This window comes from Lepidochelys kempii, chromosome 3 (assembly GCF_965140285.1).
Source record: "Lepidochelys kempii isolate rLepKem1 chromosome 3, rLepKem1.hap1, whole genome shotgun sequence".
Taxonomy (NCBI): Eukaryota; Metazoa; Chordata; order Testudines; family Cheloniidae; genus Lepidochelys; species Lepidochelys kempii.
In genome coordinates, this window is record NC_136382.1 from 193,332,891 (window position 1) to 193,475,922 (window position 143,032).

General features: G+C 48.1%; 3 protein-coding genes and 1 pseudogene across 11 annotated transcripts in view; all 4 read right to left on the reverse strand.

Annotated features, from left to right (window-relative positions):
- Positions 1–23,309: 23,309 nt before the first annotated feature.
- On the reverse strand, positions 23,310–48,622 carry LOC140909645 (uncharacterized). Of its 3 annotated transcripts, XM_078852335.1 has the most exons (20): positions 47,828–48,622; positions 47,335–47,437; positions 46,852–46,980; positions 43,145–43,306; positions 42,778–42,967; positions 41,965–42,067; positions 41,498–41,620; positions 38,742–38,906; positions 37,846–38,035; positions 36,170–37,133; positions 35,642–35,747; positions 35,336–35,431; positions 34,558–34,662; positions 33,633–33,830; positions 28,185–28,349; positions 26,971–27,139; positions 26,476–26,578; positions 25,993–26,115; positions 24,519–24,926; positions 23,310–23,966 (listed from the first exon to the last, which is right to left on the reverse strand). In XM_078852335.1, the coding sequence occupies exons 1-3, from the start codon at positions 48,327–48,329 to the stop codon at positions 46,863–46,865; spliced, it is 723 nt and encodes a 240-aa protein (XP_078708461.1). In that variant the 5' UTR covers positions 48,330–48,622; the 3' UTR covers positions 23,310–23,966; positions 24,519–24,926; positions 25,993–26,115; positions 26,476–26,578; positions 26,971–27,139; positions 28,185–28,349; positions 33,633–33,830; positions 34,558–34,662; positions 35,336–35,431; positions 35,642–35,747; positions 36,170–37,133; positions 37,846–38,035; positions 38,742–38,906; positions 41,498–41,620; positions 41,965–42,067; positions 42,778–42,967; positions 43,145–43,306; positions 46,852–46,862. The 3 variants fall into 3 exon arrangements, with proteins under 3 accessions (XP_078708461.1, XP_073195540.2, XP_078708462.1); XM_073339439.2 differs by lacking the exon at positions 35,336–35,431; XM_078852336.1 differs by lacking the exons at positions 23,310–23,966; positions 24,519–24,926; positions 25,993–26,115; ... (7 more) ...; positions 36,170–37,133; positions 37,846–38,035 and adding an exon at positions 38,322–38,361.
- Positions 48,623–55,378: 6,756 nt separating this feature from the next.
- LOC140909646 (butyrophilin subfamily 1 member A1) lies at positions 55,379–108,137 on the reverse strand. 7 transcript variants are annotated; one of them, XM_073339443.2, is made up of 14 exons: positions 107,083–108,137; positions 106,184–106,336; positions 97,672–100,172; positions 90,008–94,681; positions 89,353–89,452; positions 82,646–82,993; positions 67,203–67,484; positions 66,245–66,361; positions 64,683–64,703; positions 64,035–64,055; positions 58,843–58,863; positions 58,145–58,165; positions 58,013–58,039; positions 55,379–56,130 (listed from the first exon to the last, which is right to left on the reverse strand). In XM_073339443.2, exons 5-14 carry the CDS (start codon positions 89,450–89,452, stop codon positions 55,625–55,627), a joined length of 1,464 nt encoding a protein of 487 aa, XP_073195544.1. In that variant the 5' UTR covers positions 90,008–94,681; positions 97,672–100,172; positions 106,184–106,336; positions 107,083–108,137; the 3' UTR covers positions 55,379–55,624. The 7 variants fall into 7 exon arrangements, with proteins under 7 accessions (XP_073195544.1, XP_073195543.1, XP_073195542.1 ...); XM_073339442.2 differs by having other exon boundaries at positions 90,008–90,105; positions 97,672–100,176; XM_073339441.2 differs by having other exon boundaries at positions 97,672–100,176.
- A 5,434-nt stretch (positions 108,138–113,571) lies between these two features.
- On the reverse strand, positions 113,572–114,305 carry LOC140908343 (S-phase kinase-associated protein 1 pseudogene; annotated as a pseudogene).
- A 27,753-nt stretch (positions 114,306–142,058) lies between these two features.
- Positions 142,059–143,032, reverse strand: part of PLEK (pleckstrin) — a 23,498-nt gene continuing 22,524 nt past the window's right edge. Inside the window, exon 11 of the mRNA XM_073339449.2 lies at positions 142,059–142,568. Within this exon, the coding sequence (XP_073195550.1) occupies positions 142,429–142,568 (140 nt within the window). The 3' untranslated portion in view covers positions 142,059–142,428. The remainder of the gene's footprint in view (positions 142,569–143,032) is intronic.

The following is a 143,032-nucleotide window of genomic DNA, read 5'->3' on the forward strand; positions in this document are numbered from 1 at the left end:
CCCCATCTTCCCCACACCGTGAGTTAGGTAGGAGCGGATTGTTATCCCTATTTGACAGAGAGAGAAGCTAAGGCTGAGAAAGGAGAATTGACTTGTCTTTGCCTCAGACTTGCTGTGTGACCTCAGTTGGGAATAGAACCCAAGAGCCCCGACTTTCAAACTAACCTTCGGACCTGGAATTTCATACATTGAATGACCTAAATAAAGTGCTCTCAAATGACCAACCACAGTTCATAATAACTATTCAGAAAGTATTTTAGGAGAACTAGAATGTCAGAGAGAATCATGAACTGCTCAGAGACAATTAAAGCAGAGAAGCAGCAAAATTTGTCAACCATATGACTGGTTATGACTTATTTACTTGGTCTTAAAAGAGACCAACAAGGACCTGAGTCAACTCCCTGTCAGTAACCCCCTGCTCAGCCAATCAGGGTAGAGGGGTGGGAGGTTGCAGGTTCTTACCAGAGAGCACAAACGATGGCCCCGGTTACCGGTGGGAATCACTCTCTGAGCACTATTTCAGTCCCACATTTTTGGGTGGACATCCCACAATGGCAGCTGCAGAGCACCCCCCAGGACACACACAAACACACACACCCCTCTCCTGGTGGTGGGAAGGGAACAGGGGAAAGGACAAAAGAAGTAAGAGATGAAGAGAAAGGAGAGAGGGATGGAGGGAAAGGTAAAACCACCCAAAGGACAAACCCTAATGTCCCCAGTGATTCTAAGGGACAAAATCCTAGGTGTTTGGCTGAAAATTCTGCCATCTTAAACTAGTGTTTTCCATGCCTAGATTTCAGCTGGCACCAGATGGATCAAATGGAACAGGTTCCAAACCTCTCAGAGGCTCTTAACTTCTCAACAGGGACGTATGTTTTCTGGTAAAATCAGTAAAAGGAAAGGAGAAAACTTCAAAGAGGTTCCTCCTCGTGCTCACGTATGTGAACGCTAATACTCTCTCAGTCCTCAAAGAGAGACCTCGAGAAGGAGACTTGCTGAAGCAAAGCCACAGGGGATCTCTGACGTTTCCCTGGACCTGCACCCCTGTCCTGCCTGGCTGATGTTAGCATCTCTCTGTGAGGTCACCACCTCCCCATCACCTTTGACCAATAGGCTGAGATCCTGCAAAAGGCCTTTGTGATCTCTCTGCCACACCCACCCCTCCCCTGCAGAGCTAATGTCCTGCTTCTGGCCAGACACTTTGGAGGTTTCAGCTACTAGTACCCCGTGGATCATCCCACTCAATGAGGGTTCATTCCAGGAAGGAAGCCGGCTTGACAGTAAAACATCAGAGGCTGCTCCCAATGCTACACTCAGTTTTTCAGAAATTAGGACACTGTATGGTCAGAAGAGGCCATTAGAGCATCTCATCTGACACCCTGCATATCACAGCCCTCCTGTAGACCACAGTAGCTCCTGTCGGGGCAAACAGATTCCAGAAAGGCATCTAGTCTTCATTAAAGACATCAAGAGATGGAGAATCCACCACTTTCCTTGGTGGCTAGTTCCTGTGGTGAATCATCCTCTGTGTTGAATATTTGTTCCTTATTTGAAATATGAATTTCCCTCTTTTCACCTTCCAGCCATTGGGTATCATGATGCCGTGCTCTGCTAGATTAAGGAGCCCCTTCATAACCAATATTTTCTCTCCATTAAGGCACTTCAACACTTCAGCAGCTCACTAGAAGGCATTTTTCTTCAGCCCTCAGAACATTTGGTGGCTCTTTGATGCCCCAGCTTCAATGTCTCAACATCTTTTTCAAATGAGGACACCAAAACCGGATGCCGTATTCCAATCTCAGTCTCACTCATGGTCTGTCACCTCCCTATCCTACTCACCGCTCTGCTCCTACGTCTAATGATGCCTTTAGCCCTGTTCACCACAACATCACACTGGGAGCTCATGTTGACGGGCTTCTCCGCTATGGCCCCGAAAACCCTTTCAGAGTCACTGCTTTCCTGGACACACTTCCCCATTCTAGAGGTGTGACCGGCATGCCCTGTTGCTAGCTATAGGACCTTGCATTTGGCTCTGGTCAAATTTCCTTGCTTTGAATGGGTCCAGTTTGCCAAATGAGCCAGATCCCTCTGTATCACTGCCCTCTCCTCATCAGTAATTACCACGCTGCCAGTATTTTGTCACCCATCAATATTATCAGCAGGGATTGTACGTTTGCTGCTAAATCACTGATAAAAACTATTTTAAAAAATTTGTCCTTGAGAGCTTCTTCAGACGCTTAGTACCCAGGACCTGCGCCACACAGCACAGTGAGAAAAGGACCCCTGCCCCTCCCCTGTCTCTGTCCTACCTCCGGCGGCTGGGCGCTGTGTCTCGCTCACCATAATCCTCTCCACCACAGCCGCCTTCCAGCAGTGCGGCTCCAATGTGTCCTGTCCCCTCTGCTGTGCAGGGAGACACGCAGGGTGGATGGCATGCAGGAACATGAGTTGCTGGCCCTCAACCTGCACCCACCAGGAGTGGGGGTAGGGGAGAGAGAGCCAGTGAGCCAGGGACCTCCCTGTCCCACCCACACCAGCTGCGGGACTCAGGCCTGAATGGGGGACAGTGGGGACCCGGCCATTGTCCAAATCACCCACACCTCCTACACAAACAGGGTCAGGAACTGGGACAGTGCATGTTGGGGGAGGAGACTCTGACTGGTCTGTTACAAACACCCCTATTTTGGGGGTCCACGATCATAGTGGAGAAAAGTCCCTGTTAGAGCTGGTGGATCATCAGAGACAAGACCCTCTGCAGGGGGTCAGGGTGCTGGGAAGGGGAAGGAAAATCTCAGTTCCAGCACAGCTGGGGAAGGTTTCTACCTTTTCTCAGCCTTGGAACTGCTCTCGCATGTTCTTCAGAGCAGCCTCCTCATGGCCATGTCCACGGCTACCTACTCCTCGTCCTCTGGGTCCCTGGAGGTCCCTGCACCAGGGAGAGAACGGGACAGGGTGACTCCTGTTGCCACGCAGGGGAAGGACAGGGGTATGGTGGGGCAATGTGCCCCCTTCCCACCTGTGGGACCCAGGGAAGATCAGGAACCACACTTCCCCCTCTCAGTGATGCCTTCAGCCCCCAACTCCTTCAGAAGCCCATACCAAAGAGACCCTCCCTGCCCACAGTGTCCTGGACTCCCTGCGTGGTGTCTCACCCGCCCCCAACTGGAGCATCAAGGATCAAAGTGGCAGCATCTAGTATCAGTGTTGTTCATGTGACTCAAGCCAGACACCTGGGCTGGGGACCCATCCCCACAGCACTGGTCGAGTGCCTGGGCCCAGGGTGTTCACAGTCCCCTCCTCACCCCTCCCTGAGCCCAGCCTGGTTCCTCACCTGGAACAAAGCAGCGGCGCACCTCGGCCTCGCTGCTTCCTGATTCCCAGGTGGTGTTGCTGTCCCATTGGGAGCGGGCTGAGTTGCTGGTGCTGGGACAGAGATCCTCCACCTTCTGCCCTGGGGAGGCTGGAACGTCCTCAGTGACTGGGCAGGGCAATGCCTCCTGCTGGGAATCAGGGCTGGGCTCCTGGGGCCCGTGCTTCCCACACAACAAACCCCAGAGCCACCCAGCCCGGCTCCCCTCCTTGTCTGAGTCTTGCCTGCCCAACCGCATCCTGGGACAGCTCCATTTCGGCCTGGCCTCTGCCCCGCCCATCTCGGCGCTTATGCTGGGAGCGGGTTTCCTCCGCCAGAAAGCTGGGCGCTTCCACCTCCTGGCTCGGCTGGGAACTCCTTCCCCACCAGAGGGGACAAAGGGACTCCTCTGTTCCTGCGGAAGATGGCAGCTGCTTCCCTCAGGCTCTCAGGCCACCTGCAGAGCCTTCTTCCTCAACATCCTCAGGAGCCTGGCCAGAATGGAACCGAGCAGGGAGCAGGCGTGAGTCTGGGCTCAAGGCAGCCTCTCACTAACCAGCCTTTTTGTCCCTCCCCATCCCTGTCTCTGCCAGAGCAGCTCCTCATCACCCCACAGGGGTGCAGGGAGTGCAATCTACACACACTGCCAGGAGTTCATTGCATCATCTGCTCCCAACGTTCCCCTTCGTCATCCCTGGTGAAGCAATACCCTCAAGGGGAGTCTTCTCCTTTTCCAGCACTGGGGTCAGTCACAAAGACCACCTGTCACTTTGGACAAGCAGCTCCCTCCTGCTGTCTCAAGCCACACTCCCGCTCCAGGCTAGAGAAGGAACAGAATCCAGGAGTCCAGACTTCTCCTGGGAAATCATTCCCCATGTCAAAGTCCCTAGGCATAGCAAACCCAGGGTTTGACGAAGCGGGACTGTTCTTAATGTTTCCTCTGAATATTAAGGGGGTGCCTCAGCTTCCCCTATGCAGTTCTTAAGTATCTAGGTGGTGGGAGAAGGGTGTAAGATCGTTGCAGAGCCCTAGAGGGCAGGTGTGTGCAGGGGTCTGGAGACAGAGAATGGCCGACATCCTGTTTCCTGGCAACTGATGGCCTGGCCCTTCCCCCCTGCAAGGTGAGAGCTGAAGGGTTGGAGAACAAAGGAATCAGGTGGCCTCCTGACCTGGGAAAGGAACAAAGACCAGAGGAGGAGGGGCTGGAGAGAGTTTCAGTTTGGGGCTGGCTGGGGACATGGAGTGAAGTGCAGACGGGGTTGTCTGGCTCACTGACCCCCAAAATGGACCCAGCTGAGGGGTCCTGTTCTCTGCACCTACAAGCTCTGGTTTAGACCATGTTCCTCTCATCTAATAAACCTTCTGCTTTACTGGCTGGCTGAGAGTCATGTCTGATTGCGAAGTTGGGGTGCAGGACCCTCTGGCTTCCACAGGACCCCGCTTGGGTGGACTCGCGGTGGGAAGCACATGGAGGGGCAGAGGAGGCTGAATGCTCTGAGATAAACCCAGCAAGGTGGAAGCTGTGTGAGCTGTGTGTCCTGAAGACAGTCTGCTCACAGAAAGGAGACATCCCCACAGTCCTGACTGGCTTCATAGGGAGTAGTTCCAGAGCATCGCCCAGGGACTCTGTGACACAGGGTCCCCTTGTTTCCCATTGATTTCCATGCTCAGCAGTTCACAGGGTCTGGCCCAGTTCAGAGACTCTCAGGCTTGGGAACAGTCTCCCACAAGGGAAGGGCTGGGAGCCCCATTGCTGGGACCTTTCCAAACACACTGGAGATGGCTCTGGAGAGACTCCTGGGGTCGGTTTGCAAACCCAATCTCCTTTGGGAGAAGCCCCTCCCAGGACTGAGAGCAAGGGGCTCCTTGGGTCAGTTTGCAAATCCGGTCTCCTTTCGGAGACATTCTCTCCCCCTCTTTCTGCCTCTCCCCAGACAGACGGGGGACGCCACAGGGGAACGCTAATGCCACTCACTTCCTCTAGGTGATGGAGGGATGAAGGGCGGATGTTCAGGGTCACTAGCTATCGCTCGCCCTCCTCCTCATTCTCCAAGCTTAAGGCAGGCTGGAAAGGGTGCTGACCTGAGGAGTTCCCCTGCCCAGCCAGCAGGCAGGGTGATGACACTGGGTGATCGACTGGCTGTGAAAACAAGAGTCTGTCTTATTGCCAAAGACGGAGGAACTCAGCCAGCAGCAGGGGGTGTAAAACACTACCCTCGTGAGGGGGGGACAGCGCCTCCGAGCTCCTGACAACCCAGCACTTTACACACCTTCCTGGAGCCTGCTGCTCTTAACAATTTCAAAATAATAAAATACAAATAGAATATTTCAGCTCTTCTATTATCTCATAATCTGATTTGAGGAAACGTGATAGGACACCTCTTATTATGCCCTGCTCTGAGTGACACTCTCCAAAGGATCCCCATCCTCTCCCCACCGTGAGGTAGGTAGGAGCGGATTGTTATCCCTACTTGAAAGAGGGAGAAGCTAAGGCTGAGAAAGGAGAATTGACTTGTCTTAGGTCACACAGCCAGTCAGTGGCAGAGTGGGGAACAGGACCCAAGAGCCCCGACTTTCAAACTAACCTTCGGACCTGGAATTTCATACATTGAATGACCTGAATAAAGTGCTCTCAAATGACCAACCACAGTTCATAGTAATTATTCAGAAAGTATTTTAGAAGAGCTGGAATGTTCGGGAGAATCATGAACTGCTCAGAGACAATTAATGCAGAGAGGTAGAAAAATTTGTCAACCATATGACTGGTTATGACTTATTTCCTTGGTCTTAAAAGGGACCAACAAGGACCTGAGTCTCCTCCCCGTCAATAACGCCCTGCTCAGCCAATCAGGGTAGAGGGGTGGGAGGCTGCGGGTTCTCACCAGAGAGCCCAAAGGATGGCCCTGGTCACCAGTGGGGATCACTGTCCGAGCACTATTTCAGTCCCACATTTTTGGGTGGACATCCCACAATGGGAGCTGCAGAGCACCCCCCCCCCCCCCACACACACACACAGACACCTCTCTCCTTGTGGTGCGAGGGGAACAGGGAAAAGGACAAAAGAAGTAAGAGATGAAGACAAAGGAGGGAGGGATGGAGGAAAAGGTAAAACCCAAAGGACAAATCCTAATATCCCCAGTGATTCTAAGGGACAAAATCCTAGGTGTTTGGCTGAATATTCTGCCATCTTAAACTAGTGTTTTCCATGCCTAGATTTCAGCTGGCACCAGATGGATCAGACTGAACAGGTTCCAAACCTCTCAGATTTCAGAGTAACAGCCGTGTTAGTCTGTATTCGCAAAAAGAAAAGGAGTACTTGTGGCACCTTAGAGACTAACCAATTTTTTTGAGCATGAGCTTTCGTGAGCTACAGCTCACTTCAGCTGTAGCTCACGAAAGCTCATGCTCAAATAAATTGGTTAGTCTCTAAGGTGCCACAAGTACTCCTTTTCTTTTTGCGAAACCTCTCAGAGGCTCTTACCTTCTCAACAGGGATGTCTGTTTTCTCATAAAATCAGTAACAGGAAAGGTGAAAACTCCAAAGAGGTTCCTCCTCAGGGTGCTCACGTACGTCATCTCTAATACTCTCTCAGTCCTCAAAGAAAGACCTCGAGAAGGAGACTTGCTGAAGCGAAGCAACAGGGTTCTCTTGACCTTCCCTGGCCCTACGCAAGACCCTATGCAGATCCTGCAAAGCAAGGGAGAGCCATGGCTCAGAGCTAGGGAAACTGGGGCTACACCTGCCACAGGATGGGAAGAAGGGTCTCTGGGAAGCGCTGGTGAGACCCCCAAAACACATATCCTGGCCTCCCTCATTCACATCCCACTGCAGGCAATTAGCCAGGATTCATGGCAGGATGACAGCAGGCCCTTCGATCCATGACTTAAGCATGATCTACCCTGAGGTGGGTGGTGTCCTTCTCCGTGCCCAGGGTGAAGACGGCATGCGGGGCAGCTCGAAGGAGGTGGGTCTCTAGCTCTGGCTCCAGGGCAGCTGTCGTGGTGCTGGCAGGAGAGAGGAGCTGGTATTAGACCGTGCAGTGCGGAGGCGGCACTGGTACCAACCCGGACGTGAAGCTGCAGGGAAATAGGCCCAGACTGGCGAGAATGGAAACTGAGGCACCGAGCCAGGGAATGACAAGGCCAAGGTTTCCCAGACAGACAGTGGCAGGGTAGGAATAGAGCCTGTTCCCTGGACCCTGCTGCCCCCTCCTCTATCTGATCCTGGGAGTGAGCCTCTCCCCAAAGCCACTGCAAAGTAACTGGAGGGAAAAGAACGGCCCAGCCAGGAGAGTGTGAACCTTCCCAGCACCTCTGCCACAGGAGTCACCCTTGGGAGGTGAGCGGGGAGTGGGAGGGGCAGTGACTCCCAGCCGGGGGCCTCAACAGCACCGGGATTCAGGGAACCGGGGGGAGGGTCTCGGTACCTGAGGTTGCCCACAGCAATCAGGGAGTTAGCGAGGATGGCGCTGGGTGGAGAGATATCAGGCAGCTCCTCAATGAGCTCCTGTGAGACCCAAAGGAGACAAAGGAGCGTGAGATTTGGGCCTGACTGACTCTTCTCACTGAGGAGATAACACAGCCAGCACCCCACACAGCCCGCAGGTCCCCCCACCTGCCTCCTGCTCCTCCGATTCCTAGGCAGCAGTGACCAATCTCAGAATTTCTCCCATCTCTTCTCCCCAATCTTCAGCCCCAGCAATCCCTGCCCTCATCTGCCCCTCCAGTACCAGCCATCCCCCATCCATTAGCCCGGGGAGACCCCTGCCCCTCCCATATCTCTTTCCTCCCTCCAGCAGCTGGGCGCTGTGTCTCACTCACCACAATAATCTCTACAACAGCCACCTAGCGGCTCCAATCCAAGTGCGGCTCCAATGTGTCCTGCTCTCTCTGCTGTGCCGCGAGACACGCAGGGTGAATGGCATGCAGGAACATGAGCTGCTGGGCCTCGTCCTGCACCCACCAGGAGTGGGGTTAGGGGAGACAGAGCCAGTGAGCCAGGGACCTCCCTGCCCCACCCACACCAGCTGCAGGACTCAGGCCACCTGTCACTTTGGATGAGCAGCTCCCTCCTGCCGTCCCAGGCCACACTCCCTGTCCGGGCTACAGAAGGAACAGAATCCAGGAGTCCAGACTTCTCCTGGGAAACCGTTTCCCATGCTCAGAAGGTCACAGGGTCTGGCCCAGCTCAGAGACTCTCTGCCTGGGGAACAGTCTCCCACAAGGGAAGGGCTGGGAGCCCCATTGCTGGGATCTTTCCAAACACACTGGAAACAGCTCTGGAGAAGCCCCTCCGTGGACTGAGAGCGAAAGACTCCTGGGGTCGGTTCGCAAACACGACCTCCTTTGGGAGAGATTCTCTCCCCTCTTTCTGCCTCTCCCCAGACAGACAGGGGATGCCACAGAGGAACCCTAATGCCACTCACTTGCTCTGGGTGATGGAGAGATGGATGGCAGATGTTCAGGGTGTCCAGCTTTCGCTTGCCCTCCTCCTCATTCTCCAAGCTCAAGGCAGGCTGGAAAGGGTGGTGACCTGAGGAATTACCCTGCCGAGACACCAGGCAGGGTGATGACACTGGGCGATCGACTTGCTGTGAAAACAAGAATCTGTCTTATTGCCAAGGGACGGAGTAACTCAGCCAGCAGCAGGGGGTGCAGAACACTGCCCTAGTGCAGGGGGGTGGGGGAAACTGCGCCTCTCAGCTCCTGACATCCCAGCACTTTACACACCTTCCTGGAGCCTGCTGCTCTTATCAATTTCAAAATAATAAAATACAAATCAAATAGAATATTTCAGCTCTTCGATTAGGTCATAATCTGATCTGAGTAAACGTGATAGGACACCTCATACTATGCACTGCTCCGAGTGACTCGTTCCAATGGATCCCCATCTTCCCCCCACCATGAGTTAGGTAGGAGCGGATTGTTATCCCTACTTGAAAGAGAGAGAAAGGAGAATTGACTTGGCTTTGCCTCAGACTGACTGTGTGACCTCAGTTGGGAATAGGACCCGACTTTCAAACTAACCTTCGGACCTGGAATTTCATACATTGAATGACCTGAATAAAGTGCTCTCAAATGACCAACCACAGTTCATAATAATTATTCAGAAAGTATTTTAGGAGAACTAGAATGTTAGAGAGAATCATGAACTGCTCTGAAGGGTTAATGTCTAGCTATTCATAGATTCATAGATTCATAGATATTTAGGTCAGAAGGGACCATTATGATCATCTAGTCTGACCTCCTGCACAATGCAGGCCACAGAATTTCACCCACCACTCCTAAAAAAGACCTCACACCTATATCTGTGCTATTGAAGTCCTCAAATTGTAGTTTGAAGACCTCAAGGAGCAGAGAATCCTCCAGCAAGTGACCCGTGCCCCATGCTACAGAGGAAGGCGAAAAACCTCCAGGGCCTTCCAATCTGCCCTGGAGGAAAATTCCTTCCCGACCCCAAATATGGCGATCAGCTAAACCCTGAGCATATGGGCAAGATTCATCAGCCAGATACTACAGAAAATTCTTTCCCGGGTAACTTAGATCTTACCCCATCTAAAAACCCATCACAGGCCATTGGGCCTATTTACCATGAATATTTAATTACCAAAACCATGTTATCCCATCATACCATCTCCTCCATAAACTTATCGAGTTTAATCTTAAAGCAAGATAGATCTTTTGCCCCCACTACTTCCCTCGGAAGGCTATTCCAAAACTTCACTCCTCTGATGGTTAGAAACCTTCGTCTAATTTCTAATCTAAATTTCCTAGTGGCCAGTTTATATCCATTTGTTCTTGTGTCCACATTGGTATTGAGTTTAAATAATTCCTCTCCCTCTCTGGTATTTATCCCTCTGATATATTTATAGAGAGCAATCATATCTCCCCTCAACCTTCTTTTAGTTAGGCTAAACAAGCCAAGCTCCCTGAGTCTCCTTTCATAAGACAAGTTTTCCATTCCTCGGATCATCCTAGTAGCCCTTCTCTGTACCTGTTCCAGTTTGAATTCATCCTTCTTAAACATGGGAGACCAGAACTGCACACAGTATTCCAGGTGAGGTCTCACCAGTGCCTTATATAACGGTACTAAAACCTCCTTATCCCTACTGGAAATACCTCTCCTGATGCATCCCAAGACGACATTAGCTTTTTTCACAGCCATATCACATTGGCAGCTCATAGTCAACCTATGATCAACCAATACTCCAAGGTCCTTTTCCTCCTCCGTTACTTCTAGTTGATGCGTCCCTAGCTTATAACTAAAATTCTTGTTATTAATCCCTAAATGCATGACCTTACACTTCTCACTATTAAATTTCATCCTATTCCTATTACTCCAGTTTACAAGGTCATCCAGATCCTCCTGTAGGGTATCCCTGTCCTTCTCTAAATTAGCAATACCTCCCAGCTTTGTATCATCTGCAAACTTTATTAGCACACTCCCACTTTTTGTGCCCAGGTCAGTAATAAAAAGATTAAATAAAATTGGTCCCAAAACTGATCCTTGAGGAACTCCACTGGTAACCTCCCTCCAACTTGACAGTTCACCTTTCAGTAGGACCCGTTGTAGTCTCCCCTTTAACCAATTCCCTATCCACCTTTCAATTTTCCTATTGATGCCCATCTTATCCAATTTAACTAATAATTCCCCATGTGGCACAGTATCAAACGCCTTACTAAAATCTAAATAAATTAGATCCACTGCGTTTCCTTTATCTAAAAAATCTGTTACTCTCTCAAAGAAGGAAATCAGGTTGGTTTGGCACGATCTACCTTTTGTAAAACCATGTTGTATTTTGTCCCATTTACCATTGACTTCAATGTCCTTAACTACCTTCTCCTTCAAAATTTTTTCCAAGACCTTGCATACTACAGATGTCAAACTAACAGGCCTATAATTACTTGGATCACTTTTTTTCCCTTTCTTAAAAATAGGAACTATGTTAGCAATTCTCCAATCATATGGTACAACCCCTGAATTTACAGATTCATTAAAAATTCTTGCTAATGGGCTTGCAATTTCTTGTGCCAATTCTTTTAATATTCTTGGATGAAGATTATCTGGGCCCCCCGATTTAGCCCCATTAAGCTGTTTGAGTTTCGCTTCTACCTCAGATATGGTGATGTCTACCTCCATATCCTCATTCCCATTTATCATGCTACCATTATCCCTAAGATCCTCTTTAGTCTTATTAAAGACTGAGGCAAAGTATTTGTTTAGATATTGGGCCATGCCTAGATTATCCTTGACCTCCACTCCATCCTCAGTTTTTAGCGGTCCCACTTCTTCTTTCTTTGTTTTTTTCCTATTTATATGACTATAGAACCTTTTACTATTGGTTTTAATTCCCTTTGCAAGGTCCAACTCTACTTGACTTTTAGCCTGTCTCACTTTATCCCTACATATTCTGACCTCAATAAGGTAGCTTTCCTTACTGATCCCTCCCTTCTTCCACTCCCTATATGCTTTCTGCTTTTTCTTAATTACCTCTCTAAGATGCTTGCTCATCCAGCTTGGTCTACAACTCCTGCCTATGAATTTTTTCCCCTTTCTTGGGATGCAGGCTTCCGATAGCTTCTGCAGCTTTAATTTAAAATAATCCCAGGCCTCCTCTACCTTTAAACCCATAAATTCTTCAGTCCAATCCACTTCCCTAACTAATTTCCTTAATTTTTGAAAGTCAGCCCTTTTGAAATCAAAAACCCTAGTTGCAGATTTATTTTTGTTAATCCTTCCATTCAGTTTGAACTGAATTAGCTCATGATCACTTGAGCCAAGATTATCCCCTACAACCATTTCCTCTATGAGATCCTCATTACTCGCCAAGACCAGATCTAAAATGGCATCCCCTCTAGTCGGTTCAGCAACTACTTGTTGAAGGAATCCATCAGCTATCGCATCTAGGAAAATCTGAGCCCTATTATTATTACTAGCACTCATCCTCCAGTCTATATCTGGGAAGTTAAAGTCTCCCATGATCACACAGTTTCCATTAGTATTTACTTTATTAAAAACATTAAAAAGGGCTCTATCCATATCCAAATTAGATCCCGGCGGTCTATAGCACACCCCAAGCACTATCCCAGGGGAGGCTCTAATAGTTTTCTTCCCCAATTTAATTATTGCCCAGACAGACTCAGTCATATCCATTTCATCGCTTCTTATTTCTTTACATTCTATCTCATCATTGATATACAGTGCTACTCCACCACCTTTACCTTTATTTCGGTCTTTCCTAAACAGCACATACCCTTCAATACCTGTAGCCCAGTCATGACTACTATTCCACCAGGTCTCTGTTATACCTAGAATATCTGGTTTCACTTCCTGCACCAGTAACTCTAGTTCCTCCATTTTGTTACCTAGGCTCCTTGCATTAGTGTACAAACATCTTAATTTTTGCTGTTTGGCCTCACTCACATTCTGTACCCTATTAGGCACGGTTATTTTACTACCAGTATAACCTATTAGACTTGTATCTACACTGCCCTTCCTCCTACCTACAGCTGTATCCACTCTTACTTCATTTTCTTTCCACTCTATGCTAAATTCTGGCGTGGAGATTACCTGGACATCTCCCAACCATCTCCCCCAAATTCCTAGTTTAAAGCTCTCTTAATCAGTTGTGCCAGCCTCCATCCTAGAAGTCTATTTCCTTCCCTACTCAGATGAAGTCCATCCCGAGAGAACTGTCCTCTATCCATGAATGCCTCCCAATGGCCATACATCCCAAAGCCCTCCTTATAGCACCACTGCCTAAGCCATCTATTGATAGTCATAATCTTGTCACACCTTTGTTGCCCTTCTCTAGGAACAGGCAAAATCCCACTAAAGATCACCTGAGCCTCAATTTCCTTAAGCGTCCTCCCCAGCCTAACATAGTCTCCCTTAATACTTTCCAGTGAGAATCTAGCCGTATCATTTGTTCCCACATGAAGGATAATTAGGGGATTCTTTCCCGCTCCCTTTAGAATCCTTTTTAACCTCAGGTCTACATCCCGTATCTTAGCACCTGGAAGACAGCACACCCTCCTATTTTCTGGATCAGCTCTGGTTACAGGCCTATCTATTCTTCTCAATAAAGAGTCCCCAATCACATAGACCTGCCTTTTCCTAGTGACGGTGCTATTCTCCAGTCTATCCCCTGTTCCCTCTGGCTGCAAGTTTTTTCCATTCCCATTCTCCCTTGTAATCCTTTTTAACCCATCCTGTATCCTCCTGGGGCTCATATTTGGTGTAATCTCCATTAACTCTTCCCCTTTTCCTATAGGACTAACCGCTCTTCTCTTCTTCCTTGCCCTGTCACCTTCAGTGACTACCTGCTGAGCCCCTTCTTCATTTTCCAACTCTGCAAACCTATTCTGAAGCTCTATTTCTCCTTCACTAGCCCGTCTTTTCCTCTGCCTAGTTCTTTTAGTCACATGCTTCCACTGACCACTTTCCTCACCCAGTCTCCCCTCAAAATTCCCTAGTCCTGCTTCCATCTGCAAGTCTGAGCTTTTCCCTTCAGATACCTCATGTCTTTGCTCCATAATCTGCTCAAACCCCTTCCTAAACTCTACCAGACTTTCCACCTGCATCTCCAAACCTCTGATCTTTTCCTCCATCAGCTCTATCAGACGGCATTTCATGCAGACAAAACTCTTACCAGGTGCCCCCTCCAGGATCATGTACATACCACAGCTTCCACATCCAGTCATCTTCATTGTGTCATCTGCTACATGGGTCACTCCCACTGCCACCTCTGAATCTGTCATAGCCTTCCCACCTAAATCCTGTTAATCTGGGAAACACAAACCACACCAAAACACCACCACCCACAGCAAAACCAAACCCCACACAAGCACCACAAGACAAAACTCCGCTGGAAGCAGGCGGGGCACACCCTGACTGTTTCCTAGAAGCAATGCACACATTGCTCTATCCAAGGACAAGGGCTAGATATGAACCCTGAGAACTTGATTGTTTGGACAGCAACTGTGGGAGGCTTTTTTAGCGTGGGCTCAAGGCCTGAGAACCAGGATTGTAGTAGATAGAGGATGGTAACTAAGCATATGAATCAACGTCATACATTCCTTTGTGTAGCAGTGTGTAATGCTTAGGGGGAGAAATATAATAAAAGGAGAAGGTGGAAGGCGGGGGGGCAGAACAGCCCATCTCCGCTGACCAGCCTGTTTGCTTGCATAAAGCTGTGTTCTGTCTCATCACTGAACCGCCACGCTGCTCAGAGACAATTAAAGCAGAGAAGCAGCAAAATTTGTCAACCATACGACTGGTTATGACTTATTTACTTGGTCTTAAAAGAGACCAACAAGGACCTGAGTCAACTCCCTGTCAGTAAGCCCCTGCTCAGCCAATCAGAGTAGAGGGGTGGGAGGTTGCAGGTTCTTACCAGAGAGCCCAAAGGATGGCCCCGGTCACCGGTGGGGATCACTGTCCAAGCACTATTTCAGTCCCACATTTTTGGGTGGATGTCCCACAATGGGAGCTGCAGAGCACCCCCCCCCAGGACACACACAGGGACACCCCTCTCCTGGTGGTGGGAAAGGAACAGGGGAAAGGACAAAAGAAGTAAGAGATGAAGAGAAAGGAGAGAGGGATGGAGGGAAAGGTAAAACCACAAAAGGGCAAACCCTAATGTACCCAGTGATTCTAAGGGACAAAATCCTAGGTGTTTGGCTGAATATTCTGCCATCTTAAACTAGTGTTTTCCATGCCTAGATTTCAGCTGGCACCAGATGGATCAGATGGAACAGGTTCCAAACCTCTCAGAGGCTCTTACCTTCTCAACAGGGACGTATGTTTTCTAGTAAAATCAGTAAAAGGAAAGGAGAAAACTTCAAAGAGGTTCCTGCTCGTGCTCACGTACGTGAATCCTAATACTCTCTCAGTCCTCAAAAGAGACCTCGAGAAGGAGACTTGCTGAAGCAAAGCCACAGGGATCTCTGACGTTCCCTGGACCTGCACCCCGTCCTGCCTGGCTGATGTTAGCATCTCTCTGTGAGGTCACCACCTCTCCATCACCTTTGACCAATAGGCTGAGCTCCTGCAAAAGGCCTTTGTGATCTCTCTGCCACACCCACCCCTCCCCTGCAGAGCTGATGTCCTGCCGCTGTCCAGACACTTTGGAGGTTTCAGCTACTAGTACCCTGTGGATCACCCCACTCAATGAGGGTTCATTCTGGGAAGGAAGCCGGCTAGACAGTAAAACATCAGAGGCTGCTCCCAATGCTACACTCAGTTTTTCAGAAATTAGGAGACTGTATGGCCAGAAGAGGCCATTAGAGCATCTCATCTGACCCCCTGCATATCACAGGCCTCCTGTAGACCACAATAGCTCCTGTCGGGGCAAACAGATTCCAGAAAGGCATCTAGTCTTCATTAAAGACATCAAGAGATGGAGAATCCACCACTTTCCTTGCGGGACCCAGGGCACTTCAGGACCCACACTTCCCCCTCTCAGTGATGCCTTCAGCCCCCAACTCCTTCAGGAGCCCATAGCAAAGAGACCCTCCCTCCCCCACAGTGTCCTGGACTCACCTGTCCCCACCTGGAGCATCAAGGACCAAAGTGGCAGCATCTAGTATCACTGGGGTTCATGTGGCTCAAGCCAGACACCTGGGCTGGGGACCCATCCCCACAGCACTGGTCGAGTGCCTGGGCCCAGGGTGTTCACAGCCCCCTCCTCACCCTCCCTGAGCCCAGCCTGGTTCCTCACCTGGAACAAAGCAGCGGCGCACCTCGGCCTGGCTGCTGCCTCAGGCCCCGGCGCTGCTGCTGTCCCATGGGGAGCGGGCCGAGCTGCTGGTGCTGGGACAGGGTTCCTCCACCTCCTGCCTTCGGGAGGCTGGAAGGTCCTCAGTGACTGGGCAGGGCGATGCCTCCTCCTGGGAATCAGGGCTGGGATGCTGGGGCCCGTGATTCCCACACAACAAGCCCCAGGGCAACCCTCCCCGGCTCCCCTCCTGGTTTGGGTCTTGCCTGCCCAGCCGCATCCTGGGACAGCTCCATTTCGGCCTGGCTGGTGCCTCTCCCACCTCAGTGCCTGCGCTGGGAGCAGGTTTCCTCCACCAGAAGGCTGGGCGCTTCCACCTCCTGGCTCGGCCGGGAACTCCTTCCCCGCCAGAGGGGACAAAGGGACTCCTCTGCTCTTGGGGAAGATGGCAGCTGTTTCCCTCAGGCTCTGAGGCCACCTGCAGAGCCTTCTTTCTCAACATCCTCAGGAGCCTGGCCAAAATGGAACCGAGCGAGGAGCAGCCGTGAGTCTGGGCCCAAGGCAGCCTCTCACTAACCACCCTGTTTGGTCCCTCCCCATCCCTGTCCCTGACAGAGCAGCTCCTCCTCCCCACACAGGGGTGCAGGGAGTGCAATCTACACACACTGCCAGGAGTTCATTGCATCATCTGTTCCCAGCGTTCCCGCTCGTCATCCCTGGTGCAGCAATCCCCGGGGAGTCTCCTCCTTTTCCAGCACTGGGGTTAGTCACAAAGACCACCTGTCAATTTGGACGAGCAGCTCCCTCCTCCATCCCAGGCCATACTCCCCCTCCAGGCTACAGAAGGAACAGAATCCAGGAGTCCAGATTTCTCCTGGGAAACCATTCCCCATGTCAAAGTCCCTAGGCATAGCAAGCCCTGGGTCTCCTTGTTTCCCACTGATGTCATGCTCAGCAGCTCACAGGGTATAGCCCAGTTCAGAGACTCTCAGCCTTCGGAACAGTCTCCCACAAGGGAAGGACTGGGAGCCCCATTGCTGGGACCTTTCCAAACACATTGGAGATGGCTCTGGAGAAGACCCTCCCCTGACTGAAAGCGAGGGACTCCTGGGGTCGCTTTGCAAATCCGATCTCCTTTCGGAGAGATTCTCTCACCCTCTTTCTGCCTCTCCCCAGATGGACGGGGGATGCCACAGAGGAACCCTAATGCCACTCACTTGTTCTAGGTGATAAAGCGATGCATGGTGGATGTTCAAGGTTGCCAGCTGTTGCTCTCCCACCTCCTCATTCTCCAAGCCCAAGGCAGCCTGGAAAGGGTGGTGACCTGAGGAATTACCCTGCCGAGACACCAGGCAGGGTGGTGACACTGGGTGATCGACTGGCTGTGAAGAAAGAGTTTGTCTTATTGCCAAGGGATGGAGTAACTCAGCCAGCAGCAGGGGGTGCAGAACACTGCCCTAGTGCAGGGGAGACAGCGCCTCCCAGATCCTGACATCCCAGCACTTTACACACCTTCCTGGAGCCTGCTGCTTTTATCAATTTCAAAATAATAAAATACAAATCAAATAGAATATTTCAGCTCTTCGATTAGGTCATAATCTGATCTGAGTAAACGTGATAGGACACCTCTTATTATCTCCTGCTCCAAGTGATACTCTCCAATGGATTCCCATCCTCCCCGCACCTTAAGGTAGGTAGGAGCGGATTGTTATCCCTACTTGAAAGAGGGAGAAGCAAAGACTGAGAAAGGAGAATTGACTTGTCTTAGGTCACACAGCCAGTCAGTGGCAGAGTTGGGAATAGGACCCAAGAGCCCAGACTTTCAGACTAACCATCGCATCTTGAATTTCATACATTGAATGACCTGAATAAAGAAAAGGAGTACTTGTGGCACCTTAGAGACTAACCAATTTATTTGAGCATAAGTTTTTGTGAGCTACAGCATCCGATGAAGTCAGCTGTAGATCACGAAAGCTTATGCTCAAATAAATTGGTTAGTCTCTAAGGTGCCACAAGTACTCCTTTTCTTTTTGCGAATACAGACTAACACGGCTGTTACTCTGAGACCTGAATAAAGTGTTCTCAAATGAACAACCACAGTTCAAACTAATTATTCACAAAGTATTTTAGAAGAACTGGAATGTTAGAGAGAATCATGAACTGCTCAGAGACAATTCATGCAGAGAAGCAGCAAAATTTGTCAACCATATGACTGGATAGGTCTTATTTACTTGGTCTTAGAAGAGACCAACAAGGACCTGAGTCAACTCCCTGTTAATAATCCCCTGCTCAGCCAATCAGGGGAGAGGGGTGGGAGGCTGCGGGTTCTCACCAGAGAGCACAAAGGATGGCCCCGGTCACCAGTGGGGATCACTGTCCGAGCACTATTTCACCCCACATTTTTGGGGGACATCCCACAATGGGAACTGCAGAGCACCCCCGGACACACACATACACACATCCCTCTCCTGGTAGTGGGATGGGGAACAGGGGTAAGGACAAAAGAAGTAAGAGATGAAGGGAAAGGAGGGAGGAATGGAGGAAAAGGTAAAACCAAAAGGACACACCCTAATCTCCCCAGTGATTCTAAGGGACAAAATCCTAGGTGGGGAATAAAATTCTGCCACCTTAAACTAGTGTTTTCCATGCCTAGATTTCAGCTGGCACCAGATGGATCAGACTGAACAGGTTCCAAACCTCTCAGAGGCTCATACCTTCTCAACAGGAACATCTGTTTTCTCGTAAAATCTGTAAAAGAAAAGGAGGAAACTCCAAGGGGATTCCTCCTCACGCTCACGAACGTAAATCCTAATACACTCTCAGTCCTCAGAGAGAGACCTTGAGTAGGAATCTTGCTGAAGCAAAGCAAGGGGGATCTCTTGACGTTTCCCTGGCCCTGTGCCCCTGTCCTGTCTGGATGATGTCAGCATCCCTCTGTGAGGTCACCACCTCCCCATCACCTTTGACCAACAGGCTGAGCTCCTGCAAAAGGCCTTTGTGATCTCACTGCCACACCCACCCCTCCCCTCCACAGCTAATGTCCTGCTGCTGGCCAGATTCAATGAGGGTTCATTCTGGGAAGCAAGTCAGCTAGACACATGGGTGCAGGGAGTGCAATCTACACACACTGCCAGGAGTTCATTGCATCATCTGCTCCCAACGTTCCCCCTCGTCATCCCTGGTGCAGCAATACCCGGAGAGTCTCCTCCTTTTCCAGCACTGGGGTCAGTCACAAAGACAATTGGTCACTTTGGACAAGCAGCTGCCTCCTGCCATCCCAGGCCACACTCCCAAACCAGGCTAGAGAAGGAACAGAATCCAGGAGTCCAGACTTCTCCTAGGAAACCATTCCCCACGTCAAGGTCCACCTCAGCCAATCGGGGTAGAGGCTGAAGGGCGGGAGGCTGCGGGTTCTCACCAGAGAGCCAAAAGAATGGCCCCGGTCACTGCTGGGGATCACTTTCCGAGCACTATTTCAGACCCACATTTTTGGGTGGACATCCCACAATGGAAGCTGCAGAGCACCCCCGGGGGACACAAACACACACACCCCTCTCCTGGTGGTGGGATGGGGAACAGAGGTAAGAACAAAAGAAGTAAGAGATGAAGAGAAAGGAGGCAGGGATGGAGGAAAAGGTAAAACCACCCAAAGGACAAACCCTATTGTCCCCAGTGATGCTAAGGGACAAAATCCTAGGTGGGGAATAAAATTCTGCCACCTTAAACTAGGGTTTTCCATGCCTAGAACACTTGGCACCAGATGGATCAGATGGAACAGGTTCCAAACCTCTCAGAGGCTCTTACCTTCTCAACAGGGACGTCTGTTTTCTCGTAAAATCTGTAATTCCCTGTAGAAGGAAAGGAGAAAACTCCAAAGAGGTTCCTCCTCGTGCTCACGTACGTGAACCCTAATACTCTCTCAGTCCTCAAAGAGAGACCTCGAGAAGGAGACTTGCTGAAGCAAAGCCAGAGCGATCTCTTGACGTTCCCCTGGCCCTGCACCCCTGTCCTGCCTGGCTGATGTCAGCATCTCTCTGTGAGGTCACCACCTCCCCATCACCTTTGACCAATAGGCTGAGCTCCTGCAAAAGGCCTTTGTTATCTCAATGCCACACCCACCCCTCCCCTGCAGAGCTGATGTCCTGCTTCTGGCCAGACACTTTGGAGGTTTCAGCTACTAGTACCCCGTGGATCATCCCACTCAATGAGGGTTCATTCCAGGAAGGAAGCCGGCTTGACAGAAAAACATCAGAGGCTGCTCCCAATTCTACACTCAGTTTTTCAGAAATTAGGAGACTGTATGCCCAGAAGAGGCCATTACAGCATTTAATCTGACCCCCTGCATATCACAGGCCTCCTATAGACCACAGTAGCTCTTTTCGGGGCAAACAGATTCCAGGTAGGCATCTAGTCTTCATTAAACGACATCAAGAGATGGAGAATCCACCACTTTCCTTGGTAGCTAGTTCCTGTGGTGAATCATCCTCGCTGTTGAATATTTGTTCCTTATTTGAAATATGAATTTCTCTCTTTTCACCTTCCAGCCATTGGGTCTTGTGATGCCGTGATCTGCTAGATTAATGACCCCCTTCATACCCAATATTTTCTCTCCATTAAGGCACTTCAACACTTCAATGAAGTCACCTTTCAATCTTCTTTCAATAAGCTAAACAGGTTGAGCTCTTTCAATAGCTCACTAGAAGGCATTTTTCTCCACCCCTCAGAACATTTGGTGGCTCTTTGCTGCCCCAGCTCCAAGGTCTCAACATCTTTTTCAAATGAGAACACCAAAACCGTATTCCAGGATATGTCTACACTACGAAATTAGGTCGAATTTATAGAAGTTGGTTTTGTAGAAAGCGTTTTGATACAGTTGATTGTGTGTGGCCCCACCCAAATGCTCTAAGTGCATGTAGTCGGTGGAGTGTGTCCACAGTACCGAGGCAACCGTCCCCTTCCGGAGCGTTGCACTGTGGGTAGCTATCCCACAGTTCCCGCAGTCTCCGCTGCCCATTTGAATTCTGGGTAGAAATCCCAGTGCCTGATGGGGCTAAAACATTGTGGCGGGTGGTTCTGGGTACATATCGTCAGGCCCCCCTTCCCTCCCTCCTTCCGTGAAAGCAAGGGCAGACAATCGTTTTGCACCTTTTTTCTTGAGTTACCTGTGCAGATGCCAGATCACAGCAAGCATGGAACCCGCTCAGCTAACCTTCACCGTATGTCTCCTGGGTGCTGGCAGACGTGGTAATGCATTGCTACACAGCAGCAGTTTATTGCCTTTTGGCAGCAGACAGTGCAGTATGACTGATAGCCGTTGTCGATGTCGTCTTGGGTGCTCTTTTAACTGACCTCGATGAGGTCAGAGGCGCCTGGGCAAACATGGCAGTGACATTCAGCCAGGTCATTTCCCTTTTAAGTTTCCTCTCATGGAGATTCAGTCCTGCCGAGCACCCAGGAGATGATGATGGCTAGCGGTCGTACTGCACAGTCTGCTGCCAGCAAGATGTATAAAGAGAAATGAAGTGGCTCAAAACAAGAAATAGACCAGATTTGTTTTGTATTCATTTTCTCCTCCCTCCCTCCGTGAAATCAACGGCCTGCTAAACCCAGTTTTGAGTTCTATCCTTGAGGTTTTGAGTTCTATCCTTGAGGGGGTCATTCTGTTTCTCGCAAAGCCATCCCCTTTGTTGATTTTAATTCCCTGTAAGACAACCCCTTAAGCCATGTCGTCAGTCGTCCTTCCCTCCGTCAGAGCAACGGCAGACAATCGTTCCGCGCCTTTTTTCTGTGCAGACACCATATCACGGCAAGCATGGAGCCCGCTCAGATCACTTTGGCAATTCGGAGCACATTAAACACCACATGCATTATTCAGCAGTATATGCAGCACCAGAACCTGGCAAAGCGAAACCAGGCAAGTAGGCAATGTCAGCATGGTGACGAGAGCAATGAGGACATGGACACAGACTTCTCTCAAAGCACGGGCTCTGGCAATGTGGGCATCATGGTGCTAATGGGGCAGGTTCATGCCGTGGAACACCAATTCTGGGCTCAGGAAACAAGCACAGACTGGTGGGACCACATAGTGTTGCAGCTCTGGGACGATTCCCAGTGGCTGCGAAACTTCTGCATGCATAAGAGCACTTTCATGGAACTTTGTGACTTGCTTTCCCCTGCCCTGATGCACACGAATACCAAGATGAGAGGAGCCCTCACAGTTGAGAAGCGAGTGGCAATAGCCCTGTGGAAGCTTGCAATTCCAGACAGCTACCGGTCAGTCGGGAATCAATTTGGAGTGGGCAAATCTACTGTGGGGGCTGCTGTGATGCAAGTAGCCAACGCAATCAAAGATCTGCTGATATCAAGGGAAATGTGACCTGGGAAATGTGCAGGTCATAGGCGATGGCTTTGCTGCAATGGGATTCCCTAACTCTGGTGGGGCCATAGATGGAACCCATATCCCTATCTTGGCACCGGAGCACCAAGCCGGCGAGTACATAACCAAAAGGGGTACTTTTCAGTAGTGCTGCAAGCACTGGTGGATCACAAGGGACGTTTCACCAACATAAACGTGGGATGGCCGGGAAAGGTACATGAAGCTCGCATCTTCAGGAACTCTGGTCTGTTTCAAAAGCTGCAGGAAGGGACTTTATTCCCAGACCAGAAAATAACCCTTGGGGATGTTGAAATGCCTATCGTTACCCTTGGGGACCCAGCCTACCCCTTAATGCCATGGCTCATGAAGCCGTACACAGGCAGCCTGGACAGTAGTCAGGAGCTGTTCAACTACAGGCTGAGCAAGTGCAGAATGGTGGTAGAATGTGCATTTGGACTTATAAAAGCTCGCTGGCGCAGTTTACTGACTCGGTTAGACCTCAGCAAAACCAATATTCCCATTGTTATTACTGCTTGCTCTGCGCTCCACAATATCTGTGAGAGTAAGGGGGAGACGTTTCTGGCGGGGTGGGAGGCTGAGGCAAATCGCCTGGCCGCTGGTTTCGCACAGCCAGACACCAGGGCGGTTAGAAGAGCACAGGAGGGAGCGGTGCACATCAGAGAAGCTTTGAAAACCAGATGCATGACTGGCTAGGCTACGGTGTGACAGTTCTGTTTGTTTCTCCTTGATGAAACCCCCTGCCCCTTGGTTCACTTTACTTCCCTGTAAGCTAACCACCCTCCCCTCCTCCCTTTGATCACCCCTTGCAGAGGCAATAAAGACAATGTTGCTTCACATTCATGCATTCTTTATTCATTCATCACACAAATAGGGGGATAACTGCCAAGGTAGCCCAGGAGGGGTGGTGGAGGAGAGAAGCACCAGGAGGGGTGGTGGAGGAGGGAAGGACAAGGCCACACAGCACTTTAAAAGTTTAAAACTTTAAAACTTATTGAATGCCAGCCTTCTGTTGCTTGGGCAATCTTCTGGGGTGGAGTGGCTGGGTGGCCAGAGGTCCCCCACCGCGTTCTTGGGCGTCTGGGTGTGGAGGCTATGGAACTTGGGAAGGAGGGCGGTTGGTTACACAGGGGCTGTAGCGGCAGTCTGTGCTCCTGCTGTCTTTCCTGCAGCTCAACCATATGCTGGAGCATATTAGTTTGATCCTCCAGCAGCCTCAGCATTGAATCCTGCCTCCTCTCATCACGCTGCCGCCACCTTTCAGCTTCAGCCCTTTCTTCAGCCCGCCACTTACTCTCTTCAGCCCGCCACCTCTCTTCCCGGTCATTTTGTGCTTTCCTGCACTCTGACATTGTCTGCCTCCACGCATTCGTCTGTGCTCCGTCAGTGTGGGAGGACAGCATGAGCTCAGAGAACATTTCATCGTGAGTGCGTTTTTTTCGCCTTCTAATCTTCGCTAGCTTCTGGGAAGGAGAAGATCCTGTGATCCTTGAAACACATGCAGCTGGTGGAGAAAAAAAAGGGAGAGTGGTATTTAAAAAGACACATTTTATAGAACAATGGGTACACTCTTTCACGGTAAACCTTGCTGTTAACATTATATACATAGCACATGTACTTTCGTTACAAGGTCGCATTTTGCCTCCCCCCAGCGCGTGGCTAAAAGTGGGGAACATTTCGTTCAGCCACAGGCAAACAGCCCAGCAGGAATGGGCACCTCTGAATGTCCCCTTAAGAAAAGCACCCTATTTCAACCAGGTGACCATGAATAAGATCACTCTTCTTAGGATAACACAGAGAGATAAAGAACGGATTTTTTTGAACGCCAGCAAACATACACTGCAATGCTTTGTTCTACAATGATTCCCGAGTACGTGCTACTGGCTTGGAGTGGTAAAGTGTCCTACCATGGTGGATGGAATAAGGCTGCCCTCCCCAGAAACCTTTTGCAAAGGCTTTGGGAGTACATCCAGGAGAGCCGCGAATGCCAGGGCAAATTTTTCATTCAACATGCTTGCTTTTAAACCATGTATAGTATTTTAAAAGGTAAACTCACCAGAGGTCCTTCTCTGCCTGGTAGGTCTGGGAGGCAGCCTTGGGTGGGTTTGGGGGGGGGTACTAGCTCCAGGTCCAGGGTGAGAAACAGTTCCTAACTGTCGGGAAAACTGGTTTCTCTGCTTGCTTGCTGTGAGCTATTTACAACCTCATCATCATCATCTTCTTCATCCCCAATACCTGCTTCCGTGTTGCCTCCATCTCCATTGAAGGAGTCAAACAACACGGCTGGGGTAGTGGTGGCTGAACCCCCTAAAATGGCATGCAGCTCATCATAGAAGCAGCATGTTTTCGGCTCTGACATGGAGCGGCCGTTTGCCTCTCTGGTTTTCTGGTAGGCTTGCCTCAGCTCCTTAAGTTTCACGCGGCACTGCTTCAGGTCCCTGTCATGGCCTCTGTCATTCATGCCCTGGGAGAATTTGAAAAATGTTTTAGCATTTCGAAAACTGGAACGTAGTTCTGATAGCACGGATTCCTCTCCCCATACAGCGATCAGATCCCGTACGTCCTGTTTGGTCCATGCTGGGGCTCTTCTGCAATTCTGGGACTCCATCATGGTCACCTCTGCTGATGAGCTCTGCATGGTCACCTGCAGCTTGCCACGCTGGACAAACTGGAAATTGAAATTCGAAACTTCGTGGGCCTTTTCCTGTCTACCTGGCCAGTGCATCTGAGTTGAGAGTGCTGTCCAGAACGGTCACAATGGAGCACTCTGGGATACCTCACGGAGGGCAATACTGTCTAACTGTGTCCACAGTACCCCAAATTTGACCCAGCAAGGTCGATTTCAGCGCTAATCCCCTTGTCGGGGGTGGAGTAAGGAAATTGATTTTAAGAGCCCTTTAAGTCGAAAAAAAGGGCTTCGTCATGTGGACAGGTGCAAGTTTAAATCGATTTAACACTGCTAAATTCGACCTCAACTCCTAGGGTAGACCAGGGCTTACTGATGCTGTGTCACCTCCCTATCCTGCTCACGGCTCTGCTCCTACGTCTAATGATGCCTTTACCCTGTTCACCACAACATCACACTGGGAGCTCATGTTGACGGGCTTCTCCACTGTGGCCCCGAAAACCCTTTCAGAGTCACTGCTTTCCTGGACACACTTCCCCATTCCAGAGGTGTGACCGGCATGCCCTGTTGCTAGCTATAGGACCTTGCATTTGGCTCTGGTCAAATTTCCTTGCTTTGAATGGGTCCAGTTTGCCAAATGAGCCAGATCCTTCTGTATCACTGCCCTCTCCTCATCAGTAATTACCACGCTGCCAGTATTTTGTCACCCATCAATATTATCAGCAGGGATTGTATGTTTGCTCCTAAATCACTGATAAAATTTTTTTTAAAAAATTTGTCCTTGAGAGCTTCTTCAGAGGCTTAGTACCCAGGACCAGCGCCCCACAGCACAGTGAGAAACGGACCCCTGCCCCTCCCCTGTCTCTGTCCTCCCTCCAGCGGCTGGGCGCTGTGACTCGCTCACCATAATTCTCTCCACCACAGCGACCTTAAAGCAGTGCGGCTCCAATGTGTCCTGTGCTCTCTGCTGTGCAGGGAGAAACGCAGGGTGGATGGCATGCAGGAACATGAGTTGCTGGTCCTCATCCTGCACCCACCAGGAGTGGGGTTAGGGGAGAGAGAGACAGTTAGCCAGGGACCTCCCTGCCCCACCCACACCAGCTGCAGGACTCAGGCCTGAATGGGGGACAGTGGGGTCCCAGCCATTATCCAAATCACCCACACCTCCTACACAAACAGGGTCAGGAACTGGGAAGGTGCATGTTGTGGGAGGAGACTCTGGCTGGTCTGTGACAAACAACCCTATTTCGGGGGTCCCAGATTATAGTGGAGAAAAATCCCTGTTAGAGCTGGTGGATCATCAGAGACAAAACGCTCTGCAGGGGGTCAGGGTGCTGGGAAGGGGTAGGACAATCTCAGTTCCAGCACAGCTGGGAAAGGTTTCTACCTTTTCTCAGCCTTGGAGCTACTCTCAGATGTTGTTCAGAGCAGCCTCCTCATGGCCATGTCCACGGCTACCTCCTCCTCGTCCTCTGAGTCCCTGGAGGTCCCTGCACCAGGGAGAGAAGGGAACAGGGTGACTCCTGCTGCCACGCAGGGGAAGGACAGGGGCATGGTGCGGCAATGTGCCCCCTTCCCACCTGCGGGACCCAGGGCAGATCAGGAACCACACTTCCCCCTCTCAGTGATGCCTTCAGCCCCCAACTCCTTCAGGAGCCCATAGCAAAGAGACCCTCCCTCCCCCACAGTGTCCTGGACTCACCCGCCCCCACCTGGAGCATCAAGGACCAAAGTGGAAGCATCTAGTATCAGTGGGGTTCATGTGGCTCAAGCCAGACGACCTGGGCTGGGGACCCGTCCCCACAGCACTGGTCGAGTGCCTGGGCCCAGGGTGTTCACAGCCCCCTCCTCACCCCTCCCTGAGCCCAGCCTGGTTCCTCACCTGGAACAAAGCAGCGGCGCACCTCGGCCTGGCTGCTGCCTCAGGCCCCGGCGCTGCTGCTGTCCCATGGGGAGCGGGCCGAGCTGCTGATGCTTGGACAGGGTTCCTCTACCTCCTGCCTTCGGGAGGCTGGAACGTCCTCAGTGACTGGGCAGTGCGATGCCTCCTGCTGGGAATCAGGGATGGAATTCTGGGGCCCGTGCTTCCCACACAACAAACCCCAGAGCCACCCTGCCCGGCTCCCCTACTCGGCTGAATCCTGCCTGCCCAGACACATCCTGGGACAGCTCCATTTCAGGCTAGCTGGTGCCCCTCCCACCTCACCACCTGCATCCGGAACAGGTTTCCTCCTCCAGAAGGCTGGGCGCTTCCACCTCCTGGCTCGGCCGGGAACTCCTTCCCCGCCAGAGGGGACAAAGGGACTCCTCTGCTCCTGGGGAAGATGGCAGCTGCTTCCCTCAGGCTCTGGGGCTACCTGCAGAGCCTTCTTTTTCAACATCCTCAGGAGCCTGGCCAGAATGGAACCGAGCGAGGAGGAGCCGTGAATCTGGGCCGAAGGCAGCCTCTCACTAACCGCCCTGTTTGGTCCCTCCCCATCCCTGTCCCTGACAGAGCAGCTCCTCCTCCCGACACAGGGGTGCAGGGAGTGCAATCTACACACACTGCCAGGAGTTCATTGCATCATCTGCTCCCAACGTGCCCCTTCATCGTTCCTGGTGCTGCAATACCCGGGAGTCCCCTCCTTTTCCAGCACTGGGGTCAGTCACAAAGACCACCTGTCACTTTGGACAAGCAGCTCCCTCCTGCTGTCCCAAGCCACACTCCCGCTCCAGGCTAGAGAAGGAACAGAATCCAGGAGTCCAGATTTCTCCTGGGAAACCATTCCCCACGTCAAAGTCCCTAGGCATAGCAAGCCCAGGGTCTCCTTGTTTCCCACTGATTTCATGCTCAGCAGCTCACAGGGTCTAGCCCAGTTCAGAGACTCTCAGCTTTGGGAACAGTCTCCCACAAGGGAAGGGCTGGGAGCCCCATTGCTGGGACCTTTCCAAACACACTGGAGATGGCTCTGGAGAAGCCCCTCCCCTGACTGAAAGCGAGGGACTCCTGGGGTCGCTTTGCAAATCAGATCTCCTTTCGGAGAGATTCTCTCACCCTCTTTCTGCCTCTCTCCAGACGGACGGGGGATGCCACAGAGGAACCCTAATTCCACTCACTTGCTCTAGGTGATAAAGCGATGCATAGTGGATGTCCATGGTTGCAAGCTGTTGCTCTCCCACCTCCTCATTCTCCAAGCCCAAGGCAGGCTGGAAACTGTGGTGACCTGAGGAATTACCCTGCCGAGCCAGCAGACAGGGTGGTGACACTGGGTGATCGACTAGCTGTGAAGAAAGAGTCTGTCTTATTGCCAAGAGATGGAGTAGCTCAGCCAGCAGCAGGGGGTGCAGAACACTGCCGTAGTGCAGGGGAGACAGCGCCTCCCAGATCCTGACATCCCAGCACTTTACACACCTTCCTGGAGCCTGGTGCTCTTATCAATTTCAAAATAATGAAATACAAATCAAATAGAATATTTCAGCTCTTCGATTAGGTCATAATCTGATCTGAGTAAACGTGATAGGACACCTCTTATTATCTCCTGCTCCAACTAATACTCTCCAATGGATCCCCATCCTCCCCGCACCGTGAGGTAGGTAAGAGCGGATTCTTATCCCTACTTGAAAGAGGGAGAAGCTAAGGCTGGGAAAGGAGAATTGACTTGTCTTAGGTCACACAGCCAGTCAGTGGCAGAGTTGGGAATAGGACCCAAGAGCCCAGACTTTCAGACTAACCATTGCATCTTGAATTTCATACATTGAATGACCTGAATAAAGAAAAGGAGTACTTGTGGCACCTTAGAGACTAACCAATTTATTTGAGCATAAGTTTTCGTGAGCTACAGCATCTGATGAAGTCAGCTGTAGTTCACGAAAGCTTATGCTCAAATAATATGGTTAGTCTGTAAGGTGCAACAAGCACTCCTTTTCTTTTTGCGAATACCGACAAACACGGCTGTTACTCTGAGACCTGAATAAAGTGTTCTCAAATGAACAACCACAGTTCAAAGAATTATTCACAAAGTATTTTAGAAGAACTGGAATGTTAGAGCGAATCATGAACTGCTCAGAAAACATTAATGCAGAGAAGCAGCAAAATTTGTCAACCATATGACTGGTTAGGTCTTATTTACTTGGTCTTAGAAGAGACCAACAAGGATCTGAGTCAACTCCCTGTTAATAATCCCCTACTCAGCCAATCAGGGTAGAGGGGAGGTAGGCTGCGGGTTCTAACCAGAGAGCCCAAAGGATGGCCCCGGTCACCAGTGGGGATCACTGTCCGAGCACTATTTCAGTCCCACATTTTTGGGGGACATCCCAGAATGGGAACTGCAGAGCACCCCCGGACACACACATACACATACCCCTCTCCTGGTGGTGGGATGGGGAACAGAGGGAAGGACAAGAGAAGTAAGAGATGAAGAGAAAGGAGGGAGGGATGGAGGAAAAGGTAAAACCAAAAGGACACACCATAATCTCCCCAGTGATTCTCAGGGACAAAATCCTAGGTGGGGAATAAAATTCTGCCACCTTAAACTAGTGTTTTCCATGCCTAGATTTCAGCTGGCACCAGATGGATCAGACTGAACAGGTTCCAAACCTCTCAGAGGCTCTTACCTTCTCAACAGGAACATCTGTTTTCTCGTAAAATCTGTAAAAGAAAAGGAGGAAACTCCAAGGGGATTTCTCCTCACGCTCAAGAACGTAAACCCAAATACTCTCTCGGTCCTCAAAGAGAGACCTTGAGTAGGAATCTTGCTGAAGCAAAGCCACGGGGATCTCTGACGTTTCCCTGGCCCTGTGCCCCTGTCCTGTCTGGATGATGTCAGCATCTCTCTGTGAGGTCACCACCTCCCCATCACCTTTGACCAATAGGCTGAGCTCCTGCAAAAGGCCTTTGTGATCTCATTGCCACAACCACCCCGCCCCTGCACAGCTAATCTTCTGACGCTGGCCAGGCACTTTGGAGGTTTGAATTACTACCTGTGGATAACCCCACTCAATGAGGGTTCATTCTGGGAAGCAAGCCGGCTAGACAGTAAAACATCAGAGGCTGCTTCCAATGCTACACTCAGTTTTTCAGAAATTAGGAGACTGTATGGCCAGAAGAGGCCATTACAGCATCTCATCTGACCCCCTGCATATCACAGGCCTTCTGTAGACCACAATAGCTCCTTTTGGGACAAACACATTCCAGAAAGGCATCTAGTCTTCATTAAACGACATCAAGAGATGGAGAATCCACCACTTTCCTTGGCGGCTAATTCCTGTGGTGAATCTTCCTCGCTGTTGAATATTTGTTCCTTATTTGAAATATGAATTTCTCTCTTTTCACCTTCCAGCCATTGGGTCTTGTGATGCCGTGCTCTGTTAGATTAACGAGCCACTTCATAGCCAATATTTTCTTTCCATTAAGGCACTTCAACACTTCAATGAAGTCACCTTTCAATCTTCTTTCAATAAGCTAAACAGGTTGAGCTCTTTCAATAGCTCACTAGAAGGCACTTTTCTCCAGCCCTCAGAACATTTGGTGGATCTTTGATGCCCCAGCTCCAGTGTCTCAACATCTTTTTCAAATGAGGACACCAAAACCGGATGCCGTATTCCAATCTCATTCTCACTCATGCTCTGTCACCTCCCTATCCTACTCACCGCTCTGCTCCTACGTCTAATGATGGCTTTAGCCCTGTTTACCACAGCATCACACTGGGAGCTCATGTTGACGAGCTTCTCCACTTTGGCCCCAAAATCCCTTTCAGAGTCACTGCTTTTCTCGACACACTTCCCCATTCTGGAGGTGTGACCGGCATGCCCTGTTGCTAGCTACAGGACCTTGCATTTGGCTCTGTTCAAATTTCTTTGCTTTGAATGGGTCCAGTTTACCAAATGAGCCAGATCCCTCTGCATCACTGTCCTCTCCTCATTGGTAATTACCATGCTGCCAGTACTTTGTCACCCATCAGTCTTCTCAGCAGGGATTGTATGTTCGCTCCCAAATCACTGATAAAAATTATTTTAAAAAATTTGTCCTTGAGAGCTTCTTCAGAGCCTTTGTACCCAGGACCTCCTCCCCACAGCACAGTGAGAAAAGGCCGTCCAGCCCTGCTGGTACATAGTGGAGAAGCAGAGAACAAACACACCTTTAAGACCTGTGCTGTCCATAGGCTCTGAAAAACATGTGGGGGTCAGCAGCTTACAAATGCACTACAGGCCTGTGTTGTAGACAGGTCCCAACGGTGTCTCGGTTTCCCACCCTCTAACATAGGGAGAACCAACAAAACCTTGATTTGCTCTATTTGATAGTTGGGGAAACCGAGGCACTCAGCATTGAAGACACTCACTCATAAGCCCAAATGCAGGAATACAAAATGGCAGGTCTTCTGATAGCCAGTCCTGGGACCTAGCCCCGCTTATCCTGGCCTCGCTACTCTAACTTTGGTCACAGCCTCCTTGGCTTTTCCTCCATGTCCCTTAACCCCACGTCACTGCAGAAGAAAGATTTTCTGTTAGCCAGCTGGCTCTAATACACGTGGATGTCATTCCAAAAGATGTGGTCTTGCTCAGTTCCATTTTATGGTTGGCGGAAGGAACCACTTGGTGACATTCTAGGGCCTGAGTTATACGGGCCAAAGGATTTCCTCTTCCATTGTGTCGTCAGCACCTTTGAGAGGAAGAAGTTGCTGTTAGCCCACAGCTTTCCGGTTTCAACCTGTCTCAGGGTGACATGGCCAGGAAAGGGGTTTGAGCTGAACTGCACCTAGCCCAGGTTATGCAGCTCCCTAGGGTGAAGGGAATAAGTGTGCGGGTCACGTGACAAGAAGCAGTATATGACTCAGACTCAGGCCTCTTGAGAGATATAAGGGCAGCCTGTGCTCAGCCAGGAGAGAGACCCCAAGGGGCGTAGGCATGGGAGGGGCTTGGATAGTCCTTGTAAGGTCAGGGACAAGCCAGCTAGGGGACAGGCTGAGAACTTAGGACAAGACCCTAGGAGGGAACGACATGTTAGTTCAGGTGACGGGGCAGACAGTCCACTTGGGTTAGGCTTCCAGGGCCAGACACCCACAGGTGAAGGTGATTGTCAGGGCTCCTGGTCTTCTTCCCCAGGGTAGATTTGATAGGGGAGAAGACTGATGCCGTAAGGGGGAAATAAGTTAACTCCTAGGTCACCCAGTGAGTTTATATCACGAATGCATAATCGGAAGGAGCCAATAGAAACATAGACTGCCCACAGAGGGAAAATGGAATGTCCCATGGAGGAAAGAGGCTCTCCCCGCCATTTCTTAACCTCGTGGGCTGTTCTCATGATCCCTTTCCTCCTTGGCTCTTTTGAAAGCAAGGTGCTCCTTGTTCCTCACTGCCCCATCTCCAAAAACTACTGCATGGTTCTCCTCATTCTGGCCCACTGCTGGCCACTTGTAGCACCCACTGTCCCAGGCAGCAGGCTTGACACAGCAGGTCTGGAAGTGTCTTCCAATGGAATGAAATAGAGGATATTTTCATTATATTGCCATGGGGAGAGGAAGAAAGAATAACCCACTTTCCTTTCTGTCTGTCCACAAGGCCATGATTTCCAACTTTGTGGAATGGGTCGATATCACTCATAAAGTCTCAAGTACACTCCATCTCATTTCTGCCCTTGGAGGAATCACACATAAACACCCTATGCAGGTGTGTGAGTAACATTGATTTTACTTTTAATCAATACCAAAGAAATTAAGAGGCTGGATCTGGCTGATGCAGGGTAGGCTCAAGTCGTCTTTTGGGGACTTTTCCCAGTACTGACTCTCACTTTGTTTCATGCTCCATCAAAAACTTCCAAACTTCACCTTCCGGGAGCAGAACAAAATCAGGACCCAAAGTAATATACTTTTGGTTAGAATGCAGCGTTCTGCAGGCAGCAGAGTGGATTCTCACCAACCCTCCTCTCGAATCCAGCAACAGAAAAGCCCGGAAGACACAGGGCAAAAGAATGCCTGCTGCACGAAGCATCATCTAAAGTCGCCTTCCAAGGAGTTAAAGAGAAGCCAGGATAAAAAAGGATTCAAAATTTACATTGTCACTGCTTCATGAGATAATAATTCGCTACCCAAAATATGCATCTGCAGCATTAGATCCGCGTCTGCAAGATAACAAAAAGCTCTCCTTGGCAAAATACGAACTCAGGCCTGCTAGGCCTTTTAGCCATTAACAGTATGAAAAGCTGTATCTTCAAGGTTTTTTCCCCTCTGTGTGGACTTGTGATGGGGAATACAAACCCCACATTCGGGAAGAAGGGGTTAAGGAGCTGCTCTGGCCTCAGCCAGCCCAGCTCCATCACACCTGCACGGGGTGCACAGACTGGACGAGGACTTGTGGGCAGACCAGGCAAGAGGAAGGACCTCTACCTTGAAGGCTCTGAAGGAAGGCAGGATCTCTCCCTCAGCAACTGCCTGAGGGAAGGGATGACCTGCTCCTGTTGCACCAGGGTTTAGTGTTCTGCCGCATCCACGAGGCAGCCACTGCAGAGGACCCAGCCACTGCCCCCCTCAACTCCCTGAGCTGTCTCATGCCCTGGCAGAGTGTCCTTACCTCCCCGACCCTGGCTGTGTTCCTGTAGCCCAGAAGCCTGCTCTCCTGGTGCCAGGCCCAGCACCACAGGTCTTTGGCCTCATGGATGGTCAGCCCCGGGAAAGAGACACACACCCACATCTGTCATTCTGGTTGCCGTGCTTGTGTCCTTCCAATCCCATTGGTGGCTGCACAGTGGGCAGAGTCCTCGCTGCGTGCCTGGCCCAACAGAATTGCAGGAAGTGGTGAAGAACGGAGATACAGAGAGACTCAACATCCAGACGGGGTCAGTCTGAGAGAAACTGCCTGGGGTCCCAGTCTCACTCTTCTATGGGGTGCCTTTTCCCAGCTGGGTTCCTTACCCGTCTGGTGCAGCAGCAGCTGGTAGAGCCGGTAAACCCCCTCCCTGGCCTGCCAGCTCATGTCCTTGGCTGGGTCACTGATGAACAGAGCCAGCTCTGCCACATGGTGACCCATCCTGGGGAATTCTGCTGCGTTCTAATGGAAGGGAGAGGGAGAGGGGACTCCATCAGCATTTCCCTGTCAGCTCCCAGTCCCCCCTGGGACAGGACTCTCCTTCCCCTCAGCCCCTCTGCAGGAAATGCTAGAGGATAGAAGCTAGAGCTAGACCCTTAATTTCCTCTGCTCCCAAGGGAGCCTGGAGCACAGGGATGTGGGCAGGGCCCTCCATGAGGACTTGCTTCCCCAGCTGCTCCAGGATGACACGAAGGCATGAGCCTAGAGCATGGTCCCCTTAAAAGCCCAGAGTCACCACTTACCAGGACAAGAAGTAATGGACTCAAGCCAAGCTCATTCTCTGCTCTCACTCTGCCTCCCCAAGAGGAACACTCCTAACCCACAGCCCCTGCAGCACCAGATCCTACAGCCAGTTGGAGCCAGCCCACCTATGCCTGGAGTCAGGAAGCTGGGGTCACAGGTCACTTACATCTAACTCAGGGAGGGTGATGGTGAATCTGAGGAGGGCTGTGCTGCTCCTATTAGCCCTGGCTCTCTCCTGCGACACCCTGGACATGATCCAGTAGTTCATGGGCTGCGGGAAAAGGAGGCAGCTCAGGATCAATGGGCAGGTACACGTATTGTGCAAATGCGACCCCCGCGTCCCGCATCCCCAGAGAGCTGAGACATTGTGCGCAGGGTGGAATATCTAATTCTTTGATTACAGGGCTTTAGAAAGGGATTGTTGCCCCCAGGACTATGCTTGTATCCTGCAGGTCACAACTTGTCATTGTCTCTCTAGATTGGAAGAATGTCTGGTGTTGGGGCTGGTCCCATCCGCCCTATACTCCCTCCCTGGCTCTCAAGTCCTTGGTTGGGTGAAGGGACTGAATGTGAGCACAATCCCCCCAGGAATCTCAGGGTCCCTTGGAGAGAAGGGCTGATTCTCTGGGGTCCTCCTGTTTCTCTAGAAAGGAGCCCATGACTCTTCTCTGAGGACGATCTTCTGGATCTCATAGGAGGGGTTCAGACTCTCACTCCCCAAGCCAGCCAGGGGCCCTGTGGTTACTGCGCAACAGAACCAGGCAGAGCTCTGGCTTGAAGTCCCAGCTCCTTCCTCAGTCCATCAAGGAGGAAGGGCCCGACACTGCATTGCACTGACTGCCCTGACCAAGGACAGACCACTGGGGGCCCAGCTAGGAGGACACACTGGAGAATGGATCGAAGAGTTAAGGTAAAATTGCCCCCACTCCTCTCATCGGGCTCACCTCCAAGATGTCGTGGAGCCTGTCGCTGTCTGGGGACTCTACCAGCAGGTTCCCCAGCAGGGCATCCATGAGGTTTGGCAAGACCCTATGCAGATCCTGCAAGCAAGGGAGAGCCATGGCTCAGAGCTAGGGAAACTGGGGCTACACCTGCCACAGGATGGGAAGAAGGGTCTCTGGGAAGCGCTGGTGAGATCCCCAAAACACATATCCTGGCCTCCCTCATTCACATCCCACTGCAGGCAATTAGCCAGGATTCATGGCAGGATGACAGCAGGCCCTTCGATCCATGATTTAAGCATGATCTACCTGGAGGTGGGTGGTGTCCTTCTCCGTGCCCAGGGTGAAGACGGCATGCGGGGCAGCTCGAAGGAGGTGGGTCTCTAGCTCTGGCTCCAGGGCAGCTGTCGTGGTGCTGGCAGGAGAGAGGAGCTGGTATTAGACCGTGCAGTGCGGAGACGGCACTGGTACCAACCCGGACGTGAAACTGCAGGGAAATAGGCCCAGACTGGCGAGAATGGAAACTGAGGCACCGAGCCAGGGAATGACAAGGCCAAGGTTTCCCAGACAGACAGTGGCAGGGTAGGAATAGAGCCTGTTCCCTGGACCCTGCTGCCCCCTCCTCTATTTGATTCTGGGAGTGAGCCTCTCCCCAAAGCCACTGCAAAGTAACTGGAGGGAAAAGAACGGCCCAGCCAGGAGAGTGTGAACCTTCCCAGCACCTCTGCCACAGGAGTCACCCTTGGGAGGTGAGCAGGGAGTGGGAGGGGCAGTGACTCCCAGCCGGGGGCCTCAGCAGCACCAGAATTCGGGGAACCGGGGGGAGGGTCTCGGTACCTGAGGTTGCCCACAGGAATCAGGGAGTTAGTGAGGATGGCGCTGGGTGGAGAGATATCAGGCAGCTCCTCAATGAGCTCCTGTGAGACCCAAAGGAGACAAGGGAGCGTGAGATTTGGGCCTGACTGACGCTTCTCAGTGAGGACATAACACAGCCAGCACCCCACACAGCCCGCAGGTCCCCCCACCTCCCTCCTGCTCCTCCGATTCCTATGCAGTAGTGACCAATCTCAGAATTTCTCCCATCTCTTCTCCCCAATCTTCAGCCCCAGCAATCCCTGCCCTCAGCTGCCCCCCCCAGCACCAACCATGCCCCATCCATTAGGCCGGGGTGACCCCTGCCCCTCCCATATCTCTGTCCTCCCTCCAGCGGCTGGGCGCCGTGTCTCTCTCAGCACAATAATCTCTACAACAGCCGCCTAGCAGCAGTGCGGCTCCAATGTGTCCCGCTCTCTCTGCTGTGCAGCGAGACACGCAGGGTGGATGGCATGCAGGAACATGAACTGCTGGGCCTCGTCCTGCACCCACCAGGAGTGGGGTTAGGGGAGACAAAGCCAGTGAGCCAGGGACCTCCCTGCCCCACCCACACCAGCTGCAGGACTCAGGCCTGAATGGGGGGTAGTCCAAATCACCCACGACTCCTACACAAGCAGAGTCAGGAACTGGAACAGTGCCTGTGGGGGGAGGAGACCCCGGCTAGTGTGTGACAAACACCCCCATCCTGGGGGTCCCAGATGATGGTGGAGAAAAGACCCTGTTACGGCTGGTGGATCATCGGAGACAAGACGCTCTGCAGGGGGTCAGGGTGCTGGGAAGGGGCAGGACAATGTCAGTTCCAGCACAGCTGGGGACTGTTTCCACTTTTCTTGGCCTTTGAACTGCTCTTGGGTGTTCTTGACAGCAGCCTCCTCCATGGCAACGTTCACCCATTCCTCCTCCTCGTCCTCCGAGTCCCTGGCGGTCCCTGCACCAGGGACAGAAGTGGGGAGGCTAACTCCTGTTCCACTCGGAGGAAAGACAGGGGCATGGTGGGGCAATGTGCCCCCTCTCCACCTCTAGGATCCGGGGGGGGGGATCAGACCCCACACTCCCACCTCTCAGTGATGCCTTCAGCCCCCAACTCCTTCAGGAGCCCAAAGCAAAGAGAGCCCCCCAGACTGTCCTGAACTTCCTGCGTGGTGCTTCACCCGCCCCAACCTGGAGCATCAAGGACCAAAGTGGAAGCATCTAGTATCAGTGGGGTTTATGTGGCTCAGGCCTGACACCTGGGCTAGGGATCTGCCCGCAAAGCACTGGTCGAGTGCCTGGGCCCAGGGTGGCTTCTCACAGTCCCCTCCTCACCCCTCCCTGAGTCCAGCCTGGCTTCTCAGCTGAAACAAAGCAGCAGCGCCCCTCCCTGAGTCCCAGGAGCTGCTGCTGTTCCATGGGGAGTGGGCCAAGTTACTGGTGCTGGGACAGAGACCCTTCACCTTCTGCCCTGGGGAGGCTGGAATGTCCTCAGTGACCGGGCAGGGCAATACCTCCTCCTGGGAATCAGGGCTGAGCTCCTGGGACCTGTGCTTCCCACACAACAAACCCCAGAGCCACCCAGCCCGGCTCCCCTCCTGGGTTGGGTCCTGCCTGCCCAGCCACATCCTGGGACAGCTCCATTTCGGCCTCGCTGGTGTCTCTCCCACCTCGGTGCCTGCGCTGGGAGCGGGTTTCCTCCACCAGAAGGCTGGGCGCTTCCACCTCCTGGCTCGGCCGGGAACTCCTTCCCCGCCAGAGGGGACAAAGGGACCGCTCTGCTCCTGGGAAAGATGGCAGCTGCTTCCCTCAGGCTCTGGGGCCACCTGCAGAGCCTTCTTCCTCAATATCCTCAGGAGCCTGGCCAGAATGGAACCGAGCGAGGAGCAGCCGTGAGTCTGAGCCCAAAGCAGCCTCTCACTAACCGCCCTGTTTGGTCCCTCCCCATCCCTGTCCCTGCCAGAGCAGCTCCTCCTCTCCACACAGGGGTGCAGGGAGTACAATCTACACAAACTGCCAGGAGTTCATTGCATCATCTGCTCCCAACGTTCCCCTTCATCATTTCTGGTGCAGCAATACCCGGGGAGTCTCCTCCTTTTCCAGCACTGGGGTCAGTCACAAAGACCACCTGTCACTTTGGATGAGCAGCTCCCTCCTGCCGTCCCAGGCCACACTCCCTGTCCGGGCTACAGAAGGAACAGAATCCAGGAGTCCAGATTTCTCCTGGGAAACCGTTTCCCATGTCAAAGTTCCTAGGCATAACAAACCCTGGGTCCCCTTGTTTCCCACTGATTTCCATGCTCAGAAGGTCACAGCATCTGGCCCAGCTCAGAGACTCTCAGCCTGGGGAACAGTCTCCCACGAGGGAAGGGCTGGGAGCCCCATTGCTGGGATCTTTCCAAACACACTGGAAACAGTTCTGGAGAAGTCCCTCCCTGGACTGAGAGCGAAGGACTCCTGGGGTCGGTTTGCAAATCCGATCTCCTTTCGGAGACATTCTCTCCCCTCTTTGTGCCTCTCCCCAGACAGACAGGGAATGCCACAGAGGAACCCTAATGCCACTCACTTGCTCTAGGTGATGAAGAGATGGATGACAGATGTCCAGGGTGGCCAGCTTTCGCTCACCCTCATCCTCATTCTCCAAGCTCAAGGCAGGCTGGAAAGGGTGGTGACCTGAGGAATTACCCTGCCGAGACACCAGGAAGGGTGATGACACTGGGCGATCGACTGGCTGTGAAAACAAGAATCTGTCTTATTGCCAAGGGACGGAGTAAGTCAGCCAGCAGCAGGGGGTGCAGAACACTGCCCTAGTGCAGAGGGGTGGGGGAAACCCCACCTCTCACTCCTGACATCCCAGCACTTTACACACCTTCCTGGAGCCTGCTGCTCTTATCAATTTCAAAAGAATAAAAGACAAATCAAATAGAATATTTCAGCTCTTCGATTAGGTCATAATCTGATCTGAGTAAACGTGATAGGACACCTCATACTATGCACTGCTCCGAGTGACACGCTCCAATGGATCCCCATGTTCCCCCAACCCTGAGTTAGGTAGGAGCGGATTGTTATCCCTACTTGAAAGAGGGAGAAGCTAAGGCTGAGAAAGGAGAATTGACTTGTCTTTGCCACAGACTGGCTGTGTGACCTCAGTTGGGAATATGACCCAAGAGCCCCGACTTTCAAACTAACCTTCGGACCTGGAATTTCATACATTGAATGACCTGAATAAAGTGCTCTCAAATGACCAACCACAGTTCATAGTAATTATTCAGAAAGTATTTTAGGAGAACTAGAATGTTAGAGCGAATCATGAAATGCTCAGAGACAATTAATGCAGAGAAGCAGCAAAATTTGTCAACCATATGGCTGGTTATGACTTATTTCCTTGGTCTTAAAGGAGATCAACAAGACTTGAGTCTCCTCCCTGTCAATAACCCCCTGCTCAGCCAATCAGGGTAGACGGGTGGGAGGCTGCAGGTTCTCACCAGAGAGCACAAAGGATGGCCCCAGTCACCAGTGGGGATCACTGTCCGAGCATTATTTCAGTCCCACATTTTTGGGTGGACATCCCACAATGGCAGCTGCAGAGCACCCCCCAGGACACACACAAACACACACACCCCTCTCCTGGAGGTGGGAAGGGAACAGGGGAAAGGACAAAAGAAGTAAGAGATGAAGAGAAAGGAGGGAGGGATGGAGGAAAAGGTAAAACCACCCAAAGGACAAACCCTAATGTCCCCAGTGATTCTAAGGGACAAAATCCTAGGTGTTTGGCTGAAAATTCTGCCATCTTAAACTAGTGTTTTCCATGCCTAGATTTCAGCTGGCACCAGATGGATCAAATGGAACAGGTTCCAAACCTCTCAGAGGCTCTTACCTTCTCAACAGGGACGTATGTTTTCTAGTAAAATCAGTAAAAGGAAAGGAGAAAACTTCAAAGAGGTTCCTCCTCGTGCTCACGTACGTGAACCCTAATACTCTCTCAGTCCTCAAAGAGAGACCTCGAGAAGGAGACTTGCTGAAGCAAAGCCACAGGGATCTCTGACGTTTCCCTGGACCTGCACCCCTGTCCTGCCTGGCTGATGTCAGCATCTCTCTGTGAGGTCACCACCTCCCCATCACCTTTGACCAATAGGCTGAGCTCCTGCAAAAGGCCTTTGTGATCTCTCTGACACACCCACCCCTCTCCTGCACAGCTAATGTCCTGCTTCTGGCCAGACACTTTGGAGGTTTCAGCTACTAGTACCCTGTGGATCATCCCACTCAATGAGGGTTCATTCCAGGAAGGAAGCCGGCTAGACAGTAAAACATCAGAGGCTGCTCCCAATTCTACACTCAGTTTTTCAGAAATTAGGAGACTGTATGGCCAGAAGAGGCCATTACAGCATCTCATCTGAACCCCTGCATATCACAGGCCTCCTGTATACCACAATAGCTCCTGTCGGGGCAAACAGATTCCAGGTAGGCATCTAGTCTTCATTAAAGACATCAAGAGATGGAGAATCCACCACTTTCCTTGGTGGCTAGTTCCTGTGGAGAATCATCCTCGCTGTTCAATATTTGTTCCTTATTTGAAATATGAATTTCTTTCTTTTCAACTTCCAGCCATTGGGTATCGTGATGCCGTGCTCTGCTAGATTAAGGAGCCCCTTCATACCCAATATTTTCTCTCCATTAAGGCACTTCAACACTTCAATAGCTCACTAGAAGGCATTTTTCTCCAGCCCTCAGAACATTTGCTGGCTCTTTGATGCCCCAGCTCCAAGGTCTCAACATCTTTTTCAAATGAGGACACCAAAACCGGATGCCGTATTCCAATCTCAGTCTCACTCATGGTCTGTCACCTCCCTATCCTACTCACCGCTCTGCTCCTACGTCTAATGATGGCTTTAGCCCTGTTCACCACAGAATCACACTGGGAGCTCATGATGACAGGCTTCTCCACTATGGCCCCGAAAACCCTTTCAGAGTCACTGCTTTCCTGGATATACTTCCCCATTCTGGAGGTGTGACAGGCATGCCCTGTTGCTAGCTATAGGACCTTGCATTTGGCTCTGGTCAAATTTCTTTGCTTTGAATGGGTTCAGTTTGCCACCCACCAGTCACCCACCAGTGTATTTTGTCACCCACCAGTCTTCTCAGCAGGGATTGTATGTTTGCTCTCAAATCACTGATAAAAATTATTTTAAAAATTCCTCCTTGATATCTTCTTCAGAGCCTTAGTACCCAGAACCTGCGCCCCACAGCACAGTGAGAAAAGGACCCCTTCCCCTCCCATGCCTCTGTCCTCCCTCCAGCGGCTGGGCGCTGTGTCTCGCTCACCACAGTCCTCTCCACCACAGCCGCCTTGCAGCAGTGCGACTCCAATGTGTCCTGTGCTCTCTTCCGTGTAGCGAATCACGCGGGGTGGATGGCATCCAGGAACATGAGCTGCTGGGCCTTGTCCTGCACAAACCAGGAGTGGGGTTAGGGGAGAGAGAGCCAGTTAGCCAGGGACCTCCCTGCCCCACCCACACCAGCTGCAGGACTCAGGCCTGAATGGGGGATAGTGGGGACCCAGCCATTGTCCAAATCAACCACAACCCCTACACAAACAAGGTCAGGAACTGGGACAGTGCATGTTGGGGGAGGAGACCCTGGCTGGTCTGTGACAAACACCCCTATTTAGGGGGTCCACGATCATAGAGGAGAAAAGTCCCTGTTAGAGCTGTTAGAGCTCTGCAGGGGGTCAGGGTGCTGGGAAGGGGCAGGACAATCTCCGTTCCAGCACAGCTGGGAAAGGTTTCTACCTTTTCTCGGCCTTGGAACTGCTCTCGGATGTTCCTGAGAGCAGCCTCCTCATGGCCATGTCCACGGCTACCTCCTCCTCGTCCTCTGAGTCCCTGGAGGTCCCTGCACCAGGGAGAGAAGGGGACAGGGTGACTCCTGCTGCCACGAGGGGAAAGGACATAGGCATGGTGGGGCAATGTGCCCCCTTCCCACCTGCGGGACCCAGGGCAGATCAGGACCCACACTTCCCCCTCTCAGTGATGCCTTCAGCCCCCAACTCCTTCAGAAGCCCATAGCAAAGAGACCCTCCCTCCCCCACAGTGTCCTGGACTCACCTGCCCCCACCTGGAGCATCAAGGACCAAAGTGGAAGCATCTAGTATCAGTGGGGTTCATGTGGCTCAAGCCAGACACCTGGGCTGGGGACCCGTCCCCACAGCACTGGTCGAGTGCCTGGGCCCAGGGTGTTCACAGCCCCCTCCTCACCCCTCCCTGAGCCCAGCCTGGTTCCTCACCTGGAACAAAGCAGCGGCGCACCTCGGCCTGGCTGCTGCCTCAGGCCCCGGCGCTGCTGCTGTCCCATGGGGAGCGGGCCGAGCTGCTGGTGCTTGGACAGGGTTCCTCCACCTCCTGCCTTCGGGAGGCTGGAAGGTCCTCAGTGACTGGGCAGGGCGATGCCTCCTGCTGGGAATCAGGGCTGGGATTCTGGGGCCCGTGATTCCCAAACAACAAGCCCCAGGGCCACCCTGCCCGGCTCCCCTCCTGGGTTGGGTCCTGCCTGCCCAGCCGCATCCTGGGACAGCTCCATTTCGGCCTGGCTGGTGCCTCTCCCACCTCAGTGCCTGTGCTGGGAGCGGGTTTCCTCCACCAGAAGGCTGGGCGCTTCCACCTCCTGGCTCGGCCGGGAACTCCTTCCCCGCCAGAGGGGACAAAGGGACTCCTCTGCTCCTGGGGAAGATGGCAGCTGCTTCCCTCAGGCTCTGAGGCCACCTGCAGAGCCTTCTTTCTCAACATCCTCAGGAGCCTGGCCAGAATGGAACCGAACGAGGAACAGCCGTGAGTCTGGGCCCAAAGCAGCCTCTCACTAACCGCCCTGTTTGATCCCTCCCCATCCCTGTCCCTGCCAGAGCATTCTCTCCCCTCTTTCTGCCTCTCCCCAGACAGACGAGGGACGCCACAGAGGAACCCTAATGCCTCTCACTTGCTCTAGGTGATGGAGAGATGGATGTCAGATGTTCAGGGTGGCCAGCTTTGGCTCGCCCTCCTCATTCTCCAAGCTCAAGGCAGTCTGGAAAGGGTGGTGACCTGAGGAATTACTCTGCCGAGACACCAGGCAGGGTGATGACACTGGGCGATCGACTGGCTGTGAAAAGAAGAATCTGTCTTATTACCAAGGGACGGATTAACTCAGCCAGCTGTAGGGGGTGCAGAACACTGACCCAGTGCCGGAGGGTGGGGGGGGAACTGCGCCTCCCAGCTCCTGACATCCCAGCACTTTACACAGCTTCCTGGAGCCTGCTGCTCTTATCAATTTCAAAAGAATAAAATACAAATAAAATGGAATATTTCAGCTCTTCGATTAGGTCATAATCTGATCTGAGTAAACGTGATAGGACACCTCATACTATGCACTGCTCTGAGTGACACGCTCCAATGGATCCCCATCTTCCCCCCACCGTGAGTTAGGCAGGAGCGGATTGTTATCCCTACTTGAAAGAGGGAGAAGCTAAGGTTGAGAAAGGAGAATTGACTTTTCTTTGCCACAGACTGGCTGTGTGACCTCAGTTGGGAATAGGACCCAAGAGCCCCGACTTTCAAACTAACCTTCGGACCTGGAATTTCATACGTTGAATGACCTGAATAAAGTGCTCTCAAATGACCAACCACAGTTCATAGTAATTATTCAGAAAGTATTTAAGGAGAACTAGAATGTTAGAGAGAATCATGAACTGCTCAGAGGCAATTAATGCAGAGAAGCAGCAAAATTTGTCAACCATGACTGGTTATGACTTATTTATGTAAGCAGTGTCAGGATGAGCTCCGCCCTGACATCTGGTGGTGAGGTGTGGCAAGTTGTGGAAAAGAACTTCAGGGGCCGAGCTCATTTGCATAGGCACACCCACCCCGCCCAGAATAGCTGCCCAAATGGTCACTTTGGCTGCTGTGGGATCCCCAGTGTCTCTGTTATTGGGGCAGGAAGAATAAATTGTTATTACCCTGATTATGGGAACTGTGCTTGGAACTGTACTTGGCCTTTTGTTATGATGGAGGGACTCACCATCAACTAAGTAGCACTCGCTAGGCAAGGGTCATGGGTTCCAAAACTCTGTGAATTGAGAGAGGTTTGGGGACAAGTATTAATACTTGGTGGTATGGGCCCCTTGGTGAGGGCCTTACATGTTAATTGCACTTCTTCCTCTCTCTATTGTAGAATGTCAGAGCTAATTTTGATTTCATTAGGAGTCTAGTTACAGGCAGCTGAGCTCACTTTGGGTTAATAGCGCACCAGTACTGAGGCTCCCCTACTACAAGCTGAATTCACCAAAGAGCTGAACTGACTAAAAGCTGAAATCACTGAGCGTTGTGTTAAGTAGTGGGGGAGCCTGAAGATATATTGTGGAGAAGTTTGCGGGACGGCGGGAGCTGCTTGTGGGCCGTGGAGCGAAGCTGAGCAAAGCAGTGCGTGGGGTGGCTGGTGGAGTGGAGCAGAGAGGAGCGAAGGCCTATGGAGCTGTGGGGCGGTCAGCTTCAGATCATGTAAGGTGCCTTTTACCCCCGCCCCCATCTCCACCCAGGTTGGGAGGTAAAGCTCTGCAGATAAACTTTTGAACTCTGGGGCTGCCCTGACCAGGGACAGAGACTTTTGGGTCATTGGACTTTTGGGACTTTGGGTGATTTGGGGTTGCTGGACTCAAGAACCCAAGGGAAAGGGCATGCCCAAATTTGCTTGGGGTGGGTTTTTTGCTCATGGGTTGTGTTATGAATCCTGTTGGTGGTGTTTCCGCAACATAATGCCACATTGTTTCTCTGTTATTAAAAGACTTTTTGCTACACTCAGGCTAGGTGCTTGCGAGAGGGGAAGTATTGCCTCTTGGAGGCGCCCAGCGGGGGTGGTATATACTTGTCCCAGGTCACTGGGTGGGGGCTCGAGCCGATTTGCATTGTGTTATTGGAATGGATCCCCTAGATATTGAACCCGGACCTTGTTGCTGCCACCTCTGACGGGCAGAAAGGTTGCATTTACTTGGTCTTAAAAGAGACCAACAAGGACCTGAGTCTCCTCCCTGTCAATAACCCCCTGCTCAGCCAATCAGGGTAGACGGGTGGGAGGCTGCAGGTTCTCACCAGAGAGCCCAAAGGATGGCCTCGGTCACCAGTGGGGATCACTTTCCGAGCACTATCTCAGTCCCACATTTTTGGGTGGACATCCCACAATGGGAGCTACAGAGCACCCCCCCAAGGACACACACACACACACCTCCTGGTGGTGGGAGGGGAACAGGGGAAAGGACAAAAGAAGTAAGAGATGAAGAGAAAGGAGGGAGGGATGAAGGGAAGGGTAAAACCAAAAGGACACACCCTAATGTCCCCAGTGATTCTAAGGGACAAAATTCTAGGTGTTCGGCTGAAAATTCTGCCATCTTAAACTAGAGTTTTCCATGCCTAGATTTCAGCTGGCACCAGATGGATCAGACTGAACAGGTTCCAAACCTCTCAGAGGCTCTTACCTTCTCAACAGGGACGTCTGTTTTCTAGTAAAATCAGTAAAAGGAACTTCAAAGAGGTTCCTCCTCGTGCTCACGTACGTGAACCCTAATACTCTCTCAGTCCTCAAAGAGAGACCTCAAGAAGGAGACTTGCTGAAGCAAAGCCACAGGGATCTCTGACGTATCCCTGGACCTGCACCCCCGTCCTGCCTGGCTGATGTCAGCATCTCTCTGTGAGGTCACCACCTCCCCATCACCTTTGACCAATAGGCTGAGCTCCTGCAAAAGGCCTTTGTGATCTCACTGCCACAACCACCCCTCCCCTGCACAGCTAATCTCCTGACGCTGGCCAGACACTTTGGAGGTTTGAATTACTCCCTGTGGATCACCCCACTCAATGAGGGTTCATTCTGGGAAGCAAGCCGGCTAGACAGTAAAACATCAGGGACTGCTTCCAATGCTACACTCAGCAACACTTCAATGAAGTCACCTCTCAATCTTCTTTCAATAAGCTAAACAGGTTGAGCTCTTTCAATAGCTCACTAGAAGGCATTTTTCTCCAGCCCTCAGAACATTTGCTGGCTCTTTGTTGCCCCAGCTCCAAGGTCTCAACATCTTTTTCAAATGAAGACACCAAAACCGGATGCCGTATTCCAATCTCAGTCTCACTGATGCTCTGTCACCTCCCTATCCTATTCACGGCTCTGCTCCCACGTCTAATGATGGCTTTAGCCCTGTTCACCACAGCATCACACTGGGAGCTCATGTTGACAGGCTTCTCCACTATGGCCCCGAAAACCCTTTCAGAGTCACTGCTTTCCTCGACACACTTCACCATTTTGGAGGTGTGACCGGCAAGCCCTGTTGCTAGCTATAGGACCTTGCATTTGGCTCTGGTCAAATTTCTTTGCTTTGAATGGGTCCAGTTTGCCAAATGAGCCAGATCCTTCTGTATCACTGCCCTCTCCTCATCAGAAATTACCACTCTGCCAGTATTTTGTCACCCAACAGTATTATCAGCAGGGATTGTATGTTTGCTCCCAAATCACTGATAAAAATTATTTGAAAAAAATTGTCCTTGAGAGCTTCTTCACAGCCTTAGTACCCAGGACCTGCGCCCCACAGCACAGTGAGAAACGGACCCCTGCCCCTCCCCTGTCTCTGTCCTCCCTCCAGTGGCTGGGCGCTGTGTCTCACTCACCACAATAATCTCTACAACTGCCGCCCTGCAATAGTGCGGCTCCAATGTGTCCTGCTCTCTCTGCTGTGCTGCGAGACACGCAGGGTGGATGGCATGCAGGAACATGAGCTGCTGGGCCTCATCCTGCACCTACCAGGAGTGGGGTTAGGGGAGAGAGAGACAGTTAGCCAGGGACCTCTTTGCCCCACCCACACCAGCTGCAGGACTGGGGCCTGAATGGGGGATAGTGGGGACCCGGCCATTGTCCAAATCACCCACACCTCCTACACAAACAGGGTCAGGAACTGGGACAGTGCATGTTAGGGGAGGAGACTCTGGCTGGTCTGTGACAAACACCCTTATTTTGGGGGTCCCACATCATAGTGAAGAAAAGTCCCTGTTAGAGCTGGTGGATCATCAGAGGCAAGACCCTCTGCAGGGGGTCAGGGTGATGGGAAGGAGAAGGACAATCTCAGTCCCAGCACAGCTGGGAAAGCTTTCTACCTTTTCTCGGCCTTGGTACTGCTTTCGCATGTTCTTGAGAGCAGCCTCCTCATGGCCATGTCCACAGCTGCCTCCTCCTCATCCTCCCTATCCCTGGTGGTCCCTGCACCAGGGAGAGAAGGGGACAGGGTGACCCCTGCTGCCACGCGGGGGAAGGACAGGGGCATTGAGGGGCAATGTGCCCCCTTCCCACCTGCGGGACCCAGGGCAGATCAGGAACCACACTTCCCCCTCTCAGTGATGCCTTCAGCCCCCAACTCCTTCAGGAGCCCATAGCAAAGAGACCCTCCCTCCCCCACAGTGTCCTGGACTCACCTGCCCCCACCTGGAGCATCAAGGACCAAAGTGGAAGCATCTAGTATCAGTGGGGTTCATGTGGCTCAAGCCAGACACCTGGGCTGGGGACCCATCTCCACAGCACTGGTCGAGTGCCTGGGCCCAGGGTGTTCACAGTCCCCTCCTCACCCCTCCTGAGCCCAGCCTGGCTCCTCACCTGGAACAAAGCAGCGGCGCACCTCGGCCTCGCTGCTTCCTGATTCCCAGGTGCTGCTGCTGTCCCATTGGGGGCGGGCTGAGTTGCTGGTGCTGGGACAGGGTTCCTCCACCTTCTGCCCTGGGGAGACTGGAACGTCCTCAGTGACTGGGCAGGGCAATGCCTCCTGCTGGGAATCAGGGCTGGGCTCCTGGGGCCCGTGCTTCCCACACAACAAGCCCCACAGCCATCCTGCCCGGCTCCCCTCCTTGTCTGAGTCCTGCCTGCCCAACCGCATCCTGGGACAGCTCCATTTCGGCCTGGCCTCTGCCCCTCCCATCTCGGTGCTTGTGCCGGGATCGGGTTTCCTCCACCAGAAGGCTGGGCGCTTCCACCTCCTGGCTCGGCCAGGAGCTCCTTCCCCACCAGAGGGGATGAAAGGACTGCTCTTCTCCTTGGGAACATGGCAGCTGCTTCCCTCAGGCTCTGAGGCCACCTGCAGAGCCTTCTTCCTCAACATCATCAGGAGCCTGGCCAGAATGGAACCAAGCGGGGAGCAGGCGTGAATCTGGGCTCAAGGCAGCCTCTCACTAACCAGCCTTTTTGTCCCTCCCCATCCCTGTTCCTGTCAGAGCAGCTCCTCATCCCCACACAGGGGTGCAGGGAGTGCAATCTACACACACTGCCAGGAGTTCATTGCATCATCTGCTCCCAACGTTCCCCCTCGTCATGCCTGGTGCAGCAATACCCGGGGAGTCTCCTCCTTTTCCAGCACTGGGGTCAGTCACAAAGACCACCTGTCACTTTGGACAAGCAGCTGCCTCCTGCCATCCCAGGCCACACTCCCAAACCAGGCTAGAGAAGGAACAGAATCCAGGAGTCCAGACTTCTCCTGGGAAACCATTCCCCACGTCAAGGTCCACCTCTGCCAATCGGGGTAGAGGCTGAAGGGCGGGAGGCTGCGGGTTCTCACCAGAGAGCCCAAAGGATGGCCCCGGTCACTGGTGGGGATCGCTTTCCGAGCACTATTTCAGCCCCACGTTTTTGGGTGGACATCCCACAATGAGAGCTGCAGAGAACCCCCCGACACACATACACACACTCCTCTCCTAGTAATGCGATGGGGAACTGGGGAAAGGACAAAAGAAGTAAGAGATGAAGAGAAAGGAGGGAGGGATGGAGGAAAAGGTAAAACCAAAAGGACACACCCTAATGTCCCCAGTGATTTTAAGGGACAAAATCCTAGGTGGGAAATAAAATTCTGCCACCTTAAACTAGTGTTTTCCATGCCTAGAATTAACCTGGCACCAGATGGATCAGATTGAACAGGTTCCAAACCTCTCAGAGGCTCTTACCTTCTCAACAGGGACATCAGTTTTCTCGTAAAATCTGTAAAAGGAAAGGAGAAAACTCCAAAGAGGTTCCTCCTCGCGCTCACGAACGTGAACCCTAATACTCTCTCAGTCCTCAAAAAGATACCTTGAGTAGGAAACTTGCTGAAACAAAGCCATGGGGATCTCTTGACTTTTCCCTGGACCTGCACCCCTCTCCTGTCTGGATGATGTCAGCATCTCTCTGTGAGGTTATCACCTCCCCATCACCTTTGACCAATAGCCTGAGCCCCTGCAAAAGGCCTTTGTGATCTCACTGCCACACCCACCCCTCCCCTGCACAGCTAATGTCCTGACGCAGGCCAGACACTTTGGAGGTTTGAGATACTACTACACTGTGGATCACCCCACTCAATGAGGGTTCATTCGGGGAAGCAAGCTGGCTAGACAGTAAAACATCAGACGCTGCTCCCAATGCTACTCTCAGTTTTTCAGAGATTAGGAGACTGTATGGCCAGAAGAGGCCATTACAGCATCTCATCTGACCCCCTGCATATCACAGGCCTCCTATAGACCACAATAGCTCCTGTCGGGGCAAACACGTTCCAGAAAGGCATCTAGTCTTCATTAAATGACATCAAGAGATGGAGAATCCACCACTTTCCTTGGTAGCTAGTTCCTGAGGTGAATCATCCTCGCTGTTGAATATTTGTTCCTTATTTGTAATATGAATTTTTCTCTTTTCACCTTCCAGCCATTGGGTCTTGTGATGCCGTGCTCTGCTAGATTAACGAACCCCTTCATACTCTTCTTTCAATAATCTAAACAGGTTGAGCTCTTTCAATAGCTCACTAGAAGGCATTTTTCTCCAGCCCTCAGAACATTTGGTGGCTCTTTGCTGCCCCAGCTCCAAGGTCTCAACATCTTTTTCAAATGAGAACACCAAAACCGTATTCCAGGGTATGTCTACACTACAAAATTAGGTCGAATTTATAGAAGTTGGTTTTGTAGAAAGCGTTTTTATACAGTTGATTGTGTGGGTCCCCACACAAATGTTCTAAGTGCATGTAATCGGCAGAGTGTGTCCACAGTACCGAGGCAACCATCCACTTCCGGAGCATTGCACTGTGGGTAGCTATCCCACAGTTCCCGCAGTCTCCGCTGCCCATTTGAATTCTGGGTAGAAATCCCAGTGCCTGCTGGGACTAAAACATTGTGGCGGGTGGTTCTGGGTACATATCGTCAGGCCCCCCTTCCCTCCCTCCTTCCGTGAAAGCAAGGGCAGACAATCGTTTTGTGCCTTTTTTCTTGAGTTACCTGTGCAGATGCCAGATCACAGCAAGCATGGAGCCCGCTCAGCTAACCATCACCGTATGTCTCCTGGGTGCTGGCAGATGTGGTAATGCATTGCTACACAGCAGCAGTTTATTGCCTTTTGGCAGCAGACAGTGCAGTATGACTGATAGCCGTCGTCAGCGTAGTCCTGGGTGCACTTTTAACCGACCTCGATGAGGTCAGGGGCGCCTAGGCAAATATGGGAGTGACTCAGCCAGGTCATTTCCCTTTTAAGTTTCGTTTCATGGCGATTCAGTCCTACCAGCAGTGCACTGTCTTTTAATCAGCAGCCAGTAGATGATGTCCAGCAGTCATACTGCACCATCCTCTGCCGAGCACCCAGGAGATGATGATGGCTAGCGGTCGTACTGCACAGTCTGCTGCCAGCAAGATGTATAAAGAGAGATGAAGTGGCTCAAAACAAGAAATAGACCAGATTTGCTTTGTATTCATTTTCTCCTCCCTCCCTCCGTGAAATCAACGGCCTGCTAAACCCAGTTTTGAGTTCTATCCTTGAGGGGGCCATTCTGTTTCTCGCAAAGCCACCCCCTTTGTTGATTTTAATTCCCAGAGGTCCCTTCTCTGCCTGGTAGGTCCGGGAGGCAGCCTTGGGTGGGTTTGGGGGGGACTAGCTCCAGGTCCAGGGTGAGAAACAGTTCCTGGCTGTCGGGAAAACTGGTTTCTCCGCTTGCTTGCTGTAAGCTATCTACAACCTCATCATCATCATCTTCTTCATCACCAAAACCTGCTTCCGTGTTGCCTCCATCTCCATTGAACGAGTCAGACAACACGGCTGGGGTAGTGGTGGTTGAACCCCCTAGAATGGCATGCAGCTCATCATAGAAGTAGCATGTTTGGGGCTCTGACCCGGAGCGGCCGTTCGCCTCTCTGGTTTTCTAGTAGGCTTGCCTCAGCTCCTTAAGTTTCACGCGGCACTGCTTCGGGTCCCTGTGATGGCCTCTGTCCTTCATGCTCTGGGAGATTTTGAAAAATGTTTTGGCATTTCGAAAACTGGAACGTAGTTCTGATAGCACAGATTCCTCTCCCCATACAGCGATCAGATCCCGTACGTCCCGTTCGGTCCATGCTGGAGCTCTTCTGCGATTCTGGGACTCCATCATGGTCACCTCTGCTGATGAGCTCTGCATGGTCACCTCTGCTGATGAGCTCTGCATGGTCACCTTCAGCTTGCCAAGCTGGCCAAACAGGAAACTGAAATTCAAAAGTTCGCGGGCCTTTTCCTGTCTACCTGGCCAGTGCAACTGAGTTGAGCGTGCTGTCCAGAACGGTCACAATGGAGCACTCTGGGATACCTTACAGAGGCCAATACTGTCTAATTGTGTCCACAGTACCCCAAATTTGACCCAGCAAGGCCGATTTCAGCGCTAATGCCCTTGTCGGGGGTGGAGTAAGGAAATCAATTTTAAGAGCCCTTTAAGTTGAAAAAAAGGGCTTCGTCGTGTGGACAGGTGCAGGGTTAAATCGATTTAATGCTGCTAAATTCGACCTCAACTCCTAGGGTAGACCAGGGCTTACTGATGCTGTGTCACCTCCCTATCCTGCTCACGGCTCTGCTCCTACGTCTAATGATGGCTTTAGCCCTGTTCACCTCAGCATCACACTGGGAGCTCATGTTGACAGGCTTCTCCACTATGGCCCCGAAAACCCTTTCAGAGTCACTGCTTTCCTCGACACACTTCACCATTCTGGAGGTGTGACCGGCATGCCCTGTTGCTAGCTACAGGACCTTGCATTTGGCTCTGGTCAAATTTCTTTGCTTTGAATGGGTCCAGTTTACCAAATGAGCCAGATCGCTCTGTATCACTGCCCTCTCCTCATCAGTAATTACCACTCTGCCAGTATTTTGTCACCCACCAGTCTTATCAGCAGGGATTGTATGTTTACTCCCAAATCACTGATAAAAATTATTTTAAAAAATTTGTCCTTGAGAGCTTCTTCAGAGCCTTAGTACCCAGGACCTGCTCCCCACAGCACAGTGAGAAAAGGCCGTCCAGCCCTGCTGGTACTTAGGGGAGAAGCACAGAACAAACACACCTTTAAGACCTGTGTTGTCCATTGGCTCTGAAAAACATGTGGGGTTCAACAGCTTACAAATGCACTACAGGCCTGTAGTGTAGACAGGTCCCAATGGTGTCTCGGTTTCCCACCCTCTAACATAGGGAGAACCAACAAAACCTTGATTAGCTCTATTTGATAGTTGGGGAAACCGAGGCACCTAGCAGTGAAGAGACTCACTCATAAGCCCAAAAGCAGGAATAGAAAATGGCAGGTCTTCTGATAGCCAGTCCTGGGACCTAGCCCCGCTTATCCTGGCCTCGCTGCTCTAACTTTGGTCACAGCCTCCTTGGCTTTTCCTCCATGTCCCTTAACCCCACGTCACTGCAGAAGAAAGATTTTCTGTTAGCCAGCTGGCTCTAATGCACGTGGATGTCATTCCAAAAGACGTGGTCTTGCTCAGTCCCATGTTATGGTTGGCGGAAGGAACCACTTGGTGACATTCTAGGGCCTGAGTTATACAGGAGGTGCCACTCGATGCACATAATGGTCCTTTCCTACCTTAACATCTGTCAATCTCTACATTTTCTGCTGCTAGGAAGATAACTCTGGACCTATTTTCTCTCATTCACTTTCAGTTGGAATGATTTAAATCCAGGCCAAAGGATTTCCTCTTCCATTGTGTCTTCAGCACCTTTGAGAGCAAACAGTTACTGTTAGCCCACAGGTTTCCAGTTCCAACCTGACCCAGGGTGACATGGCCAGGAAAGGGGTTGGAGCTGAACTGCACCTAGCCCAGGTTATGCAGCTCCCTAGGGTGAAGGGAATAAGTGTGGGGGTCACATGACAAGAAGCAGCATATGACTAGGACCCAGGCCTCCTGAGAGATATAAGGGCAACCTGTGCTCAGCCAGAAGAGAGACTCCAAGGGGAGCAGGCATGGGACGGGCTTGGATAGTCCTTTAAAGGTCAGGGATAATTTGTGTGCAGGTGGTTCCCAAGCTGGATTGGGGAAACTGCCTCCTATTTGCACCCCCCGCTTCCCCTCTCCCACAGAGTCGAATTCAGAGTTTAGAAACAGAAAGGGGTATTTCTCCAAGGTGCTCCAAGGGCTCTTTGAACACCATAGCTTGTTTACAAATATAAATGCACGGTGCTCTGAAAGGGTCCATGATGATAGGATCTGCCAGAACTCAGCTCTATTCATTTTAAAGAATAAAGGACATTTGCCCCCAGGATCACTATGGACGTTAAAGGTTTGAAGATTGCTCCAGTTATCCTGGGAGACCCATCTTATTCCCGGCTTCCCTGGCTCATGAGGCCATTCACAGGCCACATGGACAAAAGGAAAGAACTGTTTAACTGTTGCCTCAGTAATTGCAGAGTGACAGTGGAGTGTGTGTCTGTCCGTTTTAAAGGAAGATGGTGCTGTTTGCAGAATAGGTTGGAGGCAGGAGAAAAAAGTACGTCAAAGATTATAGTGGCATTTGGTATTTTGCCGAATATTGGGGAGAGTAAGGGAGAAAATATTAGCAGTGGGTGGGAGGCTGAGGTGCAGAGACATGCTCATTGGGTCCTACCAGCAGCATGTGCTGCAACAGGGCACTTTGGCTTTGAATTGCCTCCAGGAGCTGCCTGTGCCTCTCCCTATATTTTTCCAAGCTGTCTTTGGCCATGGCGACACTGTCCCTGGCAATTGCCACCTTGTCTTTGGCCACTGTAACGATCTCCCTGGAAAGATCCCTGTCTGTTTCCCTGTCGGTCTCCAAATTCCACCTCCACTTCTCCACTGTTTTCAGGTATTCGTGGTAGGCGGGTAGGGAACTCTGCAATGAGGTCCACAAACATTTCAACTTTTTTTTCCCACTCAGGCTAGACAGCCAGTCAGCACTGATAGAGGCCTGTCCTTGAGAGTGTGGCCACTGAGCTTGCTGTGACTCAGGGACTAGGAAAAAACTGACAAGTTGTTATTGTTCTTATTCCCAAGAGGGTGGTATCATTTTTACATGCATTTCAGACTTACCCTCCTGGAGATTCTTCAGCGATGGTAAGTGCTGTGTGCATGAGGAAGGCTAGATCGGGATATTTGACTGTGCAGTATCTGCTCTTTGAGTTTGCCATTTGCATCCGAGACTGCAGAAGGCTGGGAATTGTGTAATTGGCATTGTAGTTGTGCTGTGCCTTCGAGGTGCTTATATAATGTCAGAGGGCTAAGTGGAAGGCATCTGGGAGCACGCTGGATTGCAAACCCCTCGACATCTCTGAAGGAGGCCACATATCCACTTTTATACCGGATTGTCCCCCTTTTTTGGTCCGATACACAACAGAGGACGTCATTTTGAAGAGCATGGCACTCCGCCCCCGCGGGCATGCAAGGTCACACTGGCAAGTGCAGGGTAGTGCACTCTTCCAAATGACACCCCACAGGTAGCTTGACCTTACACGCACCATGCGTATGAGGTCGCACAGGCAGGGGCAGGCTCATGCCATTCCTGGAAGTGCCAGAATGTATGGTATTTCAGGAACATGTGAGTGGCCCCTGTGACAGGTTTAGTCACAGAGATCCCCTTGGGACTCTCACCTGAGGTACTGCAATTACCTCTGAGCCCGTTTTCCCTGCCAGCCTGGGACTCCAGAACCCTGCCTTGTTGAGCCAGACATGCTAGCCTGCTGCAACCCAGACTCAGGGTCTGGGCCACCATCCAAAGCTGCAGACTTTAACCAAAAACAGCTCAGCGGGTTACTTCTCCAGCACCCAGACACCCAGTTCCCAATGGGATCCAAACCCCAAATAAATCCGTTTTACTCTGTATAAAGCTGATACAGGGTAAATTTGTAAATTGTTCACCCTCTATGTCACTGATAGAGAGATATGCACAGCTCTTTGCTCCCCCAGGTATTAATCACTTACTCTGGGTTTATTGATAAACAAAAGTGATTTTATTAAGTATAAAAAGTAGGATTTAAGTGGTTTCAAGGAATAACAGACACAACAAAGTAAGTAGCTAAGTTGCTACTAGATCTCTCAAGGTCCCTTCCAGATCTATGATTCTATGAAAAGTAGCACTAGAAACCAACTCCCCCCCAACCCCCGCCGCTCACACACACACACCTACCCACCTGATCTCCAAATGTCTCAGGTGGCTAGTGTGAGGTGGGAACAGACCCAGAAGAAGGGGAATATTTTCTCCCCAGTGAAAGAAGCTGTAAGTCTGGCAATCAGATCACCATTATCTGGGTTGAAAAATGTCACTTGCTCAGTTTCATAGTTTACATAGATCCGTACCTTCTTGGGTGGCTCACTCAGTGGCAGGGGGCTCTCAGGGGCGGTGAGAAGTGAGTAGTGATCCCTGGTCTGTTCTAGCCCCCAGATCCCCTCCTCGGGGGTAAATTTGATTTGTTCTTTCCTCCTCACAGACTCTCTGGCGACCCCTATGACCCAGATTCTCCCCATCTCCTCCACTTCCCAGTAAATTCTCCCTGAAGTGAATCCCTCAGAGCCCAGCACACAGAAAACTTGGTCAAATCTCTTGAGATTCTCACACAGAACCTGAGGTTTGGATTGCCATGTCACAGTCTTCAGGTCCTTAGACAGCTTCAGACCAGGATTAGCTGTGGATGGATCCAGAGTCACCTTCACTTCTGGAAAAGAGAATCAGAGCATCAGAGGCAGAGCTCAGCTCTGGGGGAGGACTTAGCAGCCCTGCTCTGGCCAGGACAGCCCCTAATTTTCTGTCTTGCTGCCAGGAGCTGACACTACTAGAGCTGGCCAAGGATTAACTGCAGCTCCCTCCGCCCAGGTACCTGGATCTGCTGCTGTGCTGTTTGCAGGTCTGGGATGGCCGGGTCTAGGCCCACCCAGAACTAAGGCCCATCCACTCAACTAACGGAGAGGAACCACTAAGCCCAGGCCACAGTTGAGTACCTGGGACAACAAAAGAGAAACCAGGAGCAGGAGTGAGCTAAAATATGAGGGATCTGGAGGGGGACACCAAGCAGAGAACCCCTGCCCGCACCCCCCCAGCCCCCACCCGCCACAGGCCTCTCAGAAGTCAGTGGACACTGGCCAGAGGTGTGATCAGACAAGGGAGAGTAAATAGGTCACACAGTCACAGAGCACCACCCCCGTCCAGCTTCCGCCTCCTGGCATGATGGATGCTGTCTTGGCCAGCACCAGGAGGAGGCTGAAGAGGAGGTCCTGTGACTTAGCTGCCTCTGCCTCTCTCCTCCCTTGCTGTCTCTTCTCCTTTGGTACTCTGCTGACACTGGTCCTGGCATTTGCTCACAGGCAGCAAACGAGGAGTGGGCGTATCACTACACTCCTGCCAGGACCCTTTGGCCTGCGCAGAGGTAAAGGGATCCCTGCCCGGCTTTGGGGGAAGAATGGGGTTTCTGTGGCACTAAAACCTCATTCAAAAAAAAGGGCTTGAATGCCACTCTGGAGTGTTCTGGCACCATTCCAGAGCTGCCTACCGCTGCCATTTTTTGGGGAAGATTGTATTGGCCAGGTGCACATTATTTGTAAATACGCAAATTAGCACAAGAAATAATTTGTAGACATTTCACACATGAAGCTTCACAAAATATTGCAGCTATGGTTGTAACAGCTCTGGCATTCTTCATGGGCATACACACACAGATTTGCATCAAAATAACTAAGGATGTGATATCAAACTGACTGAGTTATTTTGGTTCCAGTTACCAGGTCGGCAAACTCAAAAATCTACTAGGCCCAGAGAATGAAGTTAAGATCCCAGGAGGTTTCAAAATGCTTAAGTGACTTAGTCAAAACACTTAGTACCTCAGTTCTGCTTGGGGGCAGATGGCATGATATGGTATTGCCACTCTTACTTCTGCGCTGCTGTCTGCAGAGCTGGGCCCTCAGTTAGCAGTTGCCACTCTCTGGCCACCCAGATCTGAAGGCACAGGAGAAGTAAGGGTGGCAATACCGCAATCCCCCTAAAATAATCTTGTGACCCCTCTGCAACTCCCTTTTCGGTCAGGACCCCCAATTTGAGAAACACTGGTCTCCACCATGAAATCTGTAGAGTATAGGGTAAAAGCACACAAAAGACCAGTTTTCACAGGGGAAGATGAGATTTCACAGTCTGTGGTGTGTTTTTCATGGGCGTGAATTTGGTAGGGCCATAACTATAGTTATAGATATCTTGCTACTAGGAAGAAAATATTCAGCAACTTAATGATTAGATAATGTCAATACAGGGTCAATATTCGGCATAAAACAAGGACTAACCCAAAAATGCATGGCTAAATTCAGTGGAGAATTAGGTCCATAATGTCTAGGGAAAAATATCCCCTCACTACTCACCGCTTTAGTAAAGGGGCACATCCCTAGTCTATAAAAAACCTAGGGAACCATCTGTCTCTTCCCATCCCCACTGAAATTACTATTTTTAATCCTTTACTTTTCACGTGAGACTCATTCACTGTAAAAGAGGGGGAAGCAGAGAACTATTGGGGTCAGGTCAGATTTTGACATTGGTAAAACATCAGCTTTATTTACCTCGATATACTTGAGTTTTTCTCCAACCTGAAAACAAGCACAAGCATAGAGATGAGAACTCCCCTGAACACAGATAGTCTGAGTATGACAACAATTTTTACAGAGTTTAGACTAAAGATAAAAGGAACTTACAAAGATCAGTCTTGAGCTCGTCTAAAAAACAAATAAAAAGAAATTAATATCTAATAAATTACAAAGAAGCTCTTGTTCAAGTAAGTCCGTATTTTGATAATGGTTTTGCTCATAAAGAATTCCTTTACTTAGAAACTGAAACCGAAAACTTAGTTAACTTTAAGTTAAGGTTAATATTATCAAAACAAACTGTATAGTCTAGTATAGAGACAGACAGACAGATAGATAAGAGGATGCGTAGAACTCCTCCAATAGCTGTTTCACTGGAGGAATAGAGATGAGAACTCTACTGAACACAGACAGATTCATAGATATTTAGGTCAGAAGGGACCATTATGATCATCTAGTCTGACCTCCTGCACAACGCAGGCCACAGAATTTCACCCACCACTCCTACAAAAAAAAACAAAACCTCACACCTATATCTGTGCTATTGAAGTCCTCAAATCGTAGTTTAAAGACTTCAAGGAGCAGAGAATCCTCCAGCAAGTGACCTGTGCCCCATGCTACAGAGGGAGGCAAAAAACCTCCAGGGCCTCTTCCAATCTGCCCTGGAGGAAAATTTCTTCCCAACCCCAAATATCGCGATCAGCTAAACCCTGAGCATATGGGCAAGATTCATCAGCCAGATACTACAGAAAATTCTGAGTATGATAACATTTCTTGCACAGTTTATACTAAAGATAAAAGGAACTTACCAAGCTCAAACTGGAGCTTTACTAAAAAAACAAATAAAAATAAATTAATACATAACAAATTACAAAAGAGCTCTTGTTCGATGAATACACATTTACCTAGCTACTGAAACTGAAAACTTAGTTAACTTTAAGGGAAGGTTAATATTTTCAAAACAAACTATAGAAGTATATCTCTATATCTATATAGATATATAGATCAGGAGGATGTACAGGACTGGTCCAATAGCTATTCCATGGGTGGAATAGCAGCTTACACCTGCTGTCATCTAATGTAAGTAGTCCTTTAGCTCAAATGGTAGCGGGACATACTACAATATTAAAGGGCTGGGATGCAAATTTAATGATGTGAGCTGAAGACATCTTAATTACAGATTTTTTTAAAACTAAAAACCTATGAACCTATTGACAAACTATGTTGATATAATGAAGTGATCTGTAGCTCACGAAAGCTTATGCTCAAATAAATTGGTTAGTCTCTAAGGTGCCACAAGTACTCCTTTTCTTTTTATGTTGAAATAATGTTATTTAGGTTGCCAGGTCAAGCACTCAAAATTAGAAAATGCCAGAATTAAGTTTCCTTGTACAACTTTAATTCAGGCCCCTTCTGCATACTCATACAGTCTTTAATGAAATGATCACATAGTAGTTTTTTCACAGAACCCTTGTCTCATTCCATACACAGGCCTATTCAATCCCCATGTAAACCAAAAGGGCCTCCAGGACCAGAAAAAAAAACATGGATCAATTGATTCTGGGGAACAACAACTGAAAAAACAGGAATGGAAGTGCGGGTCACAGGTTTACAATCAGGGTTCCAGAGGGAAGACATGGAGCAGAGAACATTGGAAAGTGCACACTGCTCCTCAAAAGAGTCCAGGAAGCTAGCTGATACCGTGCAGAGGAATTCTGCCGAGAGATGTGAATTGACAAGTGCACAAAATTGAGTCCCACAGTCTTAGTCGCAGGGAACTCCTCCATCTAACCCCTCCTCCCTGGTTAATATATGGCCAACAGGAGGTTGAGGAGGAGGTTCCACAACTTCATGGAGCCAAGGATAGGAAATGCATAAATAAAAAGGTACAGGGAAAAGTGCAACCAGAACCTCAACAAGAGGTTCTGGAGGAGGCAGAAAAGGGACTGCAACCTGATGCACTGTAGGTATGCATGTGCCAGGGCCTCCATCTCACCACAATAAAAAACATCAGGGGAGTCTGAAAACCACATCAGCAACATGTCCATGAACTGGGGTTCAGCAAGAAGGCCTACACACTCAGTGACTACAATGGACCTGGCTGCAGAGATCAACTTCCAGGTCCTGAGGAGGTTCTTGTGAAAGACCAGCAACCTTGAGAGATCTTGAGGGAGACCACTTGGATGGAGATAAAACAGCAGCCAGTCATATCAGAGCCTTTGGAGGTGGCTGAGGAAGGTGTGCTCCATGTCAGACTATGCTCAGTATAAAGGAGATTCTACAGGGCCTCAAGTGGAAAGCATGGACTTTGTTGTGAATGCAACCTATGCTGTGCCCTCCCTCTTCCAGAGGGAGGCTCACAATACCTTCAGAGACCTAGTGCTTCCCCAGCCAGAAGAAAGTCCAGGACTTCCCTCTGGAGGTTGGCCAGAGTATCCAGGGGTGGGTTCAGGCTGTTGAACTGGTGTCCAAATGACTGGAGGATAGCTAATGTGATGCCAATTTTTGAAAAGGCCTCCAGAGGTGACCCCAGCAATTGCAGGCTGGTAAGTCTGACTTCAGTATAGGGCAAACTGGTTGAAGCTATAGTAAAGAACAAAATTGTCAGACACACAGATGAACATAATTTGTTGGGGAAGAGTCAACATGGTTTTTGTAAAGGGAAATCATGCCTCACCAATCTACTAGAATTCTTTGAGGGGGTCAACAAGCATGTAGACAAGGAGGATCCAGTAGATAAGTGTATTTAGATTTTCAGAAAGCCTTTGACAAGGTCCCTCACCAAAGGCTCTTAATCAAAGTAAGCAGTCATGGGATAAGAGGGAAGGTCCTCTCATGGATTGGTAACTGGTTAAAAGATAGGAAACAAAGGATAGGAATAAATGGTCAGTTTTCAGAATGGAGAGAGGTAAATAGTGGTGTCCCCCATGGGGGTGTACTGGAAAAAGGGGTAAACACTGGGTTATCTGTAGCACAAGAACAGGAGGCGAAAGAATGTTGTAGATGGTACTGCAGACTTGAAGTATCCTTTCTTTCACATATAGTGCCACTCCCTCACCAGCATGACTGCTCTGTCCTTCCAATATATTTTGTACCCTGGTATTACAGTGTCCCATTCATTATCTTCATTCCACCAAGCTTCTGTGATGCCTATTATATCAATATACTCATTTAATATGAGGCACTCTAGTTCACCCATCTTATTATTTAGACAGCTAGCACTGGTATATAAGTACTTGAAAAACTTGTCACTTTTTAGCTGTCTCCCATTACATGATGTAATTGAACGGGATTTTTTTTCATTTGACTGTTTCTCATCAGATCCTACCTGTATTTTATCATCTTCCATCCTCTCCTCCTTACTAGGACATAGAGAATCTCCATTAAAAGATTCTCCCCTAAGGGATGTCGCTGTCCGAAGGACGTGCTCCTCCACACCTGTCAGCTTCCCCCCAGCCCTTAGTTTAAAAACTGCTCAACGACCTTTTTAATTTTAAGTGCCAGCACTCTGGTTCCATTTTGGTTTAGATAAGTTCATGGAGGACAGGTCCATCAATGTCTATTCGCCAAGATGGTCAGGCACACAACCCCATGCTTTGGGTGTCCCTTAATCTCTGACTGCTAGAAGCTGGGACCGGATGACAGGGGCTGTATCACTCAATATATTGCCCTGTTCTCTTCACTTCCTCGGAAGCATCTGGAACTAGCCACAGTTGAAAGACAGGATATGGGGCTTGGTCTGGATCATTGGTCTGACACAGTATAGGCTGTTCTTATGTTCTTATTAGGAGCATCAAAGTATTTTGGTTCAACAGTACAGACACCTTTTGTTTCATAGTGTTAAAATGTTTGATTTCAAGTTGCTTGTGTTCAGTTATTTCATTTATACCTGTATATTACATTAAAATATTAAATGTGGAGCACAGACATAATACTATACGTATTATATAAATACAATATAATTTAAAAATAATATTTTAATATAATATAAAAGTCAAAACAAAATGAATTAAAACGATGATGTCAAAACAAAACATTTTGACGTTGTTTGACGTCACATTTCATCTTTTTCCTATTGAAAATTTCATCAAAACATTTAAATGAAACTTCATCTTTTGTTGGAAAATTCTTCAGTTACAAATTCTTTGACCAGCCCTAATTGTTGCAGGACTGTGTGTCCATAATCTCTTTCATTGTCCTAAACTCAAGGTTTAACTCAGGAAATAGCTATGTCTAGGAATCACTGGGCTACTTGTAGTCTGTCGACAGACTCCAAGAGGAAAAGGTTCAGCCCAGACCATTCATGGTGCCTTTGCTGACAGAGTCAGGGAGGGATATGACTGGGCTTCAACCGTGGAGAAGGGCATCACCAAGATGGCCCAGCCCCTCTCCTCCCAATGAGGTTGGCAGCCTTGCTGGCTGTGTTTAGAAAATCCTCCACGTCATCTTCCAGGCCAGTTTGGGCCTCAAACACCCAAGAGACACCCCCCCGGTGGTCTTTAAATTTCCATCCAGGACAGATCTGTGAACTGCCACAGGAGACCTTCTCTCCGCTGGTGAGTCCTTTCTTGCTCAGCCAATTGCACCTCTATCTGCCAGCCCATGAACTGTTCCTGCTGCTGACAGAGCTGGGTTTGCAGCAGCTGCAGCCGTGCAGTGGGGTCTGCTGCTATAGCTAGGCAGGATCATGAGGTTGTTGCATCAGTAGAAGAGATCTTCCATGATCCCTCATCCCATTAACCACATCATCCAGAGAAAAAGAGACAAACTCTCATTTTCCCCCCTCCTTTGGAGACATTTACATACAATTGCTAACACATTGTCACTGGCCCGAAACGTTTACCTCTCTCGCTCTCCATTTCTGATTTAAAGAAAAAAAAGGGAAAAATATGCAATCTCATGCTGTCAGGTACCTGAGGATAATTCAGACTGTAATTTAATGTAGCTGCGCTGTGATTATTAAAGAGATTGACTGACAGTGTGACATGGATAGACCTCACTCTGGAGGCCAGAATACAATCAATCAGAAGCTACAATATCTTAATGTAGATTTAGTTGTTGCTTTATTTTATGTCTTTGTAAGTAGATGAATTTTGATGCGTTCTTTCAAAATTATGATGAGAGCATCACCCTATGAGCTTGTTTTTCTCTAATTTGTCAAAAAGTGCAAATATGCCCTTCCTTATATCTTGCATACCATTCTGTAGGGCACATTTCAAAGAACATTACAACAAACACAAAACTTCCCCAAACTCTTTTTAAGCCTGAACTCCATGCTGAGCAGAGGTGCCACCAGCCTTCCCACCCCCCAAAAAAAAGTCAAAAAAGAAAGTATTTTAAACTCTCAAACTTTTATAATTGTGGAAATTAAAACTTATGGTTCCACTTTTAAAAATACTAAAAAATAAAACTACTGAAAACCATACTTAGTCACCCAAACAAATTGAACTCTAGCAAGAAGTCAATATAGGAGTAAAGCTTGTGAGTAGAGAACTGAAATCTTGGCACTGGTTCTCCAGCACACTTGTCTCTGATACTAAATGTGATCCTTCAACGTGACCCTGATCTCATTCTGTGTTAGTGCCAGAATGTTATGATCTCAGCTTTGGAATTTATATAGAAATGCTCAAGCTTAACTGGAAACAAATGGTTTTGTGTTGGAATATCCTTGTTTTGTGTAAGTGTAGGGACGTGGGTGTGCATGGAGTTGGCAAGGGTCAATGTTGGTGAGGTGGTGGGAAATGATTGTGGGGGTCATGGCAATGTGGAAAGGCAAGTAAGAGTCATGGGCCAGGATGCGACTCACGAGTGAGAGTGTAGAGGCAGAGTCAGGCAGCTGGCGGAGACCATCTGAAAGTTGAAGGGCAGAGGGAGACTTGGGCAAGGAAGACAGAGGGAGTTGGGGGATGTGTAATGTCAGGTCAGGTGGGTATGTGGATCAGGGAAGTTGCATCCCCCTGTGGAACAAGGTTTATAACAGGGAGAGGGTTATGACACTTACCAAGGTCATCAACGAGTTTCCCTAAAAACAAGAACAGAATGTATTGTAGGTTTCTCAATAGCACATCACATAAATAATTCCATAAGAGTTCGGGCTCAGGGCCTACCTCAGTCCCATAAAAGTCAATGGAAAGACAATTATCCCAAATGGAAAATGCTGTTAACTTTAAGAACTTGAGGCTGTGGTTAAAACAAACCATAAAATAATGTTCTAGTGAAGAAATTTACCAAAACACAAGTTTAAGATGTCAGAAAGGCTGGAAATTCTGCTTCTGATACTGACCTTTTCCCAGCCACTCTGCCCCAGCCACCATCTACATAAAGGTTATGTTATAAACTTAGGAGGATGTGAAAAACACCTTCACCTCATTGACATCCCAGTGAGTGACAGAGTGAAGGGTCACTGTAACGTACACTTGCCTCCACCCTATGCCTGTCCATGTGAGGCAAACTCCTGCCATCCTTGGGGATCTCTGGGGTGCACTGCAGAGACTTGCAGGGTAGGAGCAGGGCGGGCAGCAACTCTGCTTTGCATGTAATAACCACCGAGCTGACCATTCGTTCATCAGAACCCCTAACAGAAGGCACCAGCAACTTGTTCCAAACCTCGAGATGCCCCCCCACTGCAGTTCCCATAGAAGAGCCTTACCTTTCTCTGCAACATGCGCCGCTATGAGAGAAGAGGAGAGACTTGTTAGAAAGGGGGAGAGTCCAGTACAAATGCTGCACGGTCTACAAACCACTGGTTGGCTGGTAATGAACTGTATCAACAGACTTCCACTAGAACCACTCCCACTGACCCCCTTGTATTGTGTCTCACAGGGGCCTGCGCTTGCCTGTCGTAGCGATCCTCCCGCCTGTGGTTAAAGTTCTCCTGTTCAACTGGAACCCAAACCCTGTAACATATTTGTGCAGCCTCCTCAACTGACTTGGGGAATAAAGATCAGCTTGGCTGGATTGGACTGGTTCTGAGCTAGGCCCAACAGCATGAAACTAACCAAATCTCCTCAGCTACCCAGGCTTCAGTCACAGCCCATTTCAATACTCCTGTGGAGAACAGCCTCCTGTGCCTGACTGGGAGCCAGCCCCTGAGAATGGCTATCCACGCTGAACTTGGGAGTACAGAAAAATACAGAATTGCTGGAAAGGAGATAGTGAATCTGTAGCCCCATAGAATTGGGCACCATTGCTTCACCCCTGTGCAGGATAAAGAAAACAGGCTACAAGAGAGGAAATGGGACTGACACTACCAGAGCTAGCAGGCAACTTGTGAGTCTCAGACACTGCAGTGATGAACATCATGGGAAAGCCAATGAGGAAATGAATAGCTCCATATTCAGAGCAGGGTTTGGGTGGTGACTGTCAATAATGCCACGCTGCAGGAAGGGAAATAATAATTGCAGGTGTTATTTTTAAAGTGGTCTCTATTTAGCTAATCATTGGTCCTCTGCCTTAGATCTTGATAAGCTAAAGGAAGGGGGCGGCCACCTTCGTAGACAGGGCCCTGAGAGGCAGGGGTCTGAACCCTAGCCTGGGACTCGCACCACAGCTCAATTCCTGGCTCTACCACAGACTCTGTGTGAGTGAGGGCACGTCACCAAGGGCTTGTCTCCACCTAAAAGTTGGGCTGCTTTAACCTTGCTGCTGTACAATACCTGGCTGTGCTCTCTGCTAAGGGTTCTGAAGTGCACAAAACCAATCAGAGGCATATGTAAGCCCAGAACTCTCATTTCCAAGCCCACTGCAGTGTTCTTAGGCTAAGGGCATTTTGACAGGTGAGCATCTCTCTACTGTGCTGCGCAGGTGCTCTATTAGCACTCTGTTTTTCCAAAGGGAAGGGCTCATCATTTCATATTGTAAATCATGGACATTGGTTTTGGTATTTGGTTTCATCCGTTAGACACTACCTATGGGAATCCAGTGATATGTTTCATGTGGCTCCTTTTTTTATTCATTTATTTCCCAAGATATGGGCAAAAAAGTAATGGAAGACTTCAGATTTCCCTCACAAATTCCACCCGAGGGCCTGTCCTGAACTCCCAGTTTAGGGTAATCTGACTTTTCTTGAGAAATTTAGAGAGGGTGCAAAATGTGGCTTCACATAAAAATGTAGCTGCATCTTTAACTGTGGAGAAGCCACCTCCACTCTCATCTCATTTATATTTTAAAGCAAATCTCTGAGTACACTGTAGTGCCCCCTTATAACTTTACCTTTTGCCTTGTGTTGCTTCCAGAAGAAGTAGCTTGCTGTGAAAGTGAGAAAACCCACAACAACCAGGAGTATGTACACAGCCACCTTCCAGGGGTAGCCTCTCAGGAAGAATGGATCTGTAAGACAAAACCTCATCCTCATTAACTTGGAAACACTGACAGAACAGATGTGTGCGACCTTTGTGGTGATCATGGCATTGTGCCACTGGCTGGAAGCAGAGGTGGTCAGGAATTTTTCAACTAAATTGTTTTGTTTTTTTTGTCAGAAAATGCCACTTCATCATAACCAAATATTTTTACAGGAAAGGGTTCTTGGGTCCAGGATGGGATTTCTGGTCAAAACCACAGAAGGAGTGAAACCCTTGAATATCCACTAGCCTAGTGGCTAGGACACTCACAGAGGATATCCAGGGTCAAATTCCTGCTGATTTGGAGCAGGGATTTGACCTAGCAGACTATTGTGACTCTTCTCTCTCTTGTTTTTAATGAAAACTTTTGAAAAGTGTCAGTTTTGTCCCCATGGGGAAAAGGAATTTGTTTTGAAAACTAGAAAATCTTCATGGGACAGGAAACCATTTCCCTCCCAGCTCCAGTTTGTGAGAGCCCATTCTGGCTGCACAAAGGGGCCTTTTCTACACTACAGAAATTTTCCAAGCCTCCCTCTCCATTGTGAATGCCAATTCAACTCCAGGCATGTTAACTGTGTTAACAATAATAAGACACACTATTAAACACTCCTCCCCCCAAAATTAGCCATGTTTCATTATACTTCATCTGCAGCTTGGAAGGCCGGTTCATGAAGTCTAACCTCCCCTAAATTCACCACACATGGTGTTTAATGAATAGCCTCTGAGCAGCGCTATTCACATGCACGTTGTAAATCCAATATTTAAATTAGCCCTAAACATACCCCCTTTTTGGTGAGTGGCTGAACTGTGTGGCTTTGATGAACACCAACCTGCAATGTAGACCACAGACTCTTTCCATGGGTTGAGGTGGGAGTTCCTGACAGAGCAGGACAGATCCTGAATGGAAGTTTCTGTTGCAATAATGGAAATTTGTGCTTCAAACAGGCCGTTATCACGTTGAGTTATTTTTTCTGTCAGGGATGGTAAGTGCTTCCCACTGAGGTCTCTCCACTGCACCTGGGGCTCCGGGTACCATCCAGCAGACTCACACACCATGTGGATCCCTCCGCTCTGGTAGCTGTCAATAGAGATGCGAGGCGTAGAACCCAGACCTGGAGGGAAATGGAGTGAACCTGTGTGAACCCTACACAAGCATTATGCATCTCTTCAGCCTCGAAGGTAAGCATTTAATTCTTCAGGAGAAGGGAAAAGTGGATCATTGTCCCTCCTGCAGAAGGGCAAGAGCCTTTCGCTGTGTCACTGCTGGGCTCTGGCTGTGAGAAGTGTTTCATTATTGCCTGAGTCCTAAAGCTGGAAGCCTATCTCAATGTGAATAGCATATTTCAGCTCCAGGATAAAATGATAGGCCGTATCATTGAACAGAAAGAGCAGCCCAACTAAACTGGCTGTGAGCTCCAGGAAATAACAATTCCAGTGGCAGGCAGTTGAAGCCAGACAAAATATGGTGCAAATTTTTCACAATGTGTGTACTTAATCACTGGAACAAAGGACATGGTGGATTCTCCATCTCCTGTAGTCCTTCAATCAGAATTGTAAGTCTCTTCCTTAAAAATAAATTAATTAATAAATAATTGCTCTAGCTCACCCATAAGTTACTGGGCTGGATGTAGGAATCACTGGGTGAAATTCTCTGGCCTGTGTCATACAGAGGATCAGATTAGATGATCATAAAAGTGCTTTCTGGCTTTAACATCTATGACTCTATGGAATGTTTGAGGGGCTGAGGATTAGAAACCTTAAGTACCAAGCTGCAGTAGCAGGTGAGCAGTTACTGCACAGACTTAGTACAGAGTAAGGGAGAAGAGCATATATGGCCTGTTGCCTCTCCCCGGCCCCCACTCTCTCTCTCACACACACACACACACATTTGCGACCAGGACTCGTATGACAATTGTCTACAGAGATGACATGCAGAAGCAGATTGAGCCAGTGGTAAAAATTAAGTGCCAGCAGGTTAAGTGTTAACAATCTCAGATCCACGCAGGTGAAGATTTAACAGCAATCAGTGCTGTAATTCTCTACGCATGCCTCAGGCCTGTTTGTTTGAGAAGTTCAGTTATTTATTGGGACAAGTTTAAAGAATGAAGAAAGGGTGATGCAGCAGTATATTGTATTTATAGTCTCTTTAAAATTAGTTGTTTAATCACCAGAAGGCCTCCCATTTTCAGGGGTCTCTCACATGAAGCAGATACATGCACGGGCTGTATGCTGAAAGTTTGTAGGAGCCATCTTGTCATGTCATAACGAGAGCTCTGGTTTAAACTTTATATCCCTGGTCCTGCTCTGTTTCCTGAAGTCTGTAGCACACTCATAAGGAAGATACTCTCAGAAGCCTGACAATGTTAGAAAGCAAGACAAACCTAGTGTAGACACGGTTATACTGGCAAAAATGCAACCATTCCCCGTAAAACTTGATTTGCTCAGTGTGGGTGAAATAAGGTGGTACAAAGTCACTTTGCCAGTATAAGCCACCAGGAACACTTTGCCGGTATAGTGTATGTAGTACAAAGAGGGCCTGAAACATAAGCCCTTGTATCAGAGGCCTGGTGTGAGGCCTGAGGCCTGAACTAAAGTAGTTTTGTTGAAATAAAGCAAAGAAGCAAAGTCGGGTTTTGCCTGCTTGGAAGCAGACAGAATCTGGCAAGAATAGGGCTGATATTGCAGAAACACACATTCCTAAGTAATATTAGGCACAAATATATGCAAGCACATTCCAGAAAGGTGGCACCAGAACACCTCAATAGCAAACACGTTCCCCAAAGAGAACAGGAACACACTGAGCCATCTTAAGGAAAAGGTCAAGATGACAGCATGATGGATAGCAATTTTTTGATCCAACCAACATGTACAAGCTAATGGGTATCTCCTCGATACGTCAATGGGTGGCACCCTAATACGTCAGAGGGTGGCACCGTGGTACATACTGAGTAAAGTGTAACTTGTTTGTCTCTGTGTATAAAGATGTATCTCAGAAGGCGTGTCTTTGTCTGGCCAAGGGGAGAATGGAAAGTCCCGCCATTCACTGAGCTGGTCCATTTTCACGGGCATACATGTGTTAGTGCATTAGCACCATGTCTCGTCAGCAATAAACCTGACCAAGTATCTTTGCTGAAAACTGAGTCTGTAGATTTATTGGGTGGTTCAATCAAAGTCTGCTGTCTCTGCTACCTGCGCAGAGCTGAAAGAACACACACACAGCCAAGTATCTCTCAACATCTGACGACAGTGTACTCTGGGAACAAACTCCTCGGGTAGACCTGGGCTGTGGCACCATGGGCTGCTGCAGGTTTTAGTGACTAAGTTGCTAAACATGGGCCTTGTGAAGCAGCAGTGATTTCACACAAGGTGTAAGTTTAAAACCATCTAGTTAAACAAATATGGAACTGATTTTTCCATAAGAAAGGCCTTTTAGAATATAGAATATCATAGAATATCAGGGTTGGAAGGGACCTCAGGAGGTCATCTAGTCCAACCCCCTGCTCAAAGCAGGACCGATCCCCAATTAAATCATCCCAGCCAGGGCTTTGTCAAGCCTGACCTTAAAAACCTCTAAGGAAGGAGATTCCACCACCTCCCTAGGTAACCCATTCCAGTACTTCACCACCCTCCTAAGTGAAAAAGTTTTTCCTAATATCCAACTGTAGCGGGGTACTCACCCCGCTCCAGCCCTGAAGGGGTTAAAACAGCCCCGGGAGAGGGCTTCCCTGGGGAGCCAATAGTAAAAGCAGCCCTGGAGAGGGCTGTGGCTGAGAACAGCGAGGCTGATTGGGGGAAGCAGCCACAGCTGGGGCCATGCCCCAATCAGGGCCCAGCTGGCCCTTATAAGAGGGCTGTGGGCCAGAAGTTGGAGGAGTCTCACTCTAGCCCTGGAGTGGGAAGGGCTAGCTGCCTGGAAGTAAGATATCTGAGGTGGAGCAGTGCTGGGGAACGGCAAAGGAGCTGAGGAGCTCCAGCCTGGCAACTCTCCAGGCTGAGGCCTTGTTGCAGGCCTACAAAAGGTACTGGGGCTACAGAGGTGCAAGCCTGGGATTAGGCAGAGGCAGCAGGTCCTAACCCCTTGCCAATGATGAGTGGCCATTACAGTCTGCCCCAGTGAGTGGGGGCTAGTTGATGACTGGCAGTCACCACTGAGGCAACGTGGGGATAGAGCACTGGAGATTCCCTGGGATGGGATACCCAGACTGCAGGGGTACTGCTGGGGCAGCACCCCAAGGTAAAGGGGCACTGGGGTCTGGGAGGGACACAGTGGCAAGTGAGACATCAGCCTGCAGAGGGCACTCTGTAAACTGGAAAAGAGCTAATTCCCAGATGACCAGCAGGAGGTGCTGTGCCGGTGAGTCTCACCCTCACTACACCAACCTAAATCTCCCCCACTGCAACTTGAGACCATTACTCCTCATTCTGTCATCGGCTACCACTGAGAACAGCCTAGATCCATCTTCTTTGGAACCCCCTTTCAAGTAGTTGAAAGCAGCTATCAAATCCCGCCTCATTCTTCTCTTCTGCAGACTAAATAACCCCAGTTCCCTCAGCCTCTCCTCAGAGGTCATGTGCTCCAGCCCGCTAATCATTTTTGTTGCCCTCTGCTGGACTCTCTCCAATTTATCCACATCCTTCTTGTAGTGTGGGGCCCAAAACTGGACACAGTACTCCAGATGAGGCCTCACCAGTGCCGAATAGAGGGGAATGATTACGTCCCTCGATCTGCCAGCAACGCTCCTACTTATACATCTCAAAATGCTGTCAGCCTTCTTGGCATCAAGGGCACACTGTTGACTCATATCCAGCTTCTCATCCACTGTAACCCCTAGGTCCTTTTCTGCAGAATTGCTGCCTAGCCACTCAGTCCCTAGTCTGTAGCAGTGCATGGGATTCTTCCATCCTAAGTGCAGGACTCTGCACTTGTCCTTTTGAACCTCATCAGATTTCTTTTGGCCCAATCCTCCAATTTGTCTAGGTCCCTCTGTATCTTATTCCTACCCTCCAGCGTATTTACCACTGCTCCCAGTTTAGTGTCATCTGCAAACTTGCTGAGGGTGCAATCCACGCCATCCTCCAGATCATTAATGAAGATATTGAACAAAACCAGCCCCAGGATCGACCCTTGGGGCACTCCACTTGATACCAGCTGCCAACTAGACGTGGAGCCATTGATCACTACCCGTTGAGCCCGACAATCTAGCCAGCTTTCTATCCACCTTATAGTCCATTCATCCAGCCCATACTTCTTTAACTTGCTGGCAAGAATACTGTGGGAGACTGCATCAAAAGCTTTGCTAAAGTCAAGGAAAAACACGTCCACTGCTTTCCTCTCATCCATAGAGCCAGTTATCTCGTCATAGAAAGCAATTAGGTTAGTCAGGCATGACTTGACCTTGGTGAATCCATGGTGACTGTTCCTGATCACTTTCCTCTCCTTGAAGTGCTTCAAAATTGATTCCTTGAGGACGTGCTCCATGACTTTTCCAGGGACTGAGGTTTTTCCAGGGACTTCTGTTTTGTTTGTTTTTAACTCGGTTTGGAACAGGTTTAATTAAACCAGTGATAGCTGCCTTTAAACAAGAGATCTCAAAGTCCCATCCTGCGGGCCAGGGCCATCCCTAGACATTTTTGTGCCCTACATAGCCCCCCTGTGGGGAGGGCTGGCCCCAGACCTCCGCAGGAAGAGGAGGGGGGCGTCCCCAGGCCTCCACAGGGGGGCTGGTCCCAGGCCTCTGTGGGGGTGCAGGAGGAGGCTTGGAGGGCAAGGGGGAAATCACCCCCTAGCATGAGTCAGTGGAGCGGAGCGGGTTGGGGCTGGCTCACTCCACTTCCCTGCTGCCCTGTGAGTGCAGGACACGCCTGACCCCTGCTGCAGTCCCCTGGGATGTAGCTCAGGGGAAGGGGTGGAGTGGGGGTGGGGCAGGGGCTTTGGGGAAAAGGCGGGGTGGGGGCGGAGCCAGGGCAGGGGCTTTGGGAAAGGGGCGGAGCAGGGGCAGCTTTCCTGGCTGGCTCAGCAGGCCGGGGGATTGACCTAATTTGGTGCCCCAAATTTCCTGGTGCCCTACGCAGCTGCACAGTTTGTGTATGGCTAAGGATGGCCCTGCCACTGGCCATCTGCAGCCCTAGAACCTCCCCACTGCGGCCCATGGAGGAGAGACGCATGCAGACACGCTGCCGGCAATGTCTGCTGCAGGCGTCGCCCCCTGTCGCTCGCTTCCCCCCCCCCCCCCGCAGCTCCCATTGGCTGGGGGAGAGGGACAGAGATACCATCACTAGTCGCTGGGCAGAGTGAGCCATGGAGGCAGCATCACTTTTTTCCACAATGAATATAAACAAGTCTAAATACCGAACACAACTATCTGACGCGCACCTTGATGCAATCCTGAAGGTTTCAACTGCTCAGTCACTGAGGCCAAACATCAACAAACTGACAGAACTGAAGCATTGCCCGGTGTCTGGCAAACACTAAAAACTCTCTGGCAGGCGAATAATTGTATAAAGTTATATGACAGTTTTATTATTTCTAAGAAATTTGAAATAAAGAACACACTATAAACACTTTCTTTTCTGAACACCATCTTCAGTGACATTATTGGCCCGCTGGGAGGATTTGAGGACTGGCACCGGCCCTGAGGTAAATTGAGTTTGAAACCCCTGCTTTAAATGGATATAGGAGCATCCACACAGGAGTTTGCACTCATCTAAATAAACTGGATTAAAAACCAATTTAATTCCAACTGATAAAACTTTCCCATACTGTGAAGGCCAGAGGCTCTAAGGCCTGGTCTACACTTAAAATGTAGATTGACACAGCTGTGTCACTCAGGGGTGTGAAGAATTACAATAGAGTGCTTCTATTGCTAGCTCCTGTTGCTTGGGAAGGTGGATTACCTACAGCAATGGGAAAACCCTGCCATTGCTTTAGTCTAGGTCTGCATTCTGGGGTTGCAGCGGCATAGCTGGGGTGCCATGGCTGTGCCACTGTAGCCCACATAGTGTAGGAGAGCCCTAAGTCACATTTTGGCAGTCTCATTGTGAAGAGGCACCAGGAGCTGCTTGGCAGCTCTGCCTGGGGAGCTCATGGTGTATTTATTGCCTCAGTGAATATTCTCTCACTGTGCTGAGCAGTGGAAGCTGAGACCAAAAGGGTGAAATCCAACAAGGTTTATTAAGAGAACAATGAAGCAACACCCATACTTACAATTCCTGTTTCCTGTTGGTTTCTAAATAAAGACTACAGCTCCCAGCAATCAATGCTGGATCTAGCAACACCACATATCCCTTGTCTTAGAACAAACTCAATCTTACAGCAGTAATAATAATCCAATAACCTGCTACTATAATAATAAACAAATTATGTAATTAACAAATAAACAATAACTAAGAAGTAGTTATGTAACTGTAATTAGAATTCAAGTTATAATAGAAGACTGTTCCTTTAATAATTACAGAACACAGTCTCTAGCCAATACAGTTGGCTGTCAGACTCTAACAGCATATTCATCAGGCCCAATATCCTGTCAGTTATCCTGTATTGTCAGCAGCAAAGTAAAATAATTGGGGCTAATTAGGTAGTATGAACATTGCACTTTGTCTTAGTAAGCAGGGACAAGATGAACAGTGCTCCAGCCTGACCATCTGACAGCTTGTAAGTGTGAGGTCCTTGTGACGGGGTCCCTGGGGTGCAACATGGACTGTGGGACCACTGAGCCCTCTGTCCCTCCAACACAGGGTGCCCCTCACACTGTGATGCTGTGTCAAGCCACAAACCCCTGGCAGGCACTACACTTACACAGCCATCCATAGACAGCAACACACCCAGCTGAGTTACATGAACGCTTCTCCCAGTCACTCATGAACCGACAATAGAGAGGCCCCAGCCAATTCCCCCCAGCTCCACAGCCATGCACACCATGTACCGTCTTGCCCTGGTCAGAAGCCTAACCAGTATAAGTTCATTATCCAAACTGCCCCTTCTTTGATGTAAACTGAGCTGAGATTTCCCAAGCACTTCTACCAAACCACACTGTTTGAGGTAAAATATAAACTATAGAAAGATAGATTTTAAGTCATTATAGGTAGCAAGCGTAGAGATCAAAGTTGGTTACCTAAGAAATAAAAGTAAATTCACAATCTGAGTTCTATAAACTAGACAGGATTTCAATCAAGCAGTGTCTCACCCTGACAAATAGTATAGTTCCTCAATACACAGACTGGGACTCTTCTTCCAGCCTGGAACTGCCCACCACGTACAAAGTCTTTGTCCTCCAAACCTGTTTCCAGGTGTTGAGTTGTGGGGGGAGTGAGGTCAGGTGATGATGTCACTTCCCCTCTTTTACAGTTTCTTCCAGCTTGCTGGAAAAATCCTTTGCTGTGGTGTGGGGATCAGGTAGTCTCCATTGGTCAAGCAGTCTCCATTATCTACATGTTCTCTCTGAGAAGTTTCCATTGTATACAGTTTCTGAGATCCCTTCCTGGATGGGTGTTGATGAGCCAATAACCACTGTCTGCCTCCTCCATTGTTGCACCTGAAAGGTTGGTTGTTGGTGTTCCCAACCTCACAACATATTTCAGTAACACATACATAGCAAAACTTCATAACTTCTCACACCATGATAGCACATACAGTCCAACAGGATATTAATGTTCAACAGATCAAGACTTTTAAAATGATACCTCTCAGGGCAGACTGTACAAAACATATCATAATTATATGACAGTGATGAATATGGGAGGTCCAGGGTGCTACTCTGAGGTACAGAGTGTCAGTCCTTTTTAGAAACAATTTTCGGTTGAGAAGTGAACCTGGGTTCTCCTTTTCCTAACATTTGAGGTTTTCATACTTTTATAAATAAACCACATTTGAATTTCAATTCCCTGGCCCCACAACATTTATCTGCATCTTTTATTTTTGTAGTTTCCACTGAACTTTTTGTCGGATATCCGGCAGCAATGATATATGAGATATAGGCCGGTGTAATCCAGCAGTGTTTAATTTAGTATGCACCTCTCTACCGTGCAATAATTCAGCAGGTGACTTTTGCATTGTGGCATGGCGTGTAGCCCTGTAGATTTATAAGTAATTGTTATGAAGGTTGTCCACACTTTCCTTTCCAGCACAGCTGTCTGCAGACTGTCTTTCAAACTTCTATGGAATTGTTCAATTTCTCCATCAATTTGAGGGTAATACATGATGATTTTCTACATCTAAAGTTAAAGTGTCATAGAATCATAGAAGATTAGAGTTGGAAGAGACTTCAGGAGGTCATCTAGTCCAACCCCCTGCTCAAAGCAGGACCAACCCCAACTAAATCATCCCAGCCAGGGCTTTCTCAATTCAGGCTTTAAAAACCTCTAAGGATGGAAATTCCAACACTTCCCTAGGTAACCCATTCCAGTGCTTCACCACCCTCCTAGTGAAATCATTTTTCCTAATATCCAACCTAAACCTCCCCCACTGCAACTTGAGACCGTTACTCCTTGTTTTGTCATCTGCCACCACTGAGAACAGCTAAGCTCCATCTTATTTGGAACCCTCCTTCAGGTAGTTGAAGGCTGCTATCAAATCCCCCCTCACTCTTCTCTTCTGCAGACTAAATAACCGCAGTTCCCTCAACCTCTCCTCATAAGTCATGTGCCCCAGCCACTAATCATTTTTGTTGCATGCCACTGTACTCTCTTCAATTTGTCCACATCCCTTCTGTAGTGGGGGAGCCCAAAACTGGATACAATACTCCAGATGTGGCCTCACCAGTGCTGAACACAGGGGAATAATCATGTCCCTCAATCTGCTGGTAATGTTTCTACTTATGCAGCCCAGTATGCCTCCTTCTTGGCAACAAGGGCACACAGTTGACCCATATCCAGCTTCTCGTCCACTGTAATCCCCAGGTCCTTTTCTGCAGAACTGCTGCTTAGCCAGTTGGTCCCCAGCTCTAGCGGTGCATGGGATTCTTCCGTCCTAAGTGCAGGACTCTGCACTTGTCCTTGTTGAACCTCATCAGTTTTCTTTTGGCCCAATCCTCCAATTTATCTAGGTCACTCTGGACCCTATCTCTACCCTCCAGCATATCTACCTCTCCCACCAGCTTAGTGTCATCCACGAACTTGCTGAGGGTGCAATCCATCCCATCATCCAGATCATTAATGAAGGTGTTGAACAAAACTGGCCCCAGGACCGACCCCTAGGGCACGCCGCTTGTTGCTGGCTACCAACTAGACATCGAGCCATAGCTCACTACCCGATGAGCCTGATGATCTAGCCAGCGTTCTGTCCACCTTATAGTCCATTCATCCAATCCATACTTCTTTAACTTGCTGGCAAGAATACTGTGGGAGACCGTATCAAAAGCTTTGCTAAAGTCAAGGTATATCATGTCCACCACTTTCCCCATATCCACAGAGCCAGTTATGTTCCCTTCTGCCAGAAAGGTTTCAAATTCCAGTGAGGAAAATTGAGTTCCATTGCCCAACACAAATTTTTCGGGTTCCCTTCCCTGCTACAGTCGACACGAACTTGATGAGTGTAGCAGAGGTGACATATAATAATAATGGACATATAATATCAATGGCAAGCTTTTCCCATGCGGCATCTGGAAGAAGAACAGCCTGAAATGGTGCCACATGCATTACCACCATCTTGTCGTGTAACTGGCTAGTAATGCTTGTTTTTACAGCTGCTTCAACCTGAGCATGCATTCTCGGCCCCAATACAGGTCAGATAGACACAGTTTCATTCTTTCAGCCTCTTGATGTGTATCATGTGCCAGATGTATGAATTTTGTCTACAGTGTGTCTAGTATAATCAACCAGTCAGTACCTCATAATACCCATCCATCTTGTACAAAAATTTTTTGAGTACTCTACAGTAAAGTGGCAAAGCTAGATCAAGCATTTGGGGTTGTGTGGCCATTTTGTTATGAGCTGTTCCTGCAGTCTTTGTTGAATGGGGCATGCTAAGCAAGCAGCTTTGAATTATTCTTGTGTAACAGCTGTGGGGGTGCCTGCTATAAGTGCAACTATATTGTCATCATCTGTCTGTTCGTCAGGTGAAGGCAAGGGCAGGCAGGACAAACAATCAGCCATCACATTTTGAATTCCAGCCTTTATTCTGTGACATACATGAAAGACAGTAGTCTTGCTGACCATCTAGCAATTTTGCCTCCCACTCATCCAAATCCTTTAGAAGTTAACAGTGTCATCAAAGAGCTATGATCTGTATGCCACTTGAAAGTCTGGCCCCAGAGCTAAGTTCTCCATTTTTCCACAGTAAGCAAGTGCTTTCTTTTCAACAGATGAATACTTCCTATCAGCTTCTGTAAGTGTTCAAATGCAACAGTCTCCTCCATGTTGTCATCATGGATTTGAGTAAGTGTTGCTCCCAGTCCATAGTCTGAGGCAGGGTCAAACAATGCAAGTGCTGGACTATTTTCAATCAAATCTTTCACTGTTTCAAAACAACTCATGCAACAGTCATCCAGGCCAAGCTTGAGATTCCCTGGTGTATGTCTGTAATGATGATTGAAGTGTTGTTCAGAATAAACTTGGCATACCATGACGTAAAAGCTAAGAAAGCATGTAAGATTTATGTGTCTTGGAGGTGGTGCTTTTATAACCACCATGACATGGTCCAGGTCAGGTTTCAGTCCAGTTTCCAAAATTATGTGCCCCAGAAATAACAACTCTGTTTGTCAGAATTGGCATTTGGCCAAATTCAGTTTCAGCCCTGCTGTTTTGATGTGGTGTAGTACTGCATGGAAATGTTTTTCATGTTCCCCACAAGTCTTCTCAAACACAATAATTTCATCCAAATAATACTGGACTCCAGGCTGATTCTTCAGAATCACTGACATCTTTCTTTGGAAAGTGCTGGGTGCCAATACAAGTCTGTATGGTGCACGTTTCAAATGGAACAGATCCTCAAGCATAATAAATGCTGGGAGATCTCTCTGTCCTCCTGTAGTATAACTTGGTGATATGCATTCTGTAGATCGAGAGTAGAAAATATCTTTGTGCCACAAAGATCCACCAATGCTGCTTCTATGTGTGAGTGGATAGCTGTCAATCATAATGGCTTTATTAGCCTCCCTTAAGTCTATGCTAAGACAAATACCTCCAGTCTTTCTTTTTGTCACCACTATTGGTGAGACCCATTCAGATGATGCAATCTCTTCAATAACACCATTCTGTACTGATTTTTTAACCTCTTCTGCTACAGCATCCCTGACTGAGAATGGTAGAGAGGTAAATTCTGTCCTACAGCTGTCACTTGAGGTCAAAATTTAGTTTTGTGAGCAAATCCAAATGCACAGCCACGGGGCTCCTCTGTACCATCCTCCTTAAGAGCAGAGACCAGAGTTTGTGCTATAGTGGTGCCAGGTGGGGCAAAAGCAATGTGCCCATTGACTGCCTACATGTTTGGTGAGGGAAATAAATCGCTGTTTAGGATAGCAGTACCCCAGGCATAAGACAGAATTCTGCCGGTATGCGTTATGTATCAAAAGTCTCGGTTGCAGGTAGTCAACCAAGCACAGGGATGCGGTTCATCAAGTAGCATGCCAGGTGTAAGCTCAGCGCAGTAACTGACACATGTCCAAAGTATTGCAGGCAAATCAATTCAGGTAGTATAGAAACTGCTGAGCCCGTGTTCAACATTCATTCCACCACCTGGGGCTTCACTCCTGCTGCAGCAGAGACATGGACAGCACATGTTATTTTATCCACAATGTATGCGGTACTGCTTCCATCCACACTCAGTGCAGTAACTTCAGGCATGGTAACTGCACATACCTGTTGATTAGGCTGGGTTGCTTCAGCATCCCTTAGAGAAATGTCCGCTCTTTTTGAAGGCCACTGAGCTCCCCCTGCAAGCCTTCCTGTGTAGTCTGAAGTGTGGTGTGTACATTCAGAGTGGTGACATTCTTTTCCTTGTATGTTTTGAAATCATTGGGCAGGTTACTTCTTATTTACATTGCCATTGTCATTTTTAAACTGCCTTGTTGTAGTCCAGATGCAGTGGTTCCCCGGTTTGCATCGGACCCGCTGTACCTGAGCTCATTATTTTCACCTCCACCATCTCTGGCTCGATGGGATTAACAATAGTTATGGCTTTCTGTAATGTCAATTCCGATTCAAGCAGTAGGTGCTGTTATAACTATAAAGGGAAGGGTAAACCCCTTTAAAATCCCTCCTGGCCAGAGGAAAAATCCTCTCACCTGTAAAGGGTTAAGAAGCTAAAGGTAACCTCGCTGGCACCTGACCAAAATGACCAGTGAGGAGACAAGATACTTTCAAAAGCTGGGAGGAGGGAGAAAAACAAAGGGTCTGTGTCTATCTGTGTGATGCTTTTGCCGGAGACAGAACAGGAATGGAGTCTTAGAACTTAGTAAGTAATCTAGCTAGGTATGTGTTAGATTATGATTTCTTTAAATGGCTGAGAAAATAGCTGTGCTGAATAGAATGAATATTCCTGTCTGTGTGTCTTTTTTGTAATTTAAGGTTTTGCCTAGAGGGATTCTCTATGTTTTGAATCTAATTACCCTGTAAGGTATTTGCCATCCTGATTTTACAGAGGTGATTCCTTTTTACTTCTATTAAAAGTCTTCTTGTAAGAAAACTGAATGCTTTTTCATTGTTCTAAGATCCAAGGGTTTGGGTCTGTGGTCACCAATGCAAATTGGTGAGGATTTTTACCAAACCTTCCCCAGAAAGTGGGGTGCAAGGGTTGGGAGGATTTGGGGGGGAAAGACGTGTCCAAACTATATTTTTTCAGGAACCCAGATAAAGTTTGGTGGTGGCAGTGGAAGTCCAGGGGCAAAGGGTAAAATAGTTTGTACTTGGGGAAGTTTTAACCTAAGCTGGTAAAAGTAAGCTTAGGAGGTTTTCATGCAGGTCCCCACATCTGTACCCTAGAGTTCAGAGTGGGGAAGGAACCTTGACAGGTGCTCTCTAATACGTGGCACAGCTGTTTTCTCTATGAGCCGATCTCGAATAATTTCATCTGCCCTGTTGCCAAAATCACATGTGACAATCAGTTCCCTTAAAGCAGCAATATACCGATCTGTCAATTCCCCTGGTTTCCACGCTCGTGGAATTTATAGCATGCAGCTACCACATTCACTTTAGACACACACAAAAATTAATGCAGTAAGTGCTGTATCATATTTATTATTCAGAAGGGAAGAGTGTAAAATATACGCTGCCCTTCTGCTCCAAGGCACTAAATAAGCAAAGCACATTTTCTTGCTTCAGAGAGTTCTCTGTCATTAATTGCAAGGACATAGTACTCAGATACTCTTATACAAGCATTAAAGGCAACTGCAAGCTCTTCTAGGCTTTGAAGAAAGGGTGCAGGTGGATTCAGGGGCAGGAGAGCCATCCTAGTCACCAATTTGTTGAGCAGTGGAGGCTGAAACCAAAAGAGTGAAATCCAACATCAAGCAGCTCCAGAAGCAGCAGCTGCAGCAGCCGCTGGCCTCAGCACATCCCCTTCCTGCTAGTTTTCTAACCTCAAAGACTGCAGCTCCCAGAAATCAATACTGTATCTAGCAATATCACACTGTGCTCCGCTAGGCCTTGTTTGCACACTGTGGGGAGTTGGGTTGGGGACTCTCAAGTATTCACAGAATATCCCCACAAAGCATGGCAGGGAGGCAATTGACTGCATTGCCTTCATTGTAATAACCTGGAGCTATCCCCTCTCTGAGCACTGAGTATTTTTCCAGGGGAACCCCCTCACTTCACACGAGAGTCCCAAAGTGGATTTGGATCTCAGTCAGTGTAAGTCAAAGACAAAGAAACATAATCAAAATAAGAAATAAAAGATCTGGTCCTGCTGATGTAGATACTGCTCTCTCTGTAGCTTCCAGCCCTTTCTAGGATGGACACTTCAAGCCATCAAAAAAGGATGTTTCTCTTTCTCCTGCACACACTCTTAGAAGTTGTGTGGCAAGAAACAAGAGCCGATTTTAAAGTATTTTTCTTCACCTTTTTATCTCCTCTTGCTGTTTTCTCCAAAATTAAAGGTCTAATAGTCTTTAAAAGGCTTTCATAGGTTCATTCATAGATTCCAAGGCCAGAAGCGACCATTGTGATTCTGACAGCAGACCTTTTAGAAAAACAGCAAATCTTGATTTTAAAATTGCCAGTGAAGGAGACGCCACCACAACCCTTGGTAAGTTGTTCCAATAGATCAGTGGTTCTCAAACTTTTTTTTTCACGGACCACTTTAAAATTGCTGAGGGTCTCAGCGGACCACATAATGATCTTTCCAAATGTTGTTTGTACCATTAACTGACTATTGTAAAGCACTTTGGATAACAGCGATATATAAAAAACCACCTTAATAATAATTAACTTTTTTTGTTCTACAAATAAAAGCACACAACTCATATTTTAATATAAGTATTCTTACCTTTCTAATGCAATGGATGTACCTCTCTCCCCTGCCGTGGCAGCCCCCAAGCTGGGGCTGGGAAGGAGAGGGGTCTCTCCCCCACCACAGCAGCCACAGAGCTGGGGCTGGGAAGGAGAGCCTTCTCTCCCCAGCAGCCACAGCCTTGGAGCTGGGGAAAGTCGCCTCTTTCTCTGGCCACTGCAGCCCTGCATGTCCCAAATTCCCCCCACCCCCTCTTCTCACCCCACTGCCCTCTCCCACCTAACCCCTAGTCCCCCCAAGACCACCACCTCACCTTACATGCACATTTTCTCCAGGGTCCAGGCACCTAATTAGTGGAGCCACGCCCGCGCAGCTTCACTAATTAGGTGAGTGGCCCTTCATTCTCTCATGTGCGGCCACCCAGGCGCGCACCTTAGAGAGAACTATCCGCGGACCCCCTGAATGGAGCTCACGGAGCACTGGTGGTCCACGGACCACAGTTCGAGAACCACTAATTAATTACTCTCACAATTAAAAAAAGTATGCCTTATTTTCAATCTGAATTTCTCTAGCTTCAACTTCCTGCCATTAGCTTGTGTTACACCTTTCTCTACTAGACTGAAGAGCCATTATCAAATATTTGTTCCCGTGTAGGTACTTATAGACTTTCTCACAGTTCTTGCACAACAAAGTTGTGAAAAAAACATCCAGAGTGTGGAGAGACACACATTGAAATCTGTCAGCTTATGCCCAGGGCATAGGCTCCTGATGGGAAATAACTGGTAGATAGAAGGGAATTCTGGATACTGGCATGAAAATAAGACACATCTAGTTCCACCTCAAAATAAATTATTATTCTGCTGAGAATTCAAATTAGCAGCCCAAGTTACTGACCTGACACCTTCAGTTCCAGAACGGCTTCTGCATAAAAGCTGTGTGATTGGAAGGAACAGATAAACTGCCCATGGTCAAAGGGGGTGATGTTGCGTATATGCAGGACAACGCTTCCATCCACAATACCATCCTTCAGAAGCTCTGTTCTGCCCCGATAATTTGGTATTTGCTGCTCAGGCTGATCTTTTCCATCCTGATACAGATGGACAGGTTCAGATGACGTGAATTGGTACCAGCGCACCTCCATCTTCTGAGCACTCATGCTGGGGGAGAGGTAACAGGGTAAAAGGGCATCTTCACCTGCAGAGGCCATGATGGGATGATCAGGTCCAATCACCTTGAAATTCACTATTAAAGGAACCAAGACAAACAGAAAATTAGACCAGAGGGGAGCTGGATTGTTTTCATAGGTAATAAATGCTGATCTCTCACAATTGCCTAGGCTGCAACTTGACCAACTAAAAGTGAGCTAATGGTGTCTCAGTGTATCTGCACTGGAAAACAGGTCAAGTTAGGACAGGCTTAGCTAGCACATTAGCTGACCATTGAGCTAAACTCACAGCCACTTTTCCTAGTCAATACCAATCCAGAGAGGATTAAAAAATGGGTGACCTCTGTTTCTAAATTTTGTGAGCTGGTTAATGTCTGCAACCAGAACAATTAACCTGTGGAAGACTGGTTTCAGAGTAGCAGCCGTGTTAGTCTGTATTCGCCAAAAGAAAAGGAGTACTTGTGGCACCTTAGAGACTAACAAATTTATTTGAGCATAAGCTTTCGTGAGCTACAGCTCACTTCATTGGAGGCAGACTGTTTGCTAGACTGGAACCAAGGCAGGTGGCCTCTAGAGAGAAGGATCATACAGAACACCTGAAAGGAGAGGCTGTCTGTGACATGCTGTGGAGCTTAAGGCCTGGTGTACATGGGAAAGTTTTACTAGTTATGCAGGTGTAATTATACTGGTATAACTCCTATGTGGACATCCTTATTCTGGTATAATAGTGACCTTTTTCAGATTGCCTTAAACCCTTTCCCCAGTGACATAAGCTAAACTGAAAAAAAGTATTTTGTTTTATATTTGTAACTTGCTATGTATCCTTTCAAATATAGGTATTTGAAAAACAAGAAAAAATAGTACAAAATCCTTCTTTACCCCTTCCACTTTTGACATTCTCTACTTGGTAGCACATCACACAAAATGAATTTACAGCATGTGTCAGTTACATTCAGCAGCACAAGATCCAGCAAACAGAGCTGTAAACAGGGGAGTCTGAGCGGGAGTTTACAATGGGAGTTTGGGGGGAAGACTAAGAGAGCCAGGGAGAGGAACAGACAGGCTAGTGACGGGAGTGTGTGGTGGTCTGGCAGTGTTTTGGTGCTCATTGAGGGTTTGTTTTGCTGTGGGTGGTGGTGTTTTGATTTGGTTTGTGTTTCCCGGACTAACAGGATGTAGGTGAGAAGGCTATGACAGATACAGAGGCAGTAGTGGTAGTGACCCAAGCAGTGGAAGACATAATGAAGACGACTGGATGTGGAAGCTGCGGTATGTACATGATCCTGGAGGGGGTTCCTGAAAAGAGTATCGTCTGCATGAACTGCCGCCTGATAGAGCTGATGGAAGAAAAGATCCGAGGACTGGAGAAGCAGGTGGAAACTCCGGCTGAGTTCAGAAGGGGGTTCGAGCGGATGATGGAGCAAAGACATGAGGAGGCTGAAGGGAAAAGCTCAGACTTGCAGATGGAAGCAGGACCAAAGAACTCTTAGGGGCGACTGCTGGGTGAGGAAAGTAGACAGTGGAAGCATAAGAGACTAACAGACCAAGAGAACCAGGCAGAGGAAAAGATGGGCTAATGAAGGAGAAATAGAGCTCAGGAACAGGTTTGCCGAGTTGGAAAATGAAGAAGGGGCACAGCAGGTGGTCACGGAAGGTGGAAGGGCAAGGAAGAAGAGAAGAGCAGCTATTCCTATAGGAAGAGGGTAAGAGTCAATGGAGAACACCACCAAATATGAACTCCAGGAGGATACGGGATGGGTTGCAGAGGATTTCAAGGGACAATAGGAATCGAGAGGACTTGCAGCCAGAGGGAACAGGGGATAGACCAGAGAATCGCACCATCATCAGGAAAAGGCAGGTCTACATGACTGGGGACTCCTTACTGAGAAGAATAGACAGGCCTCTAACCAGACCTGATCCAGACAACAGAAGGGTGTGCTGTCTGCCGGGTGCTAAGATATGGGATGAAGAGGGTCCTAACAGGAGCAGGAAAGAATCCACTAACTGTCCTTCATGTGGGAACAAATGATATGGCTAGATTCTTGCTGGAACGTATCAAGGGATACTATGCCAGACTGGGGAAGACGCTTAAGGAAATTGAGGCTCAAGTGATCTTCAGTGGGATTCTTCCTGTTCCTAGAGAAGGGCAACAAAGATGTGACAAGATTATGATGATCAACAGATGGCTCAGGCAGTGGTGCTATAAGGAGGGCTTTGGGATGTATGGCCACTGGGAAGCATTCATGGACAGAGGACTGTTCTCTCGGGATGGATTTCACCTGAGTAGGGAGGGAAATAGACTTCTAGGATGGAGGCTGGCACAACTGATTAAGAGAGGTTTAAACTAGGAATTTGGGGGAGATGGTTGGGAGATGTCCAGGTAATCTCTACGCTGGATTTTAACATTGAGAGGGAAGAAAACGAAGTAAGAAAGGATACTGCTATGGATAGGAGAACGGACATAAGGAGGAAGGGTAGTGTAGATGCCAGTCTAATAGGTGATACTGGTGTAGAATGTCTGTGCTAATTGGGTACAGAATGTGAGCGAAGCCAAACAGCAAAAATTAAGATGTTTGTACACTAATGCGAGGAGCCTAGGTAACAAAATGGAGGAACTTGAGCTACTGGTGCAGGAAGTGACAGCAGATATTATAGGGATAACAGAAATGGTGGAATAGTCGTCATGACTGGAGTACAGGTATTGTAGGGTATGTGCTGTTTAGGAAGACACAAATAAAGGCAAAGGTGGTGGAGTCGCATTGTATATCAATGATGAGGTAGACTGTAAAGAAATAAGAAGTTACGGAATGGATAAGACAGAGTCCGTCTGGGCAAAAATCACACTGGGGAAGAAAGCTACTAGAGCCTCCCCTGGGACAGTGCTTGGGGTGTGCTATAGACCGCCAGGATCCAATTTGGATAAGGATAGAGACCTCTTTAATGTTTTCAATGAAGTAAGTACTAATGGGAATTGTGTGATCATGGGAGACTTTAACTTCCCAGATATAGACTGGAGGACAAGTGCTAGTAATAATAATAGGACTCAGATTTTCCTGGATGCGATAGCTGATGGACTCCTTCACCAAGTAGTTGCTGAACCGACAAGAGGGGATGCCATTTTAGATTTGGTTTTGGTGAGTAGTGAGGACCTCATAGAAGAAATGGTTGTAGGGGACAACCTTGGTTCGAGCAATCATGAGCTAATTCCGTTCAAACTAAATGGAAAAATAAACAAAAATAGATCTGTGACTAGGGTTTTTGATTTCAAAAGGGCTAACTTTAAAAAAATAAGGAAATTACTTAGGGAAGTGGATTGGACTGAAGAACTTGTGGATCTAAAGGCGGAGGAGGCCTGGAATTACTTCAAGTCAAGTTTGCAGAAACTATCAGAAGCCTGCATCCCAAGAAAGGGGAAAAAACTCATAGGCAGGAGTTGTAGACCAAGCTGGATGAGCAAGCATCTCAGAGAGTTGATTAAGAAAAAGCAGAAAGCCTACAAGGAATGGATGATGGGAGGGATCAGCAAGGAAAGCTACCTTATTGAGGTCAGACCATGTAGGGATAAAGTGAGAAAGGCCAAAAGCCATGTAGAGTTGGACCTTGCAAAGGGAATTAAAACCAATAGTAAAAGGTTCTATAGCCATATAAATAAGAAGAAAACAAAGAAAGAAGAAGTGGGACTGCTAAACACTGAGGATGGAGTGAAGGTTAAGGATAATTTAGGCATGGCCCAATATCTAAACAAATACTTTGCCTCAGTCTTTAATGAGGAGCTTAGGGACAATGGTAGGATGACAAATGGGAATGAGGATATGGAGGTAGATATTACCACATCCGAGGTAGAAGCCAAACTTGAACAGCTTAACGGGACTAAATCGGGGGGCCCGGATAATCTTCATCCAAGAATATTAAAGGAACTGGCACATGAAATTGAATGCCCATTAGCAAGAATTTTTAATGAATCTGTAAACTCAGGGGTTGTACCGTATGACTGGAGAATTGCTAACATAGTTCCTATTTTTAAGAAAGGGCAAAAAATGGTGATCTGGGTAACTACAGACCTGTTAGTTTGATATCTATAGTATGCAAGGTCTTGGAAAAAAATTTGAAGGAGAAAGTAATTAAGGACATTGAGGTCAATGGTAACTGGGACAAAATACAACATGGTTTTACAAAAGGTAGATCATGCCAAACCAACCTGATCTCTTTCTTTGAGAAGGTAACAGATTTTTTAGACAAAGGAAATGCAGTGGATCTAATTTACCTCGATTTCAGTAAGGCATTTGATATGGTTCCACATGGAGAATTATTAGCTAAATTGGAAAAGATGGGGATCAATATGAAAATTGAAAGGTGGATAAGGGACTGGTTAAAGGGGAGACTACAACTGGTCATACTGAAAGGTGAACTGTCAGGCTGGAAGGAGGTTACTAGTGGAGTTCTTCAGGGATCGGTTTTGGGACCAATCTTATTTACTCTTTTTATTACTGACCTTGGCACAAAAAGTGGGAATGTGCTAATACAGTTTGCAGATGACTCGAAGCTGGGAGGCATTGCCAATACAGAGAGGGACCGGGATATCATACAGGAAGATCTGGATAACCTTGTAAACTGAAGTAATGGTAATAGGATGACATTTAATAGTGAAACGTGCAAGGTCATGCATTTAGGGATTAATAACAAGAATTAATAAACTGGGGACACATCACTTGGAAGAAACAGAGGAGGAGAAGGACCTCGGAATATTGGTTGATCACAGGATGACTATGAGCCACCAATGTGATATGGCTGTGAAAAAGGCTAATGCGGTCTTGGGATGCATCAGGCGAGGTATTTCCAGTAGAGATAAGGAGGTTTTTGTACCATTATAGAAGGCACTGGTGAGACCTCATCTGGAATACTGTATGCAGTTCTGGTCTCCGATGTTTAAGAAGGATGAGTTCAAACTGGAACAGGTACAGAAAAGGGCTACTAGGATGATCCGAGGAATGGAAAACCTGTATTATGAAAGGAGACTCAAAGAGCTTGGCTTGTTTAGCCTAACCAAAAGAAGGCTGAGGGGAGATATGATTGCTCTCAATAAATATATCAGAGGGATAAATACCAGGGAGAGAGAGGAATTATTTAAGCTCAGTACCAATCAATCCCCTCCATAAGCTTCAAGTCTAAACTTCCTGATGGCCAGTTTATATCCATTTGTTCTTGTGTCTTCTTGGAGAAGGCACATATGCAATGGGGCAGCCTAGCCCACGTCACAGCAAGGATCTTTCTAGCAGCTAGAAGAAAGCATAAAAGAGAGATCGTGACATCATCTCTTGGCCTCTCTCCCCGTCACCTCCATCTCAACTCTTGGAAGATCGTCTAGAAGACAAAGATTTTTAACTATGGAGATTGGTCCCAGGCTGGAAGGATGTCCATCTGTGTATTAAGGAACTGTAAGCTACCTGTAACATCTGTTAGGGTGAGAGACTACTTAATTCAAATCTTACCTAGTCTTTTAAAGTTAAAATTTAGACTGCATTTCTATATTTATTACTTAGGTAACCAACTTTGATTTCTATGCCTGCTACTTATAATCACTTAAAATCTTAGTTAGCCTTTTTTGCATCTCCATCACATTGTTGACTTGTATTTAAGGCAAAGATTTTGGTATGGGTATTTTTAATAAAAGTCAGGGGCAGGCGGTGGGCAATAAACAATAAATCATGGAAGCCCAAGCTCCGCCATATGGGGCTGGAGCCTCAGCGCCACCTCCCCGGACTGAAGCCTTAGCTCTGCCGCCCAGAACTGAATCATAATTTTCAGGAAGTCACGGATTTCCCATAAAATCATGGAATCCATGACCTCCATGACTGACTCGTAGCCTTATTCATATTCAATCGGTGATCCACCATAAGCCCTGGATCCTTTTCAGTAGTGTTACCACCTAGTCATTTATTCGCCATTTTGTAACTGTGCATTTGCTTTTTCCTTCCTTCCAAATTGAACAGCTTTGAACTTGTCTTTATTGAATTCCATCCTGTTGATTTCGGACCAATTCTCCAATTTGTCCAGGTCATTTGGAATTCTCATCCTGTCTTCCAGAATTCTAGCAACCTCTCCTAGCTTGGTGTCATCTGCAAATTTTATCAGCATACTCTCCAGTTCATTATCCAAGTCATTAATGAAAATATTCAATAGTGATAGGTAGAGTGGCACAAGTTTAAGGTGAAACATGATGTAAAAGTCCACTGAGTACAGGTTACACTGAGACCAAGGGGAGTAAAAAGGAAGAAAAATCAATATCTTCCCCTGCCTCCCCTCCAAAAAAAGGATTTTATTTCTCAAATTTACATAAAATGCTCTTCTTATGAATTGTTTCAAAATAACAAAAGATCAATGGTATTAAAACTGTTGAGAGAAAGTAAAATACACTCTGTGACAAGAGGCTTCCTACCTGGTTCCCGTGTAGAAACACGGACAGCAAAAAAGAAAATGAGGTAACTGGACAGAGAGGGGTTGCCCATGGCACAGTGCGAGTGGAAGGAAATCCTCATCTTCATTGTAACGTGATCCAGACATCAGAAAGGAAAAGAAAAAACAAATGCCAAGTGAGCAACATGCTGTAATTCAAATTCATTGAGCACAAATACAAATTCATTGAGCACAATATGAACCCTAGGACATGTGCTAGTTAATAATTGCATCAAAATGTGCATGCTTGCTACTGTTTTTGTCAAAAGACATGTTACAAGACATAGCAAAACTCAGCTTCACCGTTCACCATCTCAAATTACAGTCCAATATTCTGGACAAAGGCCTTAATACTAGCATTTGCAAAATTCATTGAAAAATATTATCACAAAAATCACTAAATTTTGTAGAGTAATAGTCTGGTTGTAGAATTACAAAGAGAAAGTCACCAAGAAGAAAAAACCCTTAATGTATTTTGTATCTGTTTTTATAATGCAGTGTGAGAAAAGGCATTGCAATTTCTAGGTCTGGGTCACTTGGATAAATACAGATCATCTAAAGTCATTAATGAACCTTTTCAAGTAGAAAAAGAAGCATTTTAAAAACAAATTAAAGGATGAGAACTTCCTGCCACCTACCTCATGAACCCAGGAGAAACTTCCCAGCAGTTACAGGATCACTGGGACATTTCCAGCTTCTCACAGTCAGTGAAATGGACCCTTGGTCCGGTAGGTGCCTTACAATGAAAGAATTCATATTACAGTATAAAGCAAAAATAATTTAGGAAAAGAGAATCGGTTCAGTATCATCTGTCCTTGTGCAATTTTATGATAATGTTTTGTAAATAGCAGCAGAATTTACTCTTTTCTCCTGCATGTTGCAAGGTTGAAGATGCAAGTTAAATTGTAAAGCAGAAAGCCACCATTATCATTTAGATGGTGATATGAAATTAAAGAGTCCTTATGGAAATCTGCACGCAGCAATGTGCTTATCCTCTCAAACCCAGCAGGTTTAGCCTCACACACATCCCTGTTGGATCAGAGTCTGCTTCATCCCAGTATGATGGAGTGATGATAGTCACTCCATAGTTTAAGACTCTAATAGTTTCCTTTATAACCCTGATTTTTGACCCTACACCTATAAACTACAGGAAGATCCTATCACCTTCAAAACTGGAATGTTAGATCTGGGGCTGAAGTAAACTATATCTACTAAATTTGATGTGAATTGGACAAGTGGTTGCTGAATTATAACATCCTGTAAAAGAGGGTTCACCAAAATTAAAAAAATCTTTTTTTGCTGCTTTATAGCATAAAAAACAAATACAAACACGCATTTTGTTATGGTTCCCTGGTCCCTCTGCTCCCTGTACCCTCTACAGCAGAGGTTCAGGGGCTGCCCCACATATCTGATCCCTGGCACAGCACCCTAACCCTCTGAACATTCTGCTTTACGAGACTTGCCCAATGCTTGGCTCTTCCTGCAGCCTCTTGTCTCGTTCACGTGGCTGGGCAGGGGTAGCTCCATTGCACAGACAGCATAGCTAAGCACATAGATTCGGCACACTCATTGCAAAAGGCAGTGGCTAGCTAGGAGTGACTTGGGTCTGCCCCAGGAGAGACTGACGTTCTGTTCCTAACTCTGCTAGAAGTCACCTTGGGCAATGTCTCAGGTCCTCAGTTAACACCTCTGTTAGAAGGGGGAGGCCTCCTAGAATAGGGACATGGGGTGGTATTCACAAAGGTACTTACGTGCTCGAGTCCCATTTTTAGGCATTGCTGAGACCCACAAAACCACTGCTTGGCTGCTCCCCAACTCTGTAGGTGCCTTAGCTCACTTGGCTGCTCAGTGCCAAAGTTTCTGCAGCACATATTCCCTATGTGCCTAAGTTTCTGCCTCCGTGCATGTGCACTGCTGCCTCCTTCTAGGGTTCCAGATTCCTATCCCCTACCTAACCCCCAAAACAAACCACACCACTGGGAGACAGCAGCACCATGTTCAATCCCCGCTCCTTCCTCAGCAGAGAGGGGGATGTAAACCATGGGTTCCCATATTCCAGGTGAGTCTCTCTAGCCCCTGGGCTAACCATTATTTTGTGTGACACTAGGCAGCCCGAGCCCAGATTGGGCCCCACACCCAAGTTGGGCAGAGGAGCACTTATCCTCCCTCGGCTCCGGAATCACCAGCAGACCTAAGCACATTCCTGCAGTCTGTCTCTGAGGGAGGGGCAAGGCTTAGCACACACCCCTTTTGCTTTGCTTCCTCTGGTTATTCACATAGCTGGAGTAGTGTAACTTAGGTCAACTTACCCTGGTAGTGAAGACAAGCCCAAAGATTGTGACGTGCAGAGGAACGTTAACACTAGAGGTGAGACTAAACCACATGATCTCCTGGCTCCCAGCCCACTACACCTCTCTCTAGCCTCAGGGTGTTAAACTCATTCTGTGCATGGGGCCAAATTCCATTTTTATTATGATCTCTGTGCCAGGGCATCCATTTAGGGCTCACCACTCTCCTCATTCCAAAGTGGTGCCCCCATCAACCCCAATGGTAGACTGAGAGCAGAATGCAGCCTTTATAGAGTAAATTCACTGTTCATTATCATCAGTGTGTTACTTCTTCAAGACCTTTGTTATCACGCTCACCATCACTCAGTGGGGAAAATGCTCACCACTATTCTCTCTGTCCTATCTTCCTTTTTCTCTATTTCTTCCCTTACTTTGCGGGTCTCCTCCTGTCTTCCCTCAGCATTCCTTCCCTTCCGCTACCACCACTTCACCTTCAGGACTTCCCACCCACCCCCTTCCCTATCCCAGTGGCTAAAATGGGTGAAATAGTTAATGCTAAGGTACTGACAGAAAACAACCCCACGTGCACACCCTACACACCATTGCAATAATGTTTGTACAAGGTATGCCTTCTGAGGTGTCATTTAAAAACTTATCGTTTGCTGATCAATCATATCATGGCAAAATGTGTGTAGGAGTGTTTTATGTTAAATTATCAACATAAACTAAAATCATAACTAAAAATATGTTTTCTAGGTAAATCTGGGGAGTGGCCAAACTACTTCCTCAGAGACAAAGGGCAAGCTGACACCTCAGCCAGGTGAAAACAAGGATGATGGACCAATACCTGCTAAGTGGCCACTCTTTGGCACGGAAGGGGGAGAGACAAAAATCTACATCCTGGCAAAGAAAAAGCATGGAGTTTCCATCCACACAGACTGCCTGTCACCTTGCTCCCAGCTGGAAATGCTTCTCAAAGGGCGGACGGGATTATAAAAAGGAGGGGTAGACAACTCTAGGGTCCCTCCTCTCTCTCTCTCTCTCTCTCTCCCTGCCAATCACATTTTCTCCACCTGAAAAGACATAGGAAGCAACTGTTGGACTATAGGGAAGGGGTCCTGACTTAAAGAATTTGGTCTATAAGACTGCCGACAGCATAGGTGAAAAACTTGGCTTGAATCTAATATAGTTTGTTAAACTAGACGTTAGTCAGTTTTCTGTCTTTATTTTTCTTGTAACCATTTCTGACTTTAATGCCTCATTACTTGTACTCACTTAAAATCTATTTCATTGTAGTTAATAAACTTGTTTTAATGTTTTACCAATCACAGCCCAGGAGCACCCATGGAGTCAGTGCCTATGTACAAGAGGGTTCTGTTTGAACTTCACTGAGAGCAGTTCCAGAGCACTGACCCTGTGCACACCATGAAAAATGGCACGGGGTCTTAGTTGGGGAAAGAAAACTGAGCCTCCTTCCGAATACAGTGAAACGGAGACACAGATCCAGCTCTTGGTCTGCAAATAAAGGGTGGCAATGTATCTACTGCTTTCTGTATAGTGCTGTACTAATCTCTGGTTGATAATCTTAGATTAAATAATTCCAATTGAGCCTGATATTCAACAATCTTGAGTCACTAATTCAGACATGCAACACTACTTTGTAAATGGAGATAACCACACATTCCTTTGTTTAAGATGGACCTCTTTAACAACTTTTGCCTAGGCAGGTCTCTGTGGTTTTGAACGTGCTAATAACATAATACAGGGGGATGTCATAACTTTACATGTAATGTTGCTACAAACATTTCACCAGGATATTACTGACCAGTGAGATTTTTTCAGAAGATACCTCACAAGGCATATTTTGTACAAAGATTATTACAATGGTGTGTAGGATGTGAACACAGGGTGCATTCCCTCACACCGACACAGTAGATCTCAGCAGAGGGAGTCCAGTGGCGTGATTTATGTGTCTCCTCTCCTTCAGCGTGTAGCACACTTGCCAGACAAACCAAGGGGGAACCCCAAGAAAACATGAGACAATATTGGCCAACATGCATCCAGACACTAGATGGATTCACCACGTTCTGGTTTTTAAAAAGCAGGAAGGAGTGTGGGGAAACATACTGCTTCATTACCGCATAGTTTCTCTCCTTCATGCAGTTACTCAATCCTTCATGCTGCCACGTGGCTTTTGTCTTTTCAAACATTATTTTTTATTGAAACACACATGGAAATATAGCGTATCTGGAGTGACATTTCCCTCAGTGCTTTACCTAAAATTTTATTGTAAACCCTCAGTTGAAGAGTGTCATGTTCAGGGTCTCAAAAGTGTGTGCGTGTGTGTGTGGGGGGGTGTTAACGGCAGAAACCCATCTCAGTGGCTCCTTGGGAGGAAAAGGAGTCAAAGGGGCCAGCTAGGCCCTGGCAGAGAGCCCAGGGCTGGGGTTACCTGGACAGACCCCTCAGATCGCCTCCTGTTGCAGCAAGCAGGGGTCTAGACGGAGACACCGCATGCAACAAGCTCAGAGTCCATTGGTCCTAGCTTGAGTTACTGAGCCCCTACCACAAGGATCAGGCTGTCCCTCCCTTGCAGATCAGGGGAGTCACAGGAGGGGACTCCTTTTATTCCTATGATGTGAGTAAAAAAGCATTTGAAGGCTAGTGGGTGTTGAAATCAACTCATTTGTCAGGTGCTCCAGCTCTGCAATGCCTTGTCCAAATAACTCCAGATTTCCCCACAAACACAATCTCACCCCGACCTTCGGCAGAGCTGACTTATCTTTTGGAATTTAGAGAAGATGCAAAAGCTGTCTTTAAACAAAAACTTTGCTGCAGACTTAACTCTGGAGAGGCTGCTGCCTATGTCTCCAGCTCTCCTCCAAGGCCCACGCTGATTTCTGCCAGCCGCTACCCTGGTCAGGGTTTCCAATGGCAGAGGGTTTACCAGGAATCCAGGTTACGGTGGCACTTGTTGTGTTCACAGCACACACAGAGAGAAGTTAAATAGCAATAACTTTTCTTCTAGGAATTCAGAACACACAAGAACGCAACACTTAGAGAGACAGACAAAGCTGGCTGCTCCCTATAACAGGGATGGGGCGGAGAGGAGATGGGGCATGGGATGGGGAAGAGAAGGGATTAGGGGAAGCGGGGGCAAGGGGAAGAGGCAGAGGTTGGATGGGAATGAGATGGAGTGGTGGGGAAGGGGCATGGGATGGGGAAGAGAAGGGGATGGGGAAGCAGGGGTGGGGGGAAGAGGCACTGGGGACAAAGAGGATGAGGTGGGAAGGAGATGGAGTGGTGGGAAAGGGGCATGGGATGGAGAAGAGGTAGTGGGGATGAAGGGGGTGGGGTGGAGAGGAGATGGGGCAGTGGGGAAGGGGCATGGGAGAAGAGAGGAGGGGATGGGGGAAGCGGGGGTGTGGGGAAAAGAGGCAGTGGGGACAAAGGGGGTGGGGTGGAGAGGAGATGTCACAGTGGTGAAGGGGCATGGGATGGGGAAGAGAAGGAGACAGGGGAAGCAGGGGCAGGGGGAAGAGGCAGGGGTCAGATGGGAATGAGATGGAGTGGTGGGGAAGGGGCATGGGATGGGGAAGAGAAAGGGATGGGGGAAGCGGGGGCCCAGCATGCGGAGCCCCTTGGCAGCAGCTGGGGCTCCCCTGTTAAGCAGGCCCATCAAACCCTTACCCTGACAAGCCCCACCTCCCCTGCATCTGTACCACCCCGATGAACCCCCCCAGACACCCTCCCCACTGAGCCCCAACCACCTACCACCTGGACCCCCACCTTCCCTGCACCCAGACACACACACACACACACACCCTGCTGAGCTCCAACCACTTTCACTTGGCCCCCCCTGCAGACTCCCATTGCTCCATGTTAGGATATAGATATTCAGGCCTGTCTGTAAAGGCCTATACTCTAAGAATTTAGGTGTATTCCTATCACTTGGCTAGTTAGAGGTATAAAAGAAAGAATCAAAATCACTGTCTGCCAGTGTAAGGGCCTTCTCTTACTGTGACAGTCTGAGGCCCTGTTCTTAGGCTAAGGCCTTTGGCTAAGCGACAGAGGCAGCCATAAGCTGGGAAGTGAATGGTCACATCCTCACATTCCAAACTAGTCACATTGAAATAAGGTGCTATTGGGCTGTTAGGAATTTAATCCTGTCCTTATAGTGCCTATCACCTCCAGAGAAAGGGAAGTGCCTAGAAGCTGTAAAAGGAAATTGAGGTTGATAGTTTTCTGTCTGGTAAGAACTCACTTATCAATAGACATAGCTGGGAAACTCTTATGTCTTTACAGATGTAGTTGTGAAATCCTCACTTCTGTATTGTTTTGTCATTATAGTTCCCACTTTGCTATTGTTTATTGGCATGGTCTCTGTCTGGTTCTGTGATTGCTTCTGTCTGCTGTATAATTAATTTTGCTGGGTGTAAACTAATTAAGGTGGTGGGATATAATTGGTTAGCTAATCCATGTTAGGATTGGTTAGTTAAATTTTAGTAGAATGATTGGTTAAGGTATAGCTAAGAATATTACTATATAAATTAGGGGCAAACAGGAAGTAAGTTGGGATTCGAAAATAAGGAAAAAAGGAACTTGTATTTAAGCTTGCTGGAAGTTCACCCCAATAAACATCGAATTGTTTGCACCTTCGGACTTCGGGTATTGTTGCTCTCTGTTCATGCGAGGACCAGGGAAGTGAGTGGGTGAAGGAATAAGCCCCCTAACACTCCTGCACCTGGAACCTCCCTGTGCATCCAGATCCACTGAGCTGCCTGCACTCAGACTGCCCCACACAGAACCCTCTTACCCCCATCTGGATCCCCCCACACTTGGATCCTGCTGCCAGGCTGAGCCTCCTTGCCCACATCTGGTGTGCCTAGCACAAAAGGGGCAGGGCCCCAGGGTGTTTCTGTGGCAGGCGTGGCCCTTGTGCTGGGTCAGGGTCAGGTTCAGCCTCACTGCCAAGTCCCTGTCCTGGGGGAGGCTGCGGGGTATTCTCCCAACTCCATGCAGCCAGTGGTCTGTGTTCCCCACTGCCATGGTGGAGCTTCCACATTTATTTATTGTAAAAAAAAAAAATGCAGAATTTTGAAATATTATGCACAGAATTTGATGTAGAATTCCCTCAGGAATAAGGGGCACTGTACAGCTGTGATGGTGGGAATGTGAAGGGTGTGCTGGACAGTAGGGGATCTGTAGGTGGGGGAGCTGGGCAGGGGGTATGGCATGTAGGGTGCTGTGCAGTTGTGGTGGGAGGTCAGCAGGAGGAGTCTCTGGGCAGGGGGTGCTGGGCATAGGAGGTCCGGGGGCATTGGGATCTGTGGGGGAAGTCTCTGGGTGAGGGGGTGCTGGGTATAAGGGCAGGGCACTGGGCAGGGGTTCAGTGTGGAAGGGGCACACTGGCAGCGCAGGGCTGGGTGGGCCAGTGTGTGTCTAACAGTTGTGAATTTGTAAACAGTGCCCTCGTGCTGGACTGAGTGGGGCCACTCCCACTGCGCCTCATTGCCCCCAACTGGCCCCTCGCTTTGCAGACCGTCCCCCATCACATGCCCTATTCCTCAGTGGGGGCCCACAAATATGTTTGGTGCCGGGCCCACAAAAAGTTAATCCGGCCCTGGGCCCAACGTGCTGGAATTGACCCCTCCCTGCACCAGCCTTATTGAATCTGGCCTACGGCATTTCCCTTCTTCTAGTCTCTTAAAGCAGAATTTCAGTGGAGTGAGCTGATGGCAAATACACACAGTCACCAGAGAAGGAGAAAGCACACACTCCTCTGCAGTCTCTAATTCCAGGAAATCATGCAGAAGAGCGAATAAACAAACACTATTTCAGTCTGTTACAGGGTAATGGAAAAGGGCCCCAAAGGTCTCTGAGCATTTTAAACATTTCTGCACCAATATTGAAAGTAGGTAACTGAGAGCCCCAGATGGACTGCTGCCCATAGGAACAGCTTCTACGAAGAATAACAGAGCCATCACCCACAGCAATTGAGGGCTGACACTCACCTGCCTGCTGGATCTTACAGGGATGGGCTTCCAGCTATAGCTGCATTGCCCCCGGGCATGTCTGACTCCAGTCTGTTCAGACAACTATTGCTGGATAAAGTACAGCAATTTTATGGGAACTGAAACATTCTCCATGCACCCAGCAGCTCTCAACTTAAAGTGAAAGTGAAAACACACACACAGCCCTAGGGCAGTGACAGTTTTAGTTTTTAAGGCTTTTCCCTGCTTGCTCAGAGTCACAGTAATCAGTTGTATTTCTGTCGTACACACACACACACCCCTCCCCCCAAGGCTGTCTGCCCCTACGAGCACTACACTTTTCAGACCAAAGCAGTGTGCCAGAGGGGTGCAGAACTAATCAGACCTCAGCAGTAGTCCTTGGCCAAGTTAGGAAAGGCCTCCCTATGGTTGCAGGTAATTCACAAGTTTTCTGGTGCAAAATAAAACAAACTCTCTGAGAAACAGGCCACATTCTCCTTCCACAGTGGGGAACAAACAACAAGAGCCATATTCTGCCTGGCCTTCACGCAGGTGGGTAGTGTGAGTTTAGAGAGGCTTTCCCTCCCTGCTTGCATGGCCTAGATAAAGTCCCCCCAACCCTGTGCCAGCAGGACTAGAGCAGGGCAGGCAACCCTACGAAGTGGTGCAGCAGTTGGCATGCTCCCACTGCATGTGCTCTAACCCAACCAATATCCACCTACCTCCAGAGCTCTTTGTCCTGGTTTCTAATCAGAAAGGCCCTGTCTGGCTCCCCGGTACAGGAGAAGGGACCAGCCCCTTCACCAGAGCCTAATGGGTCTTTCTTTATTTGATAGAGTTATGGGGGAGGGTTGAGGGTTGTTCCTGGGTGGCTAGCAGGGCTGTTTTGCAGCTTTGATTTATTGCCTGAGTTCATTCATTGCGTGTGGGATGATGCTTTCCTGCTGGGTGGGCACCATTAGCTGTTCATAGAATATCAGGGTTGGAAGGGATCTCAGGAGGTCATCTAGTCCAATCCCCTGCTCAAAGCAGCACCAGTCCCCAATTTTTGCCCCAGATCCCTAAATGGCCCCCTCAAGGATTGAGCTCACAACCCTGGGTTTAGCAGGCCAATGCTCAAACCACTGAGCTATCCCTCCTGTTGGAACCCTAACGAATTGGTCAGGCACCCAGAGCTCTTTGCAGGTGTATTTTGGTTGGTATTTCATGCTAAGAAAGGCTAATAGTAAATAACAGAACTTGTTTTCCATGTTTTCCGCCAGGGGAGGTGTCAGAATGCAGCAGTGTCCCACAACTCAGCCAGCCTGCCCAGGAGACTGGGCTCCCCCACGGAGGCTCCCCCACTCATGTTCACACCAGGGCTGTCCGCCTCTGATCCAAACATTCCATGCGAACTGCTGCTGGAGGCTGGAGGATGCAGGATGCAGGGAGAACTGGTAGCTACAGGGCGGTGAGGTTCCAGCTCCATGCAGCCTGCTGCTGCCCCATCCACCTGCGTTGGCATGTGAGTACACAAATGAAGGATGCTGCACAAAGCAAACAAGGTGTGGCCAGTACCCACAGTACCCAGAGACAGTATTCGCACAGAAAGAGTCTGATTGGCTCAGTGCCAAGTGGGATAGCTGGTCTGGGCTGGTCTCTCGCACCAAAAGAAGCTGGGCTAATAAAAGATATTACCTCACCCACCTTGTAAAACAATAACTGGAAATCCAGGCTCAGAGTCCTTCTAGCGTCTCTCTGCTCTTCCCCATCCCACCCCCCAATACACAAGGGACCCCAGGCTTCCAGCCCTACCTGCAGGGTTTCAAAAGTGTGTGTGTGGCAGTGGTGGGGGGGAGGGGGAGGGTAATGGCAGAAACCCATCTCAGTGTCTCCTTGGGAGGAAGAGGAGCCAAAGGGGCCAGCTAAGCCATGGCAGAGAGCCCAGGGCTGGGGTTACCTGGACAGACCCCCTCAGATCGCCTCCTGTTGCAGCAAGCAAGGGTCACTGCACAGATCTGCCCTGATGTCACCTCCCCTACTGCCATGGATCCATACGATTGGTGCTACACTCTGGCTTTGGAACAGTCTCTCAGGAAGCCCTTTGATGTGCCAGACCCCTCCCCGGAGGTCTCACTCCTTCCTCCAGGGTCATCACACGGCTTCACTGCCTGCTGTGACTGGACCTCTGGGCCTTCAGCACTCCTGCTTCACACCAGGAGCAGCGTTCAGCGAATCCAGCTGAGAGACTCCTGATATGGACTTGTCCACACTTCAGGGATTAAGGCACCTCACCAAGCATTTGCAGTGACATTCAGAGCATTGACAACAGAGTGATCGCCTGTTCCGAATTTGGCAGGACAGTCTCGAAAGGCAGAGATCAAGCCCCGGTCCCAGGCTGAATGACTCCAGGACAGCTTCTCCCTCTGGGTCATTTGTTGCTAGGTGTCAATGCCTGAGCAATTCGGTTTGCCATCTTCTTCTCAACTGCTCCATTGGTATGGGGAGAAAGCTAGGTGACATCCACATTTGTGTCTCTTAGCCTGCCTTGAGAGCAAAAAGTCATTTTTCATTTTTCACTGGGTAACAATGCAGCATATGGGGTAAACTGAGGCACACACAGAATTCATAAAATTATTACCAAAAAATCCCCACTTCATCATAGCTCTTCCCCCTTTGAGACTGAACTGAGCAGGGTCACATTAACCAAGGACCTGGGGAACTCTGAATCCCAAATGTTATCCATAGATGTCAGCATCTTTCCAGCCTCCTTGGTAGGTGTCCTACCAGGAACTTCCAAGATTCTTATAGCTTAGTTTCTAATCAATCAAGGTTATGGTTTTCAAGACACAATTCAGCACAGTGTCATGTCCTCCCTTAGGTCTGGTCTGGTCGATGACACTAGCAGGGTGTACATGGGGAGTTTTCATTGGGCCCCATCCCCTTTTGCCACCCCAAAATTTTTGGGTTTGGAGCTGGACTGCCACTCCCTCCTCCCCATCTGCCAGGGAGTAAGGAGGGCAGTGACCCCACATTCTTCCATGTGTCAGCTATCTTGGCTGCAGCCTGGGGTGCCCTGACCTCTAGGCTGGTGTAGAAAGTGACCCCTTAAGCATTTGGTCTTAACCCAGCCATATGTCTGGGGTTCTGGTTTCCAAGGATCTGGTGAGGCAGGTGTGCAGGGTGGTCCTGCACATTGACTGGCCCCCTCTGGAGTCATGTCCCAACTCCAGAGCTGTGCATATGCAGGGAGCCCATTTCCCCTCTTGGAGTTAACCTGTTGCCCTCACCCCCAGGACAGTCCTCTCTCAGCTTCCCTTCCTCCACCCCCTGCCTGGAGGGCTGTGGTTCAGTTTCTCTTGGTTAAGAGAACCTACCATGGCCATGGCCACACTCCAACTCAGCGTCTTTGTTACCAGCAGTGACCTTCCAGCTGCTTTACCTTCTCTGGGGCTTCTCCCACTCCTGGAGAGGGCAAACATGTCTGGCGGTCATCCTTCCCTTCCCTTGTCTCTCCATGCTCAGCTGGGGTTTCAGCTACCACCATGATCAGCTCTGCCTCTACTTCCCCAGTAAGAGTAGGCTGTGTGTCCTGAGCTTAACAGCCTTTCTTGTGTGCTGAAAGCAAGGGGGAAAAAAACCCTCCTTCTCCCTGCCAACCAAGCTATTTGCATTGTCATCCCCACCTCCTTTCTGAGCCTTCTGGCTTGCTTGGTTCGAATCCTCAGCTGGTACAGAAACTGGGACTGAATTTTGTCTCAGAGTGATAGTCATTCCCCAGAATGATATCCTGGAGAACCCCAACTACCCCCACACCCAATCCCTCCTGGGTCTGCACAGGGACCTGAGCCATCACTTGGGCAAATAGCTCCACACCTGGGACTTTAGCCCAGGTCACAGTCCTTCATCACTTGATGGGGTTGCACCACACAGGGTGTGACAAGGGGTCTCTCTGTCCCAGAATCTTTCCACCCCGGATGTCTTTCCATTATCCACCACTTCCACTCCCACTGGGGGTCAGCTGAGTAAACTAGCCCATGTATACTGGTGCCTGGAGTGGGAACCCACCCATCCCTGCCCCGAGAAGCTGAAGGGGTGACTGCTTTCCTCCAAATGTTCAGTCACGTAATTCACTCTCCGAGCGTGAGCTACAGGTTGCCTAAGAATACCTAAAAGCAGCATATAGATAAATCACTGATCACACCTTCAGTTGCACCAGGTATTGCACAGGGCACCACATTCTGAAAACAAAGGTAAGAGAAGACTACAACTCCCACGCTGCATCAGGGCCCGCTGTTCAAAACACCACAGTTTTGACATGATGATTGTTTACACGGCTCTCATGCCAGCCCTTCCCTCCTGCAGACTGGGTACGGGATGGGAGTAAAGGGAAGTCTTTAACCAGCAACCCAAACCCATTCCTTACCTAGGCCTGCAGCAGAGCCAAGGTGACATGAGAGGCATCCATGGAAACAGCAGAGCTCTCCCTTTTAAAAATGATGGAGCCATGGCCCCTTCATTGCTGTGCCCCTGGGCCCCACAAGCATTGCCCCGCCTGCTGGCCAGTCAAGGTAATACATAGAGTGGGTTTCCTATAGAAGAGCAGTGACACCCAGTGGCCAGCAGGGGCAGTGCCAGCCCCTCCCTAGTGCAGGGGGTGGGCTGAAGTGGGCTAGAGTTGTGGGGGCTGTGCCCGCCCCCTGCCCCCCCCCACCTGTCTCCATGGCCCTGGTCCCTGCTCCTCAGTTTAGTGCTAGCACCGCCTCCTTCCCCCCACCCCCTGTCCAGGTTGGAGGCCGGAAGCTTGGAGCTGGACAGTGCGGGGCAGCTGCTGTGCTGGCTGGTACTCACACCACCTTCCCCCCAGCATTCTGACTCCCAGGACCCAGCATGATTCTCTTCCACCCCTCCCCATCCTCCCATATTGCAAGCTCCTAAAACCAAGCAAAATTAGCAGATGATACAGAACTACTCAAGATAGTTAAGTCCCAGGCAGACTGTGAAAAGCTACAAAAGGATCTCACAAATCTAGGTGACTGGACAACAAAATGGCCGATGAAATTCAATGTTGATAAATGCAAAGTAATGCACATTGGAAAACATAACCCCAACTATACATATAAAACAATGGGGTCTAAATTAGCTCTTACCACTCAAGAAAGAGATCTTGGAGTCATTGTGAAGAGTTCTCTGAAAACATCCACTCAATGTGCAGCGGCAATCAAAAAAGTGAACAAAATGTTAGGCATCATTAAGAAAGGGATAGATAATAAGACAGAAAATATCATATTGCCTCTATATAACTCCATGGTATGCCCACATCTTGAATACTGCATGCAGATGGGGTCACCCCATCTCAAAAAAAGGTATATTGGAATTGGAAAAGGTTCAGAAAAGGGCAACAAAAGGATTAGGGGTATGTAATGGTTTCCGTATGAGGAGAAATTAACTTTTCAGTTTGGAAAAGAGACAACTAAGGGGGAATATGATTGAGGTCTATAAAATAATGACGTGTGTGGAGAAAGTAAATAAGAAGGATTATTTACTCCTTCTCATAACACAAGAACTAGGGGTTACCAAATGAAATTAATAGGCAGCAGGTTTAAAACAAGCAAAAGGAAGTATTTCTTCATACAACGCACAGTCAACCTGCGGAACTCTTTACCAGAGGATGTCGTGAAGGCCAAGACTATAACAGAGTTCAAAAAATAACTAGATAAATTCATGGAGGATAGGTCCATCAATGGCTATTAGCCAGAATGGGCAGGGATGGTGTCCGTAGCCTCTGTTTGCCAGAAGCTGGGAATGAGCGACAGGGAATGGATCACTTCATAGAATCACAGAACTGGAAGGGACCTCAAAAAGTCATCTAGTCCAGTCCCCTGCACTCAAGGCAGGATTAAGTATTATCTAGACCATCCCTGACAGGTGTTTATCCATCTTGCTCTTAAAAATCCCTAGTGATGGAGATTCTACAACCTCCCGAGGCAATTTATTCCAGTGCTTAACCACTCTGACAGTTAGGAAGTTTTTCCTAATATCCAACCTAAACCACCCTTGCTGCAATTTAAGCCCATTGCTTCTTGTCCTATCCTCAGAGGTTAAGAACAACAATTTTTCTCCCTCCTCCTTGTAACAACCTTTTATGTACTTGAAAACTGTTCTCATGTTCCCTCTCAGTCTTCTCTTCTCCACAATAAACAAACGCATTTTTTTCAGGTCTTCCCTCATAGGTCATGTTTTCTAGACCTTTAATCATTTTTGTTGCTCTTCTCTGGATTTTCTCCAATTTGTCCACATCTGTCCTGAAATGTGGCGCTCAAAACTGGACACAATACTCCAGCTGAAGCCCAATCAGCGCGGAGTAGAGAGGAAGAATTACTTCTTGTGTCTTGCCTACAATACTCCTGCTAATATATCCCAGAATGATGTTTGCTTTTTTTTGCAACAGCATTACACTGTAGACTCATATTTAACTTGTGATCCACTTTGACCCCCAGATCCCTTTCTGCAGTACTCATTCCTTGGCAGTCATTTCCCATTTTGTATGTGTGCAACTGATGGTTCCTTCCTAAGTGGAGTACTTTGCATTCGTCCTTATTGAATTTCATCCTGTTTACTTGAGACAATTTCTCCAGTTTGTCCAGATCATTTTGAATTTTAATCCTATCCTCCAATGAACTTGCAACCCCTCCTAGCTTGGCATCAGTTGCAAACTTTATGAGTGTGCTCTCTATGCCATTATCTAAATCATTGATGAAGATATTGAACAGAACCAGAACCGATCCCTGTAGGACCCCACTCATTATGCCCATCCCACATGACCGTGAACCACAGATGACTACTCTCTGGAATCAATTTTCCAACCAGTTATGCACCCACCTTATAGTAGCTTCATCTAGGTTGTATTTCCCAAGTTTGTTTTTGAGAAGGTCATGCGAGACAGTATCAAAAGCCTTACTAAAGTCAAGATATACCACATCTACCACTTCCCCCCCATCCACAAGGTTTCTTACCCTGTCAGAGAAAGCTGGTTTGACACGATTTGTTCTTGACAAGTTTATGCTGACTTATTTTTCACCTTATCATCTTCTAGATGTTTGTAAATTGATTAATTATTTGCTCCATTTTCTTTCTGGGTACAGAAGCTAAGCTGACTGGTCTTTAATTCTTCGGGTTGTCCTTATTTCCCTTTTTATAGATGGAAACTATATTTGCCCTTTTCCAGTCTTCTGAAACGTCTCCTGTGTTCCATGACTTTTCAAAGATAATTGCTAATGGCTCTGATATCTCCTCAGTCAGCTCCTTGAGTATTCTAGGATGCATTTCATCAGGCCCTGGTGATTTGAAGACATCTAATTTGTCTAAGTAATTTTTGACTTGTTCTTTCCCTATTTTAGACTCTGATCCTACCTCATTTTCACTGGCATTCAATATGTTATACGTCCAATCACCACCAACCTTCTTGGTGAAAACTGAAGTCATTAAGCATCTCTGCCATTTCCACATTTTCTGTTATGGTCTTTCCCCCCTCATTAACAGGCCTACTCTGTCCTTGGTCTTCCTCTGTCTTCTAATGTATTGGTAGAATGTTTTCTTGTTTCCTTTTATGTCCCTCATTAGTTTGATCTCATTTTGTGCCCTGACTTTTCTAATTTTGTCCCTACATATTTATGTTATTTGTTTATATTCATCCTTTGTAATTTGACCGAGTTTCCACTTTTTGTGGGACTCTTTTTTGAGTTTTAGATCATTGAAGTTCTCCTGGCTAAGCCAGGGCCGTCTCTTGCCATACTTCCTATCTTTCCTACACAGTGGGATAATTTGCTTTTGTGCCCTTAATAATGTCTCTTTGAAAAACTGCCAACTGTCTTCAGTTGTTTTTCCACTTAGACTTGCTTCCCATGGGATTTTACCTACCAACTCCCTGAGTTTGCTAATGTCTGCCTTCTTGAAATCCATTGTCTTTCTTGTGTTGTTCTCCCTCCTACCATTCCTTAGAATCATGAATGCTACCATTTCATGATCACTTTCACCCAAGTTGCCTTCCACTTTCAAATTCTCAACCAGTTCCTCCCTATTTGTCAAAATCAAATCTAAAACAGCCTCCCCCTAGTAGCTTTCTCCATCTTCTGAAATAAAAAAAAATGTCTCCAATACATTCCAAGAACTTGTTGGATAATCTGTGCCCTGCTGTGTTATTTTCCCAACAGATGTCTGGGTAGTTGAAGTCCCCCATCACCACCAAGTCCTGTGCTTTGGATGATTTTGTTGTTTAAAAAAAGCCTCATTCACCCCTTCTTCCTGGTTTGGTGGTCTGTAGTAGACCACTACCATGACATCACCCTTATTTTTTACCCCTTTTATCCTTACCCAGAGACTTTCAACAAGTCTCTCTTATTTCTATCTCAACCTCACTCCAAGTGTATACATTTTTAATATATAAGGCAACACCTCCTCCCTTTTTTCCCTGCCTGTTCTTCCTAAGCAAGCAGTATCCTTCTATACCAATATTGCAGTCATGCATATTATCCCACCAAGTCTCTATAATTACCTTGATGATTACCTGTTGTGTTCATTCCCTCTGGGGCACCTGGCATTGGCCACTGTTGGAAGACAGGATACTGGGCTAGATGGACCTTTGGTCTGACCCAGTATGGCCATTCTTATGTTCTTAAGCCTGTCGGGATGCACACCTGCCCACGTCCTATGAAGGGAGACAGGACAAGGGCAGACAGGGAGAAGAGACGGTGGGGGGAAATAGGAAATTAACTCAGAGCTGGTGGATACTTTCCTGGATCCAGACCTCTGCTGGGAAAGACACATTACTACTATCTGTCTCCATTGGGAAGTTATCTCCACCTGCACCTCAGCTGATCAGGAACCATTTCTTAGAAACCCAGGCTGTAGCAGGGTTATTGGCCTCCAAAGCACCCTCTTGTGACCTGGGGTAAATCTGCACAGCACTGCCTCAGTTTCCCTTTTTTGCTCAGGGCCCTTTACAAGTCCTCACAAATTAGATAAATAATAAAAGCATTCCCCTTCTAGGGTCCATTTTAATAAATCCTGCAACTTCTCCACCTCAGTACCAAGCTGAGCACAGACCTTCAGCCCTGACTGCATGCCTTTCCTGCAGAACTGAAACACACTCCTCTTCCCTTGAGTCAAGAGTCCCCAGCCCTCCTTCCCGGAGCTGGCTTCAGTTCAGTCTCTGTCCTGGTATCTGGAGCCCCAGCTCTCCTGAGAGAGGGCTTCTCTTCCTTCCCTCCCTGCAAGAGCCAGTTTTGCTCCTTACAGCACACTCCTGCAGCTACTTCCTCGCTACAGCTACAGCTTCTCAGGCATGTGCCCTGCCTGAGGCCCACTTAGCTAAAGTTAGGCTCCCACCTGAGTTCCCTTCCCCAGGGTCAGTTTCCATATGATTCCACATAAGGAGGATTATTGGCCACATACTTTCAGATTTACGATGAAACAAGGGCTTTTCTGTCCTTATGGAGCACCTCTATGCTTTGCCCGAGGGAGAAGGCTCTCGAAAAAGAAAAGCAAACAGGGTGAGGCAGGGAAGTAGCTTCCTACTCCGTAAAGCCTGCATCACACACACACGCCCCCCCGCTAGTAAAGGGCTGTTAGAAAGAGTTCTCCGTCTCCCAGCGTGTAACACCCGGGGATGACAACCCACGCCTGCCTTTGAGCCGGTGAAGGCAAAGCCCCGCAGAGCAGCCAGGCATCCTGCTGGTGCCGACACTGGACCCCAATCCCCCGCCCGCCTTCGATGGCTGCTTGTCGTGGTGCCCTTAGGAGCCCCAACCCCTAACACAAGCGCCCGGACGCTGGTTTGTGCCGCCGACTTTGTGGTGGGAGATTCCCCGGGGCTCTGGCTCGGAGGGCAGCCGCGTGGCCTTTGCCCCCCGAGGGCCTGGCCGGGCTGGGGCAAACCCTGGTGCACGCGAGCAGGCCAGCCCCTGGGGAACGGGCAGTACAGCCACACGGGGCCGGGCCGCAGCTGGAGGCGGGGGGGGGGGTCTAGGGCGACCCTCGGGCCCCGCCTGGACGACGCCGACCCCACAAGAGCGGCAAACGCAGCTCGCAGCGGGGCGTGCGGCTGGAGGTGATGTTGCCCCAGCGCTCTCGCTATTAGAGTCCAACCTGCAGCTGGGACCGGAAGCTAGGTTGCCCCGGTGCGCCAATATTAGAGTCCCACTGTGCCCGGGACCGGAAGTGACACCTCTCAGCCCCCCCCCAAGGGATTCCCAACGGGAACAGTGGGCGGAGGTTGCCCCGCTTCCATAGAGGGGAGATGGGGAGCTAGTGGAGAAGGGCGGGGCTGGCGGCATTGAGACTGGGGGCACTGAGGAGGGGCAGCGGTGTGGGGGTCCCGGCTGCAGTGCAGCCAGCTGGAGCCTGCACCCGCGCGGCGCCCTGGGGCTGGTGCAGAGCGGCCCGCGGGGGGGGGCCTTCCCAGCGTCACGGCAGCTTCCGCGTCCGGCCTCGCACCACCGGCGCCTCGCTCTAGAAATGGGAAGGCGGGGCGGGCCGGGCAGCTGCTGATGGGAGTTGGAGGCAGGGGAGACACTACATCTCCCATGGTGCTACGGGGCCCGCAGTGGCTGATGGGAGATGGAGGCAAGGGAGACACTACATCTCCCATAGTGCTACGGGGCCCGCAGTGGCTGATGGGAGATGGAGGCAAGGGAGACACTACATCTCCCATGGTGCTTCGGGGCCCGCAGTGGCTGATGGGAGATGGAGGCAGGGGAGACACTACATCTCCCATGGTGCTACGGGGCCCGCAGTGGCTGATGGGAGATGGAGGCAAGGAAGACACTACATCTCCCATGGTGCTACGGGGCCCGCAGTGGCTGATGGGAGATGGAGGCAAGGGAGACACTACATCTCCCATGGTGCTACGGGGCCCGCAGTGGCTGATGGGAGATGGAGGCAGGGGAGACACTACATCTCCCATGATGCTTCGGGGCCCGCAGTGGCTGATGGGAGATGGAGGCAGGGGAGACACTACATCTCCCATGATGCATTGCCTCACTCCCCTCTCCCCGCCCCCTCCCCCGCCACTGCTTCTTATTGCAGGGGCAGCCTCACCCAGTTACTGAGCTTATGGCCCCTCCCCGGCCCGGAGCCCCCCGCCCCCCTAGGGTTTGCAGGTGGGGTGCCCTGGGAGGTTGGGGTCAGGGGAAGATGGGAGGGTTGGCAGGTGCAAGGGGGCTGGGGAGCAACCAGGCGGTGAAGGTGGCCACTCACATGGTCCCAGAATGCCGAGAGACGGGGCGGGGAGGTAATACCTGTTATTGGAACAACTTCTCTTGGGGCGAGAGACAAGCTTTTGAGCCAGGCAGGGCGGGGAAAGGTGCTCAGAGCATCGCAGCTAAATACAAGGTGGAGTCCTCTGCCCAGAACAGCAGCCATTCCAGAGCTTCTGGGGACAGCGTGGGCCCATCCACACCCGAATGACCAGCCCTAGTGCCTAACCCAGAGGTGGTGCCTCTTAGCACAAGGCCTCCAGTGGTCACTGCTCCGCTGGGGGTGGTACACACAGGGCACTGCCTGGCCTAGCCACCAGGGGGCACTGCCTGGCCTAGCCACCAGGGGGCACTGCCGCAATGGTTGTCGGAGGAGGCAATTCACACAGGCCACTGCCCTACCTGGCCACCAAAGGTCACACAGCATGCACTGTCTTATCTACCAGGGGTCACTACGGCAATGGTGGGGTGGGAATACCTGCAGGACTCTGCTGTTCCTGGCCACCAGGGGGCGCTGCCACAAAGGTGTGGGCAGATACATTTAGGGCTCTGCCACGCGATGCCACTTGGGGGAAGGGCTGTCCTCCAATTGATGGAGATACCCAGAGGGCAGTGCCCCAGCTAGCCAGCAGAGGTCACGATCTCTGTGTGTGGCGGGGGGGGGAATAACCAGAGGGCACTGCCTCACTTAGCCGCCCCGGGTCACTGTCCAAATGGGGGAGAAACACGCAGTGCCCTGCCCCAGCTGGCCAGCAATGGTCACTGCCTCATTTGGGGACATGTACACAGGGTACTGCCCCATTCTGGCACCAGTGGACAAGTCCCCGTTGCAGAGCAGTGATATGCACTGGGAACAAGGGTCACTGCCACAATGGGGTTGGAATAGACCCAGGGTACTGCCTGACCTGGCCACCAGGGCTCACTGCCACTATGGTGGGGGTGGGTCACACAAGTAATTGCCCTCAGTGGCTACCAGGAGTCGCTGCAGAAATGATGGGGTGTGGGTGGGGGTAATACATACAGGGTATTGCCCCATCTGGCCACCAGGGGTCACTGCTCCAACAGGGAGGCACCTCCAGGGCACTCCCTTGCCTGGCCAGCAGGGGTCACAGTGGTTGTGGTTCTTAGCATATGCAACCTGCCGCAAGTGGCATGTGACCAGGATTCATCACCGAATTTGGTCCGGCGGTTGGATCATTAGATTCCCTGGCCTGGGCTGGGCATTCACGGGGTGTGTGACATGCATGCTGATCTATGCCCTGCAGTGGGGGCAGTGGGGATGCACATAGGACACTCCCACACCTGGACACCACATGGAGATATACAAAGGGCACTATCCCACCTGGCCAGCAAGGGTCACTGTCCCAGTGGGAGAGATATTCACCATGCACTGCCCAACCTGGTCACCAGGGGGCACTGCAGCATGACACACGCCCGCTGAGTGTGGTGGAGCATGTCCATGTGTTATTCTGCACTTTAAGAAACAAGCCCAATGTCACAGATTAATTTTATTTACATTTGTGACAAAGAAGTTACAACCTCCACCTTGCCATGCACCTGCCCTAAGCTGGCGCAGTGTCCCTGAGCAAAGCAGCTGCCCCAGAACAGAGAGACTTAAAGGGGAAGGAGCTTTAATGGGCAGCATTGAGACGCTGCTTAGAGACCCTGGTGAGGGGCACACGCAGCATTCATACAAAATTTTATGCAAACTCCCCACTTCATCACACATATGAGTTAAAAGAAAAGGAGGACTTGTGGCACCTTAGAGACTAACCAATTTATTTGAGCATAAGCTTTCGTGAGCCACAGCTCACTGCATCGGGTGCATTCCGATGAAGTGAGCTGTAGCTTACAAAAGCTTATGTTCAAATAAATTGGTTAGTCTCTAAGGTGCCACAAGTCCTCCTTTTCTTTTTGCAAATACAGACTAACACGGCTGCTACTCTGAAACATATGAGTTGTAACCAGAGTCCATGGAGGACAAGTGTGGAAAGAAAGAACACACAGAAAATTGGCATTTCAGCACACACAGGTGAAAAGAAACAGCACAACGTCTCCTTCCCCCACTCGACTCCCTGCCTCCTTGCTCTCAGCAAGAAAGAACTGGAACTAGGGTTCATGCTCAGGAAAACGGTGCACATCCCTGAAGGCAGTGCCAAAGCAAGCAGCAGTGCAGAAGTATCTGCCTAACAGTTGAACTTTGCATTGGAAGGCCTGGCTACAAGGGGGGGCTAAGGCATATTTTGGGGTGGATATAACTCATGTGTTTCCCACAGGGCAGCAGTGACACCTGGTGGCCATTTATGGTAATGCACAGAGTGTTTCCCCTGGAGCAGCAGTGACATTTGCACTGGCATGGGTGGGTATGGGGGAGGGGCTAGCCAAATTTGGGGGTATTTATAAGCCACTGCACAACCTCTCCCACCACCATCCCTGATCTTACTGAGAGTAACAGCCCTCTGCTCTCATCTGACATTCCCTGGCATCTGTCTCAAAGACAGGCTGTCCTACGTCTTGGTCTCAGGCCAGAGCTGAAATTATTCTCTATCCATTCTCCCTTGCAGAAAATAAAACCCACAAAGACCAAATTCGTGGCAGAAACTTCAATGGTATGTGTCTCTGGTGCTTGCTATTCCAGAAGGACTTTTCCTACATCTCCCCAAAGCAGTCATGGCTACTCCCCCGCACAAAATCATCACCCCACACAGCATTCTATTGTCCTTTTCCCTCGCCTTCACCCCACTGGGGTTTGCCCTACCCAGAATGCTCATGTCCTCTGAAGCAAGCAAAAGGCAGTAGAGAGGAGGATGAGAATGCCGTGACCAGGGAATATCACCCAGTGATGTGGGAGGAATAAATTTAGGACTGAGCAGCTCTGCTTGCATCCAAGTTGGACAAGTTAACTACTGAGACAGGGCTGCAAAGACTGTTGTCTATGGAGAGAATTTATGTTAGTCTGGGATGGTCTTGAGGAACAGCTTTTGCCTCTAAATGGGGCACCATGACCTGGGGGGAGCCCATTCAGCCCTGTCAAGGAGTTGTAGCCGGTGATGGAGTCTTCTTGAAGTATGGTAGCTTCCTGAAAAGCAAATTTCCATTTGCTCTTACTCCACAGCTCACTGTCTGACTTCTATCCTCTGGGATGGGCTCAAGATGGCTGCTGCTTCTCTTGATCTCTGCCAGAGGCTGGCCATTCTCTCATCTACACAATGTCATGAGGAACTGAGACGAGAGAGAGAGAGAACACTTGTACCCTAGGCCACCACTGGTGCAGGGAAGACAGACACACAAAATTGTCTCCTGGCTACTGCTCCTTGGAGCCCCCTTTTCTATTTCCCTCCAGCCTACCCAGTGCCTGAAATGGTCAGAACTGAAAAGGAAGTATAGCTCCCGTGGGTCTCTCCACACCGTGAAGTGAGAGAGACCCAGGCCTACCCGGGATGCTCTGGTCCTCTGAAGAAAGGGATGATGGAGTATGCACATCAAGAACAATGTGGTGTCCAATGATTCACATCCAGTGATGTGAAGGATAGACCAGCAATAACCGAGCATCTCTAGTTGCACTCAGGCCTCCCTTCTTCATATTTAGTCCTGGGGAAGCTGGGGTAGGGGACAAGCCCAGACAATTACAAGCCAAAGGCAGAGCTCCTCCTTCCACAGAATGGGTCCTGCGGAAATAAGAAGCATCTCACTGCTCTCAGGGAGGGACCTTGCTACTCAGACACTGGATAGAGAGACATAATTTTTTCCAAAATTGACACCTACTCTTCCTTTGTCCTTGTCACCACCAGACAGGACTTGAGAGCTACTCAGTGCCAACCCCCACCCCACCCCCACCCCGTTTCTTCCACTATCCATGGCACCAGTTAGTGCAGCAGCCGCCCTGCCCTATCCAGCTCAGCTCTGCCTTCTGGCCTCTGACCTGGGCACTACATTACACAATGTTACTGTTCCCACAGTGCCAGGCTCCAGCTGTACTTACCTTTGTGTCCTTGGGACCTTCTAAGTCCTGAAATCAGCCCAGAGAGAAAGAAGTGAAAATTCCTGTGGGAGATTCATGCTGAGCCACATTCAATGCAACATTAAGGCCATTAACTACCCTACAGACATCTGCCGCATGGCTGTGTCTGTCGAGGGGCTGACGGGGTGTGATCTCAGATGGACAGAGCTGTGCCAGGAAAAGTGCCTAGTGGAGACACAGTTATACCAACAACTCTGTGCTTTTACTGTTTTAGCTTGTTTCACTGGTGGGGGTGGGGATTTACAAAGTGCCTAAATGCCTTTTGAAAATGAGACCTAGGTGCCTAAATCCACTAGGCATTGCTATGCTGAGCGCAGCAGCACCTAAATACCTTTACAATCTGGGCCCACATGACTTGCCCAATAACCCGATTTTATAGGGACAGTCCCGATTTTTGGGTCTTTTTCTTATATAGGCTCCTATTACCCCCACCTCCTGTCCCGATTTTTCACATTTGCTGTCTGGTCATCCTACCCAAGGGAGTCCTCAGTGGCACAAGGAACTGAACGCAGATCTCCCATATTAGCATCCTACCCCTGGGCCAGCCTTCCTCTGCAAGACATGCTCTCAGCTCTCTCGAGCTGTGCTGGCATCCCCAGTGAGGGCTAGGTGACAGGGTCAGGCCAGATGGCTACAGGAGAGTGGTTTTCTTTGTTGTTGTTTTTTTTTTCACGCTTAGTTCAGTTTTATTCATTGCTGAGTAGAGTAAAAAGACATCTGATTACACTGGTAAAAACTCAACCATAGGATTTAAATCTGTACACAAAAAAACACTAAACATGCAAAGGGAACAATATCCTGCTAATACAACTTCATTTGCTGCTGCATTTGTCTAATGTTAACAATTATAAACAGAGCAGTGCAACTAGGATTTGGAACGATCCTTACAGTGTTAGAGTGTCAGGCACAAAACTTCACTTCTCTTCACACCACTGGTTCTCTTTGCGTACCTGTGCTTCTTCCTCTTCAGTGAAGTCATTCTTGATATTGAAGGTCTTGCGAATTTCCTCTGGAGTTTTCCCCTTAATCATATTTGCAACAGTCTTGCATGTGACATCGAGCAAACCTTTAATGTCTAAGTAATTTGCAGCCAGGATAAGTTCAAAAAGTGTTCCTTGGTCTACTTTCAGGAATTCTTGGTCCCATACAGGGAAGTCATCTGTTCATTTTTCCTTGTTCTCATCGTCCTCAGGGGGAGGTGGATCATCCTTGTGGTGGGTGCACATTGAATCACCTTTTTTAATATAGCTGCATTAACATTTGAAAGAGGGGCTGGGATCATCATCTCCTTCATCGTCCATTCCCAGATCTTCCAACATAGTAGTTACAGATTGCTTTGCAATTTCAACATCAACTTCAAAAATTTCTCCATCTGAACTCCGCAGTTTAATGGAAGGCATCATGAGACGGCGCCCAGCTCCACGTCCCTCCACGCTGACCGAGACCCGGTGGTGTTAAAAGGCAGATATATTAGTCCCCGATTAAGCAGGTCCATTTTCCCTGGGTAAGGTAATAGGGGCAGTTCCAGAATAAGAAGGAACTTGCTGGAATCAATTAGGGCAGGCTGGCTAATCAGGGCACCTGAGTTTAAAAAGGACCTCACTCCAGTTTGTGGCGTGCGTGCGAGGAGCTGGGAGCAAGAGGCACTAGTTGCTGAGAATGAGAAGGCGTACTGCTGGAGGACTGAGGAGTACAAGCATTATCAGACACCAGGAGGAAGATCCTGTGGTGAGGATAAAGAAGGTGTTGGGAGGAGGCCATGGGGAAATAGCCCAGGGAGTTGTAGCTGTCACGCAGCAGTTCCAGGAGGCACTCTAGACAGCTGCAGTCCACAGGGCCCTGGGCTGGAACCCGGAGTAGAGGGTGATGATGTTTTACCCAAAGCATTACGCTAATATAATGGGTTATAAAGAGAGCATGTTGCCTAGTGGATAGAGCAGTAGACAGGGAATCAGGGCAGCCTTGGTTCTAGTCCTGTCACTGGACTTTTGCAAGTCACGCCCTATCTGTGCCTTGGTTTCCCCATCTGTAAAATGTCAGTAATGATACTGATCTCCTCTGTTAAGCACATTGAGATCTACTGCTGATAAGCTCTGATCCCGGTAGCTTGTTCCCTTGGTGACAGATAACTGGGTGTTCCTCTGCATCCCCAGTTCCAGGCATCCATTCTCCTCAGCTGTAAAATGGGTACCCTGCTGCTTATGTTTTCCTGTCTAGAAACTCCCCCCCACCCCCGAAGACTAACACTCAATCTAGTGAAAAAATCTAGTGAAGGTGAAAAAACCCCAAGGTCTTGTCAATCTGAGCTAGGACAAAATTCCTTCCCAACCCCTAATCTGGTGATCAGTCTGAGCCTGAGCATGTGAGAAGGACCCACCAGCCAGGCATCTAGACAGAGGATTCTCTGTATCACCTCAAAGCACTGGTCAACCCAATTTAGTGTCCCATCTCCAGCTGTTGTCCATCCCTGATACTTCAAAGGAAAGCAAAAAACGAACACACAAAAAATCCCAGAATACAATTGTGCACTGGGGAAAGAAATTCCTTCCTGATCCCTGCAGGTAACTGGCTGAAAGCCTGAAGCATGAGAGTTGACTATAGTCAATATCTTAGATAGAGGGGGTGTATGGAGATGGATAGATAGATAGATTAGATAGATAATGACAATGAATGAGCTGCATCTCCTCACAAGGTCCCAGCTCTGTGGTGTTTCCCTGGGAGGCCTCCCCACCCTGCTGTTACACTGACCTAATGAACCATGTGGGGAGCGTCTTTTACCCACAAATCCCCTCAGTGCTGCCAGCAGACTGCTCCCTTGAGGAAAAGCCTTGGTCCTCCTGCCCAGCTTGTGGGAAATGAGCACCAAACCCTGCAAAGTCTCCTTCTCAGCCCTGCAAGGGACACGAATGTGTTTGTTTATCTCATGACTACATCCTAAATTCCCAACCCGTACAGCATCTAAAAGGGCCCTCAGGGTGAAAAGCAGCCCCCCAGCCCCATTAATAGTGCCTGGAGCCAGCCTGGCCCCCAAGGAGGGGTTCTGCAGCCCAGAGTTGTGGGGCAATCCCCTCTTTAAGGATGGTTCACAGAGCCACAGCGGCAGCAGCCCCAGGGCGATGGGGACAGAGGGGGTTTGGATCCAGAGCGTGAGACCGTCCTACAGTCGTGGGGCTGGGTCCGTAGCCTGGTCTCTGAACCTCTTCCCAGCACAATGGGCGCGATGGGCAGATGGAGCCCGGACGTACCTGCTGACAGCATTTCTGACACCCTAGAGGGGAACGAGAGACAGAGCAGAGTCAGTGCCCTGGGACCAGCCTGACCACTTCTGCCCCAGATGGGTCCCTCTGCTCTCTCAGCCCCAGCCCTGCCTGCTGGGGAACTGCTCATTCCCAGGCTTCCAAAGCTTTGGGTTCATGTTTAAACTGAACTGGGAGTCTCTTGGCTTTGTAATGACTGGGGTTTGGCTGGGGTTTCTAGCAGGCACGGGCGGGGGTAGCATAGGCCGGGGAAGGCTGTGCCTCCCCAAACAGCCTGGCATGGCCCTGTCCACGCTCCACCTCCAAGCTCCCTCCTGCCTGCTTCCAGTTCCCTTCCTGCTCTGTTGTCAGTGGCCGAGAGGCTGGGGGAAGCAGGCTGGGGCCGGTGCACAAGGCCCCAGGGCTGGACGTGCTGGGGCTGGGGGCGCTCCGGCCACATCGCCTGCCTGTCCGCCCTGCGCTCTGGGACTGGAGCTGGGAGGGTGCGGGGGGGGCGGGGGGCTGGCAGCAGTGGGGGGTGTGTGTTCTGGGCTCTAGTGGGGGAGGGGGAGTGGAAGGGGCGGGGCCTCAGCCAGAGGGGGAGGGACCAGGGGCTAGCTTCCCCCAACAGCTCGTTCACCTGGAGGGCCTATGAGAGTCAGGTGCCCAAGTCCCATGGGAAGTCAGGGGGCACTGGGGCTCCTTGGGCTCTTTGAAACCCAGCAAACCCAGAGGTAGAGCAGTGTGGTGGCTGTGGACACTGAGCTGGGAATCAGGCGGGGTGAAAGTGAGCGGGTACGGTGTACCGGTAAGAAGCCGGCACCAGCCCGTACAAACCCCACGTTAAAGTGCTGCCACGGCAGCACTTTAACGTCCCTGCCTCTTTTGCCTCCCCCGCCAGCAGGGTCCATACCGGTAGGGCTGCCGATGGCGGGGGTGGGGTGGGGGGCAAGAGGGCAGCTGCCTCGGGGCCGGCCATTTAATAGGGCCCGGGGCTCCCGGCCACCACCGCTGCTACTACAGCAGCGGCCAGAGCCCCAGGCCCTTTTAAATCACTGCTGGAGTCCCGGGCGATGGGGGCCAAGCAGCAGAGATGGGCTGGCAGGGGAAGGCTGACCCCCCCAACCCCGCCCCTTCCACCGGAGGCCCCTCCCCTTCTGCCCATCAGTCCCCCCATCAGTAAGAATTTATTATTACTTTCACCCCTAGAATTAGAACATCTGGGTTCTGACACCCCCTCTGCCACTGACTGGGGACAAGTCCCTGTTTGCCTCAGTTTCCCCTCCCACCCTGCATCTGCCTGGTCTGTTCAGAGTGTGAGTCCTTCAGGACCAGGCTGGTCTGTGTAGTGCCTGGTACAATGGGGCTCTGATCCCAGCTGAGGCCACCAGATGCCACTGTGATGCGAGTTAATGGAACAAGAAACTGAATATCTCCCAGGGGCCAGATCCTCAGAGGAGCTGAGGCACCAACACAAACAGCTGGTTTGTGGAGATGCTCAGCACCGACCCAAACGTGTTGTCATGGCTACGGATCAGCTGCCCTTCTGACCCCGACCCCTTCTATGGGTGCGCTAAGGGAACATCTACACTGTGAAAAAAGACCCACGGTAGCAAGTCTCAGAGCCTGGGTCCACTCACTCAAGCTCGTTCTGCAGTGTAGACGTTTGGCCCAGGCTCTGAGACCTGGCAAGGGGGGAGGGCTTGAAGCCTGGGCTCCAGCCCAAGCGGGAAAGTTGACATGGCTATTTTTAGCCCAGTAGCACAAGCCTGAGTCAGTGGAGCCAGGCTCAGAGACTCCCAGGTGTCGATCTGTTTTTGCAGTATAGATGTACCCTGAGTGACCCAGACAGCTGTAAAGCCTCATGCCTTTACTTGCCTGGGTGGGATCACATCGTTCTCCCAAGCTCAGACCAGGTTTTAGGTTCCAGCCACCCCGTGGCTCAACAGTGCTTACGCAACAGGTCCAGCTGGGTTTGGTACCCGCAGTTCTGCTCTCGGAAGCTTGGCCAGTGGTGGATAGAGCCTTGATTACCAAAATTCTGTCTACAATTATCAATAGCAACAAAGCAGAACATAAGGGGAAAAGTTCCAAAGGCAACAAAAGGCCTAGACACTTCTGTCTTCCCTAACAGCTCAGCCCCCTTGGCAGGGAGCCCAGGCACGGCTGACGTGCTCCAGTCCCGCCTCTGTAGCCTGGATTTGCCGTGCGTGAGTCTTCCTGAACTCCAGCCAGGGGCCTGCTGTTCTTCTGTTTTCTGAGCCTGGTTAGAGCCATCCGGGCAGCTCTGCAGGAACTAGAGCATCGTAGTTGCGGGTGTGTGAAGTGAGAGGGTGTTGCCCGGGCTCCTGTCCTGCCCCGGCCGGCACACAGACAGAGCCCCAATGAGGGAACTCCTTACGTGCCTTCACCAGCCATTGCAATAGCCCAGGCAGCTCCTGACACCAGAAAATCCATCTCCCTGGCTGAGCATGTGCCGCCCTGACGCTGGCCTTCTTTGGGAAAAGGGCAGCGTTATCCCTCTCCTGCTCCCTTGCCACAAGGCGGCAGACACCAGTCCGGAGGCCTTAGCCTGTGCCAGTCCCTCCTGTAGGTACATGCCCAAATTCAAGAAGTGCTCGTGTGATTCGTTCCAAGCTCGTGTCATTCTCCAATGGCCCACAATGTACCCACTTGGGGCTGCCACCCCTTGTGTGGGGGGAGGGGGCAAAACTCTGGCTGATGGTGGATGTTCAGCTGAGGCCTTCACTAGGTTCCCCATGGTTATTGCTGCCCCTTTGCCCCTCATGGCAGGGCCATGCAGTCTGCGCTCCAGCTACCCCGCTCCAGAGCTCACCCCTGCCCCAGAGCTCACATAGGATGTCGCTCGCCTGCCCAAGGCGGCGCTGCCAGGAACCCACCCCTGGGAAAAGGAGCCTGGCCGAGGCATTGAGCCTTGTGGCGTTCCCTGGTGTTATCTGGACCGGTGATCTACTAGGTCACTCCAATCCTTGACTCTGGGAGCCAGCCTTAGTTCTGAGAACCCCCACTCCTGGGCTGTTCCTGCACAGCCTCTGGCATGTCAGCTGCTCCCAGCTGCGGGAGTGAGCACTTTTGGCCAGCCGCTGCTTGGATTGTGCAACCGAATGACACTAGCCAATATCTCCGGTCCCAGACACAACCCTAGGAACCTCCATTTTGCAGTTTTTCAGATTTTTCAGGGGAGTTGTTGGACAAAGGGAGGAGGGGTGGTTCAGACTTTGCGGGGGTTCCCTCATTTGCAGAGGCAAGATGAAAAATGAAAGAAGATTGAGAAAAGGGAAGTTAACGTTTTCCCTAAAGACCTCTGAAAATTGAAAAAAGGCAAAGTAATTGTTCCTCTTTTAAACCCACAAAGTAAAAGTGAAAACTTAGCATTAGCTCAACCTTGACGCCAGTTATTCTGCCGTCCTGATTCTGCAGAGAGCTGTGTGTGCTCTACTCCCAGCAGAGTCACTCAGGGAGGCCACCCTGTCACATCTCCCAGAAGTGTCTACATCTACACGGATTGCTCTGCTGTACCTCCTACACCCACAACTACACCCAGGAGAGCTCCATGGAGCCCACTCTGCAGGTGGCCTCTTAGCTTTCCCTCTCACCACTCCCAGCCAGAAAAGCGGCACACAAAAGTGTTGAGGAGGTGGCAACTGGAAGAGCTCCCGTGCTAGAGAAGGTGGCCCCACCAACAGGCATTCCTACACTACCTCCCCAAGGTAGCCTACGCATTTCAACCTGCCATGATCTCAGGCAACCTCCAGCTTCCCTTGGAGCCTTTCACCACCACCCAGGCAACCTTCATGCTTCTCATCACTGAACCCTCCCATCCAAGCACCTTCTACTACCCACCCTAAACATCTCTTCACCTCACTTCCCTAGAGCCTCCACCCAATCATTCAGCCTACCTCACAGCAATGACCCTCACATCTCAGCAGCTGCCCCAGAAAACTCATCCCACCCACCGCTCAGCTATCTTTCCTTCTCACCTACCCTAGGGAAGAGGCTACATGTGTGCGCATAAGGAGGACTTTTTCCACTCTATTTCTGGGGAGGGCAGGGAGAATAGGCTATTACACACACACACACACACACACACACACACACAGCTAGGGTGGGGAAGGAAGTCAGTGAGTTTTCTGTCCTCCGTGAGAAGTATCACACATTTCTGCCCAGAGGTTGGTGAGTTTCTTGTGGTGAATGTATCTGAGTTTTTGCCCTAATTTCTACATTTCCATCTGATGTGTGATGTGCCTCTCCATCTATGACTCCTCTCTTACAGCAGTCTAGTTTCCAAGGGTGGGGCTGCTAGCATGAGTTTGTTTCACAATGAAGCAGAATGTGGGTCTGAAGTCAGTGGTTTCACTTGCCACAGAGGAGAAATACATAGAAGTGACAAGTATGTGGCATTAGGGGTATGAGTATAATTATAAAATTTCTATACTAGTCAGATTCACTGTAGGAAACACAGAATAAGTGGGCTTTTTAAGAGACAAAGAAATAGATTCCATGTAGAAGTCATGATTCAGTGGATGCTATCTTGTTCCTATTCTGGATTTAGGCCAGCTGTATGCCACATCTTCATCAGATCAAGAGATCTTCCAAGTGGGGTGTTTAGTCAGAAAGGGGCATTTTTAATTAATTGCATCCCAAATGGAGATTCTACAGCCCTGACACTGACTAAAATTAGAGCTGTTTCAAGGTGCAAAGAATATTTCACACCTTTGATGGAATAAGAGATTGAAGAGGCTCCTGCATGATAGAGCACACATCTTTCAGCATATATCCCAATATAAAACAGTGTGAGGACTGCGGTGTGCTTTTGGGGCATGCCCTGCAAATATTGTACCCATTAAAATGCATGGTATCTTGAGGCAGATATCACCCTGCTCCCAAATGTTATGTGCAATTTAAAGGGAAATTGCATTCATGCATCTCAGATTAGCATTGAAATTTCAAAGAATAAGCACATCTCACTGAATAATCTCTGAAATACAATTGAATACACAGAGACATTGATATTTGGTGTCATCTTTTGACAGATCAAGCATTGGGATACCCCAGAAGGGTACAGGTTTCTAACGATATACAATACATTTGACTCAAGACTCAAGTTCACCCATAACCAGCCTTGGTTAGAGTTCCACCTACAATCATGAATCAGCAATGTTAACTTTAGGTTTGAACTGTAATCTTCTCAGCAAAGCTGGGTAACAAGCTGCTTGGATTTCTCTGGATAGCCATGAAAATGTTGAGGCTCCTGTTTGTCAATGCTCTTGGCGTTTGAAAACATCCCTCTAAAAATCATATGAGAAAGCACCTGGCACAGTGGCACCCTCATCCTAATTGGGGCATCTAGGCACTAATGCAATACGTCACAATGTTTTCTAGTAGAGCTACTAGTCCCCCACTTCCAGTACTAGCAAACCAGTAAGCATGAACCTCGTCTATGGGTCTGACCAAAAGCACCCCTGTATCTTACCCTACACACTACTGTAATAATCTTTGAACAAAATACACCTTGTGAGGTATCATTTGAAGACTAAACTCGCTGGTCAATGACATCATGGTAAATGTATATAGCAACATATGTAAATTCTTAAATTCCCCTCTGATATTCTTAGCATGTGTTCAAAACCACATTCTTCTGCCTGGGCAGGGCTATTCTGGCTGAAGAAATGTGTGTTCACCTCAATTTACATATAAGTAGTTGTGATAAATAAAGTGGAGGGGAGGTCCCTTTTATGGACACCCAGCCAGCCAGTTAGCTATAAAATCCCTCTTGGTAGCTGTTCTCTGCTTGTTTTACCTGTAAAGTGTTAACAAAGTTCCCCGGGGTAAAGGAAAAGGAGATGGCACCTGACCAAAAGAGCCAATGGGAGGGCCAGAACTTTTTTAAATGGGGAAAGAAACTTTCCCTTTGTCTATTCTCTCTGGGCTGGAGGGACAGAGCAGCCATGCTATAAGCAGCTTTTTGCCAGGTATGATCATAAATCATCAGATCATACCTAGAACTACTTATCTGAACTCCAAAATGTGTAAGTAGATCAGAATGTTTAGCTAAACGCAATTAGGTTTATTTTTTAAGGCTTGTGGATCGCCTCTGTGCTAACCCCTGATGCTTTTGCTTGCTTGTAAGCTTTAAGCTGAACCCCCCCATCCCCCACCCCCACCCCCCGCCCCAAAAAGCTATTTTGGGTGCTTAATTTTTGTAATTGTTTCTTTTAAAATCTAGCAAGAAGCCTAAGTTCCAGATGGATTGTTTTCCTTTTTGTTTTTAATAAAATTTACCTTTAAGAACGGCATTGGATTTTTGGTGTCCTAAGAGGCTTGTGCATGTTGTTTGATTAGCTGATAGAAAACAAAGGAAATTAGCTGTGGCTTTCTCAGCTCTTCCCTGGAGGGGGGTGGTAAAAGGACTTGAGGATACCCCACAGGGAGGAATTCCCCAAGTCCTCCTTCCTAGGTTCAAAGGGGATGGGGGTTGCATTTGGGTGGTCTGGCAGTGTTTACCAAGCCAAGGTCAGAGAAAAGCTGTGACCTTGGGAGTTTAGTACAAGCCTGGAGTGGCAAGTATTAATTTTTAAAATCCTTGTGGGACCCCACTTCTGCACTTGGAGTGGCAGAGTGCAGATTCAGCCTTAACAGTAGTAAACAGGGTCCTCAAGACAGCAGGGAGAAGAAATGGCAGAAGACAAAGCAAATTTGCAAATTTGCACATCTGCAAACACAGGTGAGAAGAACGAACCTGGAGCCTACACAGTCAGACTCCATATCACCTTCTTTACTGTTGCTTTGAGGGATAACCCTCAGAAAAATCCATTTAAAAGGTTTAACTGAACTGTAAAAGAAAGGGGTATAAAACCCAAAGTTCTCTCTCTTTCACCTAAGATGACAAAGGAACCAGCCTCTTGACTTCAAGACAAGATCCTGACCTGAGATTTTGGTCAGCCATGTTGCTGGGAATATGTGGTAAGGATTTTACGTTGAAACCAATCTAGCATGTTAAGTTTTAGCTACCAAAAAGCTTCTTTATTTTTCCTCCGCCATTTCTGACTTTAATACCTTATAGTCGTACTCACTAAATGAACTTATTGTAATTTTAATCTAAACTAATCCAGTATTGTTTAAATTAGGGCTGTCGATTAATCGCAGTTAACTCAAACAAATTAATCGCGATTAATCTCACTGTTAAACAACAGAATACCAGTTGAAATTTATTACATTTTTGGAGGTTTTCTACATTTTCAAATACATCAATTTCAATTACAACACAGAATACAAAGTGTACAGTGCTCACTTTATATTGTTTATTACAAATATTTGCACTGTAAAAATGATAAAGAAATAGTATTTTTCAATTCACTTCATACAAGAACTGTAGTGCAATCTGTTTGTCATGAAAGTTGACCTTACAAATGTAGTTTTTTTGGTTACGTAAATGCACTCAAACAAAACAATGTAAAACTTTAGAGCCTACAAGTCCACTCAGTCCTACTTCTTGTTCAGCCAATTGCTAAAAGAAACAAGTTAGTTTACACTTACGGGAGATAATGCTGCCCACTTCTTAATTACGTCACTTGAAAGTGAGAACAGGCATTTGCATGGCACTTTTGTAGCTGGTGTTGCAAGATATTTACATGCCAGATGTGCTAAAGATTCATATGCCTTTCATGCTTTGGCCATCGTTCCAGAGGACATGTTTCCACACTGATGACACTCATTTAAAAAAATGCGTTAATTAAATTGGTGACTGAACTCCTTGGAGGAGAATTGTATGTCTCCTGTTCTGTTTTACCCGCATTCTGCCATATATTTCATGCTATAGCAGTCTCAGATGATGACCCAGCACACGTTCTTTTTAAAAACACTTTCACTGCAGATTTGACAAAATGCAAAGAAGGTATCAATGTGAGATTTCTAAAGATAGCGACAGCACTCGACACAAGATTTAAGAATCTGAAGTGCTTTCCAAAATCTGAGAGGGACGAGGTGTAGAGCATGCTTTCAGAAGTCTTAAAAGAGCAACACTCTGATGCGGAAACAATCCGAACCACCAAAAAAGGAAATCAACCTTCTGCTGGTGGCATCTGATTCAGATGATGAAAATGAACATGCCTCGGTCTGCACTGGTTTAGATCATTATCAAGCAGAATCCATCATCAGCATGGAAGCATGTCCTCTGGAATGGTGGAAGCATCAAGGGATATGTGAATCTTTAGTGCATCTGGCATGTAAATATCTTGCAACGCCAGCTACAACAGTGCCATGCAAATGCCTGTTCTCACCTTCAGGTGACATTGTAAACAAGAAACAGGCAGCATTATCTTCTGCAAATGTAAACAAACTTGTTTGTCTGAGTGACTGGCTGAACAAGAAGTAGGACTGATGGGACTTGTGCGCTCTAAATTTTACATAGTTTTGTTTTTGAATGCAGGGGGTTTTTTGGACATAATCCTACATTTGTAAGTTCAACTTTCATGATCAAGAGATTGCACTACAGTACTTGTATTAGGTGAATTGAAAAATACTATGTCTTTTTTTTTTTGCAGTGCAAATATTTGTAATCAAAAATATAAAGTGAGCACTGTACACTTTGTATTCTGTGTTGTAACTAACTGACATCAATATATTTGAAAATGTAGAAAACATCCAAAAATATTTAAATAAATGGTATTCTATTATTGTTTAATCGCGCGATGTATCGCGCTTACTTCTTTTAATCGCTTGACATCCCTAGTTTAAATTGAATTGTTTGGTAACTCCAGTTAAAGTAACAAACTGTTGAATATTGACCCTTTGCAGGGGCAATGGATCCTTAATATATGAACTGTCCAGGGCTGGACAGTGCACAGCACACATTTTGAGAAAATCCAGGACTCACCCTGCACGTAGTAACCAAGCCTCATGGGAGCCAGAGTATGACTGGAGTGTTGTGGACAGGCTGCTGACCAGGGCGGTAGCTATACACAGACACACAGGGTGTGACCTGCATGCTGTTGGCTGTTTGTGAACAGCCCACGTTGAGATCTACAACAGCACAGAATTGTGAGGCACAATGGTGACAGCCCCTCACTGGCCTGGATTGTACCCCGGGATGTAACAGTAGCAGGTTGGGAACTACAACAGCAGCAAAGCATTGAGACACCCAGTGTTTCAGAGCATGCAGTGACAACCTGTCACTGGTCTGGAGTGCAGCCCAGAATGTGACAATGGGTTTGCAAAGAAGTTTGACTATGGGACAAATAAGTTCAAAGCACAGAACCTGCAAACCCATGTCATTCAAGTAAAGATTTGTTTTGAACCAAACTTGGAAGTGTTAGTACATTAGAACCACAGAATTGTGCAATTTTTAAACATCATGCATAAGACAACAGAACAGGAAACTGTCCAACATGACAGGTGCATCCGATGAAGTGAGCTGTAGCTCACGAAAGCTTATGCTCAAATAAATTGGTTAGTCTCTAAGGTGCCACAAGTACTCCTTTTCTTTTTGTCCAACATGAGTATATCTATAGCATTCTCTGACCTATTTTACGGATTCCAGACAAGTAACAAACATGGTGCATGCTGGGAGTTTCTTGGTAACTTCGTAGCATCTAGGATGTTCCATGCCTTGGACGAGTGGTGGTACTACAAGACAGGTGACCTACTGTATCGGGTGATGTATCGCTGACCGGCATGCCACAGGCCAAAAAACGCTGCTCTCTCCACAGCTTCCTTTTAGGAGCCAAACTTCTTGGTGAAAATTGACAGTTAACGTGTCCTGAGTGGGATGGGGGTGGAAGGAAAGGAGGATGAAATTATATGTAACAATCTTGAGCCATTAACACTGAACTTAAATATAAAATGGCAAGAGAGTCCTCACAGCAGCCCTAACTTGCATTTCACAATCTGCGTATAATACCACATCCTTGCAAGAGTCTACTCGCCTATTAAGATACAAACGTATTCTTCTCAGGCAAATGAGTGAGTAAAGTATTACTAGTTTTTTTCCATTATGCTAAAGCAGGGAGTAGTTTTTATGCCTTGTCTGGAAAAATGTACATGACCGTTTCGCAACGCTCTATTAAGATATACATTTAACAGCTTAACCAATAATCAAAAATAACACACTCCATCTCGTGCGGTTGACCTAATGGTGGTGAGAGAATATTAATATTTACATTTCCTGACTGTTGCAGCTTTTAATTCAGACTTAATATGGTGTGTTCACACAGGCTTTTTTCATTCAATTCTAATTAGTCATTACAATGCGTAAGTGCAGGTACATTATTTATATAAGTGGAAGGTACATCAAGGCACTTAGATGAGGTTGCAGAAGTGTTTATAATAAAGGATCAGAGCTGATTATACTTTTTCAAGTAAGATTCTGGCAGGTTTTCATCAATCTGGGAGAAAGTTGGTTGTTGGGTTTTTTTTAAGTTTGAGCCAAAACAGCTCAGTCATTTTTGAGATGAAGAAAGTGAAGATACTTTTTCAGTGACATAAAATAAAATGAAAATGGACTTGTTTTTCATATTTCCAGTAGGTTAGTGGTAGACGGTAAAAACCTTTACATTTAGGTTGAGTTAATCACATATGCAGTGTAGGGACAGTGCTCTGGTGAAAATGTATTGTGATTTGTTAAAGTTATGGGTTATTTTAATATCCCGTGTGCATGCACATTTCATAGGGTTCTGTTACCATCAAGTTCTGCATGGGTGTAACAGCTTAGGAAAATTCTCTAGCACAGCTCCACAGTTACAATGAGGGAGATCGTTGAGGTGCTTCATTCAAGGTGTTGACAGCTGTACTTCTAGATTGTTCAAGACAGCTGCACATAGGACTACATAGAGCAGTTAATAGGGTGCTTGTCAGTGACAAGGCTTCAGTTGTTACCAAGTAGGGGGTGCTCTCATTGGCCAGGCCACAATGATCCAACTCCATCTTTCTCATCCCAATGGGAGTTGGGACCAACATGCTTAAGAAGCCCTGTATTGTTCTATATGTTTCACTGGGTGGTGCAACCTGGTTCCTCTTCTGATGTGGGCCAGTCAGAAAGCAACCACGTTTCTGGCAAAGATTTGAAACGCCCAACCAGGGCAGAAGCAGTGTCCCATCTCAATGAGAAAATGAGGTGTCTCTCTTACAGCTTCTTGCAGCTCTGTCTGGAAAATTATATTATCTTAATGCAAAACCTCTTGTGACATCCTCGTTTGTGAGAGACATGTTGGACCATACTTTGAACACATGCTGGCTTACCTTCAGTCAGTAACACTTCTGCAAGTTACTGTCCATGGCCCCCTTTACAGTGTGATCCTGTGGCTAACTTTGCACAACTCCATGTTCTTTACCTCTGCACTCTTGGTCATCTGCAGAAATACCCATCTTGAAGTTAGAATAGAGTCTTTATGTGAAGTCTCTTCAAACTTCTGAATAGTTCTGTCATTGTTATTTAGTTCATTTTTAGTGCATATAAAGTCATTTGATTCATTTTCTCGGTTCATGTCTAGTAGGATAACAATGAATGAAAGACTACAAAATAGCTGTCCACACCTCTGTACCAGTACCTGATATTCCCTACACGCCAGTGATTTTTTGAAGCAGCCCCACTACCTAATCTGAAACTCTCCCTGCAACTGCCAGTCATATAATTGATCAGGCCTTATGACATTTTGGTTGATTCATCTTAAAGAGTTACACTTCACGTTGGCTTCTGTGGTGGGACAGTGCCCCACCCCCATGCCAGATTGGGCGACAACAGGCCAGAGCGGCTGCGCAAGGCGGCAGCCAATCAGGGAGGGCCTGTTAGAGAGCCAATCAGGGCCAATATTACAGCCAGCCAATCAGGGCTAGGCTAGGCCCTATATAAAGGCTGCCCAGGAAGGGAGCAGGCAGTCTCTCCTAGGCTTTCAGAGGGTGAAGGTCTAGCTCTTGTGTGAGGAGACTAGCGGCCAGGCCAGCGAAGCGAGAGCAGAAGGGAACTCCTACCTGGTACCTGCTGGGTTGTGGGCCCTGAGAAAAAGGGCCTAGCTGGTGCAAAGGGGCTGAAGGGGAAATGCTCCAGGGAGAGAGATGGACAAAGGGAGAGAAGGAGGGCAGGCAGGAAGGCTGCTGCCAAAGGATCCCTGGGTCAGGACCCAGAGTAGAAGGTGGGCCTGGGTCTCCCCCTTGTACTTCTACCTGGCTGTTTGGAGTGGCCATGATAGACTGCACCAGACCACTGCCAAAAGGGGTTAGACTTTAGGGTGTGGTTGGCTATTGTGGCTGGGGTGAAGAGAAGGACTGCTGATAACACCAAACCCCTGGAAGGTGGTGAGACTGGAGCAGTGGGCACTGCTGGAGGGCAGTGTCCTGAAGAGGATGCTGGGAGCAATGTGGGTTGAGATGCCAATCTAGGGTGAGAGATGGACAGGATACCACTGGCAGAGGGCGCTCTGCATGAACTGAGCTAATTTCCAGAGTGAACAGCAGGAGGTTCTGTGGTGGTGAGTCCCAACCCTGTCACATCTTCTCAACATAATATTTGAATATATTGACTTCTTTTCATATAAAACAAAAATATAAATATAATATAAAATTCCTTGTTAGATTCCTTTTTTAAAGAGTAGCTGTATATTTCTTAAAATAGTTGGCATGGTCCAAACTATTTGCAATACTTTATGGTCAGGTTACCAAGACAATGAAGTTTCATCAGACTGAGGGGTCTGTTAGAGTGCCTTTGGAGATCATAAAATTTAAGGTATAGTTTATTAAATCTTAATGGACATCTTTTAGGTTTATTTATCAATGTTACACTTATACTATATCAAACTGCACATCTTGACCTACTGTGTATTTATTACAACTCTATAGGTGTAAAACATATAAAATAGAAAAAAGGTGTCCTTTTTTTTAAAAAAAGGAAGCAACTTCACAACTCAGCAAGCGTTTGTGGTTAAGCTTAGTTGGTTAGCTGTTGTAGCTACTTGACCTGTGGGGAAAAATTGAAACAGCATCTGCTGCCTGACATCCTTTAAAGTCTTAGGCCAGAACCCTCAGTGTAACTTAAGCCTATGTGTGGCAATTAATAAGCTCCATACTTTCCGTATCTTGACTACAAAAAGCAAACTTTTTAAATAGTAAACTAGAGAAGACATGAGACTTGTGCTGTTTACTGATAGTCTATAGACTTGTAAAAGCACTCTGCTCATCAATGGTTATATCTGAAGTGTGTAGTTTTGCCTGTGAACTGTGTGCACTGAAAATGCATATTGGTGTGTAAGAAGCTAATATGTGCTAGGGAATGAATGAAAACACACTTAAGTACGTTGTAGATTGCAATCTGATTAACTTTTTCAAGTAAATATTTCACTTAGTTTTTATTTTACTTTTGTATTAAAGTATCTGTTACATAGAAAATAATATATTCTATACCAAAATAATACATTAGAACACTAAAATTGCATAATGAAGGACTCAAAAGTCAGGAAATAGCAAAATTAGAGCTGTCTGCATACCTTTGATTTTTGTTTTCTTTGACTTTTCATTTTGATTTCTCATTGTATATGCATTAGAAATACACGCTACAGCCAATTCTTATTGACTAAACTAAAATGTATTGGAAAAACAAGAGTGGTTTAAAAGATCAATATACATACAGACATGAGTTCAATTCATTGAGGTGCAGATTCATAGCAGAGATCTTTCAGAAATAGTTCATAGGTTATAGTCCAATGTCCAAATATCACATTCAGGGTATAACAACATAACTGGGACCTCAATCTTGTGACTCAAACTTCCCCTGATGAAGCTTAAGCAGATCTGAGATGACAGAATACAGCAAAGATTGGGGCTGTTGATTACATCGTTGACCCTACTCATACATATGTAAATACACAACCACAATTATCATCTCCCCACATGTCTTTTGAGGGTTATTTTGCAGGATGTTTAACTCTTTCTAGCCATGCGTCTCACCCCCAATGTGAGACTGGTGTGGAAGGGTGAAATTAGATCCTAGATATACCTTAAGGACCTTCCAACATTGATATGAGCTGTGTTTACATTGAATTCTTTGTAAGGCCAAATTACTGATGCATGCTTTGGCCCCAGCCAAAACTTAGTCCATACTTTGGTGAAACACTTTAGTGATTCCAGGGTTTGGTCTATGTGTTGAACTAACAGCCATTAATATTAGTTATAAAGCACTTACTCTGGCATTCAGTGTTGTACCTCAGTTCCCCTTCTGCACAGCAGTTCAAGCTTGTAGTGGTTTTTTTGCTGTGGAAAGCTCTAAGCATTAGCTATGAAGCCTCAACTTTAGTAGTCTTTTTAATACTTAGTGTGTTCTTGTTGAACCAAACAGCAAAACCCCTCCAATGCATTAAGGATCTACAACCTATCCTAAAGGATGACCCAACACTCTCACAAATCTTGGGAGACAGGCCAGTCCTTGCCTACAGACAGCCCCGCAACCTGAAGCAAATACTCACCAACAACCACATACCACACAACAGAACCACTAACCCAGGAACTTATCCTTGCAACAAAGCCCGTTGCCAATTGTGCCCACATATCTATTCAGGGGACACCATCACAGGGCCTAATAACATCAGCCACACTATCAGAGGCTCGTTCACCTGCACATCCACCAATGTGATATATGCCATCATGTGCCAGCAATGCCCCTCTGCCATGTACATTGGTCAAACTGGACAGTCTCTACGTAAAAGAATAAATGGACACAAATCGGATGTCAAGAATTATAACATTCATAAACCAGTCGGAGAATACTTCAATCTCTCTGGTCACGCAATCACAGACATGAAGGTCGCTATCTTAAAACAAAAAAACTTCAAATCCAGACTCCAGCGAGAAACTGCTGAATTGGAATTCATTTGCAAATTGGATACTATTAATTTAGGCTTAAATAGAGACTGGGAGTGGCTAAGTCATTATGCAAGGTAGCCTGTTTCCTCTTGTTTTTTCCTACCCCCCCCCCAGATGTTCTGGTTTAACTTGGATTTAAACTTGGAGAGTGGTCAGTTTGGATGAGCTATTACCAGCAGGAGAGTGAGTTTGTGTGTGTGTATGGGGATGGGAGGGATGTGAGAGAACCTGGATTTGTGCAGGAAATAGCCCAACTTGATTATCATGCACATTGTGTAAAGAGTTGTCACTTTGGATGGGCTATCACCAGCAGGAGAGTGAATTTGTGTGGGGGGGGTGGAGGGTGAGAGAACCTGGATTTGTGCTGGAAATGGCCCACCTGATGATCACTTTAGATAAGCTATTACCAGCAGGACAGTGGGGTGGGAGGAGGTATTGTTTCATATTCTCTGTGTATATATAAAGTCTGCTGCAGTTTCCACAGTATGCATCCGATGAAGTGAGCTGTAGCTCACGAAAGCTCATGCTCAAATAAATTGGTTAGTCTCTAAGGTGCCACAAGTACTCCTTTTCTTTTTTCGAATACAGACTAACACGGCTGTTACTCTGAAAATAATCATAAGGGTTTCTATTATGTACCACTCTTAACATGTTCAAGGGCTTTTCCAAAAGACCATGCACATTACATTTTTACGGTTCTTGGTATCAGCAACAAGTCATTGGCAATAACATTAACATTGACAATTATTTCTGTCATGCAAAGCCTTTAGACAAATCATTCTTTACGTCAGCTTGTTCAATATCCCTTTTGAATCTTCGTAGCTTTTTCTTGACCTCAGGGTGTTTCTTAACATAGACTTTCACCTTAACCACTTCCTTGGGGGTTTTGGTATTTTAGGGTTAACCTCTGGCTTTTATTTGCAAGGTTTAATCCTTCCCTTCCTCCCTATCCAGAAGAATCAAAATCTGAACTTTTTTTTTGTGCAACAGACTCCGCTGGCAGGCTGGGTGCATCCTCTTTGCTAATGGCTATGGGCAAGTCAGTCAGGTAATCTGTATCAACACAGACACTAGCTTGTTTACTAGTTTTCAGATCCTCAAACTTTACCAATTCCAAGGCTGGCCTCTGTCTTAAAGAGATACCATCCAGTTTCACTAGCATGTTAGACTCAAGGTTCTTTTATCCTTCCCTTACCAACCTCTACTTCCACATGGAATCAGGTGTCAAATCCACTAAGACTACAAGTCATATCCAAAACATCTAGAGATGCAACTTTGCCTGCTCTCCCCTGCATCCTTATAATCCAGTAACCCGATCTTTCCTCAGTACCTGAGTCATCAACTGCTTACTTAAAGAATCAACATGGAGACATTCACGTTCCAACAACATTGTCTCCCCAACAAGCTGGTTAAGCTTATAGGGCTGTTTTAAATTCCCTAAAACAATTATTGCATTTGAAAAGATTTCAAATGCAATCTGCACTTCTAAAGCAAAGTCAGTAGGTCTATACACCTCAAAGACTCTGGCAGTTAACTGGAACAAGTCTCCCAAACTGTTGCTTTCTCTTTACAGTGACTCACCCTGAGTTAACTCAATCAAATCACTTTCACATCCATCAATTGCAGCAAACTGCTTGCAAAATCTATCCTGAAGATATTCCTCTTCAGGAATCTTTCTAAACAGCCCATTTTTCAAAGAAATTCTGCCCTTACCCTTTACATCTAGGGCTTGCTGTAAAAGAACATCTTCCTGAGCAACAGACTCTCTGTTTTTCACTTAAATCCAGAATCACCTGTGTCCCAACAGGAGGATTTTCACAAAACCCCCTTTCAGGTAAACTGCTAGACTTCATAGTCACAAGATTAGAAACATTCTCTTCCTTATTACCCACTAACAGTGTGGAAACTTGTAACAGTCAAATCACCTTCATGCTTTCCTTGTGCCCTGGCTAGGATATAACCCTGATCAGACAAGGTTGTCATATCTTTACCCAGAAACACACCTGCAACAGGCAAAATAGAAGCACCAGAATTGAGCATTGCATGGGAGCTATATTTGACATCAACTAGATGCAACCTAGTTGCAATGTCATCATCCCTAGCAGACACAAATTTAGGACCGCTTCCTTCCTGGGCTTTAGTTTATAGCCAGAATCAACTCTGGGTCAAATGATAAATTTTCAGCCATCATAGGCTGACAGGCTTTCTGTGTGCTCTACAAACAGAAAATATCTGGAGAAATATTCCCCTTTAACAGACAAACAGCTTCAGATATCCTTTCCTTTGTCCCAGCACACATGGCTATTCACAGACAACTGCTTGGAGACTGGGGTAGCTCCCTTCATAGGCAAGTCATTATCCCTAACAGACAAAGGAACATTTCCTTCACTGTCACAATTCTCCACACTGGTAACAGGTAAGGTATGGGGATACTCATGTTTCACTAACCTTGCCCTCCCAAACTGCTGATTAGACAATGCCAGCAGCCCAGAATGCTGCCTATGTTCATCTAAACTTTCTTTGCATTTCCCTCCCTTAACAGATAAGCTGCTGTTTTCCACAAACGTTGTCTTACTACACTGAGCTACTTTAAGCACATCACTTTTACCTGGGTCAGGCTTACTTTCCCAAGCTTTACTGCCAACAATTTATCACTCACCAAGAATGTCTCCCTTTCTTCCTTCCTTCCTTCCTCCCTCAGTTAGGGCTTTAACCTGATCACCAATTTTAATTTTCTCTAGAGAAACGTCTTCCTGAGCCTTATCTAATGCCAGATTCACTTCTGAGATACCAGACAGACACTTAGGAATTTTTTCCACATATGCACTGCTTCTTTGCACAAACAGCTATCTTCCTCATACAAACATATGGAGAAACCCTTCATAGGCAAATCTTTTCCCCTAATAGACACAGGTTCAGGATTAAAAGAAAAGGCATACTTGTAGCACCTTAGACTAACAGATTTATTTGAGCATAAGCTTTCATGAGCTACAGCTCACTTCATTGGATGCATTCAGTGGAAAATACAGTGGGGAGATTTATATACATAGAGAACATGAAACAATGGGTGTTACCATACACACTGTAAGGAGAGTGATCACTTAAGGTGAGATTACCAGCAGGAGGGTGGGGGGAACCTTTTGTAGTGATGATCAAGGTGGGCCATTTCCAGCAGTTGACAAGACCGTGTGAGGAACAGTGGGGGGTGGAATAAACATGTAAATAAAAAGTTTTACTTTGTGTAATGACCCATCCCCTCCCAGTCTCTATTCAAGCCTAAGTTAATTGTATCCAGTTTGCAAATTAATTCCAATTCAGCAGTCTCTCGGAGTCTGTTTTTGAAGTCTTTTTGTTGAGTTGCCACTTTCAGGTCTGTAATCGAGTGACCAGAGAGATTAAAGTGTTCTTCAACTGGTTTTTGAATGTTATTCTTGATGTCTGATTTGTGTCCATTTATTCTTTTACATAGAGACTGCCATGTACATTGGCCAAACCAGACAGAGGGGCATTGCCAGCACATGATGGCATATATCCTATTGGTAGATGTGCAGGTGAACAAGCCTCTGATAGTGTGGCTGTGATTAGGCCCTATGATGGTGTCCCCTGAATAGATATGTGAACACAGTTGGCAACAGGCTTTGTTGCAAGGGTAGGTTCCTAGGTTAGTGGTTCTGTTGTGGGGTGTGGTTGCTGGTGAGTATTTGCTTCAAGTTGGGGGGGCTGTCTGTAGGCAAGGACTGACCTGTCTCCCAAGATCTGTGAGTGATGGGTCATCCTTCAGGATTGGCTGTAGATCCTTGATGATGCATTGGGGAGGTTTTAATTGGGGGCTGAAGGTGATGGCTAGTGGTGTTCTGTTTATTTTCTTTGTTGGGCCTGTCCTGTAGTAGGTAACTTCTGGGTACTCTTCTGGCTGTCAATCTGTTTCTTCACTTCAGCAGATGGGTATTTTAGTTGTACGCTCGATAGAGATCTTGTAGGTGTTTGTCTCTGTCTGAGGGGTTGGAGCAAATGCGGTTGTATCCCAGAGCTTGGCTGCAAACAATGGATCATGTGGTGTGGTCTGGATGAAAGCTGGAGGCATGTAGGTAGGAATAGCGGTCAGTAGGTTTCCGGTATAGGGTGGTGGTTATGTGACCATTGCTTATTAGCACTGTGGTGTCCAGGAAGTGGATCTCTTGTGTGGACTGGTCCAGGCTGAGGTTGATAGTGGGATGGAAATTGTGGAAATCATGGTGGAATTCCTCAAGGGCTTCTTTTCGATGGGTCCAGATGATGAAGATGTCATCGATGTAGCGCAAGTAGAGTAGGAGCATTAGGGGACAAGAGCTGAGGAAGCGTTGTTCTAAGTCAGCCATAAAAATGTTGGCATACTGTGGGGCCATGCAGGTACCCATAGCAGTACCGCTGATTTGAAGGTAGACATTGTCCTCACCCATAACTATTTCACATTTGGGGACAAAGTCACAAAGCTCAGCCACCAGGTTTGCTGTGACATTATCGGGGATACGTTCCTGATGGCTTGTAGTCCATCTTTGTGTGGAATGTTGGTGTAGAGGGCTTCTCCATCCATAGTGGCCAGGATGGTGTTTTCAGGAAGATCACCAATGGATTGTAGTTTCCTCAGGAAGTCAGGATTCAGGATTATTTCTTTCTGTGGCTGGTTTATGTCATCGACTTGACTGAACAAAGTTTTAATAACATCCCCAATCAAAAGATCCTTAAGCAATGACTTCCTTACACCAGCTAACTTCATGTATAACACCATTCCGTTCAAGATGGATTCTTGCTAAAAGTACACTTGGATTGCAAATTCACACTTTGATCTGGTAAATCTTCCTCTTTGACAAAATCTGCTTTAACAAGTGATGTTAGAAGCTGTAATTTGCCCTAATCAGCTTTTACCATTGACTTTTACATTCCCTGCACAAGTTATGGGGTTACCTTCACCAAGTTCACAGTAAAAGCATTTACATAAGGTGGCAGTGTTTGCAGTAAATTTGGTATCCACATACAACTACTTAGAGTCCAACAACATACCAACATTGTTACAAACTGGATAGTCTATCCCCATCTCTGCTGTGGAGAGGAGCTGACTTTCCAGGATGATATAGTTCCTGTTCCTTTATTCTCTTGAGCTGAAGTTTAAGTCTGTCCACTTTTGCCTTAGCTTCTAGTTCTGCAATTAAATATATGCCATTCTTTGTTCATGTTCAAAACACTGGTTCTCTTTCAGCAGCTTCTCCTTCCATATCTGCTATTTTTTTGCTTTTGTCCAAGTTCTAGGTACTGGTTTCTCACTGCAAGCACTTTCATTGCATCTGCTTCCATATCACTGTCAATTAACAGTTTCTTTTATCAGTTCCTGCTCTGGGGCCTTTTTTCTTAAGACAACCCCTTCTGTGAGCACAATTCTTCCAAGCTTTATCTGTTAGGATCTTGATCATGGGACACTGTAATTTTTAACCCTTAAACTCTCCAATGTCAAAATTTAATTTTGACAAGTATGTGGTTCTGATCCAAAACACCAATTAACCTGTGATAATGTGTATTCAAGCACAACTACACCACTGTGACCGGGGTCCTCATGGGGAGCCAGCTGTGGTCACTCAGTTAGGGTGAACTGCAAAGAATGGGGCAGACAATCCCCATAAAGCTGGTGGATATTCCAATACCTAGATTTACCAAGCCAGCATAAAACAACTTCTTTCTTACCTCACTGGTTACTCAAGTCCAAACAACACATTCCCTTAAAGAGATCCAGCCTCAGGCCTCCATCCAGGTACCCACATCAAATATGATGATTTCTGTAAATCTTATTTCATCATATAAAATAACAGGGGTTCTACCAATCCCAAAGAATCTGACACATTACCTCCCAGGTTAGTGAATGTTTCAGATCTTACCCAAATACATGCTACAGCCAATTCTTATTGTTTAAACTAAAATTTATTAAACAAAAGTTAGAGTATGGTTAAAAGGTCAATATACAGACATGAGTTCAATTCATTTAGGTGCAGATTCATAGAGAGGGTTGCAAAGAGTGCTTTCAGAAAAAGTTCATAGTTTATAGTCCAATGTGAACTATCACATTCAGGGCATACCAGCATAACTGGGACCTCAATCTTGTGACTCAAACTTCCTCTGAAGAAGCTTAAGCAGATCTGAGATGACAGAATCAGGACCCAAGGATCTTTTTATACAATTTCATGTCCTCTTTGACAAGTTAGGATTTCCTCTGGGAACAAAAGGTGATTAGGATGACTTTGAAGGAGGTCCATCACCAGTACTTAACTATATGAATTAACATAAGGCTATTTGCTTGTTCTTCCACCATTCACAGTACATTTCGAAGACAGACTAATACGGAGAGATCCCATGTTTACAATTCATTTAAATGATACCAGAATACAGCAAAGATGGGCTGTTGATTACATTGTCGACCCTACTCATACATATGTAAATACACAAACATTATCTCCCCACATGTCCTCCCCACATGTCTTTTGAGGGTTATTTTGCAGGATGTTTAACCCTTTCTAGCCATGTGTCAAACTCATTACACTAACTAGGCCTAGTACAATTTGAGAGGAAATTATGCTTCCTTACAGCACAGTTAGTTGAGAGATCAAAGAATTCAGCATAAGAAAAAAATCATGCACGTTATGTGGTCAGGAGAATAGACCACTCTTCAGCTTACAAGCCAATAGAAAGTGTCTTTTTGTCTAAAGATTGTATCACTATTTGAACCTTTTGGTTAAAGTGGCAACTGCCTAACAGCATACAGAATTGATAAAACTCCAGATAAGTATTTTGATTGTATTCTAACTTATCTGCCTGTTATGTTTTGGCTGTAATGAGTGATAGCCAAGATTTGATATTTATACATGCATAGACCCTGAATATGAATAGACTATGAGTATCACCTAGACAAGGTGATTTTGAATTAAACTGACCTCTGATAATACAGTAACTTGTCTAAATTAATTCTATTGTAGAATTGGTTAATTGAACTGAACCCTTGCATAATTCCATTGGCACAAGCTTGATTGTAAATAAGGATATCTATTTAAGGATTCATAGTTCCTTGCAGGTACCAAAATCACCTGTCCAGACTAGTAGAGAACTAGGATAAAAATTGGCTTTTGTAACAAGATCGCAGTAATACCTTGAATGAATTACACTGATTTATGATCTCTTGAAATTCACAACATCCCATGTTGAGTTCAGTTTCTGACATCATGAACACTATGCTCTAACAACCTTTGTTTTACTTTCTGTAATTTCTCTTTTGCACTCAGAGCTATTTTGGCTAATGAAACAAATACATTATAACAGTTCATCACTTTATTATACTGAGAGCAGTTAGGACTAGTAAGTGATTACACAGCTCTCCAACTGAGAGGAGAGAACAAAACCATGTGTGACAGGTTTCAGAGTGGTAGCTGTTAGTCTGTATCAGCAAAAACAACGAGGAGTCCTTGTGGCACCTTAGACTAACAAATTTATTTGGGCATAAGCTTTTGTTGGCTAAAACCCACTTCATCCGATGCATGGAGTGGAAAATACAGTAGGCAGGTATACACAGTACATGAAAAGATGAGAGTTGCCTTACCAAGTGGGGGGTCAGTGCTAATGAGACAATTGAATTGTCTCATTAGCACTAACCCATCACTTGATAAAACCATATGTGTGACAGATTCCCTCTTAACAGCATCATCAACTTTCATAGGGCCAGATTTTCATATGCCAAAAGATGCAGATTGGTGTCTAGTGGGATATTGAAAACCACTAACCAGGTTGGGCACCTAAGTCTCATCTTTAGGTGCCTAAATACATTTGAAAATCCTGGCCTTTAGAGAACTCTGGAAACCCAAGTGGATCCATCCATTGTAGAGTAACTACCAGAGAAATAGGTCCACTCTCCACTATACCCCTGAGTCCCAAAGGAATGAAAGAGGAGGCCTGTCCTCAGAGAACCATTTTAGTCATGGCAGTGATACTGCTTGCTCTCTTCAATCCCATACCAAAAATGAGGTCCAGACCATTCTCTAAGTGTTGAGCTAGTAATCACCTTGGCTTATCCCATGGTTGTCATGAAGGCCATGAGATCCTGTATTAAACTACAAGGGTATTGAAGTCGCTCACAGCACCACCAGGTTAGCTAAAACCTAGGACAGGAAATCTGGGGTGCAGTGGGATAGCATGTACACTGCCACTATTGATACTCCCTCTCAGACACACACACAAAGGAGATACGCTTGGAAGAATCCCTTTAGAGGGAGTTCTCCTGCATATGAGGTCAGATACAAATTGCATGGCCTGAACAGACCACCACCAACCCCACCCTCAGCAGAGACAGCAACACTGAAATATAGGCAGCTGAATCATCCAGCCACATCTAGGTAATGCAAACAAAGGCAGACACCAATCAAGGTTTCCATAGCTAGAGCAGTGACTTTATTAAGAATTACCAGCTGCTTCTCTCACTGACTTATACAGGGTGAGTGTTTTTTGTTCTGTGGTTTTGCAGTTCTACAGAGTATTTTCAGATATGTACGCTCAAACTATAACAAGCCGGCAGCCACAAACATTATCAAGAAGCATGGCTGAGTGAGCAGCCTGTATCTTAATCTTCAGGCTTTCCTTTAATAGCAGAATGGGCCAAACATTAGCAATCCTGTCAGCTTGTAGGAAGTGCTTGTTGCAAGCTGATTTCCCATGCGGCGTTTTACAGGGAGACTAAGACAAACTGACACATCCATCCCTGACTGCTGCTCCTGGGGGAGTGTTTTCTGGTTTATTTCTGAGATGGAAGACCATTGCCAAAGAACAAAAGCTGACCTCACTGGGACAATTCATTTAGGTAATGGAAACTGGAAATGCATTACTTGTATACAAACACAGATTCAGCCTGTATATACAGGAACAACACATTTGCCAAGCATGGGGTCATCTTTTGATTGTGATAACTAAAGATCCGTTAGGGCAAGAGCCAAGTGTGTTCATAGGGCAACCATTCTCAGCCTTGGGGTCATGAACATTTCTAGGGTCACAGCATTACCTGTAGAACCTAAGGAGATATTTAAAAAATGTTGTAGGCCAAATTGTCCCTACTGTCTCCACAGGTGGAAGGACATAAAACTTATGGCTGCAGGTGGGGAGGGAATAGAGTGTGAAAGGGGGAAGTGCTGTCACCATGGTATCATCTTCGCGCCCCCACCCCCCCCAACCTAGTTTCTCTTAAGCCTGGATCCCATGACTCCACACTTGCAGATCCCTGTGTCCACGTGGAGTCTCAGGGGGTTGTGCATGGTGCAGGGGTCCATCCAGGTGCAATCTCATGCAGGATCAGGGCCAAAGTCAAGTTGCAGCTCTGTGATATGAATGCACCTTCCAAACGCAGTCACTGGAGTGAGGAGCTGCTGCAGGAGCCAATGCTGTCCAGAAGCTAAGGGCAGCTGGTGGGCAATACTGAGGCACATGGCCCTCAGGCAGATGACTGTGGACTCTAATGAATGTCTAAGGAGATCTGCAAGTGTGAACTGCTTGCCCATTCTCCTGCATGGAGGTGGGGCAAACTTCTACTTCTCTGGGAGAATGAAAAGAACTGATAGAATTTATGGTGCCATGTTGGCCACAAACCCACACAGGGGATGCTGGGTAAATGTAAATTTGCATGGTAGTTCATACTTGAGCCTGCAAAAAAAACCTAAATGGTGACCTTCAACACAGCTGTATCAACAGCTTGGCACATCTGACTGTCACAGTCCATTCATGTGGAAAGTTATTGTGCCTTCACTTTATGAGGTCACAGGTAAGGTTTTGTGTAACAGTGAGTTGGATGCTGCTGGGGAATTTCAGTATTTGTCAGAAATTGCAGCAACCACATTATGGAGTGTGTTATCAGTAGTGCCCCAGGTGATATAAGGGAGACAAGGAATGCTAGGGTCTTTTCCTACAGCTTCCTATTTTCATGCTTTCAAGGTTTAAGTGCTGTCCCTGAACAAGGATGGATTTTTAGTATGTACTTTAGTGCTTTCTTGAATTGCCACTGATACCAGGATAGGAGATCTGGCCCATAGATCCTTTCACAGAAAGATGAGGCTCTGGGGCCCAGTCCTCCAATCTTTGATCACACAAGTCCCATTCACATCAAAGTGATTATGCACATCAGTGTTGCAAGATCTGTCTTACATAAAGCAGTTAGATAAAACAAGGGCTGCCTTTGAGAGTCTTGAAGGGGCTCTCAAAAAGTAAAGAGTATGTTTGTTTCAAGAACTAGCCAAATCTTGGCCCAGAACACAAACCAATTTTTAAATGTTCAGTTTACCCTACACCCTCACTTTTCTACCTCTTCATTTCCTTGTTTTGTCTGGGCTCAGAAATGGAAAGAGTAAAATATAGAGAGGCTGCTATCCCGGCTGATTTCTAGACCACTTTGGTCAAGAATAAGTAGCTGGGTTTTTGGTTGCTTATTGAAACCAAACTGTCTAAGCTTTTGAGGTTCTCCTGCATATAGGAAAATGGTAGCATAAACCAGGGCTACATGCAGAATCTGACATCGCTCTAGTTTTAATCCTTGTCCAAGTCATCTTCCTAGTAGCCTTTTGTGGACGCATCCCGATTATGTAATTGATCAGATAAACAGAACCACCCCAATGTTAGTACTTATTCTGCTTACAGAAGGTGCAAAATTTTTCTCTCCTAAATACTATAGGGCTTGCTACACTGCCCCACAGTTCAGACTACGGAGGTGTGAATAGCTGAGAGCACTGAAATGCTGCCCTGTGACTCCCCTTGTGTTGATGCTGCAGGCATAAACTAAAAGGTTTCTAGTTTGTGTTAATGTAGTTCTCTTCAAACAGGACTGCATTAATGTGAAGTAGGAACCTTTTAGTTCACACCCACAGTATCCACTCTTGCAAGTGACCGCACAGCACTTTGGACTACAGGGGTGTGAATAGTATTGTGCACCAAATTGATGCAGCATAGATGTAGCTTACTTGAAGACCTTGGACTGTAGGTGAGTAACAAAAGAATGCTGATAGCTGACAATTTGAGTTACTTTTATTTACATCAGTTGCATGATCTTGCCCTCAACTAAGTTAATGACACAACTCTCACCATCTTCAATATGAGCAAAAGAAGGCACAAGGTGTTACCTTCACAGGGTGCACTAATTACAAAGAAACAAGTTAGTAAGACACATTTTCTACTATAAATTAGTAAAATCTCTTGGTTACAATAGTGGAGAGTTCAATAGTTTGTTAGTAGCCATGACAGAAATGAAACTACCCACTCTACCCACAAGCGCCAGGGAGAGGAGATTCTATGGATGAAATCATTTCTCTGGGCTACATCTTAATATTCCCTTTTGCTAGGAGCTCTCAGTTTGCTTTTCTTTGCTGGAGGCTGGTCTTCATTTTCCAGTCCTACAAACAACTTGAATTGCTTTGATCCATTCTGTACGCTCCACAGGTGTGGCTGCTTGCAAAAAATAGTGGACTTCATTTGCTGTGATGATTTCAAACAGGTTGGTGTCAACATCATGCTTCTTGGCTAAAGGGTGGGGGGAGGGAAGAAAGTAACAAATTACAGATGTGAATGGAGAAAGTTTAGCCCATGTTTACAGCATTTCTGCTTCTAAAACCATACTGGGATGTTCTTCCTTTCTACCATATCACTTTCTCTGCTATTAGTAAGACTTCTCAAATACCAAAAATCACATCCATGAATAGAAGCCTCCCCCTGTGGAATCAGGAATAGGAACTACCAACACTATAGAATGAGTGACACATTTATCAAGTGCTAAGGGCCACGACCAACCCTCCCACAAGTCACATCTGTGGTGTGGGCTGAGTGCAGCCTCCAAAATCAGCCGAGCACAGCTATCTGCAAAGAAAGGAAGCTCAAACCACCCCAGAGTGTGATGCCTCCATCCGTCCTTCACCCATGGCAGCACAGCTCTCTCAGAAGTCAAGTACTGTACCCAACAGCCAATCTTGCTGTGTTACAAACAATCC

Excerpts from the sequence above, each read along its gene's own strand:
- LOC140909646 (XM_073339440.2), bottom strand. The coding sequence starts at position 89,458 with ATGAAGATGAGGATTTCCTTCCACTCGCACTGTGCCATGGGCAACCCC. Across the intron at positions 58,166-58,842 it reads AAAGCTCCAGTTTGAGCTTG|ACGAGCTCAAGACTGATCTT; the intron begins GTAAGTTCCTTT and ends TTTGTTTTTTAG. Across the intron at positions 58,040-58,144 it reads CGAGCTCAAGACTGATCTTT|GTTGGAGAAAAACTCAAGTA; the intron begins GTAAGTTCCTTT and ends GCTTGTTTTCAG.
- LOC140909645 (XM_073339439.2), bottom strand. The coding sequence starts at position 48,329 with ATGATGTTGAGGAAGAAGGCTCTGCAGGTGGCCTCAGAGCCTGAGGGA. Across the intron at positions 47,438-47,827 it reads GCGCCGCTGCTTTGTTCCAG|GGACCACCAGGGATAGGGAG; the intron begins GTGAGGAGCCAG and ends TCCCTGGTGCAG. Across the intron at positions 46,981-47,334 it reads AGTACCAAGGCCGAGAAAAG|GTGCAGGATGAGGCCCAGCA; the intron begins GTAGAAAGCTTT and ends CACTCCTGGTAG.